At 35.1% G+C, this 121,896-nt stretch overlaps 2 protein-coding genes and 3 pseudogenes across 2 annotated transcripts; 3 read left to right on the plus strand and 2 right to left on the minus strand.

Annotated features, from left to right (window-relative positions):
• Nucleotides 1-15,461: 15,461 nt before the first annotated feature.
• LOC101961522 (tripartite motif-containing protein 64C) lies at nt 15,462-20,934 on the minus strand. Its single transcript, XM_078044945.1, has 6 exons — nt 20,506-20,934; nt 19,638-19,733; nt 18,713-18,943; nt 17,966-17,988; nt 16,988-17,085; nt 15,462-15,940 (listed from the first exon to the last, which is right to left on the minus strand). The coding sequence occupies exons 1-6, from the start codon at nt 20,932-20,934 to the stop codon at nt 15,462-15,464; spliced, it is 1,356 nt and encodes a 451-aa protein (XP_077901071.1).
• A 22,412-nt stretch (nt 20,935-43,346) lies between these two features.
• LOC144376683 (tripartite motif-containing protein 64-like) lies at nt 43,347-61,757 on the plus strand (annotated as a pseudogene).
• Nucleotides 61,758-75,914: 14,157 nt separating this feature from the next.
• LOC144376684 (putative N-acetylated-alpha-linked acidic dipeptidase) lies at nt 75,915-97,189 on the plus strand (annotated as a pseudogene).
• Nucleotides 97,190-99,196: 2,007 nt separating this feature from the next.
• On the plus strand, nt 99,197-105,568 carry LOC144376685 (small ribosomal subunit protein eS4, X isoform pseudogene; annotated as a pseudogene).
• Nucleotides 105,569-115,373: 9,805 nt separating this feature from the next.
• Nucleotides 115,374-120,854, minus strand: LOC120889487 (tripartite motif-containing protein 64C). Its single transcript, XM_078044946.1, is given in 8 exon segments — nt 115,374-115,736; nt 115,738-115,853; nt 116,916-116,997; nt 117,753-117,762; nt 117,876-117,898; nt 118,627-118,857; nt 119,556-119,651; nt 120,426-120,854. Coding segments are annotated over 8 exon segments (1,350 nt in total).
• Between the last annotated feature and the right edge of the window lie 1,042 nt (nt 120,855-121,896).

Here is a 121,896-nt window from a genome sequence, read left to right on the forward strand (position 1 = left end):
ACAGATAAAAACAAACAAACATGGTGACAATAATTAATTTGCTTAACACCAGCCAATCATGGAGCTATTCTACAGGCCCATTATAAAACCAAAAGGCCCCACATTAAGTTACCTTTGAGCTTTACATTCCTGATGCCTATGGTTAGTATGTTATTTTTAACTGAGTAGTTGTGAATGCCATACTTGAAATATAATCACTCATTATTCCCATCACACTATGATTTATATTGCTTCATAAATCTTTTTTTAAGAGAGAGAGAGAGAGAGAGAAAGAGAGAGGAGAGAGAGAGAGAGAATTTTTTTAAATATTTATTTTTCAGTTTTCAGTGGACACGACATCTTTATTTTTTATTTTATGTGGTGCTGAGAATCAAACCCAGTGCTCTACACTTGCCAGGTGAGCATGTTATCACTTTAGCCACATCCCCAGCCAATAATTCTTATTATTATGATCTTATATAATTTCTTATTGAGTTTTCATTTTTATTCTATATGGAAAATGTACATAATCCATTAATTTTGTTCAGGACTAATTGTCCTCTTAAGAAATGTCCTGAATTACATTGGATTTGCAGAAACTGACCTTTTGGTAGATGACTAATAAATTCAGAGTGCTAAGTATTTACCATTTTGTCCATTCAAACTGAAAGTCAGTACCAGGCTATTATAAAAGAAAGTGCTAAACATATTCTACAATACATACAGGCTTTTAACTCACCATTTGCAAAAAGTAAGTAGAAAAAATTCATCTAAATGGTTCTGTAGGTTAAAAAATGTTCTGTGTCTTGACCTTTGAAGTTCTGCAAGCATTACCTTGCCAAGATTGTCCAGGCACTGTCTCCTTCCATTCATCACCGGCCTTCCAGAATCCTCCTTTGATTATTGACTTAACCAGAGCATCCTCTGTAAGGCTAAAGCTACTGACCTCAAGGGATTCTTAATTCCTATTCACCCAAAGGTAGAAAGTTCCTCTAATATATCTTAGCTTAATTATGTATTTGAATTCCACAATTATTTGTTAGTGAGAGTCCATTTCTATTATGTACCACACCAACTAACAGGCAAATATTTTCAAAAATTGAAGTCTATTACCAACATTCACCATGATATTTATGATATTGAGTATTTTTATTTTGTTTCTGTTCAACCAATAAATTTAAAATTGTACTAAGTGATTGGGTATATAGCTCAGTTAGTAGAGTGCTTGTCTGGATGTAAAAGGTCCTTGGTTCAATTTCAATCTCCACAAAAAAAAAAAAAATAAAATTGTGCTAAGGACACAATTGTGTAAATTTAGAGAAACATGTGGAATCAATTGGGAACACAGGTAATGAAATATACTTTATGGATCTTTAAAACCCTTCGTTTGTAGATGCAGCTTGAAAGAAACACTATTTCAAAGGTGTTGTTTGACAGGTCATACTCATGTATAAATTAAAAGCTCTGACAAGAAAGCAGGAGAAACAATGCTTTCCTCTCATAAATGCGGATGAATCACCCTTAATCACTTTTAGAACAATTTACTGCATTTTTTTTCACTTTTTAAAGGGAAATTTGTTACCTGCTTCTTTTTTTTTATACCTTGTCTTTGTGAGAATTGAAAAAAATATGAAGGGGCACTGTATCAGTAGAATTTAACCAAGAAAAATGAAAGCATGCAGTGCATTTAAAGCAGAGGCAGTTTAATGGTAAGTATTGGTTACACTGGTGAAGGAAGAGCTGAAGGAAAAACACAAGCCAGAAAGTAGCATCACTGGGGATCTGCTACCATTCTAGATGGGAGGGAGAGTGTGACATTATCTACCCTCTGGGCCAGGGTGTTGGACACAGGTATGGAGGAGATGGTGCCCTGCACAGGAAAAGGAGAAGCCCTTTGGCCAGCCCGATGCTGCAGGTGCTTAATAACTGCTAAACCTGAAACATCTAATTAAAAAAAAAAGAAGGAGGAAGTATGAAAAAAGGAGAAGCAGGGTAGGGAATGGGCATGGAGATGGGGATTAGGGAACATTACTGGATGATTACAGGTGTGAGCCACCACAACTGGCAGCTTGAGAGAATTTTTTTAAAATTTGTTTTAATTAGTTACACCTGACAGTACAATGATCTTGAGAGAATTTTTTAAAAATAAAAGCTAACAGAGGGATATCCCATATCTGTGGAGTAGAAGACACAATGTGGTAATTTTCCTTAAATAGACCATTCAAATAAAGGCTCAAATAGAGTTTTTGTTCACTTATTTGCATGTGTTTGGATATTGAGAAATTGATTCTAAAATCTGTATGTGTGGCTGAGTCTCCTAAAAGAGGCTTTATAACCAAGAGTAAGGTACTGATCAGAGCCCATAATAATTAGTACTGCATTCATTTAGCCTTATCACCCCAATTTTTTCTATACCCAAAAAGCACACACACACACAAAAACTGCTCTCACATTGTGGGGAATAATATTTGTAGAAGAGAACCAAATTCGAGTAGAATTTTGGCATAAAAATCTGTCTTAACAATCTTTGTCAGTTTTTTGCTCTTTCAAACCATGAGCCTGAGCTCTTTGAGAGCATGGTGATCTGATAGTCTGCAGTGGATTTACGTTGTCATGAATTACAATTTCATTGCTCACATATTGCCTACCACATGAAACTGTTTTTAGGATCAAAGGGTGTTAATCCCCTTTTCATTTCTCAGAGAAAACAGAAAACCTTAGTACACCTACTAAGTTTCCCCCCAAGTCAAGGGTCATTCACTTCATCCACTTCCCTGTCACACCTTCTCCAAATTGGGTTTCTTGAGTATCTCTGAAACAGTTGCACTTTAAAACTTTTTGAGTTAGAAGAACCTGCAACAAAGGCATATTGGGAGGTACAATGTGGTAGACTATGTTCCAAAGAAGCTGAGCTATAACATACTTTCCATTCTGAAAAGCCTATGACTGCACATTTGCATTGTTTCCATTAAGCATATTAATAATAGCAGGTTGATTATTGACCTTAGTGTCTAGTTTTCCAAAAATCTTTTAGTCAAAAGTTTCATTCAGTAGCTGAAATGCAGATCCAGGTGAGTATGAGTGGGGTATTTTACCTAAACAAGTATTCAGAGATATTTTTCGTTATCTGGGTAACACCATTGACAATTTAAAACTTCTTGCTTTCTGGTTAAAAAAAATGCACACTGTATCTCACCAACTACAGTGAGTTGAACGTGAGATTCATCACTTGTCATCAGCAACAAACTTATATTGCTCCACTGAAGATTTTAATATGAAACCAATTGATGAGAGTCTGACAGCAGCTAGACACATGTGAAATCCACATTGCAGGTCAGATGTAAGTGTTCATTCTCATGTCCTATCTTCTCATAATATCCCCTGCCTTTCCCAGTCCCTGGTGCAGGAGTTGAATAAACCCAAAATAGATTGAAGGTTGCCAGCAGAAGGCAGAGGATCAGTGGAATGTAAATATTAATGCATTGGGCATGTTCTGGCGAAGTGATGAAATTTTTTTCTAGAATTAGATAGTTACAATGGTAGTACAACTCTGGATATGCTACAAATCATGAGCAAAACACATTAGAAGAATGCTCTCTATAAATTTACTAGAATATCAGCTATTCCTGATATTCTAGTAAATGCTACACAATAAACAAGTTTATGAAAATGAATTTCAGTAAACAAATTAATACATTCAATGTGGTAGATTATATTTGTAGCCAAATATAATTTAACTGTTTCTTAAAGTTACACGTGCCCACAGATCTCATACATGCTCTTGTTGTCTGACTTGAGTGGGTCTCAGGACTTCAGTTTCCTGACATGGGAGCTCACCAATTAGTTCTCTTGACACTTGACTTCATAGGGAATCAAGGCAAAGGACAGGCTCAGAGGAGAGGTAAATAAGGAAGGAAGGGAAGTAAACATCATAAAAGCTCACAGCTCCATTGTCATAATCTAGAAACACCCTAACCCTACCCAGAGGCCTTTGCATATATTGAATTAGGGGTGGGGGGTTGGTAGAGAGACTGTAATGCCTGTTCCTCTTCAAAGAAAATATGAGAAATGCCCATCAAAATCAACACTTTAATCAATATTGATTGTTCTGGAATATTTAAAATCGCCCAGAATTCATTTGGAATAGATCAGCACCTCTACTTCCCAATAGTGCTTACCTGAGGTGAAGGCCTGGGTCCCCCTTGCAGCATAACTCTGTATTCTCTGGGTATCTCCAGGTACACTATGCTGGTCATCCCCAAATGTCACACCTCTGACATCCTTAATACAGCTTTGTAGTGTCAGCCACTTCCTATTTCACAGTACTATTAACTGCAGAAAGCAAATGGTACTATGTAACCTTGTTGTGAGAGGCTGAGGATCTATGTTCAATTATTACTTTATTTGTCTGTCATCCTCACTAACAAGAGCAGAGTTCAGCCTCACTCAGGTGTGAAGCAGGTTTATTATGACCTCTGCAGCACTCACAGCTCCTTCCCATCATGGAAAGAGAGAAAAAAAGAGAGAAAGAGAGAGAGGGAGAGAGAAAGAAAAGAAGGAAGGAAGGAAGGAAGGAAGGAAGGAAGGAAGGAAGGAAGGAAGGAAGGAAGGAAGGAAGGAAAGTAGGTCAAGCCATATGGCTGTGTGGAGCAGCAATTTATTTTTGTTTACCTCTAGATAATTTGTTTCATAAAATATGAAATCCTTACTTTTGTAGAAAACTGTGATTCTGTTTTTTCTTTAATAGTGTTAAAAATATTCATCACTTTGCTATGATACAGGTACTCATTATGGTATCAGCTGTGACTGTTACATTTCCAAACATCAAAAATTACATGACACACAATATATGCACGTTTCAGCAGTTTCTGAAAAGAATGTTCTTGCTTTGCCTTATCTGCAGAGACCCTGGTTCTAACCTTACCTGGGTTTCAGTCTTCTGCTGTGTATAGACTTGTTTTCTAGTATGGGATTTACACAATTTTGACATGTTCCCAGATCACTTAACTTTCATCTGTTTAGAAATCTATCTGGTAGGATTGGAATTATTCCACTTGTGACAATTTTATCTTTTTTTTTGTTTTTGCCTAACAATCATTTTTGTCAAAACTTTCTGATTTATGAATAATATATTTTTGTAGAATTTATGATAAATGAAACTAGCATATAGGACAAATTAAAAATCACTATTCCACATTCAAAATTCCAAAATTAAACTAAATAAACACAAATGTTTGCTTGGTACTCTGAGAAGTAAGCATTGTATCATTTCATAATCACAAAAGCTAAAAAATCTGTTTTTTTTTTACTGTGGGTGTGTTCAGACATAACTAAAGTGTGGTCTGAATTTTGCATTTGCAATCTGTAAGTTTAAAAGTCAATCTTGGTCATTGTAATGTGATTATGCAAGGAAGGATGGTACAAACATTCTAGAAAATCATATACAAATTTTATGTCAAAAATTTTAAAATTGAAAATGGGTATTCCTCATTTCAGAAGCCACTGAAGAAAGAAATTGAGGCCTGACTGCCAGACAACTGTTTCTTACCTCTGAAGCTATTCAGCATGTCCAGAATTCCAGTGGTGTTCCCTGATGTGAGCTTTTGGTTCTTTTGCTGAGCCATTCACATCTGCAACAACTTAGTACTGTAAAAATGACAAAATTTTTCCATTTGGGGTTAATTGAGTATACATTTTATTCTACACTTCTATGGATTTAAGAAATTTTACCATTTTTTAAAAATTTAATTTATATTAATATCTAATGTCTTTATTCTTCTCTGATATTATACAACTTCTAAATTATTGAATGTAATTTCCTCCCTGCATTCCTCACTGGAATGTGGGCAATACAAAGATCCTTGGTATCTTACAGAAATCAGAAGTTCAGCCTTTGGGACTCAGTCCACAAAAGTCACAAATGATATACTCAATGGGGTCTAAAGGGGAATGTTCCTTAGAACAGAGACTTTGATCATCTCTCCCAACGGAGGGTATCTAATACAGCATGAAAGCCCTGATCCTGAGAGTTCTCAGGCAAACCTTTCACTCTGAGTTCTGCCTATACCTAGGGTGTTCTGTGATAGACAGGATCTGGACATTGCTCTGATGGGAATGAAGTCCCCTCCTCTTGAATCCTTAGGGAACATTCCTCTTTCCTTTTCCCCCTCCCCCCAATGGAGTGTCTCCAGTGTGCTCCAGCTCTCTAGTTCTCAAGAATATTGGTTACCTGGGTGCCTTAGGAAAACACTCTTTATTATCTTGTTTATCTGGGGCTGAAAAAGATAGTAGAAATGGGTGAAACAAGCCCAGAATGAATAGATATATTTAAATCTATTCACATAAGGAGGAAATTTCTGAGACCAAAAATCTATTGCCTTAGACCTCTTTCAGACAAAATGCTAAATAGCCACATAGAAAAATGTTAATAATTCAAAACATATATTCTCTATCAACAAGAAAACAAAATTTTTAGAAATCAGAGATTATGGTGGAAAAATGCCTTTCCAACATGCTTTAAAATTCCTGCAAGGAAAAAATGAGTTCTATCCCTAACCCTAACCCTCAACCTAACTGTTTAGTATTGCTTGTTTGTTTTAAGAAAGTAGTTTTTCTTCTTTCCCTGTTAAGTAGCAATCAGAGCCTATGTTGATAAGAGAAACTCACCCACGAGAGACATCCTTGGTATCCACTGAGAAGAAGGGAGTTCAGAAAGGGGCTGTGCATTGAGGCAGTGGGACCCAGGTTCCCTGTCCCTCACCTCCAGTTTTATTCTCAAGGAGAGGTCTGACCAAACTGACAAATTTAAACCAAACAAGGAAGCACAGAAAAAGCAGAAAGCATGGGAATTGGTTACCAAACTCTGCAACTTTGACTACACATGGACAAATCCCCAGTATCTTCAGAAATTGCTTCCTGGCAAGACAAGAGAAGGTGGTGAATTAGGTAACATGATTTGAGAATTAACCCAATGAAACTAACCTTCCCCTAGCCAGAGTTTTCTGTACGAGTAGTCTCCTGGGAACAAAGAAAATTATTTTTTCCTATATTATCTAACACAAGGTGTAAAATTTCCCAAGATTACCACAATACAGAGAAACAAGTGATTGGCCCAATGTAGGGATGTGTGTGAAGGTGCACCTGTGTTTGAGCTGAGCACAATGGGCTCTGCAGCCAACATTGCCTAGACAAGAATTCCTCTCTCTTAGAATGGACCTTCCCTGGTCATCTGGAGCAATTCCATGTCAGGCTTGTGGCACATCTCAGTCAGCTCTCTGCACATATCCTTCAGCCTTTCTGTCTGTTGGGCCATTCTGATTTCACTGTCCCTGAGTTGCTGCAAAATTTCCTTTGCTTTTCTGTTCTGTGTTGTCAGTTGAAATCCCTCCTCCTTAAGGAGAAACTGATACATCATCTGATATTGAACTTGGATCATGTTCTTCCTTAAAGCCACATAGTCCTGCAGAGATATTTATTTATTTATTTATTTATTTATTTATTTTTATTGGTTGTTCAAAAGAGATATTCATTTAAAAGGATTACATGTACTTATTCTCAAAAGAAACTTTAATAGTACAAAAGTTTGTTCCTTAACATTATCAAGAAAATAATTTATGGATTAGAAGACAGGTCACAAAAATAAGCCCACACATCTAAAATCAACTGATTCTTCATAAAGGTACTAAAATCAAACATTGTTTGTTTTTATTATGTGAAGATTTATTCTGTTATATAGTATTCATCTCTGAACAGTTTTTTATGAGAGCAATAGAATGTAAGTTTCATAAGCTGAATGTGGGATGAATGCCTTTTTGTTCTTTTGGTAGCAGAAATTGAACCCAGGGGTATTTTACCACTGAGCCACATTCCCAACCCTTTATAATTTTTACTTTGAGACAAGGTCTCACAAAGTTGCTTACAGCCTTGCTAAATTGTGGAGGCAAGCTTAGCAATTTCAATCTTCCTCCCTCCATCTCCCAAGCTGTTAGGGATTACAGGTGTGCCCCAATCAGCAAGCGTGTATGAATCTCTTACAGTTGCACAGGAATGTCTGGGGCGGGGGCTCATTGGTAGAGTGATGGCCTAATCTAGGGAGCTCTGGGTTATAGTGTAACTGAATTGAATCCATTCCCACCACCATTATAAAAAAGAAAAAAAAAAAGAAAAAAATCTCATAAATTTTCAACTTGGTGATGTGTCCTAACTATTCCAATCCAAGGTTTATTTTAGTGGAGGAACTGATGACAAAAATTAAGTGAAAGTGTTAAGCCTAAATTCCATTAAAAGCGCATGCTCGCACACACACGCTTATACATACATACATACATACATATATATGTGTGTGTGTGTATATGTATGTATATGTATGGATGTGTGTGTGTATGTGTGTGTGTGTGTGTGTGTGTGTGTGTATATATTTTTTTTCCATATCATAGAATGCCTCCTCAAAGAAAAGTAACAGTTTGAAGTATTTGGAAACATGACATTTTCTTTACTATATTTCTCATCCGTAGCTCTTCAGATCATAAATTGGAGATATGTTTTCATTGTCTTCCCCTACCTTTTTTCCAAGTCATTACAAAATTAAATTGTTGACACTGTTTTTTTTACGCGCTTATAAATCACTCAAAGTGTAACATCCATGTGTGTGATCACAAGTTCACATATCGTTTTTGATCTCTTAAAAAGAGAATTCTGAATACATATGACCCCAAAAAGTTAAAAATGAAATCAGCATTTCCAAAGTCAAGGTAACGGGTTGCCCCCTAGCGGTCAGTTTTCGCAACTGCAAAGGCTACTATTTCAAAATCGCTCTTCAATCTGGGGTTCCATAATCAATTCCGCTTGGGCATATGGCTACATTCACATCCATATTCTTATCTTTAAATTTCGGTGATCAAATGTAATCGTGAAAGGTCCATGACCTACAAGTTAGCATAAAAATCTCCACATGCCGAGCAACACATATCAGGTGACTGATTTCAGGACACTGTGAAGGATGGCCCTATGCCATCAGATTTCAGGCTTCCCTGGGAAGTCTTCTGAAGGACCAAGGCTCTGTTATCCCGGTAGTGCCAGATACCATACACTGTGATGCCCAAAGTGTGCGTGCAAATCCATTTCCTCCTGAACGCCATGCCATGCTTAGCTTCTTCAGCCCAACTCCCCAGACAAATTCCAGGTGTTCACTCTCTTACTCCACATTTGGATGACCTGAGCCTCCTCTAGGAATAGCAGCTCAGATTGCTTCTCAGTCTTATCCCTGCTTCTATTTTTACCTCTATTCTCTTGAGTATGGTGCATAGCAGTCACCACTAAGAGGGGCGCCAGAGGCCACAGGAGGCAGTCAATAGGTGTTTTTCCTTCTCTTTTCTAGGCAATAGCAATCACGTTGAACTGGCACATTTCTGCATTGGATGTGGTTTTGCAAAGAAAGTGCTCTGAGCACCTACTTGAGGTAGACTCAGGGATCTGTCTCATTTACTGCCAAGACAAAAATCCGTGTCCCATCTTCCAGACTTCTAAGTCATCTGCACCTAAGTTCCAGCAGGTTTACTCCCAGTCCTAGGCCACCCATCTGGGGAACAATTTTTCATCTTGAATATCACAAAGGTTGTATAACTGGTGAACAAACAGCAGCTCATTCCAAGAAGAAGACTGTAAACACATGGCCCTTTCAGGGACTTTCAGATACAAGCCATAGCAGATTATGAATCTGAAAATCAATCTATTGTTTGTCTTTGTTGACATTATTCATTAGTATTTTCTCTTCTAACTTTTCAGCTACATTGTTTGAGAAGCATTCTTAATGCTATAAGAGTATTTACTAATATTAATCTGTATTTTTAAAAAATCCACTTTTTTTCTACATTTGTATCATGTACAACCTTCTAACCATTGAATTTTGAATAATGGGAATATGGTTGTAACTATGACAAATACTACCCTCCAATCTTGGAATTTAGAGTCTAGTAGTAGTAAGTAACTATCAATTTGATGAGAGTTTGTTGAATATTAGGAGATGGTATAATACATTTGGTGATATGGAGTAAAAGGAACTATTCTGGTCTATGGAGGCAATGATGACTTCCCTGAAAAACCGTTGAACTGAGATGTGATGAATGACAAGAACTCAGAAAATAATAATCTGTCAGATACCTGGATCTACCCAACTAAGTCAGACTGGAGAGCAATGTAAGCACCCTTAGCTACTTTCAGTTGTTTAGTGAGCTAATATATAAGTCTCTTCATCCTTCTGCTACAGCTTGGCTCAAATGTGTAAATAACACTGAATTTGCAATGTGAATGAGCCTTGAAAGTTTTAAACTAAATGATAGAAGAAGACACAAAGAGCAACAGATGTAATTCCACTTTCTTGAACTTTCTGGAAATATACAAATCCATAAAATCCTAAAGAGTTAAGAGAATTCCATGTGCTGGGGAGTGGGAATGAATGGGGAGTTAATGTTAATAGGAATTAAATTTCTTTTTATTAATTAATTTTTGTTTATATATGACAGCGTATATATTGTTACACATATAGAGCACAATTTTTTATATGTCTGGTTGTATACAAAGTATATTTACACCAATTTGTGTCTTTATATATGTACTTTGGATAATAATGTCCATCACATTCCACCATCATTTCTAACCCCAAGTCCCCACCCTTCCCTCCCATTACTCTGTTCTAGCTAGAGTTTGTCTATTTCACCCATGCTGTCTCTCCCTACCCCATTAGAAATAATTCTACTTATATCAGAGAAAATATTCAGCATTTGTTTTATGGGTATTGGCTAATTTTCACTTAGCTCCGTCTTCTCTAACTCCATCCATTTAGCTGTAAATGCTATGATTTAATTCTCTTTGTTGCTGAGTAATATTTCATTGTATTTATATGCCACATTTTTTATTCATTCATCTATTGAAGGGCATCTACTTTGGTTCCACAGTTTAGCTATTATAAGTTGTGCTGCTATAAACATTGATGTGGCTGTGTTCCTGCAGTATGCTATTTTTAAGTCATTTGGATATAGATCAAAGAGAAGTATAGCTAGGTCAAATGGTGGTTCCATTCCAAATTTTCTGAGCAATCTCCATACTGCTTTTCATTTTGGCTGCACCAATTTGCAGTCCTACCAGCAGTGTAGAGTGTACCTTTTCTTCACATACTCACAAACACTTATTGTTGTTTGTCTTTATAAAAACTGCCATTCTGACTCGAGTGAGATGAAATCTGAGAGTGGTTTTGATTTGCATTTTTCTAATTGCTAAAGATGATGAACATTTTATCATATTTCTTGATTGATTGTATATCATTCAGCATCATGTGAAGAGTCTGGTCAGGTCCTTGGCCCATTTATTGTATGGGTTATTTGTTTTTTTTTTTTTTTTGGTATTTAATTTTTTGAGTTCTTTATATACCCTAGAGATTAGGGCTTTATCTGATGGTGAGGGGTAAAGTTTGCTCCCAAGATGTAGGCTCTCTATTCAACTCACAGATTGTTTCTTTTACTGAGAAGAAACTTTTAGTTTGAGTCCATCACATTTATTGATTCTTGATTTTAATTCTTGTGGCAAAGGAGTCTTATTAAGGTAGTTGGGGCCTAATCCCACATGATGAAGATTAGGGCCTACTTTTTCTTCTTTTAGTCACAGGGTCTCTGATTTTTATTCCTAGATCCTTGATCCATTTTGAATTGAGTTTTGTGCTTGGTGATAGATAGGGGTTTAATTTTGTTTTCCCAGCACCATTTTTTGAAGTGGTTATCTTTTCTCCAATACATGTTTTTGGCACCTTTGTCTAACATAAAATGATTGTAATTTTGTGGATTAGTCTCTGCATCCTCTATTCTGTACCTTTGGTCTACCAGTTTGTTTAGGTGCCAACCCCTTGCTGGTTTTGTTACAATTGCTCAGTAGTATAGTTTAAGGTCTGGAATAGTGATGCCACCAGCTTCATTCTTCCTGCTAAGGATTATTTTAGCTATTCTAGGTCTCTTATTTTTCCAGATGAACTTCATGACTGCTTTTTTTTTTTAATTTCTATGAGGAATGTCATTGGAATTTTGATGGAAATTGCATTAAATTTGTATAGGGCTTTTGGAAATATGTTCATTTTGATAATATTAATTCTGTGTATCCAAGAGCAAGGTAGATCTTTCTATCTTCTAAGACCTTCTTTGACTTCTTTCTTTAGTGTTCTTTAATTTTCATCATGTACATCTTTCACCTCTTTGTTAAGTTGATTTCCAAATATTTTATTTTATTAACATTTTTTGAGGCTATTGAAAATGGGGTAGTTTTTTGTTTCCCTTGTTTCCCTTTCTGAATATTTGTCACTGATATACAGAAATGCCTTTGATTTATGAGAGTTGATTTTATATCCTGCTATTTTACTGAATTTATTTACTTATTCTAGAAGTTTTCTGGTCGAACTTTTTGGATCTATTATGTATAGAATCATATTATTATCAGGTCATGCCATTTTGAGTTCTTCTTTTCCTATGTGTATGCCTTTAATTTGTTTTGTCTGTCTAATTACTCTGGCCAGTGTTTCAAGAATTGTGATAAATAGAAGTGATGAAAGAGGCCATCCCTGTCTTGTTGTAGTTTTTAGAGGGATTGCCTTGCATTTTTCTCCATTTAGAATAATGTTGGGCTGGGGCTTAACATAGAAAATTTTTATGATGTTATGTTCCTCTTATCCCAAGTTTTTCTAATGTTTTGAACATAAAGTAGTGCTGTATTTTGTGAAATGCTTTTTCTAAGTCTATTGAGATGATCTTATGATTCTTATCCTTAATTCTATTGATGTCATCAATCACATTTATTTATTTCCCTATGTTGAAACAACCTTGCATCCCTGGGATAAATCCCACTTGATCTTGGTGCATGATCTTTTTGTTATGTTTTGTATTTGATTTGCAAGTATCATATTGAGAATTTTTTCATCTATGTTCTTTAGAGGTATTGGCCTGAAGTTTTCTTTTTTTGATGTGTCTTTGCCTGGTTTTGAAATCAGGGTGATATTGGCCTCATAGGATTAGTTTGGAAGTGCTGCCTCTTTTTCTATTTCCTGAAATAAATTGAAGAGTATTGGTATTAGTTCTTCTTTAAAGGTGTTGTAGAACTTGGCTGTGTATCCATCAGTCCTAGGTTTTTCTTGGTTGGTAGACTTTTGATGTTGTCTTCTATTTCATCACTTAAAATTGATCTGTTTAAATTGTGTATATCATGCTAATTCAATGTGAGCAAATCATGTGACTCTAAAATTTGTCTGTGCTCTTGTTTTTTTATTATACTACAAGTTTTCAAATCATTTATAATTATATTGTGTATTTTTGTAGTGTCTGTTGTGATATTTTCTTTTTCTCATGTATGTTAGCAATTTGAGTTTTCTCTCTCTTTCTCTTTGTTAGCATGGCTAAGGGTCTGTGAATTTTATTTATTGTTTTTCAGAGAAAGAACTGTTATCATGTATTTAAAACACAATAAAATCAATTTAAAAATTTTAAAAAATAAACAACTTTTGTTCTATCATTTTATTGAATTGTTTCTCTTGTTTCAGTATCATTGATTCAGCTATGATTTTAATTATTTCCAGTCTTCTACTGCTTTTAATGCTGATTTGTTCTTCTTTTCCTAGAGCTTTGCAATGCAATTTTAAGTCATTTATTTGTTGACTTTTTCTTCTTTCAAGGAATGAACACCATGCAATGAAATTTCCTCTTAGAACTGCTTACATTGTGTCTCAAAGATTTTGATATGTTGTATCTGTGTTCTCATTCATCTCTAATTTTTTTTAGTCTCTTAGCTCATGTGTTTTCAACCCATTGTTCATTCAGTAGCACATTATTAATCTCCAGGTGTTGGAGTAAATTTTATTTCTTATTTTATGATTGATTTATAATTTCATCACATTATGATCTAATAGAAGGCAAGGTAGTATCTCTACTTTCTTACATTTGCTAAGAGTTGCTTTGTAGCATAATATATGGTCTATTTTAGAGAAGGACCCATGTTCTACTGAGAAGAAAGTGTTCTCACTTGTTGAAGGATGAAATATTCTACATATGTCAGTTAAATCTAAGTTATTGATTATTATATCATTGACTTCTATACATTCTTTGTTCAGCTTTTATCTGGAAGATTTACCTAGTGATGAAAGAGGTGTGTTAAAGTCACCCCAAATTATTGTTGTGATCTGTTTGACTCTTGAACTTGAGAAGATTTTAATTGATGAACATAGATGCTCCATTGTTTGCGGCACATATATTTATAATTGTCAAGTCTTGTTAGTGTATGATTTCTTTGAGAAGTATGTAGTGTTCTTTTTTATTCCTTTTGAATAACTTTAGCTTGAAGTATACTCTATTTGATATGACAGTGGAAACCCCTGCTTGATGATGCAGTTCATGTGAGTAATATGCTTTTTTCCCAAACCTTCACCTTCAGTCAGTGGATGTCTTTTCCTGTGAGATGAGTCTCTTGGAGATAGCATATTGTTGAGTCTTTTTTTATATGCAATCTGCTACCCTATGTCTTTTTAACTTTTTTAAAATTTTTTTCATTTTTATTTTTATTTATTTATTTATTTATTTTTACTTTTTTATTGTTTGCTCAAAACATTGCAATGATCTTGACATATAGTCTATGTCTTTTTATTGGTGAGTTTAGGCCATTAACATTCAGTTATTATTGAGACATGATTTGTATTTCTAGCTATTTTTATTTATTTTTGGTATTTAACACACTTGGTTTGTTTTCTGACTAGATTTTCCTTTAGTGTGATACCACCCTCTGCTGATTTTCACCATTGCTTTTTATTTGGTCTTCTTGGAATATTTTGTTCAGGATGTTCTCTACTGTATTCTTTCTAATTGTAAATTCTTTTAACTTTTGCTTATCATGGAAGGGTTTTATTTCATCATCAAATCTAAAGCTTAATTTTGCTGGTGTGGGAAGTCTGGGCTAGGCCTAGGCTCCCATGGTAGATGGGGTATTGAATTATTTGAAGCAACTGAAAACTAACCTCAAATCATATTGTGGTGGTTTTACAACACTTTATTAAAATAAAATTTAATAAACAAATTTATAAGTTCAATGTGATTATCACAATTTATGACCATAAAATGATTATACATCCTTAAGATAAAAAAAGCCCACAGATATTATGTGTAGAATGGTAACATGACATGAGGTAGTCCCAAGAACACAGTTTCTTCAGATATGGACATTCACCAATTAATTCTTATTTTGTTTTAAAATTTTCATTTTTTTCTTTTTTCAGTATTATGGAAAGAACCCAGAGCCTCACACATACTAGACAAGGACTCTACTACAAGGCTACACACCCCTTCCCCATTTTTACTCTCTTTAAAATGACCAGTCTGTCCTCAAAACTTGTGTCCCTCCTGTCTCAACTTCCTGTGTAGCTAGTATTATAGACATGTGACACCATGCCCAGGAAAAACTAAATTTTATGGAGAATCAAGGAAAAGAAAAGGATTCAGAGGGGAGGTCAAGAAGGGAAGAGAGAAACTGTATATGAGGGAACATCGGTGAACATCATAGAAGCTCATAATTTCATTGTCATAATCTAGAAATACCCCAACCCGACCCTCAGGTCTTTGTACATACTGAGTTAAGGGTGGGGAGTTGGTGGAGAGCCTACAGTGGTTGTTCTTCTTTAAGGAAAATAGGAGAAATGCTTTCTCACAATCAAAAGTGTCACTTGTCACAAAATCTTTACAGACGCCCAGAATCCAGTTGGAGGTGTTCCCCACATCCACCTCCCAGTAGTGTCTACCAGAGGTAAATCCCTCAGCACTCCATATAACGTAACTCTCAACTGTCTGGGGATCTTTAGTTCCACCATCATCTCCAAATATCTTATTTCTATCTTCATGAGAAAGGCTCATATAGCAATTGGCCCATCCTTGAATATTTCCATTATTCACTGCACAAAAACAAAACGAAACAAAACAAAAATCATATCAGTAAAGAGCATTTGCATGTCTTGGACAAAAACTGTCTACCTAATCAATCTCTTTATTTGCCCCTCTTCTAAGGAACAGTAGGGAGCAGAGAGAGTTCAAACTCATGTATGGAGAAAGTTTCCTATGCCCTCTTTAGCACCCAGAAATCTTTAAATTGTAATGCTAAATAAAAGAAAACAGAAGGTACTCCTTGTTGAGTGAAGGGGTAATGTAATTTCAGCTTTCAGATGGTTTGTTTCAGGTCACACACACAAAAAGTCTTTTTACTTTTCTTTTCTTTTTTTAGTAGAAATCTCTTCTTGAATTGTTATTGATACCATTAATAAATAGACACTACTTTGCTATGATTGTGCCTGTTTCATTATCAAACACCAAATAATTTGGCAGAAAGCAGCATCTGCACACTTGACAGAAAAGAACCTTGGACTTATATGATCTGTTGAGACCATGAATCCAATCTAACTTGGGTTCCAGCCTTCTGATATCTAGACCTGCTCTCTAGTGATGCACAAACATGGCTGGGTCATGTTTACAGGTCACTTACCTTTCAGTTCTTTTGAAATCCATCTGATGGTATTAAATTGTTCTATTTATGGGAAATTTAGTCTTTTTCTGCTCAATAAAACTTGTATTTTATAAATAGTAGTTATTGTTTGCCCATTGCATATCATAAATGTACTTGGAATATAGAATAGATTAAAAGCAACCAATATCACATTAGAATAAACTGAAAAAACACAAAATATTAATGGCTGCTCTGAGAAGTAAACATTGTATTGCTTAATAACTCTCCAAACATCAATAATGTTCCTTTTCTTGTACTGTCTGTATTAGAACTAGAATATGTATCTGAGCTATAAGTTAACAAGTGTGGTCTTGGTCATTGTATTGTGACTAGACAAGGCAAAAAGATAAAGTTTTCACATCAGAATATTAAAAATGTGAAGCCTTTTATTTGAGGACTCTAGTAAAAAATTTGAACCTGAGTGCCAAAGGCTCACACTTACCTCGGAAGTTGTTCAGCATATCCAAGATTCCAGTGATGTGTAATGAAGAGAGCTCTGGGTTCACTGGCTTGGGGTTCTCCATCTCCAGCAACTTGATTCTGGAAAGAATGATACCAGTTACACTTTCAAAACCAAGGTCACACAAAAAATCATTACAAAGATACCACTTTTAATCCAAGATGTTGTTAAAATTACCCATGTTGGTGAATTAGGTGTACATTTTATTCAACTCTCTCGGGATTGTATGATACTTTTCTTCTAAATTTAGTATACTAAAATTCAGTCTTCTTATTCATCTCAAACATTATCCAACTTAAAAAACACTGAGTTTCATTCCTGAATCAACCTTGGAAAATGCAAAGATCTTGGATATCTTGGAGAAAGCAGACTGTTCAACTTTTGGGACTTTGGTCCACAGAGGTCAACAATGATATAGTCATTGGTTTCTAAAGGGGAAGGTTCCTTGAACCAGTGACTCTGATCATCTCTGCCCATGGAGGGTATCTAGTACAGCCTGGAAGCACTGATCTTGAGGGTTCTCAGGCAGCCCTTCCCCTCTGAACATGTGCTGTGTGCCATGATGAAATGGGATCTGGTCATTGTTACTGATGGTAATGAATCCCCCACCCTTTCCCATCCCAATAAGTATTACTCTTTCCTATCTTGTTTACCTTCTACCTCACTAGAATTGAATCCTTTTCTTGGATACATTATGAAAATCTCCTTAGTAATGTTTATATGGACTGGGCTGGAGAAGATAGAAGGAATGGGTGAAACAAAGCCCAGAACACCAAATCATTCTTAGCTATGGTTGAATTCAGCCACATAAGGACATTTTTGAAACCAAGTTACATATTACCTCAGAGCCTCTTTTCAAAAATAATATCCACAAAGGTGTTAATATCTGAAAACATAAAATTTCTATTCTTCAAGAAAAAAAACTTTCTCATAAACCATAGATTATTACTTAAAGCTCACCTTTCAAATATGTCCCCTAAGTCCTAAAAGGAAAAAAAGATAGAGATAGTATTAATAATGTGTCCTTCTGTATCCTCTCTGGTACTATGGTCCTTTGGTGTGTGTGTGTGTGTGTGTGTGTGTGTGTGTGTGTGTGACATTTTTTTTTTCTCATTTTCCTCTGAAAAGTCACCTGAGTTTATGGTAATACCAAAGCCCACATTAAACATGGAAGACAGACTTGGTGAAGGATGGAGCTTAGAAAGGGTCTGTGCAGTGATTCAACAGGACCTAGGTTCCTGTGTCACTCATCTCCCAGTCTTAGTCCCAGGAGAGATCTGATCCCCTCTGACAGTTACAATTAACAGTGAGCTATTTGAAAAATAGTGCACTGAAATTGATCAACAACGTCTGTACATGCTTATTAGAGGGGAAAAGCCTCATCTGCTTTTGTACAGAACAGAGGGTAATGATGGAGTTGGGAAACATAAACTGAATATTTCCTCAACAAAATTAACTTTCCTCTGATTACTGAGTTTTTGGATAATTTCTCTGTGTTTATACTCATCTTAGTGACACAAGATTTTGTCTCATTTACCTTCTGCAAGACTTACAATCTCTCAAGTTTACCAGAATATAGGGAAACAAGTGATTGGACAATGATGGGTGTAAAGGAGCTCCTGTCACTCAGCTGAACACAGTGGGCTCTGCAGGCAACATTGCCCAGACAAGAATTCCTCTCTCTAAGGATGGACCCTCCCTGGTCACCTGGAGCAACTCCATGTCAGGCTTATGGCACATGTCAGTCAGCTCCCTGTACATTTCCTTCAGCCTTTCCCTGTGTTGGGCCATTCTGATTTCACTGTCTCTGAGTTGTTGAAAAATCTCCTGTGCTTCTCTTTCTAGTGTCTTCAGTTGAAATCGCTCCTCCTCCAGGAGAAAGTTATGCATCATCTGATATTGAACTTGGATCATGTTCTTCCTTAAGACTACATAGTCCTGTAGAGATATTCATTTAAAAAGATTACATTCAAAAACTTTTTTAAAGCTTCAAATATTATTGTCTTAGCATCAAGCAAATATTTCAAATACATTTTGTCTCATGCTCACACAGTGTCTTAAATATTTACTAATCCTATCTAGCATTTTTTTCTCTGTTTCTTGCCTCTCTCCTATTTAAAACAATGTCTGAGGGGGTCCCAGGCTATCTCCCTATGATGTCTTTTAAGAGTTCTTAATGCATTGTTTCCTCTTTTATCTGAATCTTCCTCCTTTTCTTTTGTTCCCTTGTCTGATTCTTCTAAATATTTTTCAATATTTATAAACACACTGTATGAAACATTAAAAAAAGAACCTCCACATTGCCCATAGTTAAAAATCTATATCTCTCCTCTCCTTCCAACTAACTAGTGCAATACTGTCTTATCCTCAGTGTCTGGGAAGATTTATCCAAACCTCAAAAGTTGGACAAAGAATACCAGTCATGCCTCATTCACGCCCGTATACTTGTATTCTTCATCTTAGCTTGTGTTGGCCAGTGTATTCATACTATTACTAGAAATCACTGCTTTTTTTTTGAGATGAAAACACTATTCTTCAATATCAACTCCAATTTATCTGACAGCAACATTTTAATTAGCATAATGAATTAGCAACATTTTAATTAGAATAATGAAAACATTTTCAAACTTACCACAAAGGACTGACATTTATTAATTTCTTCATTTAGATTATCTTGAATATCCTGAGTCATTAGCCATAAAGGATCCATTTTCTTTAGCAGTTTTTCCTGCAACATAATCCTAGGCTTGAGTTATAAGGGAAGATAGTTTTTTAGGTTTCATATTTTGTGTAATGGAATAAATAGTGCTTGATAATACAGTAATATTTAGTTTAAAAGAGTCAGATTTTTACAAATTAGTCTAAATTGATTTTACTATTTTAGATATTTGAAGCAAAGAATAAAAGATTTTGAAAGGAATCTATATATTAGATAATACAATCAATTTCCTGAGAAAGTAATTTTTACATAACCTCACTATGTAAGGATCCATCCTTCAGTAAAAGAAGCCCATGTTCCTAGTACTAGCCATCTGCTGTACTGGTGCCCCAATTCCACATATTTGGACATATATTTACTTCTTTATTTATTTTATAATACTGGAGATTGAAGCCAATGTTTCCTACAAAATAGGCAAGAATTTACCTCTGAGCTATATCTCAGACCCTTAAACAAATGAAAGAAGAACTGTGTCTTTCTAGGTTGCCCAGTTTGGCCTCAAATTTGGGATCCTCCTAACTTAGTTTGCTGAATAGCTAGGATTATTGGCATAGCCATCATGCTCTGTCATTTAGACAATGTTTCTAGTGGAAATGTCCTTCGTGAGCAGGAAATGAACATTATGATTATAGCGTCGAATTGATCAACATTTAAACAGCATGTTTACCTGTTATGATTTACACTGAAACATCACCACATCTACCATCTGCATTCTCAACTGCCTGATTATCATGGTTCTTAATTTCTCTCTTTGATCTGCACCCTACAGGTTCTAAGTTACTTCAGGCCCATCACTCACCCTGTACTCTTCTGCTGCCCATGCCACTGGGCTGTAGCTGTGAACTGCATGTTCTGGTAAGTCAGAGCAGGGTGAACAGAGCAGGCTCTTGTCTACCTCACAGAAGAGCCACTTTTTCTCCCCATGTGTCCTGCAGAGCTGCTCCCCAGACCTGCTGTCAGAGGGAGGTGTGGCCTGTCTGGCAAGAGAAGCCAGCTTCTTGAGCATGATGTTGGTCCTGAAGTCTGAATTCTCTACTATTTCTTTGCACTCAGGGCAGCAAATTGGCATTTGGGCTTCTTCCCAGCAGAGAAAGAGGCAGGGTCGGCAATAGGTATGTCCACAGTCTATGGTGACAGGTTCTATGAAGTAATTCATGCAAATGGAGCATGTGAGTTCACTCTGGAAGTCTTGCAAGACATGGGAATCCATGTTTCTGAAACCAAAAATATAGAGGATGGAGTAAAAGGAAAGAGGGAAAAGAGAGAGTGTTTTTCTTGTGTCTTGATGATGGTATAAAAACCATAGAAAGACTTTGGTCAGTTCTGATTGTTTACTTGAGTCATGCCTAATCTTTCATTAACTTTTTGTAAGACAAACCTGGATATGCAGGCTGAGTTTCCTCTATGACACAAATGACAAAATGAGATCAACATGGTCTTTAGTTTTTTAAAAAAATCAACTTTCTTATTCATTTGGGCAAGTGTAATATTGGGACAAAGAAGTTTTAGGATGATTCTAGACTTACTTACATTAGCTGATTTTTCCAGATGCCCATCTAAGATATATCTCTCTCTCTCTCTCTCTCTCTCTCTCTCTCTCTCTCTCTCTCTCTCTCTCTCTCTCTCTCTCTCTCTCTCTCTCTCTGTTTTTTTTTTGTCTCTCTGACTCAATGATGGTAACAAACATAGAGACAGTTAATCTTTATGCCAAATGTCTATGATCTCTGCCTCTGTACACATACATAGACTTTTGTAAAAGACAATTAAAATTAAGAATAATTCACTTGAAGTTGGCTTGACTTTAGCACTGCTGGGTTCAACTTCCATCTTCTGAAACTACAAACAGTTGAATTTATGCTTCTAACCTTAAGTGAATAATATATTTTTTTAAAATAAGGAGTTTATTGAGATCCTGTCTCATAATAAAAAATTAAAAAAGGGGTTGAGGATGTAACTCAGTTGTAGAGCCATCCTGTGTTCAATCCTTATTACTAATAAATAAATAAATTAAGTTTTTAAATTGAAAATTAGAATGTAATACTGGGGATGTAATCAGTAGTAGAGCACTTGCCCAGGACTTGTAATATCCAGAGTTTTAGCCCCAGGACTGAAGTGGAAATAAAAAAAAAATAAAAAATAAATTTTTATTACTTCTTATTAAAGAAAATAATATTTACCAGAATCAGTTCTTACCATCAGAGTGCCTTTATATAATGAGATGATGAGTATGCATGCTACAGTAGTTATCAGCAACAATTAACCCATTGTTATTTATAACAAATTCAACTAGAGAGCCCAGTGCAGTGGCACATGCCTACTATCCCAGCTACTGGAAAGTCTGAGGCAAAAGGAAACCAAATTCAAGGCCAGCCTAGGTACCTTATTGAGACCACATCAAAACAGGGGAACATTAGCCCTGGGTTCAATCCCCAGTATAAAAAAAAATAGTGAGAAGAGAGAGAGAGAGAGAGAGAGAGAGAGAGAGAGAGAGAGAGAGAGAGAGAGAGAGAGAGAGAGAGAGAGCATAAATTAACAATGGTGCTTTCTTCTCCAGAGACTACCCTTCAGTTTAGAGATACAGTTTAGAGATCATTGATCATGGTGAAGCATGATCAATTCCTCTAATTTCTACTACTTTTCTCTAGTGATCAAATTTCTCACTTGGAAACTTCTACAAGTCTGTTTCATCTACTGGACTACTTTTCAAATCTAGTTTGAAAATTTGAGATTTTAAAGGGATAGCAAATAGGACTTCCACATCAAGGGTTTTACAATCAAATCTAGATCTTAAAATTCTAAGCCAATCATGGTGGCACATGCCTTTATCCCAGTGGCTCTGAAGCCTGAGGACAGAGCATGGAGAGTTCAAAGCTTGCCTCAGCAAAGGAGGCACTAAGCAATTCAATAGGACCTTATCTCTAAATAAAATACAAAATATGGCTGGTGATATGGCTCAATGGATGAGTGCTTCTGAATTCAATATCTAGTATCCACTAAGAAAAAAAATCTAAATTGATGTGCATAAAAACTATTACATGCATAAAATATACTGAATATTTTAAGCAATTTATGGATTCTAAAATTTATAAAACTGAAGAAATATTCCATTTCATACCTGTAAAATCAAATAAAACACAAGGTAATAGAATAAAAATTACTCAGATCACTTAGCAGAAACCAATATTTTACAAACAGTCTAATTATATATGTATATACATGTACGTATACACACTCACATACACAGAGTATATATAAAACAGAAAAAACAAACTAGATTTTTTACTTGGACAAAGCCCAATTAAGTTGAAAAGTAAATTCAAACAATTCTTAGGAAAGAAAGTAAACTTAAAAGGCTTTATTCTAATTTCCACTCACCAGAGTCTGCTCTAAGAAAACTCAGGTCTGGAAGTAAGTAAAATTTGTCTGTATCACTGTGTCAGTAACACTCAGGTCTCTAAAGCTCAGTAGCTGAGAATTCAGTCTGCTCCTTAGAGGTACCTTAGAGGAAAAAGCATTCTCCAGAGAAACACCCTCCTTAAATACCTGGAACTCACCTAAAACCACACCCACTATAGGTTACCTCTTCTAAAAGTGGTGAATCATACTATGAGATCACAGTGATTAGATTCATACAATAGAATAAACAATAGAATCTAATCACAGTGATTAGATTCATACAATAGAGTAAACAACTTTGATGAGATTTGGGGTCAGACACGAGAAAGTTCCCATGACTTGGGTTTGCAAAGAGACATTTTAACTGAAAAATTATTTTATTAAATAATACTTACTTTAAAAACAACAATATCTCAATTAAAAAATGATTTCTTCCTCTACTGATGTTTAAAGTTTGAAAGTTTGAATTCCTCTACTGATATTTAAAGTTTGAAATCTCTGATTTATTTTTATTTCTTGCTTTTCAGTTACTTCCTCCTCCTCCTCCTCCTCCTCCTCCTCCTCCTCCTCCTTCTTCTTCTTCTCTCTCTCTCTCTCTCTCTCTCTCTCTCTCTCTCTCTCTCTCTCTCTCTCTCTGTCTCTTTCTCTCTCTTGTTTTGGTGCTCTTTTCCACTGAACCAACAGTGGAAAAAATATTTTGGCATGATGGTATATGCATTTGACCTCAGCTATGGAAATGTAGTTCAGTGGTAGAGCATCATCAAAAGTATTAAGGAAATAAGCCTCCTCAAACCTGCACTAAATTTTGGGTGAATTTTTTCTAGTCAATTAAAAAAATATTTAGTTAACCAAAAGCAGACCTGTGGCAGAATTAAGTTTAGGACTTTCTTTTGTTATAAACTGAGATGGAGCTTGACAGTGCAATAGATGTAAACTGTGAAGCTCATTCAGTTTGTGTTTCTTTGGCATCTACCAAAGATATGTTTTTTATAAAACCCAAGTGTCATAGGTAATTTCATAAAGAGAAAAATCTGCCCTAAATCTGATGGATTGATATTTTTAATTGCAGATAAGAAAACAAAAAGATACACACACACACACACACACACACACACACAGAGCTATATTGTACTAAGAAAGATGAAGTAATAGAAATCAGCATGTTAGAAGAGTAAAGAATGATTCTATTTCAAATAAAGCATCAGAAGTATTCTTCAGTATTTTTCCCATTCTCAATTATTTTTCTTGTTCTTAATTGTTTGATTATTATTTTTTGTTTGTTTAGGGTATTGGAAACTGGTCCCAGTGTTGCTTTGCCACTAGGCTTCATCCCCAGCCTGTTAAAGGTATTTATTTTGAGACCAGGATGATTCTAGACTTACTTACATTAGCTGATTTTTCCAGATGCCCATCTAAGATCTCTCTCTCTCTCTCTCTCTCTCTCTCACTCTCTCTCTCTCTCTGTTTTTTTTGTCTCTCTGACTCAATGATGGTAACAAACATAGAGAGAGTTAATCTTTATGCCAAATGTCTATGATCTCTGCCTCTCTAGCCATAGATGGACTTTTGTAAAAGACAATTAAAATTAAGCATAATTCACTTGAAGATGGCTTGACTTTAGCACTGCTGGGTTCAACTTCCATCTTCTGAAACTACAAACAGTTGAATTTATGCTTCTAACCTTAAGTGAATAATATATTTTTTTAAAATAAGGAGTTTATTGAGATCCTGTCTCATAATAAAAAATTAAAAAAGGGGTTGAGGATGTAACTCAGTTGTAGAGCCATCCTGTGTTCAATCCTTATTACTAATAAATAAATAAATTAAGTTTTTAAATTGAAAATTAGAATGTAATACTGGGGATGTAATCAGTAGTAGAGCACTTGCCCAGGACTTGTAATATCCAGAGTTTTAGCCCCAGGATTGAAGTGGAAATAAAAAAAAAATAAAAAATAAATTTTTATTACTTCTTATTAAAGAAAATAATATTTACCAGAATCAGTTCTTACCATCAGAGTGCCTTTATATAATGAGATGATGAGTATGCATGCTACAGTAGTTATCAGCAACAATTAACCCATTGTTATTTATAACAAAATCAACTAGAGAGCCCAGTGCAGTGGTACATGCCTACTATCCCAGCTACTGGAAAGTCTGAGGTAAAAGGAAACCAAATTCAAGGCCAGCCTAGATATCTTATTGAGACCACTTAAAATGGGTTGTAAACAGGGGAACATTAGCCCTGGGTTCAATCCCCAGTATAAAAAAGTAGTGTGTGTGTGTGTGTGTGTGTGTGTGTGTGTGTGTGAGAGAGAGAGAGAGAGAGAGAGAGAGAGAGAGAGAGAGAGAGAGAGAGAGAGAGAGAGAGAGCATAAATTAACAATGGTGCTTTCTTCTCCAGAGACTACCCTTCAGTTTAGAGATACAGTTTAGAGATCCTTGATCATGATGAAGCATGATCAATTCATCTAAATTCTACTATTTTTCTCTAGTGATCAAATTTCTCACTTGGAAACTTCAACTAGTCTGTTTCATCTACTGGACTACTTTTCAAATCTAGTTTGAAAATTGGAGATTTTAAAGGAATAGCAAATAGGACTTCCACATCAAGGGTTTTACAATCAAATCTAGATCTTAAAATTCTAAGCCAATCATGGTGGCACATGCCTTTATCCCAGTGGCTCTGAAGCCTGAGGACAGAGCATGGAGAGTTCAAAGCCTGCCTCAGCAAAGGAGGCACTAAGCAATTCAATAGGACCCTATCTCTAAATAAAATACAAAATATGGCTGGTGATATGGCTCAATGGATGAGTGCTTCTGAATTCAATATCTAGTATCCACTAAGACAAAAAGTCTAAATTGATGTGCAGAAAAACTATTACATGCATAAAATATACTGAATATTTTAAGCAATTTATGGATTCTAAAATTTATAAAACTGAAGAAATATTCCATTTCATACCTGTAAAATCAAATAAAACACAAGGTAATAGAATAAAAATTACTCAGATCACTTAGCAGAAACCAATTTTTTACAGTCTAATTATATATGTATATACACGTACGTATACACACTCACATACACAGACTATATATAAAACAGAAAAAACAAACTAGGTTTTTTACTTGGACAAAGCCCAATTAAGTTGAAAAGTAAATTCAAACAATTCTTAGGAAAGAAAGTAAACTTAAAAGGCTTTATTTTAATTTCCACTCACCAGAGTCTGCTCTAAGAAAACTCAGGTCTGGAAGTAAGTAAAATTTGTCTGTATCACTGTGTCAGTAACACTCAGGTCTCCTAGCTCAGTAGCTGAGAATTCAGTCTGCTCCTTAGAGGTACCTTAGAGGTAAAAGCATTCTCCAGAGAAACACCCTCCTTAAATACCTGGAACTCACCTAAAACCACACCCACTATAGGTTACCTCTTCTAAAAGTGGTGGATCATACTATGAGATCACAGTGATTAGATTCATACAATAGAATAAACAATAGAATCTAATCACAGTGATTAGATTCATACAATAGAGTAAACAACTTTGATGAGATTTGGGGTCAGACACGAGAAAGTTCCCATGACTTGGGTTTGCAAAGAGACATTTTAACTGAAAAATTATTTTATTAAATAATACTTACTTTAAAAACAACAATATCTCAATTAAAAAATGATTTCTTCCTCTACTGATGTTTAAAGTTTGAAAGTTTGAATTCCTCTACTGATATTTAAAGTTTGAAATCTCTGATTTATTTTTATTTCTTGCTTTTCAGTTACTTCCTTCTTCTTCTTCTTCTTCTTCTTCTTCTTCTTCTTCTTCTTCTTCTTCTTCTTCTTCTTCTTCTTCTTCTTCTTCTTCTTCTTCTTCTCCTTCTTCTTTTCTCTCTCTCTCTCTCTCTCTCTCTCTCTCTCTCTCTCTCTCTCTCTCTCTCTCTCTTGTTTTGGTGCTCTTTTCCACTGTACCAACAGTGGAAAAAATAGTTTGGCATGATGGTATATGCATTTGACCTCAGCTATGGAAATGTAGTTCAGTGGTAGAGCATCATCAAAAGTATTAAGGAAATAAGCCTCCTCAAACCTGCACTAAATTTTGGGTGAATTTTTTCTAGTCAATTAAAAAAATATTTAGTTAACCAAAAGCAGACCTCTGGCAGAATTAAGTTTAGGACTTTCTTTTGTTATAAACTGAGATGGAGCTTGACAGTGCAATAGATGTAAACTGTGAAGCTCATTCAGTTTGTGTTTCTTTGGCATCTACCAAAGATCTGTATTTTATAAAAACAAAGTGTCATAGGTAATTTCATAAGGAGAAAAATCTGCCCTAAATCTGATGGATTGATTTTTTTAAAAGTTGCAGATAAGAAAACAATAAGACACACACACACACACACAAACACACACACACAGAGCTATATTGTACTAAGAAGTAATAGAAATCAGCATGTTAGAAGAATAAAGAATGATTCTACTTCCAATAAAACATCAGAACTATTCTTCAGTATTTTTACTGTTCTCAATTATTTTTCTTGTTCTCAATTGTTTGATTATTTTTTGTTTGCTTGTTTAGGGTATTGGAAACTGGTCCCAGTGTTGTTTTGCCACTAGGCTACATCTCCAGCCTGTTAAAATTATTTATTTTGAGACCAGGTCCTTTTAGATTGCTTAGAATCTCACAAAATTGCTGAGTCTGGCTTCAAACTTGCAATCCTCTGAATCAGGCTATTGAGTTTATGGAATTAAAGATGTGTAGCACCAAGCCAATTTCTAGTCCTAGATCTTAAGTAACACCATGGTTTCAGGTTTTTAGAGATGGAAAATATTAATGAGAAGCTTAATAAAGTGCTTCTGTACTTGATTTTCTGAATTAACCCCAAGACATAGTTACATGACTAGGTAGTCTTGAGCTCTTTATTCTCTCCAAGTTTAATTGTTTAGATTTTCTTTTGCTTCTTTTTCAAGCTTAATTTCTTTTTTGAAAAATTAATTTCTCCAAAAGTTTAGCACTTCAGAAAAGTGTTATGAATATTAAAAGAGCCAGGATTAATGCATTACTTGGAGCAGGCTAAGCACTCTAGGAAATTTTGCCTGTCATTAAGACAGAAAAAAAATTCTAAAAGACTTTAAAAAAAATGCTCACCATCTCTAGCAGTCAGAGAAATGCAAATTAAAACCACTCTAAGATACCATCTCACTCTAGTAAGAATGGCAGCCATTTTGAAGTCAAACAACAAGAAGTGCTGGCAAGGATGTGGGAAAAAGGGTACACTTGGACATTTCTGGTGGGAATGCAAATTGGTGCATCCAATTTGGAAAGCAGTATGGAGATTCCTTGGAAAGCTGGGAATGGAACCACCATTTGATCCAGCTATTTCCCTTCTTGGACTATTTCCTAAAGACCTTAAAAGAGTGTATTTTAGGGATACAGCTACATCAATGTTCATAGCAGAACAATTCACAATAGCTAGACTGTGGAACCAACCTAGATGCCTTTCAATAGATGAATGGATAAACAAATGTGGCATTTATACACAATGGAATATTATTCAGCACTAAAAAATGACAAAATCATGGAATTTGCAGGACAATGGATGGTATTAGAGCAGATTATGCTAAGTGAAGCTAGCCAATCCCTAAAAAACAAATGCCAAATGTCTTCTTTGATATAAGGAGGGCAACTAAGAACAGAGCAATGAGGAACAGCATGAGAAGAAAATTACCATTAAAGAGGAATGAGAAGTGGGAGAGAAAGGGAGAGAGAATTGAAATTGCAAGGAAATGGAAGGAGACCCTCATTGTTATACAAAATTACATATTAGAGGAAGTGAGGGGAAAGGAAAAAATACAAGGGAAAGAAATGAATTATAGTAGATGGGGTAGAGAGAGAAGATGGGAGGGGAGGGGAGGGAAAGGGGGATGGCAGAAGATATGAAGGACAGCAGAATACAACATACACTAGTATGGCAGTATGGAAAACCTGGATGTGTAACAGATGTAATTCTGCAATCTGTATATGGGGTAAAATATAATAAAATATAAAACATAATCCACTTGAATCAAATGTATGAAATATGATATGTCAAGAGCTTTGCAGTGTATTGAACAAGTAATAAAAAACAAACAAAAAGACTGCAAAATATTTTAAAAGACTTTAATATCATTTAATTACAGATACAAAATTTGTTATAAAATGTATAATCAGTTTATAACAAAGAACTAGAGCAACATTTCTTCTTTGATTATGGCAACAAAGACCCCTGGAGATGGTCCTGTGAGGCATTTATGAAGTGGAATCATTCTTTTATGATTATGAATCTCAATCTCCCCATACTGACCATCTGTGTGGCAGTGAACCTCTGTTGTCAGTGGGTCTGGGCTGCTCACTCACACCCTTTCCAGATGGGAAAATGAGAATCAAATAACCCAAGGGCAAACAATTGTAATCTTCTTTAACAAAGAACGTACAGTGCTCTGGCTCTGAGTGGGGCACTTTTCTTAGGATTGGAAGTTTGTCTTGGTGGAGAATCAATAGACTTAACTGGCAGTTGCTTAGGGAGCTGATTTCAAAAAACTGAATTAAATGCTTAACCTAGAGCCACTGATCCTAATTTTGTCAACACCTATGGATGATTGAGCATTAAGCCCATAGTCTTTGATTTAAGCTACAATAAAAACATTGTGTACTGGGTATCAGGGCAGCTGTGCAGTAAATCCTTCTGTTTTTCCATCACTGATTTTTGGCTTGTTATGATATTAACTGGATTCAACTGTCAGGACCAAAAACAAATAAGCAAGTACATACATAAATGCTGTATTAGTTCAAAGAAGTGGTGCATTCCTTCAAATTTCATGATTAAATTAATATCTACTGGAATATCTAATGTGGGCTGCTTTCACTGTAATTGAGGATTTTTGTTGGTTAGTATATATGGAGAATTTAGCCATTGTCCAACATGGTGAGTATATATTGTGTGTTTGGAAAATAGTATGGCAGTGGATGTCAAGTATACTTATTTATTTATTTATTCATATATACATACATGCATACAGCCATACATACCAGGGATAGAACCCAGTGAAACTGAACCACTGATCCAAATCCCCAATTTTTTTTAAAAAAATTAAAACAAGGAAGGTCTTACTGAACATTCTTTATGGCCTCACTGTGTTACTGAGGCTAACTTTGAACTTGTGACTCTCTGGCCTCAGCCTCTTGAACAGCTGTGATTATAGGCCTGCACCACCATGCCTGGAGGATGTTAAGTATTCTTATTACAAAATAGCTATGTGATGAATAGGTTATGCATAGATTAATTAGAGAGGTTTGGTGATTTCACAATGTGTCTGTACTTCAAAGTATCATGTTTACATGAGTTTATATGATTTTATTGATCAAATAAAAATATAAGGTTAAATTTAAAAGTTTTCTGAAACAGATTATGTAACACTGTGTTGCATTTAATTTTTACATCCTGCAGCTGCTGTAATGCTACTGTGGCTAAGCGAGCCTATCCGAGCCCGAGCTCTGTAAGGTTCAGGTGGGAGAACTCAGGAGAGCTCACTGCAGGAGATAGCGCTGCTGGACTGCTCTTCTTGGTTAGAGCTGCAGAAGGAAATTTATTAAGGAGCAGCCCTAAATTAGGACCCAGTTCTGTGTGAAAATATGCAAATTATTGTCCATTGTTGGCTTCTGCCATCCACCCACGCGCAACTTCACAATCTTGATTTCAGGGTCTCTGAATCTAAGATTTATCAGAAACAAACAAACAAACAAATAACATCAGGGTTTGAGGAGAACATTTCCAGGAAACAAGTCAATTTTTTTTCTCATTTGTTTGATGGCAGTATATTCTAGTGAAGAATGTACCCAGTTGGTGTTAGTTGGAAGTGTCCCAGGTGGTTTTAGTTGGAAGACTAAAAGATCAGTGAAGAGTTCAAAGGAAAGTGAAATAAACCTGAACCTTTCTTCTCTCTTTGATACCGGATCCATCTTGGAAGGAACTTGGGTTCATTGTCTCAGGAAATGTGGTCCTTATTTCTCTCGGCAGAATTAAAAGTCAGCTTTCCAAGTTTTGAAAACTCTAAGTGAACCATCATTGCTTTCTTCCAAACAAAGCCAACACTTATTTAGATTTTACTTTGCAATTACACAAGAATGAGAAACTAATTGATCAGAATTTTTAAAAAAAATAATACTGAAAAAGAGAATAATAAAATTAAATCCTTTACTCTTAAAATCCCTACAGCATCTTTATAAATACTTTGGGAAAATATATAGTAGGTTCTTTTTTCTTTCCTCCTCCTCCCCCCCCTCCTCCTTCTTTTTTTTTTTTTTTTTTCCAAACTCAGGGGTGTTTTCCCACTGAACTACATCCCAGCCTTTTATTATTTTAAAACTCAATTATTTATTTTACTTTACTTTATTTTATTGGTACTGGGAAATGAATCCAGGGGTGCTTTAAAACTGAGTTACATCCCCAGCATTGGGAGTGTGTAAAAAAAAAACCATATATATATAATGAGCAAATTACAGGTGTCACAGCTGTGCACACCTGTAATTCCACCACTTGGGAGACTAAGGCATTAGGATATGAAGACCAAGGTCAACCTGAGCAACTTAGACTATATAAAAAAACAAATATAAATTATATATTTACATATATATAATAAAAAATATATAATAAAATAAGAATATATATATATATATTCTTATTTTTAAATTCTAAGATGGAATTTAGCTAAAATTCTTTGATCCTCATTAACTTGCAGAGGCTAGCCTCAAATTTGTGGTTCTCCTGTCTTGGCCTCCTGAATGCCTGGGCTTACAGGCATGTGCCACAACTCTTGCTCAGAACTTCTTAATAAAAACAGATTTTAATACTTCACAGAGGAGAGGATGCTGCTAGAAAATGTGATTTAAATTGGAAATAAAGTCTTTGTATTTGACAATTATGGACCTCTGAGTGCAGCTGTGCTTTTCAAATCCAAGATCATTTCTAGAAAACACAGTTGTGAAAAATTACCAGATCGTAAATTGTATATGTACATATGTGTATGTCGGAGGACTAAAAGATCAGGTACAAATTCTCATTCCTTCTAAAACCCTTGCATTCCCACAGCTGAATCTTGGTTTGAAGTATGCCAGGAAGGGAGGCACCCATATTTAAAGATCAAGTTTGTTAGAGTGGTAATATGATTTTATTCATTTAAAACACTATTTCTAAAAATCAGTAAATAAACAAACTTTCTCACATTTTTTCCATTCTTCTTCTTCTTCTTCTTCTTTTTTTGTAATAATGAGCAAATTACAGGTGTCACAGCTGTGTACATCTGTAATTCCACCACTTGGGAGACTAAGGCAGGAGGATATGAAGTTCAAGGCCAGCCTGAGCAACTTAGACTATATAAAAAGAACAAATATTAATAATCATAATGTGAATTATAAGTTAAGTTGCCCCACAAAGTTCCCTGAGCATCTTGGCCTTTCTCCCATATACTTTTGAGATGAGTCAGGCAGAGCCAATCTGAATTTCTGCCCTTGCTGGAGGCCTTGGGAAGCATTATCTTGAATGGGAGGGCTGGAGAGAGTCCACTATAGAGAGGGATCAAAGATATTCTTAAATTAAATTTAAAAAAAAGAAATCAATAACTGTATCACTTTCTACCAGACAGGATAGAATTAAAGCCAAACTGAAGCAAAATATTTCCAAATTTTCCAAAATGCTTGCTAAAGGCATAAATTGATGTTATTTCTGCTCTATCATTTCATAAACAAAAATAAAAATATTCCAAAAAATTTACACTTAATGTTGACCTTTGAAGGTTCAATTGTTGTAAAATCAGTGGCTGTTGATGAGAGAAACTTCTTACCATTTTTTTAAAATGGAGATTAACCAAGGTGTTAAATGAATGTCTACTTGGTACATACTTAATGGATCACCCATTCAAGCATCTAGCCCAATATTCAAGAAATGCAATCTCTTGAAGGAAGTAGGAATTGTTTTAGGGGCAACAGAAAAAAAAAAAAAAGAAAGAAAACAACTTGAAAGTCTAACTCATTCTTCTCCAGAACTCACAGAGTCCCTTTGGGCCTGGCTGGAAGATTACTGAACTCTGCCAGTATCACATGGAGGCCCTGATCACTTCGTAGTTGTCATATTATTACTTCTGCAGCAAGTAGTGGTTAGCCCACAGACATATTTCTTCAATGAGAATGGCAATCATCAAGAATACATGTTGAGAGTCACAGCCCAAGAAGCTCCAGCAAACTTCCAATGCCAGCAAACTTCCAGCTTCCAGCTGATGATTGGCTCACAGCGGCCCCAGCAAACTTCTAGCTGCCAACTGATTGGCTCCTCTGCGCTGATGCTCATTGGGCTCTTTGCTCGCCCTTTCAGACCACAGAGCTGCTCATTGGGGGACTTTTTTTGGCTCTCCCCACTGACCCAGCCAATCAGCCTCAAGAGCAGGAGAAGTGGAGGGGGGGGGGGTGGAGAGGCTTGTGGGAAGCCGGTGGTGGCAGTTGGGCTCTAAGGGTTTTCCTGAGGAGCTGTGTGGTGTGGTGTGTGTGTTCTAAAAATAAAGTTCGTTTCTTTAGACTAGTGGCTCCTGAATTGTGCCCAGCAGACTGCGGCAAATACAAAACAAAACAACACCAACAACAAAACAATAAATTCTGTTGGGAAGTGATTAAAAAGGAAATATGATACACTTTGGTGAGGATGTAAATTGGTTACAGTACTACAAAGGAACAACAATGGAGTCCATAAATTATTGAAGTAAATTAATCATCAAATTAATTCCAAGGATTGTACAAAGATAAAAAAAATAGCGGTCTAATGATTTCTAAGAAAACAAATTACATCACTTCACAGAAAACAAGTTCAGTTTTCTAATAAATAAAATTCACATATTTCTTTGTTTTGATACAATAAAGTTTACAGAGATGCTCTTCTGTGTACTCACCTAAGAAATATGTTTGTGCGCTAACCACTACTTGCTGCAGAAGTAATAATATGACAACTACGAAGTGATCAGGGCCTCCATGTGATACTGGCAGAGTTCAGAAATCTTCCAGCGAGGCCCAAAGGGACTCTGAGTTCTGGAGAAGAATGAGTTAGACTTTCAAGTTGTTTTCTTTCTTTTTCTTTTTTTCTGTTGCCCCTAAAACAATTCCTACTTCCTTCAAGAGATTGCATTTCTTGAATATTGGGCTAGATGCTTGAATGCATGATCCATTAAGTATGTACCAAATAGAGATTCATTTAACACCTTGGTTAATCTCCATTAAAAAAAATGGTAAGAAGTTCCTCTCATCAACAGCCACTGATTTTACAACAATTGAACCTTCAAAGGTCAACTTTAAGTGTGTAATTTTTTTGGAAAATTGTTATTTTTTAATGAAATGATAGAGCAGAAATAACATCAGTTTATGCTTTTAGCAAGCATTTTGGAAAATTTGGAAATATTTTGCTTCAGTTTGGCTTTAATTCTATCCCGTCTGGTAGAAAGTGATACAGTTATTGATTTTTTAAAAATTCTAATTCAAGAATATCTTTGATCCCTCTCAAGATTTCTCCAGCCCTCCCATTCATGATCATCCCTCCCAAGGCCTCCAGCAAAGCAGAAATTGAGATTGGCACTGCCTTATTCATCTTAAGAGTGTGTGGGAGAAAGGCTAAGATTATTCCTAGATCAGGGAACTTTGTGGGGCAACTGAATTTATAGTTCACTTTATGATTATTAATATTTGTTTTTTATATAGTCTAAGTTATTCAGGCTGGCTTTGAACTCCAGATCCTCCTGCCTTAGTCTCCCAAGTGGTGGAATTACAGCTGTGCAAAACTCTGACACCTGTTATTTGCTCATTATTACAAAAAAAAAAAAAAAGAAAAAAGAACAATGGAAAAAATGTGAGAAAGTTTATTTACTGATTTTTAAAAATAGTGTTTTAAAAACAATAAAACCAAATTGCCACTCTATCAAAGTTGATTTTTAAATCTGGGTGCCTCCCCTCCTGGCATACTTCTCACCAAGATTCAGCTGTGGGAATGCAAGGGTTTTAGAAGGAATGACAATTCATACCTGATCTTTTAGTCCTTCAACATACACATATGTACATATAAAATTTATGATCTGGTAAGTTTCACAACTGTGCTTTCTAAAAATGCTCTTGGATTTGAAAAGCACAGCTGCACTAGGGGTCCACAATCGTAAAAAACAAAGACTTTATTTCCAATTCTAAATCACATTTTCTAACAGCATCCACTCCTCTGTAAAATATGAAAATCTGTATTTATTAAGAAGATCTGAGCAAGAGTTGTAGCACATTCCTGTAAGCCCAGGCACTCAGGAGGCCAAGACAGGAGAACCATAAATTTGAGGCCAGCCTCTGCAAGTTAGTGAGGATCAAAGAAATTTAGCTAAATTCTGTTTGAGAATATAAAAATAATAATATATTTTATGTATAATATATATATTTTACACACACACAAGGCTGGGAATGTAGCTCAGTTTTAAAGCACCCCTGTGTTCAATTCCCAGTACCAATAGATAAAACAATTGAATTTTAAAATAATAAGGGGCTGGGATGAAGTTCAGTTTGAAAATATCCCTGAATTAGGAGAAAAAAAAGCAGGAAATAAAAAAGAACCTACTATGTATTTTCTCAAAGTATTTATAACGTGGCTGTAGGGGTGTTGAGAATAAAAAGATTTAATTTTATTATTCTGTTTTTCAGTATTTTTTAAAAATCATGAAGAATTAGTTTCTGGTTCTTGTGTATTTGCAATGTAAAATCTAAATATGTGTTTGCATTGCTTGTGAGAAAACAATGATGGTTCATGTAGAATTTTCAAAACTTGGAAAGCTGACTTTTAATTCTGCCTAGAGAAATAAGGGCCACCTTTTCTGAGAAAATATACCCAAGTTCCTTCCAAGGTGGATCTGAAAACTGATCAGAGAGAGAAGAAAGGTTCAAGTTTGTTTCACTTTCCTTTGAACTCTTCATTGGCCTTTTAGTCTTCCAACTAAAACCACCTGGGTGCACTTCCATCTAAAACCAATGGGTACACTCTTCACTGGTATCTACTTCGAACATATAAATGAGGAAAATATTGGACTTGTTACCTGGCAGTGTTCTCTAAAACCCTGATGTTATTTGTGTGTTTGTTTGTTTGTTTGTGGTAAATCTTAAGATTCAGAGACCCTTAAATCAAGATTGTTTAGAAGTTGAGGGTGGGTGGGTGGCAGAAGCCAACAATGGACAATAGTTTGCATATTTTCACACAGAACTGGGTCCTAATTTAGGGCTGCTCCTTGATAAATTTCCTTCTGCAGCTTTAACCACGAAGAGCCATCCAGCAGCACTGCTTTCCTGCAGCGAGCTCTCCAGGGTTCTCCCACCTGAAGTTTACAGCGCGCAGGCTCGGATAGGCTCGCTGAGCCAAAGTGGCATCATAGAAGCTGTTTGGATGCAGGACATCAAATCCTGGGTCCAGCAAAAGGGCGCGATTCTGCCTGTGCTCAGCATGCACTTCGACTCCGGAATTCATCCTTCACACTGTCCTCCCTGCTCTGCTCTGCTCTGTTCTGTGTTTGAAAATTTCGAGTCCTTTCATGCATCAGATGGAACATCTTTTCATGTGTTGGAAATTTTTCATATCCTTTGCCCATTTTAATTAAGTCATTGCTTTGAATGAACTCTTTAAATATTGAAGGATCTCAGTCTCTAAATAGGTTGTATTGTCTTCTAAGTTATGCATATATCAACAAGTCATTTCTATATACATGAAACAATAGGCATAGGGAATGTATTCAAAATTAAATATTCAATACGGAAATGTATTCAAAATTAAGACTTGCAGGGACCTCCATGGTTCTGAATATTCTGGCTGTGTCTAACTTTATATCCTTCATTTATTCCACTCTTGTGTTAGCTCACTCTACACTCAATGTTTCAGTTCAGTCATTTGAACTTACACTTTCTCCCACTTGATTATCCCTGCCCACCACACCCTAATCATGTTTCATCTCTAAAGTCAGATTTTCTTTTCTTATACTAGTCAGGATAAACTCTTCAGCATTTAAGTTCACAGTAACTGTATTTTCCTTCATAACACTCAACCTTATTGAAGGTAAGTGATTATTCCTTACCCTATCTATTCAATGCCTTGCTCTAGAAGTATATATTTGCTCTTTCATGAGAGCAGTTAGTTTCCATACAGTCGTCTGCCTTTTTTATGGTCTGTCCTTAATGCCTAGAACATGTTGTTACTAAATAAGAAATAAAAGAATGCATTCCAATTTATCAGTCACTGAATGAAATACATACTAAACAACAAAAGTCTTCAATTATAGTGAAATCAGCTGACATTAAACTCTCAATTTCCATTGGAAATCAACACTTAATTATGTAATTTGATAGAATGATACTTCTTTGACCTAATCCAACATTTACATATGTTTTTTTTATTATTTACTTTTGTTTCTGACAATTCCCTTTCCCAGGAGTACCAACCACTGATCCATGTTCCCAGAACTATTTCTATTTTGTTTTGAGACAGAGACTCCTAAATTACTCAGGGCCTGGCTAAATTGCTAAAGTTGACCTGGACTGTACATTCCTCCTGCCTCAACTTCCACAGTAGCTGAATTATAGGCAGAGGCTGTCATGCTTAAACATTAATATTTTAAGAGCCATGTAGGGTGGATATCATAATGTGTGCCTTTAGTTCTAACTCAAATGATCACAGGAATTAGAGGCTACCTGAGCAACACAGTGAGGCACTATAAATTTTTTTCTTTTAAAAAGCAAATTCAGGGCTGGGGATGTGGATCAAGTGGTAGTGCACACACCTGACATGCCTGTGATGCTGGGTTTGATCCTCAGCACCACATACAAATAAAATAAAGATGTTGTGTCCACCAAAAAGTAAAAAAAAAATATTACATGATTTTCTCTCTCTCTCTCTCTCTCTCTCTCTCTCTCTCTCTCTCTCTCTCTCTTTCTGTCTCTCTTCCAAAAAAATCAGATGCAGCACAGTGTTACATAATCTATTTCAGAAAACATTTAAGTTTAACTTTATATTTTTATTTGACCAATAAAATCATATAAACTCATGTAAACATCATACTTTGAAGTACAGACACATTGTGAAATCACCAAACCTATCTAATTTATCTATGCATAACCTATTCATCACATAGCTATTTTGTAATAAGAATACTTAACATCCTCCAGGCATGGTGGTGCAGGCCTATAATCACAGCTGCTCAAGAGGCTGAGGCCAGAGAGTCACAAGTTCAAAGTTTGCCTCTGTAACACAGTGAGGCCATAAAGAATGCTTAGTAAGATCTTCCTTGTTTTTAATTTTTTTTAAAATTGGAGATTTGGATCAGAGGTTAAGTTCCACTGGGTTCTATCTTTGGTATGTATGTATGTATGATGTATAAGTAAATAAATAAAAAAAACCAAATATATAAATAAATAAAATATTTGACATCCACTGCCATACTATTTTCCAAACACACGATGGATTATTATTAAATATACTCACCATGTTGGACAATGGCTAAATTCTCCATAGGCACTAACCAACAAAACCTTCAATTACAATGAAAGCCGCCCACAATAAATGATCAATTTCCAGAAGATATTATTTTAATCATGAAATTTGAGGGAATGCACCACTTCTTTGAACTAATACAGCATTTATGTATGTACTTGCTTATTTGTTTTTGGTCCTGACAATTGAATCCAGTTACTATCATAACAAGCCAAAAATTGGTGATGGAAACACAGGAGGATTTACTGCACAGCTGCCCTGACACCCAGTAGACAATGTTTTTATTGTAGCTTAAATCAAAGACTATGTGCTTAGTGCTCAGTCATCCATAGGTGTTGACAAAAGAAGAGTCTAGGTTAAGTGGGACTAGGTTAAGCATTAATTCAGTATTTTGAAATCAGCTCCCTAAGTAACTGCCATTCAAGTCTATTGATTCTCCACCAAGAAAAACTGCCAATCCTGAGAAAAGTGCCTCACTCAGAGCCAGAACACTGTACCTTCTTTGTTAAAGCAGATTACAATTCTTTGCCCTTGGGTTATTTGATTCTCATTTTCCCCTCTGGAGAATGTGTGAGTGAGCAGCCCATCTGCACTGACAACAGAGGCTTACTGCCCCATAGGTGCTCAGTGTGGGGAGATTCAGATTCATAACCATAAATGGATGATTCCATTTCATAAATACCTCACAGAACCATTTGTTGCCATGATAAAATAAGAAATGCTGCTCTAGCTCTTTGTTATAAACTGATTATACATTTTATAACAAATTTTGTATTTGTAAATAAATGATTTTATAGTCTTTTAAGATTTTTGGCTGTCTTATGACAGCTAAAACTTTATAGGGTGCTTACTGTGCTCCATGTAATGCATTAATCCTGGCTCTTTTAATATTCATAACACCTTTCTGAAGTGCTAAAATTATGGAGAAATTAATTTTTCTAAAAAAATTAAGCTTGGAAAAAAGCAAAAGAAAATCTAAGCAATTAAGCTTGGAGAGAATAAAGAGCTCAAGACTACCTAGTAACGTAACTATGTCTTGGGATTAACTCAGAAAATCAAGTATAGAAGAACTTAATTAAGTTTCTCATTAATATTTTCCATCTCTAAGAACTTGAAACCAGGGTGTTACTTCAGACTGAGGACTAGAGAGTGGCTTAGTGCTACACACCTTTAATTCCATCAACTCAATAGGCTGAGACAGAGAATTGCAAGTTTAAAGCCAGACTCAGCAATTTTGTGAGATTCTAAGCAGCCTAGTAGGACCTGGTCTCAAAATAAATAACTTTAACAGGCTGGAGATATAATAAAGTGACAAAGCACCACTGAGAACAGTTTCCAATACCCTAAACAAACAAAAAATAATCAAACAATTGATAACAAGAAAAATACTTGAGAACAAGAAGAACACTGAAGAATAATTCTGAAGATTTATTGGAAGTAGAATCATTCATTATTCTTCTAACATGCTGATTTCTATTATTTCATCATTCTTAGTACAATGTGGCTGTGTTTATGTGTGTGTGTATGTGTGTGTGTGTGTTTGTGTGTTTGTATGTGTATCTTATCATTTTCTTATCTGAAATTGTTAAAAATTCAATCCATCAGATTTAGGGCAGATCTTTCTCTTTATGCAATTACCTATGACACTTGGGTTTTATAAAAAACAGATCTTTGGTAGATGCCAAAGAAACACAAAGTGGATGAGCTTGAAAGTTTACATCTATCAAACTGCCAAACTCCATCCCAGTTTATAACAAAAGAAAGTCCTAAACTTAATTCTGCCACAGGTCTGCTTTTGGTTAACTAAATATTTCTTTAATTGAGTAGAAAAAAATTACCCCAAATTTAGTGTAGGTTTGAGAAGGCTTAATTCCTTAATACTCTCACTGAACTACAATTCCATAGCTGAGGTCAAATGCGTGTACCACCATACCACTTTTTTTCACTGTTGGTTCAGTGGTAAGGAGTACCAAAAAACAAAAGAGAAAAAACAAAAAAACAAAAGAAAGAAGTAACAAAAAAGTAAGAAATCATAATCAATCAGATATTTCAAACTTTAAACACCAGTAGAAGAATAAATCAATATTTTTTAAATTGAGATGTTATTGTTTTAAAAAAGTATTGTTTAATAAAATAATTGTTTTAATTAAAATGTCTCTTTGCAAAACCTAAGTCATGTGAACTTTCTTGTGTCTGACCCTAAATCTCATCAAAGTTGTTTATTATATAAAGCCAATCACTGTGATCTCATAGTGTAATCCAGCACTTTTAGAAGAGGTTATCTATAGTGGGTGTGGTCTTAGGTGAGTCTCAGGTATTTAGTAGGGCACTTCTCTGGAGAATGTTTTTTTTTTTCTCTAAGGTTCCTCTAAGGAGCAGCACAAATTTTCAGCTGCTGAGCTTTGGAGACCTGAGTGTTACTGACAAATTTTCCTCACTTCCAGATGTGAATTTTGTTAAAGTGGACTATGGTGAGTTGTATACTTAGAAGAAAGGCTTTTCAGTTTACTTTCTTTCGTAAAAATTGTTTGAATTTACTTTTCAACTGAATTGGGTTTGACCAAGTAAAAAAAAAACCTACTTTGTTTTTCCTGATATATATGTGTGTGTGTGTGTGTGTGTGTATATATATATATATACCTTTTTTAAAAAAGGTATATATATATATATATATATATATATATATACCTTTTTAAAAATATTTGTTTGTGTAAAGTGATCTGAATAATTTTTATTCTATTACCTTGTGTTTTATTAGATTTTCCAGGTCTGAAATGAAATATATTTGCAGTTTTATCAATTTAGAACCCATAAAATGCTTAAAATATTCAACCTATTTTATTCATGTAATAGTATTATGCACATCTATTTAGATTTTTTTTCGTGAGTACCAAGTATTGCATTTAGAGGCACTCATCCATTGTGCCATGTCAACAGCCATATTTTGTATTTTTTTTAGAGACAGGGTTTTATTGAGATGCTTTGTGCCTTGATTTTGTTGAGGCAGGCTTTGAACACTTCATCCTCTGGCCTCAGGCTCCAGAGACACTGGGATTAAAGGTGTGTGCCACCATGGTTGGGTTAGATTTTTAAGGTATAGATTTGATTGTAAAACCCTTGATGTGAAAGTCCTATTTGCTGTCCCTTTAAAACCTTCAGTTTGCAAACTAGATTTGAAAAGTATCCCATTAGATGCAACAAACTTGTAGAAGTTTTCAAGTGGGAAGTTTGATCACTAGATGAAAAACTAGAAATTAAGATGAATTGATCATGCTTCATCAATGCATCTCTAAACTGAAGGGTAGTCTCTGGAGAGGAAAGCACCATGGTTACCATTGTTAATTGATGCTTGCTCTCTCTCTCACTGTGACCATTTTTTTTTTTTTTTGTATTGGGGATTGAACTCAGGGCTAATCTACCACTGTGTTACAACTCATTTTAAAATGGCCTCACTAAGGTGCCAAGGCTGGCCTTGGACTTAGTGTTCCTTTGCCTCAGTCTTCCCAATAGCTGGAATAGTTGGCATGTGCCATTGCACTGGGCTTTCCTGTTGATTTTATTTAAATAACAATGGATGAATTATTGATGATTATTACTGTAGAACGTGCATCCATCTTCTGAAATTATGAAGGCACTCTGATGTTCAGAACTGATTCTGGGAAATAATATTTTCCTTAATGAGAAGTAATAGAAATTTTCTTTTTAATTTCCTATTCAGTCCCTGGGCTAAAACTCAGGACATTACAAATGCTGGGCAAGTGCTCTACCACTAATTACATCCCCAAAATTTATATTCTAATTTTCAATATAAAACTTAATTTATTTCTTATTGATAATAAGGATTGAACACAGGGTTGCTCTACAACTGACTTACATTTGCAACCCTTTATTTTTTATTCTGAAACAGTATGTCAATAAATTGCTGAGGTTGGCCTCACACTTTTAAACCTCCTGCCTCAGCCTCCAAAATAGCTGGATAAGAGGTGCATTGATACACCCCACTTTCATTTTCTTTTTTGAAATATATTGTTTAATTATGGTTAGAAGCATAAATTCACCTGATTGTAGTTTCAGGAGTTGTAAGTTGAAGCCAACAGTGATTAAGTCAAGCAATCTTCAAATGAATTAAACTTAATCTTAATTGTCTTTAGAAAAGTACATCTATAGGTTGAGAGGTGGAAAGCATAGACATATGTCATAAAGACTGTCTTTACATTTACTATAGTCATTGAATCAGACAGGGAGCGAGAGCAAGAGCGAGAGCAAGAGAGAGAGAGAGAGAGAGAGAGAGAGAGAGAGAGAGAGAGATTGATTTTACATGGGTTTCTAGAGCAAACACCTAATGTAAGTAAGTCTGAAATCATCCTAAACTTTCTTTGTGCCAGTATTAAACTTGCCCAAATTAATGAGAAAGATGTTTTTTTTTTTAAATCTAGATCATGCTCATTTCATTTTGGCATTTGTTATAGAAGAAACTCAACCTGTCGATAATTTTTTATATCTAGATTTGTATTGCAGGAGGTTACTAGAAAGATTATGCATGACTCAACTGATAAAGCAGTGATCAAAGCCCTTTTATAATTGTAATTTTCTCATCAAGACAGAAGGATAACACTGTCTTGTCTCCCTCTTTCCTCTCGCTCCACCCTCTATATTTTTGGTTTCAGAAACATGGATTCTCATGCCTTGAAAGACTTCCAGAGTGCACTCACATGCTCCGTTTGCATGAATTAATTCTTAGAACCTGTAACCATTGACTGTGGACACACCTTATGCCAACCCTGCCTCTACTTCTGCTGGGATGAAGCCCAAACACCCAGGTGCTGCCCTCAGTGTAGAGAAATAGTTGAGAAGACAGACTACAGGACCAACACTGTCGTCAAGAAGCTGACCTCTCTCGCCAGACAGGCCAGACCTCACTCAGACAGCAACTCTGGGGAGCAGCTCTGCAGGAGAAATGGGGAGACAAAGGGGCTCTTCTGTGAGGTGGACAAGAGCCTGCTCTCTGCACCCTGCTCTGAATCACCTGAACACGCGGTTCATAGCTAGAGCCCAGAGGCTTGCGTGGAGGAGGAGAACAGGGTGAGTGATGTAACCTAGAACCTGAGGGTCCAGATCAAAGAGAAGGATGAAGACTCCTGATAATGAGGCAGATAAGCATGAAGATGGTGGAGATGGTGATGTTTCTGTGAAAATGTGCCATGTAAATGCTGATCAATTTGACACTAAAAGCATAAACAAGTTGAATGCTCATGAAGGGAATTTCCTCTAGAAATATTGTCCAAAAAACAGGGCATGGTGGCTATGCCAATAATTCTAGCTCTTCAGCAAACTAAGGTAGGAGGATGCTAGGTTTGCGGCCAACCTGGGCAGCTTAGCAAGACACTCTCCTTCTTTTCTTTTTTTAAAGGGCTGGGATATAGTGCAGAGGTAAATTATTGAGTACTATGTGTGAAATTTTTTTTCAGTATCCAGTACTGAAAAACAAATTAAAAAGTAAATATATTGTCCAAATGTGTGAAATTGGGCAGCAGTACAGCAGATGGCTAGCACTAGGAACATGAACTTCTGTTACTGAAGCCTAAACCCTTTTATAGTGAGACTATATAAAAACTGCTTTCTCACTAAATGGACTTTATCATTTATGGAGTCTTTTAAAAATCTTATTTTTCTTCTACTTTACCCAATAGTAAAATTAATTTGGATTATTTTGTAAAAATTGACTCTTTAAAACTCAAGATTACTGTTCTCCCAAACACTGCTTTATTCTACCACACCTGAAACCTACAAGACTGTCTTCCCAATCACTAAAGCCTATGGTAATTTTGCAGGAGAAAATTGTGAAGAAAATGGATCCTTTATGGCAAAAGACTCAGGAGATGCAAGATAATCTAAATAAAGAAATTAGAAAATCTGAGTCATTTGTGGTAAGTTTGAAAAGGTTTTATTTTTATGCAGATTAAAATGATGCTATCAGCTGAATTGGAGCTAACATTGAAGGACAGCGTTTTCCTCTCAGACAAGGCAGTGACATCCAGTATATTACAAATGTAGTAACTACACAAACTAGTGTGAAGAATACTAGTATAAAGGGTGAATGAGGCATGAGTGTTATTTCTTGTACAACTTTGGAGATTTGGATAAATCTTCCCAGACACTGAGAATAAGACAGTCTTAGTTCTAGAGTCGGAGGAGAAATATATTTTCAGCTATGGACAAAGTGGTGTATTTTTTAAATTTACAAAACAGTGTGCATAAAAATATTTTAAAATATGTAGAAGAATCAGACAAAAGAACAAAAATAAAAGAGAAGACGGAGGTAAAGAAGAAATAATTCATTAAGAACACTGAAGTGGCATCATAGGGAGATAGGCTGGGATCCTGCAGAGATCTTGATTTAATCAGGAGAGAGACAAGAAGCAGGAAGTCCAGTAGACAGTACTAGTAAATATTTAAGACACTTTGCAGGCATCAGGTGGAAAGCATATGAAGTACTTGCTTGATGCTAAGACAATAATATTTGAAGTTTTACATTTTCTTTTGAATGTAATCTTGTTTTAATGAATATATCTGCAGGACTATGTAGTTTTAAGGAGGAACATGATCAAAGTTCAATATCAAATGATGCATCCGTTTCTCCTTGAAGAGGAGAGATTTCAACTGGAGACACTAGAAAGAGAAGCACAGGAAATTTTACAGCAACTCAGAGACAGTGCGATCAGAATGGCCCAACACAGGGAAAAGCTGAAGGAAATGTACAGAGAGCTGACGGAGTTGTTCCACAAATCTGACATGGAGTTGCTCCAGGTGACCAAGGTGGGTTCTTCCTGAGAGAGAGGAATTCTTGTCTGGGCAATGTTGTCTGCAGACCCCACTGTGCTGAGCTGAGTGACAGGAGATCCTTTATACCCATCATTGTCCAATCACTTGTCTCCGTATATTTTGTTAATCTTGAAAGATTGTAAGTCATTTAGAAGGTAAACAAGACAAAATTCTTGTATCAATAAGACTATGATACACACAGAGAATTATCCAAAACTCAGTGATCATAGGAAAGTTAATTTTTTTGAGGAAATATTCAGTTTATGTTTCCCAACTTCATTATCACACTCTGTTCTCCTCCCCAAAAGCAGCTGAGGCTTTGCCCCTCTCTTAGGCAGGATGTACAGAGTTTGTTAATCACTTACAATGCACTAGTTTTCAAATAGGTCCCTGTTTAGTTTCAGTTTTCAGATATGGTCAAATATGTTTTGGGAACTAAGACAGGAGTTGAGTGACACTGGAAACTTGGTCCTGTTGCATCAGTGCACAGATCCTTTGTAAGCTCCATCCTTCTCAGTGCACACCAAGGCTGTCTTTCACATTTAATTTTGGCTTTGGTATTAACATAGTCTAAAGTGATTACTCAGAGAAAAAAAATGTTACACACACACATAAACACTCATACACACACACACACACACACACACACACAGAGAGAGAGAGAGAGAGAGAGAGAGAGAGAGAGAGAGAGAGAGAGAGACAACAAAGTACCAGACAGAATGCAGAAAAACAGTGTTCACTTTATTAATATTATCTCTTTCTGTTTTCCTTTTAAGACTTAGGGGACATATGTGAAAGGTGAATTTTATGTAGTAATCTCTGGTTTATGATAAACTTGTTTTTATCTTAAAGAAGATAAATTTTTGTTTTCAGTTATTAACATCTTTGTCCATAGATATTTAATATTTTTTGAAAAGAAGCTCTGAGGTAATATGTTCCTTGGTCTCAAAAATGTCCTTTTTTTTGGCTGAATTCAACTATACCTAAGAATGGTTTGGTGTTCTGGGCTTTGTTGCACCCATTCCTTCTATGAACTCCAGCCCAGTCCCAATAAACCTGACTAAGGAGATTTTCATAAGGTATCACACAAAAGAATTTAATTCTGTGAGGTAGAATATAAACAAGATAGGAAAGAATAATACTCCCTAGGATGGGAAAAAGAGGATGGCTTCATTACCATCAGTAACAATGACCAGATCTTGTTTCATCATGGCAAAGCCCCTTTTCAGAGGGGAAGGGCTGCCTGAGACCCCTCAGGATCAGTGCTACCAGGCTGTACTAGATTCCCTCCATGGGCAGAGATGATCAAATTTGCTGGCTCAAGGAACTTTCCCATTTATAAACCAATGACTGTATCATTGGTGACCTCTGTGGACCAAAGTCCCAAAGGTTGAACAATCTGCTTTCTGTAAGATATCCAGGATCTTTGCATTTCCCAAGGTTGATTCAGAAGTACAGGGAGGGGATGACAATCAATTTTTTTTAAGTTTGATAATGTTTGAGAAAATAAAGACTGGATATTAGTACATCTTATTTAGAAAAAAAGTATTATACAATCCCAAGAGTGTTGAATAAAATGTATTCCTAATTCACCAACATGAGCAATTTTTACAATATTTTGGATTAAAAGTGGTAATTTTGTAATGATTCTGTGTTTGATCTTTGGTTTGAAAGTGTAACTGATGTCATTCTTTACAGAATCGAGTTGCTGGAGATGCAGAAGCTCCAGCCATTGAACCCAGAGGTCTCTTCATTACACATTACTGGAATCTTGGATATGCTGAACAAGTTCCAAGGTAGGAGTGTGCTGCAGTCTGGCTGCAGCAAAATAACTGGGGAGGTAATGCGCAACTTGTGTACATTGATACAGCAGCAGTGGGAGCTGATTATTGTAGGACAGGAGGGGTATATATACATTCCACAATATAATTAATTATCTTAATTAACATAAACTAGATACAGCAGTCAACCAATAAGGAATCTCCATACTTAATGGCTCACTGGTATTACTACACAAACCACTCCCTCGGGCATTTTGCTAGGCGCCATCTTGACTTGTTTACATTCCCTAACAGGAGTGGGCCCCCTGGCATTGAGGTTCAATTATTTAGTAGATTCCTCAAAAAAGATGCTTTCCATTTTTAATTTTTTGAAATGAAAACATTTATATCTTCTTTTCCTCTCTAGTCTTAATACAATAATCAAGACCACATTGGTTACATTTTAGTTCAGATACATATTTTATTTCTGATACAGACAGTACAAGAGAAAGAATATTATTGGTGTTTTGTGGCTATTAAGCAATGCAATGCTTACTTCTCAGAGCAGCCATCAATATTTTCTGCTATTTTAGTTTATTCCAATTTTGAAGATTTAAATATGATATTTGTGGTTTTCAATCTATTATATATTCCAAGTGCATTTATGCTGTGCAATGAGCAAATAATAATTTCTATTTATAAAATATAAGTTTTTAATGAACCAAAAAATGACTAAATTTGTCATAAATGGAACAACTTTAATACCATCAGATGGATTTCAAAACAACTGAAAAGTAAGTGATGATTGGACATGACCCAGACATATTTGTGCCCCACTAGAGAAGAGGTCTAGATATCAGAAGGCTGAAATCCAACTTTAATTGAATGTATGATCTCAGTAGATAATGTAAGTCAGATTCTTTTCAGTAAAGGGTACAGATGGTTGCTTTCACTCAAAGTATTTGATGTGTAATAATGAAGCAGGCACAATCATAGCAAAGTGATGTCTACTTATTAATGATATTAAAAACAAGTCAAGAGATTTCTACTAAAGAAAAAAGGACTTTTGGTTTTTTTTTCTGAAACAAACTATCCAAAAGTAGATATTAAATCACCCTTCATACAGCACAGAATAACTTCAGTTTTCTTTTGATTGCCAAAATAATTTAAAGATTTCTGGGTGCTAATGATGGCATAGGAACTATTCTTCATACATGGTTGAGTTTGAAATCTCTCTACTCTCTAGAGTTTTTTTAAGGAGGAGTCATTAAAGAGATTGATTAGGTAGATAATCTTTGACCAAGGCATGCAGACACCATTTACTGATCTGATTTTTCTTTTCTTTTCTTTTTTTTGCAGTACACAATGGACTTATTCAAGGATGGGCCAATCGCTATATGAGTCTTCCTGATGAAGTTAGAAATAGGATATTTGGAGGTGATGGTGCAACTGAAAATCCCCAGACACTGGAGAGTTATGTTATATGGGGTTTTGAGGCCTTTAACTCTGGTAAACACTATTGGGAGGTGGATGTGGGGAACACCTCCAACTGGATTATAGGTGTGTGTAAAGATTTTACAAGTGACAGTTTTGAAGGTAAGAAAGGTTTTATCTTATTTTCCTTGAAGAGGAACAATCACTGTATTCTGTGCACCAACTTCCCATCTTTAATTCATTATTTGCAAAGGCCTGCAGGTCGAGTTGGAGTATTTCTTGATTATGAAAATGAAACTCTGAGCTTCTATGATGTTTGCCGAGGTTCCCTCATTTACAGTTTCTTTTCTTCCTCTTTCACATCCCCTCTAACTCCTTTTCTTGTCTTTGGTTCTCTATAATATTGAAGTTTGCCTAGGCATGGTTTCACATGCCCTTAATCCTTACTACACAGGAAGCTGTGACAGGAGGACCACAAGTTTTGAGATATATATATATATATATATATATATATATATATATATATATATATATATATATACATTTTTTTGTTTTGCTTTGTTTTGTTTTTTTGTTTGTTTTTTGTTTTTTTAATTTGTTCTAATTGGTTATACATGGCAATATAATGCATTTTGATATATTGTACACAAATGGAGCTTCTCATTCTCTGGTTGTACAGATGCATAGTAACACAAGTAGTATTATCATACATGTATATAAGGTAATAATATTAGTCTTTCTCATTCTACCATCTATCCCCTCCCCTCACCTCTCCCCTCATTCTCCTTTACATAATTGAAAGTTCCTTTATTCTTCCCTGCCTCCACTAGTCCACTATGGATCCATGTCTGCTTATCAGAGAAAATATTTGGCCTCTGGATTTTTGGGATTGGCTTATTTTACTTAGCATAATATTCCTCAGCTCCATCCACTTACCTGCAAATAACATAATTTCATTCTTCTTTAAGGCTAAGTAATATTCCATTGTGCATCCACATTTTCTTTATCCATTCATCTGTTGAAGGGCATCTAGGTTGGTTCCATACTTTAGCTATTATGAATTGAGATGTTATAAACATTGGTGTGGCTGCATCACAGTAGTATGCTGATTTTAACTCCTTTGGGTATAAACTGAGGAGTGGGATAGCTGTGTGAAATGTTGGTTTCATTCCAAGTTTTCTGAGGTATATTAATACTGCTTTCCAGATTGGTTGCACCAGTTTTCAGTCCCACCATCAATGTATGAATGTACCTTTTCCCCCACATCCTTGCCAAAAAAAAAAATCATACTGCTCATATCACTTTCAATTGTATGGATTTTGGTGAAGCTCCTCCTTTTTATAATCAGCCACACAGGAAGGACCATTAACCCTGTTTCCTTGGCTTACTCCACAGATTTCAACCACCTCAGCTGCATGTCAATTATTTCTTCCCTTTCCATTCTCTTCTCTCATTTTAAGGCAAAAATAAAAACCACCAATCATTTAGATTAGAAATTTGAAAATAGTAACCATATGCACCCTTGGAGAGCATTTGTGCTTTTCACCAACAGAAATCCTACTATTTATGGGAGCCCAGAAGACTACTAGGGTAAATTATAATGAATGAAGGAAGTGAGAAAATTCTCTTCTATGTAATGGTATGAATAAACTGATTATATTAAGACTTTTTATTGCCAGGTGTGGGATGGTGCCCATGTGTATGTAATACCAGCTTCTCCAGACACAGAGGCAGCAGAAGCCCAACATTGAGGCAAACCTGAGCAACTAAGTGAGGCCTTATGTCAAAACAAACAAACAAAGAAACAAACAAAAAAAAACCTGGGGATGTAGCTCAATGGTAGTGTGCTTTCCTAGTATATCCAAGGCTCTGGGATCAATCTCCAGTACTGCAGGGAAAATAATAATAATAATACCCCCAAATCCATTTTATTGGCTTTTATTTTTGAGTCCTCTAGTTGGCTAGAGTTTAAAATCTAATATTATATTGTATATAATGATATAAAGGCCTGGGAATGTTTTGTAATCAAATTGATTAAAAGAGAAAGAAGAGAATGAAAAGAAGATTTTCATTTTATTCCCTAATGTTCTGATTCTTTTAATACCTTCATCTACTACTAACATTAGATTTATATACTATCCTTGGTTTGTCTTGATAGCATATTAGTTAAAGTCAGGATTACCAAAGTTCTAACTTTCTTGATTATCTGTTAACATGTGTATGTATGTCAATTCTGCTTGCTCTCCATTTGTCCTTTAACAGTATCAGGAAAAGGGTCAATGGTCCCATGAAGAGGAAATCCTTTTTTTTTTTTTTTTTGTAAAATTTGCGGAGCTATGATTACAAACATAAATATATTATTTGGAGTGGGATGGCGATGGCAAGGGAGTTTACCACCTCCTGTATACATATTTCAGAAAATTTGAATCAGTAACCACAGTGTGGCAACCTAGTCCAGGTTTGAATGAGTTTGGGTTTTCTTTTGCATTATTCCCAGTCCAGCTTTCTCTTGTGATCTCATGCATCTTATTCCCTACTTGGCTGACATCTTTAGATGCATCCTGAGCACATTTTCAGATTTCAAGGCAATCTTCTTCCTTCTCTTCATCATCATCATTAACTTTATCATCCAAGAAAAGTTCTGTCCTCTACCCAGATAGGCTGCAGGGAACCCATCTTGGTTTAAGGAAGATGCAGAGAGCCAGATTGGATCACCTGGAACGGGGATGTGCTGTGGACCCTAAATGGTCTTACTAATGTGCTGAACCCAGTGGTCAATTTTCTGTAACCCTGCAAGCCCCTTTGTGCCCATGAGCCTGGAAAAATTGGCTGTGTACTCTCCTTCCTGGTTTGAGTCCATGGACAACTTCTCCAGTGTCAGGGAAGATAAGCACTGATTTTGTCATCATAGCCCTCCACTGTGTTCTCTAGCCCTGGCAAGCTGCAGAACTGAAGCATTTTGCTGTTGTTTTTATTCTCAATTCTCTGGTTAAGTCAAAGGTGCAGTAATTGGGACAACAGGACACCCAAGGACAAGGCAGAAGTCCTATGGCCTTGCAGAGAACCAGCTTTCTCTGTAAGTCTCAGTGGTGGTTCATCTTTTTGAATATTTCAGCGGTTTAAGATCACAAATTCTTAACCCAATCCCCTCTTCAATGGCACAAACTGCAAGAGAGAATGGAGGATTCCATTTAATCCTAAAGTTGTGGATAAACTTGAGCCAGCGGAAATCACCAGTGGCTTCCTGTAGCCCCCTTATCCCCCATGGTAAGACATTTATCGTTCATGATTTCTCCAGTTCACATAAGTAATGTTCCTAGTAAGCAAAATTTCTCACCATTATTAACAGAAATACAGGAGAACTTCAATTCATGTCTTCCCCTCAGAGTAAGATAGCTACCTCAAACATTTTCTCATCTCCAGCATTCCTTTACTAGTTAAATTGAATAGTTGAAATCAACCCTTAGGGGGCTTATACTGTCAAATTCCACCCCCCAAGGATACTGATTTACTTGAATCATTTCCTAAATCCAAAAACTTGTGCTAGAATTACAGGTTAGATGCTGGAGCTGACTTCTGATCTCCAATTACACATACCAGATTTCTTTGTATGAAGTAGAAAAGTAATGATCTGGGGGTGGCAGCATCATATAACTTAGGATCCTGTACACTCCACCTGTGAATCTGAATGGATAGAATGATGGATGGATAGATGGAGATAGTAGATAGAGATCTATATCACGAATTTTTGAATGAAGTATTTTGTGAGCAAGAACAGGTAGAAAAAGTGTGGGTGGGGTGTGTTGCAGTAAGAACTAAAAGAGGAAGTTTGAGGAGCAGAAGATCAGAAAAGAGTACAGGAATTAACTGTCAGGAACTGCTTGAGCTGAATAATCACAGTTGACCTATTGAAGTGAGGTCAGAGTTTCCAAGAAGAGGACTGACAGGGTGGCTCACATGTAATTCTTCTAGGATTGGGACTGCAGTCAACAACCTCATTATAATCGTATAACCAAGGTTCTTTCAGGAATTTTAGAGGCCACTACTAAAAATAAGGTCTATTATTTTTTGAAAGTTCCTTTCTTTAGCATCTTTGTATGTATGAATGAAAATGTTCTCTATTCTAATTATCTTTATGAAATTAGTCTTTTTAAATTTTATGAGACAAGGATTGTCAAGATAGCTTTTCTAGGATCCTCAAACTAGAACTAACCTGTTTTGAAGATGCCAATATTTGATACCTTACTTTTTACCCTCTCTTTATTCTGTTTCTTTCTCCCACTTATTTTGTAAGAATATCTTCTATCTCTGATTATTTTACACCACCTCCATTTAAAATGCATTTTACTCTTAGTACCTTTTTATCCATAGAGAGATTTGTTGTGGAAGGTTTTTAGGGCTAGGTATGTGTGAGAATTGTACTAACCACATTGTCCCAGTGTTATCCTGGACTTCTTGCACATTGGAATGAACCCTGACCCTAGGAAGCTGTTGTTAAATTTTGCCTCCACAATTTTTGATGAATCCTTGTTGCTGACTTTTGACATTCTCAAATCTCCAGATGTTCTGTTATGTTCCTGTCCTTTATCTTGATAAGGTTCTGACACCCCATAGATCTTGTAGTTATCTTTGGTTTCCCTGTACCTGTACCCATTTGGGCATTGTGGAGACCATGTTCTACTTCAGTTTTGTTATAGACATGGTTCATAAGCTTTGATTCTATTAACTTGATTTTTCTTTTTATGTTTATTTAGCTATTTGGAAATATTTTAAAGTACTCTACATCTCTTTTTTTTTTCAGAACTCCCACCTATAACTTCTATAAATATATGAATCAATAATTCTTACAACTTACTTAGATCTTAATGTTTGTAGCACATTTAGTACCTACAAGTTGTGCACAAGAGATGACTAGGATAAATAAATTGTAGAAATTGTTATCCAAGTTTGGGGAATTTAGTTCCCACTGTCTTCATATCACTTTCAATACTTCTCTCCTAATCAACATTTATTTGATTAAGAAAAAACTGTGTTAATTGCTTTTCAGAAAAATTTTGTACATTTTTAAAATACAGGGCACTTTCTACTAAGTGCTATTGCTATTGTGGATAAGGCTCTCATGTTATTGTCTGTGTGTTTATGTATGCTTCAATAGTATATTTTTAAAAAGTTTTTGAGTACTACTTTATGTCAAAGTTGAGATTAAATTGTAGCAGGCCTATAGATCTTTATGAAATATCCATTAAAGAGATAAAATTATTCATTCTAATGTAATTTATTTTTATTTATTATGTGTTACTTTAAGATTTTTTGTTGGAATTAAAAGAAATGCATATGATAAGTAGAATAAAAGAAGAAATGGTGGTAGGAATCAACCTAATATTTTCTGGGAGATAAGCACTTTATGAACAAAGTATAATCTTATATCAAGTATAATTGTAATTTTATGTCTAATTCATGAATGTATGAGTTAAGAAACAGATAAGCAAAGAGCTGATTCTTGTAATCAATGCCATCTTTTTATAACAGCAAATTTAGAAGTTTAGAGGTTTTGGATTACAGTATTGTACTTAATTGAATGAATAAAGCTGCCTCTTAGTGTGTGGTAACTTCAGCAATGTTATTTTTGTCTCTGCATCCTATATAGTGAGGTCAAGGTTTAAAAATCAATAGATGCTAAATGAATTATAAAATGCATTATTTAAAAATGCATGCAGAGCTCCATTTGAAGTCACACATCTCACTTTCTTTATTTTTCAATTGTTTATTTGTTTTAATTAGTTACACATGAAAGTACAATGACCTCCACATATCATACATTTGAATCAGATGGGACATAATTTGTCATTTTTTCTGAGAATACAGGTTGCAGAATCACTTTGGTCATGCAGTCACTTATATACACACAGCAATTATAATGTCTATTTTATTCTACTATCCTTGCAGAAACACATCACTTTCTAACCTCTGCTATCAGCCTTACTCCCACCTTGTGCCTTGCAATTTGAAGTGCTTACCTTGCATGCATAATACTGGTTTCAATCCCTAGTACCATACACACACACACACACACACACACACACACACACACACACACAAACAAGTTCCTGTAATGTATGTTTACAACCATGGTAAAATTCTATATTAAATGAAAATACAAACAGCACATCTCCCATCCCCCACTATACAACACAAGAATATCAAAAATTTCACTTATTGCATATAATTTCACTTTTTTTAAAGAAAGGCTAGTTAACATGGAGAAGACTCTAGTCTCATTCTATTTATTTTGCATATATGTAACAAAACCATTAAAGAACTCCTAAATACTAAAAAAAAAAAAAAAGTAAAAAGAGTCAGGTATTTCTCTGATGGTGCAGGTCAGTGATAGAGTTCCTGCCTATCAAGGATGTGTCCCTGAGGTAAATCTTCTGCAGAGAGTATACTGAGAGGGCAGAGAAGAAATGAATATAAATGAGAAACATATCTTTGAAGATTGATTGATTGATTGATTGATTGTAGTGCATGGAACAAATCCAAAACCTCACATATGCTAAGCAGGTGCTATACCACTGAGCTCTATCCCCAACTAGGGTTCCTTAATTGTATTTTTTCAAATTTAATGTCAAAAATGGAAATAATGGACTCAATCTGCAGCAGCTTTTTTTTCAAATAAATTCATTATGTTAGCCATCTAGAATTTATATAGAATAGTCCAAATTCCCAAAGGTGTTAATTGATTCTCATTTTCCCCTGTGGAGAGTGTGTGAGTGAGCAGCCCATCCACACTGACAACAGAGGCTTACTGCCCCACATGTGCTCAGTGTGGGGAGATTCAGATTCATAACCAAAAAAGGATGCTCCCATTTCATAAATACCTCACAAGATCATCTCCAGGGGTCTTTGTTGCCATAAAAAAATAAGAAATGCTGCTCTAGTTCTTTGTTATAAACTGATTATACATTTTATAATAAATTTTGTATTTGTAAATAAATGATTTTAAAGTCTTTTAGGATATTTTGCTGTCTTAATGACAGGTAAAACTTTACAGAGTGCTTACTGTGCCCCAGGTAGTGCATTAATCCTGGCTCTTTTAATATTCATAACACCTTTCTGAAGTGCTAAAATTATGGAGAAATTAATTTTTTAAGAATAAAATTAAGCTTGAAAAAAAGAAAAAGAAGATTTAAAATATTAAGCTAGGAGAGAATAAAGAGCTCAAGACTACCTAGTAACCTAACTATGTCTTGGGAAAATCAAGTATAGAAGAACTTAATTAAGCTTCTCATCAATATTTTCCTTCTCTAGAAACCTGAAACCACGGTGTTACTTAAGACTGAGGACTCGAGATTGGCTTGGTGCTACACACCTTTAATCCCATCAACTTAATAGGCTGAGACAGGTTTGAAGCCAGACTCAGCAATTTTGTGAGATTGTAAGCAACATAGTAAGATCTGGTCTCAAAATAAATAACTTTAACAGGCTGGAGATATAACCCAGTGGCAAAGCACCACTGGAACCAGTTTCCAATTCTATGAACGAACAAAAAAAAAAAACAAAATATATATATATATATATAATATATATATATAATCAAACAATTGAGAACAAGAAAAATACCTGAGAACAAAAAAAAACACTGAAGAATAATTCTGAAGTTTTATTGGAAGCAGAATCATTCATTATTCCTCTAACATATTGATTTCTATTATTTCATCATTCTTAGTACAATATGGCTGTGTTTATGTGTGTGTATGTGTGTGTGTGTGTGTGTGAGTGTGTGTGTGTTTGAGTGTGTATCTTATCATTTTCTTATCTGAAACTTTAAAAAATTCAATCCATCAGATTTAGGGCAGATCTTTCTCTTTATGAAATTACCTATGACACTTGGGTTTTATAAAAAACAGGACTTTGGTAGATGCCAAAGACACACAAAGTGGATGAGCTTGAAAGTTTACATCTATCACACTGCCAAGCTCCATCCCAGTTTATAACAAAAGAAAGTCCTAAATTTAACTCTGCCACAGGTCTGCTTTTGGTTAACTAAACATTTCTTTAATTGAGTAGAAAAAAATTACCCCAAATTTAGTGTAGGTTTGAGAAGCCTTATTTCCTTAATACTTTTGATGATACTCTACCACTTAACTACATTTCCATAGCTGAGGTCAAATGGGCGCACCACTGTGCCATACACTGTTTTTCACTGTTGGTTCAGTGGTAAGGAGTACCAAAGAGAGAGAGAGAGAGAGAGAGAGAGAGAGAGAGAGAGAGAGAGAGAGAGAGAGAGAGAGAGAAACGAAAAACAAAAGAAGTAACAGAAAAGCAAGAAATCAAAATCAATCAGATATTTCAAACTTTAAACACCAGTAGAAAAATAAATCAATGTTTTCTTAATTGAGAAGTTATTGTTGTAAAACAAAGTATTATTTAATAAAATAATTGTTTCAGTTAAAATGTCTCTTTGGAAAACCTAAGTCATGTGAACTTTCTTGAGTCTTACCCCAAATCTCATCAAAGTTGTTTACTCTATTATATAAAGCCAATCACTGTGATCTCATAGTGTAATCCAGCACTTTTAGAAGAGGTTATCTATAGTGGGTGTGGTCTTAGGTGAGTCTCAGGTATATAAGTAGGGCACTTCTCTGGAGAATTGTTCTTCCTCTGAGGTTTCTCTAAGGAGCAGCTCAAATTTTCAGCTGCTGAGCTTTGAAGACCTGAGTGTTACTGACAAATTTTTCTCACTTCCAGACGTGAGTTTTCTTAGAGCGAACTCTGGTGAGTTGGATACTTAGAAGAAAGGCTTTTCAGTTTATTTTCTTTCCTAAAAATTGTTTGAATTTACTTTTCAACTTAATTGGGTTTGTCCAAGTAAAAAACCTTCTTTGTTTTTGCTGATATATATATATATATATATATATATATATATATATATATATATACCTTTTTAAAAATATTTGTCTCTGTAAAGTTATCTGAATAAATTTTATTCTATTACCTTGTGTTTTATTAGATATTCCAGGTCTGAAATGAAATATTTTTGCAGTTTTATCAAATTTAGAACCCATAAAATGCTTAAAATGTTCAACATATTTTTGCATGTAATAGTATTATGTACATCTATTTATTTTTTTTTTTAGTGAGTACCAAACATTGCATTCAGAGGCACTCATCCATTGTGCCATGTCACCTGCCATATTTTGTATTTTTTTTAGAGACAGGGTCCTATTGCGTTGCTTTGTTTCTAGATTTTGCTGAGGCAGGCTTTGAACACTCCATCCTCTGGCCTCAGGCTCCAGAGCCGCTGGGATTAAAGGCGTGTGCCACCATGGTTGGCTTAGAATTTTAAGGTGTAGATTTGGTTGTAAAACTCTTGATGTGAAAGTTTTATTTGCTGTCCCTTTAAAACCTTCAGTTTGCAATCTAGATTTGACAAGTACCCCAGTGGATGCAACAAACTTGTAGAGTTTTTCAAGTGGGAAGTTTGATCACTAGATAAAAAAACTAGAACTTAAGATGAATTGATCATCAATGCATCTCTAAACTGAAGGGTAGTCTCTGGAGAGGAAAGCACCATGGTTACCATTGTTAATTAATGCTCTCTCTCTCTCACTGTCACCATTTTTTTTTTTTTTTTTTGGTTTTGGGGATTGAACTCAGGGCTAATCTACCACTGTATTACAACTCATTATGAAATGGCCTCACTGAGGTGCCCAGGCTGGCCTTGGACTTAGTGTCCCTTTGCCTCAGTCTCCCCAACAGCTGGAATAGTTGGCATGTGCCACTGCACTGGGGTTTCCTGTTGATTTTATTTAAATAACAATGGATGAATTATTGCTGATTATTACTGTAGAATGTGCATCCATCTTCTGAAAATATGAAGGTACTCTGATGTTCAGAACTGATTCTGAGAAATATTATTTTCTTTAATGAGAAGTAATAGAAATTTTCTTTTTAATTTCCTATTCAGTCCTTGGGCTAAAACTCAGGACATTACAAATGCTGGGCAAGTGCTCTCCCACTGATTACATCCCTAGAATTTATATTCTAATTTTCAATTTAAAACTTAATTCATTTCTTATTGGTAATAAGGATTGAAGGCAGGATTTCTCTACAATTGACTTACATTTGCAACCCTTTATTTTTTATTCTGAGACAGTATGCCAATAAATTGCTGAAGTTGGCCTCACACTTTTAATCCTCCTGCCTCAGCCTCCAAAATAGCTGGTTAAGAGGTGCATTGATACTTCCCACTTTCATTTTCTTTTTTGAAATATATTGGTTAGTTATGGTTTGAAGCATAAATTTACCTGTTTGTAGTTTCGGGTGTTGTAAGTTGAAGCCAACAGTGATTAAGTCAAACAATCTTCAAATGAATTAAACTTACTTTTAATTGTCTTTAGAAAAGTACATCTATGGGTTGAGAGGTGGAAAGTATAGACATATGTCATAAAGACTGTCTTTACATTTACTATAGTCATTGAATCAGAGAGGGAGAGAGAGAGAGAGAGAGAGAGAGAGAGAGAGAGAGAGAGAGAGAGAGAGATTTTACATGGGTATCCAGAGCAAATACATAATGTAAGTAAGTCTGAAATCATCCTAAACTTTATTTGTCCCAGTATTAAACTTGCCCAAATTAATGAGAAAGTTTTTTTTTAAATCTAGATCATGCTCATCTCATTTTGTCATTTGTGTCATAGAAGATACTCAACCTGTCTATATTTTTTATATCTAGGTTTGTGTTGCAGGAAGTTAATCGAAAGATTATGTATGACTCTACTGAAAAAGCAGTGACCAAAGCCCTTTTATAATTGTAATTTTTTTCTTCAAGATAGAAGGATAACACTCTCTTGTCTCCCACTTTCCTGTCGCTTCACCCTCTATATTTTTGATTTCAGAAACATGGATTCTCATGCCTTGCAAGACTTCCAGAGTGCACTCACATGCACCGTTTGCATGAATTACTTCTTAGAACCCATTACTATAGACTGTGGACACACCTTTTGCCAACCCTGCCTCTACTTCTGCTGGGAGGAAGCCCAAACACCCAGGTGCTGCCCTGAGTGCAGAACAGTAGCAGAGAAGACAGACTCCAGAACCAACACTGCCCTCAAGAAGCTGGCCTCTCACGCCAGACAGGCCAGACCTCGCTCTGTCAGCAGCTCTGGGGAGCAGCTCTGCAGGAGAAATGGGGAGACTAAGGGGCTCTTCTGTGAGGTGGACAAGATCCTGCTCTCTGCACCCTGCTCTGAATCACCTGAACATGCGGTTCATAGCTACAGCCCAGTTGCCTGCATGGCAGAGGAGAACAGGGTGAGTGATGTAACCTAGAACCTGTAGGGTCCAGATCAAAGAGAAGAATGAAGACTCATGATAATGAGGCAGATAAGCATGCAGATGGTAGAGGTGGTGATGTTTCTGTGAAAATGTGCTGTATAAATGCTGATCAATTTGACACTGAAATCATAAATAAGTTAAATGCTCATGAAGGAAATTTCCTCCAGAAATATTTTTTAAAAAACAGGACATGGTGGCTATGCCAATAATTCTAGCTCTTCAGCAAATGTAGGCAGGAGGATGCTAAGTTTGTGGCCAACTTGGGCATCTTAGCAAGACACTCTCCTTCTTTTCTTTTTTTAAAGGGCTGGGATATAGTGCAGAGGTAAATTATTGAGTACTATGTGTGAAAATTTTTTTCAGTATCCAGTACCAAAAAACAAATTAAAAAGTAAATATATTGTCCAAATGTGTAAAATTGAGCATCAGTATAGCAGATGGCTAGCACTAGGAACATGAACTTCTGTAACTGAGGCCTAAACCCTTTTATAGTGACATTATATAAAACTGCTTTCTTGGAAAATAGATTGTATTATTTATGGACTCCTTTAAAAATCTTATTTTTTCTTCTACTTTACCCAATAGTAAAATTAATTTGTACTATTTTGTAAAAATTGACTCTTTAAAACTCAAGATTACTGTTCTAGCAAACACTGCTTTATTCTAGCTCACAAAAGATGAAGCCTACAAGACTGTCTTCCCAATCACTAAAGCCTATGGTAATTTTGCAGGAGAAAATTGTAAAGAAAATGGATCCTTTATGGCAAAAGTCTCAGGAGATGCAAGATAATCTAAATAAAGAAATTAGAAAATCTGAGTCCTTTGTGGTAAGTTTGAAAAGGTTTTAATTTTATGCACATTAAAACGATGCTATCAGCTGAATTGGAGCTAATATTGAAGGATAGTGTTTTCCTCTCAGACAAGGCATTGACATCTAGTAATATTAAAAATGTAGTGGACAACACAAGCTAGTATTAAGAATACTAGTATATTGGGTGAATGAGGTCTGACTGTTTTTTCTTGTACAACTTTGGAGATTTGGATAAATCTTCCCAGACACTGAGAATAAGACAGTCTTAGTTTTAGAGTTGGAAGAGAAATAGATTTTCAGCTATTGGCAAAGTGGAATATTTTTTAAATTCACAAAACTGTGTGTATATAAATATTTTAAAATATGTAGAAGAATCAGACAAAGGAACAAAAATAAAAGAGAAGATTAAGGTAAAGAAGAAATAATTCATTAAGAACACTGAAGTGGCATCATAGGGAGATAGGCTGGGATCCTGCAGAGATCTTGATTTAATCAGGAGAGAGACAAGGAGCAGAAAGTCCAGTAGACAGTACTAGTAAATATTTAAGACACTTTGCAGGCATCAGGTGGAAAGTATATGAAGTACTTGCTTGATGTTAAGACAATAATATTTGAAGTTTTACATTTTCTTTTGAATGTAATCTTTTTTAATGAATATATCTGCAGGACTATGTAGTTTTAAGGAGGAACATGATCAAAGTTCAATATCAAATGATGCATCCGTTTCTCCTTGAAGAGGAGAGATTTCAACTGGAGACACTAGAAAGAGAAGCACAGGAAATTTTACAGCAACTCAGAGACAGTGCGATCAGAATGGCCCAACACAGGGAAAAGCTGAAGGAAATGTACAGAGAGCTGACAGAGTTGTTCCACAAATCTGACATGGAATTGCTCCAGGTGACCAAGGAGGGTTTTTCCTGAGAGAGATGAATTCTTGTCTGGGAAATGTTGTCTGCAGACCCCACTGTGCTGAGCTGAGTGACAGGAGATCCTTTATACCTATCATTGTCCAATCACTTGTCTCTGTATATTCTGTTAATCTTGAGAGAGTGTAAGTCATTTAGAAGGTAAACAAGACAAAATTCTTGTATCATTAAGACTATGATACCCACAGCAAATTATCCCAAACTCAGTGATCATAGGAAAGTTAATTTTGTTGAGGAAATAGTCAGTTTATGTTTCCCAACTCAATTATCACACTCTATTCTCCTCCCCAAAAGCAGCTGAGGCTTTGCCCCTCTCTTAGACAAGATGTACAGAGTTTGTTTATCACTTACAATGCACTATTTTTCAAATAGGTCCCTGTTTAGTTTTAATTTTCAGAGATGGTCAAATATGTTTTGGGAACTAAGACAGGAGTCAAGTGACACTGGAAACTACGTCCTGTTGCATCAGTGCACAGATCCTTTGTAAGCTCCATCCTTCTCAGTGCACACCAAGGCTGTCTTTCACATTTAATTTTGGCTTTGGTATTAACATAGTCTAAAGTGATTACTCAGAGAAAAAAAATGTTACACACACACATAAACACTCATACACACACATACACACACACACAGAGAGAGAGAGAGAGAGAGAGAGAGAGAGAGAGAGAGAGAGAGAGAGAACAAAGTACCAGAGAAAATGCAGAAAACAGTGTTCACTTTATTAATATTATTTGTTTTTTTTCCTTTTAGGACTTAGGGGACATATTTGGAAGGTGAGTTTTATGTAGTAATCTCTGGTTTATGAGAAACTTGTTTTTATCTTGAAGAAGAGAGATTTTTGTTTTCAGTTATTAACATCTTTGTCCATAGATATTTAATATTTTGTTTGAAAAGAAGCTCTGAGGTAATATGTTCCTTGGTCTCAAAAATGTCCTTTTGTGGATGAATTCAACTATACCTAAGAATGATTTGGTGTTCTGGGCTTTGCTGCACCCATTCCTTCTATGGACTCCAGCCCAGTCCCAATAAACCTGACTAAGGAGATTTTCATAAGGTATCACACAAAAGAATCCAATTCTAGTGAGGTAGAATATAAACAAGATAGGAAAGAATAATTCTCCCTAGGATAGGAAAAGGAGGGGAGCTTCATTATCATGAGTAACAATGACCAGATCCTGTTTCATCATGGCAAAATCTGTTTTCAGAGGGGAAGGCCTGCCTAACAACCCTCAGGATCAGTGCTACCAGGCTGGACTAGATTCCCTCCATGGGCAGAGAAGATGAAAGTTTCTGGCTCAAGGAACTTTCCCATTTGTAAACCAATGACTGTATCATTGGTGACCTCTGTGGACTAAAAGTCCCCAAAGTTGAACAATCTGCTTTCTGTAAGATATCCAGCATCTTTTCATTTCCCAAGTTTGATTCAGAAATACAGGGAGGGGATGACAATTTTTTTAAGTTTGATAATGTTTGAGAAGAATAAAGACTGGATATTAGTGCATCTGATTTAGAAAAAAAAAAGTATTATACAATCCCAAAAGTGTTGAATAAAATGTATACCTAATTCACCAACATGGGCAATTTCTATAATATCTTGGATTAAATGTGGTAATTTTATAATGATTTTGTGTTTGATTTTTGGTTTGTAATTCTGTCATTCTTTACAGAATCGAGTTGCTGGAGATGCAGAAGCTCCAGCCAGTGAACCCAGAGCTCTCTTCATTACACATCACTGGAATCTTGGATATGCTAAACAAGTTCCGAGGTAGGAATGGGCCCTGTGGCATTCAAGTTCAATTATTTTAGTAGGTTCCTCAAAAAAGATGCTTTCCATTTTTAATTTTTTGAAATGAAACATTTATATCTTCTTTTCCTGTCTGGTCATAATACAATGATCTAGACCACATTGGTTAACTTGTAGTTCAGATACATATTTTAATTATGATACAGACAGTACAAGAGAAGGAATATTATTGGTGTTTTGTGGCTATTAAGCAATACAATACTTACTTCTCAGAGTAGCCATAAATATATTGTGTTATTTCAGTTTATTCTAATTTTGAAGATTTAAATATGATATTTGTGGTTTTCAATCTGTTATATATTCAAGTGTATTTATGATGTGCAATGAGCAAATAATAATTACTATTTATAAAATATAAGTTTTTAATAAACCAAAAAATGAGTAAATTTCTCATAAATGGAACAATTTTAATACCATCAGATGGAAATCAAAACAACTGAAAGGTAAGTGATGATTGGACATGACCCAGACATGTTTGTGCCCCACTAGAGAAGAGTCTAGAAATCAGAAGGCTGAAATCCAACTTTCATTGAATGTCTGTTCTCAGTAGATAATGTAATTCAGAGATTCTTTTCAGTAAAGGGTACAGATGGTTGCTTTCCCTCAAATTATTTGATGTGTGATAATGAAGCGGGCACAATCATAGCAAAGTGATGTCTACTTATTAATGGTATTAAAAACAACTCAAGAAGAGATTTCAATTAAAGAAAAAAGGACTTTTGGGTTTTTTTCTGAAACAAACCATCCAAAGGTAGATATTAAATCACCCTTCATACAGCAGAGAATACCTTCAGTTTTCTTTTGATTGCCAAAATAATTTAAAGATTTCTGGGTGCTAATGAGGGCATAGGAACCATTCTTCATACATGATTGAGTTTGAAATCTCTCTATTCTCTAGAGTTTCTTTAAGGAGGAGTCAATAAAGAGATTGATTAGGTAGATAATCTTTGCCCAAGGCATGCAGACACCATTTACTGATCTGATTTTTTTTTTTTGCAGTACACAATAGACTTATTCAAGGATGGGCCAATCGCTATATGAGTCTTCCTGATGAAATTAGAAATAGGATATTTGGAGGTGATGGCGCAACTGAAAATCCCCAGACACTGGAGAGTTATGTTATATGGGGTGTTGAGGCTTTTAACTCTGGTAAACACTATTGGGAGGTGGATGTGGGGAACACCTCCAACTGGATTATAGGTGTGTGTAAAGATTTTACAAGTGACAGTTTTGAATTTAAGAAAGGTTTCGTCTTATTTTCCTCGAAGAAGAACAATCACTGTATTCTCTCCACCAACTTCCCATCTTTAATTCATTATTTGCAAAGGCCTGCAGGTCGAATTGGAGTATTTCTTGATTATGAAAATGAAACACTGAGCTTCTATGATATTTGCCGAGGTTCCCTCATTTACAGTTTCTTTTCTTCCTCCTTCACATCCCCTCTAACTCCTTTTTTTGTCTTTGGTTCTCCATAAAATTGAGATTTTTTTAGGCATGGTTTCACATGCCCTTAATCTTTGCTACACAGGAAGCTGTGGCAGGAGGACCACAAGTTTTGAGGACAGAATGGACATTTAAAATAGAGATAAAAATGGGGGTCAAAGGACAGTTGAAGGTCAGTAGTAGAGCACTTTCCTAACTTGTGTGAGTCTCTGTGTTCATCCACAGTAATGAGGAAAGAAAATATAATGAAAGAAATTTGTAAAAATGAAAGAAAAAACTGAGAAAATTCAAAAAACTATGATAATTTGTTGGTGAATGCCCAAGTCTGAAGAAACTGTGTTCTTGAGAGTTTCCCATGTTATGTTACATGCCTACACATGATGTCTGGGGTTCTGTTTTAACTTAAGGAAGTATAATCATTTTATGGCCATAAATTGTGATAACCACATTGAATTTATAAATTTGTTTATTAAATTTTATTTTAATAAAGTGTTGTGAAACGACCATTAAATGATTTGAGGTTATTTTTCAGCCCTTCAAAGAAATTTAATACCTATTAACATTAACTTCCCACTCATTCCCACTTCGCACTACCTGGAATTCTCTGAACTGTTTAGGTTTTTATGGATTTGTGTATTTCAGAAAGTTCATGAAAATGGATATGTGTTGTTTTTGTATCTTTTCTCACTTAGTAAAAAACTTTCAAGGCTCATCAACAATGCAACCAATGATTTAATATACATTTTTTAAATCAAACCTGTGGCAGAAGGATGAAATGATTATATCTTAGCTTCCTAATGAACAGAACACAGCTAAAGTGATTAGATTTCTCTCAAGTCTGACCTAGCTGGATAGATCTAGGTATCTGACACATAATTTCTGCAAGTTCTAGTCATTCATCATATCTCAGTTCAAAGGTTTTTCAACAAAGCCATCCTGCCTCCATATACCAGGATATTTTCTCTTATTCCACACTCCAAGTATACTATGCTATCTTCTAATATTCAACAAATTCTCCTCAAATTGATATTTACTTATTGCCCCTAGACTCCAATTCCAAGATCAGAAGGATAGTACTACCATATTCTTATTATCCAAAATGCAATTCTTAGAAGGTAATACATGGACTGGGGATGTGGCTCAAGTGGTAGCATGATCGCCTGGCATGCGTGTGGCCCGGGTTCAATCCTCAGCACCACATACAAAGATATTATGTCCAAAGAAAACTAGAAAATAAATATTTATCTCTCTCTCTTTCTCTTAAATAAAAGAAGGTAATACATGATACAAATGGAGTGAAAGAGTGGATTAATTAACCAATAAAAGTTATATCAACAAATACCAGTATAGCACTAAGAATACTTCCTAAAATGCAAATAACAAAGGAAGAAAATACTAATAAATAATTTTAATAAAAGTCAAGTAATAGGTGATTTCCAGATTCATAATCTTTTATGGGCTGCACCTCAAAGTCCCTGAAAGGGCCATGGGTTTAAAGGCTCCTTCCTGAGATGTGCTGTTGGTTCAACAGTTATACAATCTTGGTGGTATGCAAGATGAAAAAGGGTTCCCAGGTGGGTGGCCCAGCACCATGAGTAGACCCACTGAGACTGAATTGCAGAAGACTGAGAAGTGTTGAAGATGGAATGCAGACTTTTGTCTCGGCAGTCAGTCAGATCCCTGAGCCCTCCTCAACTAAGCAAGTCTGTTCACTTTCTTATAAATTCACATCCAATGAAGAAAAAAACGTGCCAGTTCAAAGTAGTTGCCTTTTGTTCCAAAGGAGAAGGCAACCACACCTCACCTTTGGTTTCTCCTGTTTCCTGTGGCACCCCCCACCGCTCTGCCAGGTGACTGTTATGCCCCATACTCAAGAATAGAGGTAAAAATAGAAGCACAGGTAAGACTGAGGTGGAATCTGAGCAGCTATTCCAAGAGGACCACCTAGAGGAAGGAGTCTCAGGTTATTCAAATGTGGAGCAAGAAGGTGATGACCAGAAACCTGTTTGGAGGGTTAAACTGAAAAGGCTATGTGTTGAGTTAAGGAGGAAATGGATTTTCTTGCACACCTCACAGTGGATGGAATCTGGCACTACTGGGATAACAAAGCCATTCCACCTTCATTAGATTTCTCAGAAGAAGCTGAAGTCTTATGTCATACATAGGGCCAGCCTTCAGAGTGTCCTGAAATTGGCCACCTTATAAATCTTGCTTGCATATGGAGATTTTTATGCAAACTTGTAGACCATGGACATCCCTTTCGTGATCGCATTTGGTCACTAGAAACATAACAATAAGACTATGAACGTGAATGTAGCCATATGCCCAAGCGCGACTGATTTTGGAACCCAGGGTGGAAGAGCGATTTTGAAAGAGTAGCCTTGGCAGTTGGGGAAACTGAAGGCTAGGAGGCATACAGTTACTTGGAGTATGAAAAACGAATCTCATTTTTAGACTTTTCGTATCACATGTGTTCAGCTTTCTCTTTTTAACAGATCAGAAAGGATATGTGAACTGCATGATTTTTAGAAGCCCTCCCCACACACAGAAACTATATTTTGAGTGATTTATAACCACATTGAAAAAAACAGTGTCAACAATGTAATTTTGTAAAGACTTAGAAAACGGTGAGGGATGGCAATGAAAACATAATCTCCAATTTATGATGGGAAGAGCTGCAGATGAGAAATATAATTTTAAAAAGTTATGTTTCCAAATACATTAAACTGTTACTTTTCTTTGAGGATGCACTCTATTATATGAAAAATTACTATATATATGGAATATAGGCTTACTGTTTTTTGCTTAAAATTTGTCATCAATTCTTCCACTAAAAGAAGCCTTAGGTGAGATAATTTGGCTTCATGACCATGTTTAAAACTTATGAGACATTTTTTTAAATCATTCTTTTAGTGGTGGTGGGAATAAATTATACTCAGTTCCATCTACCAGAATCCACTGCTCCCTAGATTTAGTACTCTACTAATGAGCTCAGCCTCACTATTTTCTGTCATGCCTAGTGAGTGGCACAAATCTGTAATTCCTAGCAGCTTGGAGATAGAGGTAGGTGGATTGCAATTTCAAAGCTAGACTCCACAAATTAGCAAGTCTCTGAGCACATTTTTGAAACCCAGTCACAAATATGACTCAGTAGTGAAGTACCCCTGGGTTCAATCTCTGCTACAAAAAAAATCATTTATCGAACATTCACCTTATGAAACTTATATATTCTGTTGTTCTCTCAAGAACTGTTCAGAGAGGAAAACTATATGAAAAAATAAACCTTCATATAATTAAAAACACAATATTTCATTTTGGTACCTTTACCAACAATCAGTTGATTTTAGATGTCTGTGCTTATGTCTGGGTCCTCTCTTTTAACCCATAAATTATATACAAAATGAGACTTTCAAAGACCTTTGTCTTTAAAATAACCTCATCTTCTCTTGTCAAAATGGAGGCCATCAGTTGGCAAATTATATTTCCTCCTCCACTAGTCTATCATCTCTACTTATTTTGTGTTTAACAAGCTGCAAACTTAAAGAAAGTTTAATTATAAACAAAATTTACTAAAATTACACAAGAGCCTGGCAGCCTTTTGACACTCTTCCTGGGCAACATATTTATGATTGTGTGTTGATGGAGAAGAAGTAAGGAAAACACTAAATACAAAGGGGAAGGATGAGGGTTGTTGGGTACTTAGTTAACAAGGAAAAACACAACATGCTGAAAAACTAAGCAGGATTTAGAAGTCAGATGAATTGTGAGTTTCTGACATGTCTTGATAACAATTTTGGACTCAATATAATTATGATGGATCAAAGCATCAGGTATGGTGAGTTAAGGACTAAGAAAATACACACATCCCAATGAAAGAGAAAGCAGCAAAGGAGACTAAGAAGGTAACTTCAGGGAACTACAGTTTATGCTATTTAAAGCAGAGCAAAGCCTGATGAGTGAAAAACAATTACTACATGAACTTTACCATCAACAATAATTCTTTAAAGTTCCTCTCTCTGTCAGTGCAGCCACCATCTATTCTGAGGACAGGGCAGCGGCACTCCTTGTACCTGGTGAAGGGGTGAACCCAAGCAGTGCAAGGGCCACAAGAGTATGTAGAGCTCATCATCTGCTACAAAAGTTTCTTCAATTGCAAGAGGAAGAGCACCTCCAACTTCAAGAGCAAACTTCAGAAATGAAAATAAAAGCAGAAGTTTGCCCAGGAGAGAGTGGATTTTCCAAGTTACAGGATCATAAAGATTCTGAAGCTGTTCATAAAGTCTTCCTTGAAAAAATACAGCTTGGTGAAGAGTTACTACCTCAAGGCAAACTTGAGAAAGCTACAGACCATCTGACAAATGCAACTGTTGTGTGTGGACAGCTGCCTCAGTTGCTGCCTGTGTTAACAGCAAACTCTTCCAACACAGGTGTTGCAGATGTTGCTAACCAAGCTCCCAAAGACTAGTCACAAATTTTTAAGCACTCAGAACTTGGTTGAAGATCATGTGAAATGAAAAACAAGTGCTGAAATAATAAATTCTCACTGAAAAAGATTTTTAAATTCTTAACTTTTGAATTTCATAATTAGAAAGTTAAACAGCTCTGGGGAAAATGGCAAATATGGTTGTAATAGAATGTCCTACACTGAAATCTACCAAAGTTAATGTTTACTTTGCATAGACCCATTTGTTTATCTTTCCCTTTGAAAAAAATGTATCTTGACAGAGAATCTTTTTTCATTTAATTCACACACCTTGAGTCACCAATATACCATTAAAATATACATACATGTAACATTTATTAGGTTAAAAACACCCAGATCTCAGTTTGAAGATAGGCAAGAAAAAAAAATTGTAGAAGATAGCTGAAGTATAGACATCTTTTTAAGTTAGCACATTTTAGTGTAAATCGGAAAACTGCATAAAAACTTTATATTTGTGAAAACCAAGCAGTACAATCTTTGAGAGACCATTTTTTAAATTAAATCTCTTATACATATGTGGTGGGCTGCTATGCTCTATTAACACCTTTACCTGTATCAGTCTTGAAATGTTTTATATAAATTAGTGAATTTAATGTGTTCAGGGTATGTTTCTTCTGCTTGCATTAGTATTTTCAAATTGATCTTTTAAAAAATTGCATGATATCTTGTTGATTTTCACTGAAAGTAAATAGTTCTATTTCTATTCTATAAACTAATCTGAAACCTAATATTTAGTTAACTAGGATGTTCATATCTCTAAACTCACATCTGGTATTCTTAGGAGACAAACATTTTAGGCCTCTTTCTCAGGTACCCTCTGGGGTTGTCGTCTTGAACCTTTAAAGAGTGCTTCCTGCTGGTGACAGAGCATGCTTTAGAGGGGTGAAGACCTCTACAAACAAGCTGTTAGTGAGTTATACCGGTAGATCCCCAAAGCAGTGTGGTGATGACTGGCCAGAGTTTGAACGCAGGCAAGAAAAAATCCTCTGGTGAAGCTGAGAGTAGATAGAGGGTCAGAGGGAGAATAGAGTCATGAAAGGGGAGGAGCACATAGCCCAGCAGGAAAAGAATGTGCCCAGAGAAATGAGGGCTGACTGGAGGGGTGAGGGACATCTTAGATTGACCATATTAGTAGTGCACCATGATCTGGGTGTCACTGGATTCTTTGAAGAAAATTGACTTCATTCCAGCATTAGAAAAGGCAGTGAGTGAGAAAGAGCATTTTCTTGTTTAAATGATAAGTTTGGAGCTTCAAAAGTAATTACCTTTCCTTTTTCTTTTTCCTTTTTTCTTTTGCTTTCTTTCTTTCTTTCTTCCTTTCTTTTTTGCACCAGGGATTAAACCCAGGAAGCACTTAACCACTAAACCAAATTTTCAGCCCTTTTGATACAAGATCACTTGAAGTAGCTTAGGGCCACATTAAGTTGTTGAAGATGACATAGAACTTGGGATCCTATTGCCTCATATTCCTGAGCCACTGGGATTTCAGGTGTGTGTTATTATGCTGCCTAACAACTACCACTTTTGAAAGATACCTCTGGTTAAAACAGAAGTCAACTGTCTTTTCCTCAGAAACATGATTGCTGAACCCTCCTCATTCCTGTCTTAAGTTTTACTGAGTGGTGAATCCAGGAAGTCCTGATGCTGGACAAATGATACTCAGGAATTGAGAATAAAGGAATCCTACATGTAAGTAGCAAAATAGCATCTTGAATTCCATGAGTTGACATTGCACACTTACATACAAGTGTGCAAAAATATGGTAGTCAACTTTTAAAACCACAAATTTATTATTTAAAGAAGAAAATGGCCTTGATCACTTCCTGCCTCTTCTACTGCTGGAGTGAAGTCAGTTTTCTTCACAGAGCCAAGTGATACCCAGCTCACAGTGCACTACTTTGACATAAAACCTGTATTTGGGCATATGATATACATCTTTGGAAAAAGATCAAATGTTTCATTTTAATTTGCACTTACAGTGAAAGGCCAATTAAAATATAGACCATCCTGGGGGTAGGAGTGCTTCTGTGAACAAGTAACTGGAATTATGTTTAAATTTTAGTTGAAGTATATAAAATTTCCAGTAGTGTACATGATAGGCAATCAGTAAATGTTTGATTCCTCTTAAGTTTGAGTAAGTTTGATATTTTTACCATCTTCTACCTGTCTTTATGACCATTTCAAATTTTTGTAGGAATCTTAGTGTTAATGAAATTCAGAAAAGATAATGAGAAGATTGGTGTATCATGTGGATAACATACCCAATCCTCTTCACTTGCAATGAAAAAAAACAAAGTTTCCTTTTTGCTTTTGCCCTCAGTTGTTTACAAAGAAATTCTTCTATAGCTTGGCAGTCTTATGATTCTCTTCTTGGGACCCATATTATGACTGTGTATTGAGAGAGCAGGTCACATTCACTGTGCTGATGGAGAAGAGGGGAAGAGATTACACTGAAGATAGGATGTGGACATTGTGTGTGTGTGTGTGTGTGTGTGTGTGTGTGTGTGTGTGTGTGTGTGTGTGTTATCATTGTCAAAGAAGAACTTATATGAACCAAAATTATTTTGTATTCTCTTTACCCTCTTGGATTTACTAATTCCTTAAGACTCAGCTCAGCCATCACTGGAAGAAGGGGAACCTGCCTTTCCTAAGTTGTGCTACTGGGTGTTCAACCCAGGGATGAATTTGGAATACTTATGCCTCAACCTCCCAAAATAACTTGAATTACAAGCATGCACCCCTCTACTTTGATGTTATTTACTACTTTGTAAAGCTAACCACTTATTAAAACATCTCATTAATGTAATCTTTTCCATATAGCAATTCATTATTAGTTATATTCGGTTAATTGCTAGTTGGTAACTGATTTAGATATGAAAAATTTGTGTAGATGAAATATATCTTTAAAAATATGTTGAAGCTACCAAGTGTGGTGACACATGCCTGTATTCCCAGAGAATCAAGAGACTGAAGCAGAAGTGTTCAAGCTTTGAAGTCAGCCTCAGCAACTTAGTGAGGCTCAGTATCAAAATAAAATATGCCAAGTGCCCCTGAGTGTAATCTCTGGTATTTTGTATAAAAAAAAAGAAAGAAAGAAAGAAAAGAAATCTTATATAACAAAATATTCTTTGTTCATATGTCATTTTTTGAATCATGATATCTTTTGACAAATTTAAGTTTACTCAAATTGCTTTCAACAAGATTATTACTTCTTTTTTCATTTTGTGCCCTTGTCATATTCCTAAATTCAAAAGCAAATCAGGATGCCAGACAATTGGATCTGTACTTTTACTTTTCTTAAATTACCCCCAATAAATCATTGGTATTTCAATTTTCAATTTTAAATGCTGGTAGAAATTTGACAGGAATGAAAGGATTAAAATGGCCAGGAGAAAAGTGAAGATGATAAAGGATTCTAGGTAATAATAAAAAGGGCAGACATTTGTGAGAAGAGAAAAAATTATGTTCAAATAGTAGTTAAAGTATCATCAGATTTGAATATAGGATTGAGAGAAAGTTGTATAATAGAAATTTAAATATAACATTTCCTATGGGGTATATTTGAGAAATCACACAGAGAGTGGGAATGTTGTTCAGTGGTAGAAAGATTGGCCTGGGTTCCATCACCAGTGCCAGAGAGAGAGAAAAAAAAGAGAAAAACCAGCACTAAGTGTGTTTGTAATGTATTAAGGAGATAGGTAAAGGAATTAAATGGATCAAGGAATGAATTTGACCTTTTGTTCTTATGATGCTCTATCGTGCATAAACCTCATCAGGATTGGGCTTTAACATTTCCATATAATATAAAGGTTTCCTGAAGAATAATAAAGAATATATATATTCTTTTCAGAGGCACTTGAAGTTAGCTAGACTGTGGAAATCTCAGGAGATTTCAGCTGTTGTCCAGAGAGCTCAGAAGACACAGAACCCTTGAGCCACTTAGATAAATTTTCTTGCAACCACTAACAAGACCAATTATAGAGTCTTCAGGTGAGTACAAAATTCTCAGTAAATGAACTCACACTATTTCCCTTACTTTTTTTTCTAAATTCACTTCTCAGAAGGCTTTACAAATAGGTGCTGAAGCATATTTAATAAAAATCGTGTAAATATTTTTAGTTCAAGCTTGAGCTACAGAATTTTAAACTATCATTGTTTTGAAATGCAGAAGTTAATATATTTTATTTTATGATCCATGTGTGTCCAAAAAAAACTTTTGATGTCATGTAGTTCTATTTTGAGAGTGGGATCTAAGCTTAATTGGAAAACACTGAAGAATTCATAGAATGCTGTTTTCTGAAACTTCAGGTTACAGCTTTGGTCTATGAAGTACCCAATGGAAATCCAGAATCTGGTGATGGCTTTGGAAAGACGACATTGGTGAAAAAAAGAATGAGGTGCCAGAAATGGGAGGGTTTTCAATATCCATTCTGGTTTAGAAAGGGGAATTTTGATGACCTCCACTCATTCATTCTAAAAGCACAGTGTGTTTATTGTAAAATGCCAGTTGCCATTTAAACACAGTTTGCATACTTCCAAATGTGGATAAAGTTTTGGATAATAAGTCTGGATGTGTTGTTCTCAAACACTTATTTTCAATATTAATTTTATAAATATCTTTTTGAATACAACAACGCAGAATATATCCTGTGCTTTTTTTTCACTATCACTTATAAAATAGTTGGAGGTTTAAAACAAATGTTGTGATTTTTTTTTCATTGCAAACATTTTTCAGAGTAAGTTGTGACCATAAACAAAATGTCAGGGATTGTGTTTTTCATTTGTTTTTTTACTTTCTTGGGTGAATGTTATTTTATCTCATTTACTCTCTCTGTCCTGATTAAGTTTGTTTTTATTTTCATTTTGCAAAGGACATTGATGTAAGAGGTATTACACCAGAAAAGACAAGATTGGTAAGAGGAGAGTAGCTATCAGATCTGCCATGTATTTAAGTTTTCTTAGGTAATAGGTGTACTGAAGAGACTATAAAAGGGGTAAAATTTTCATTGAGACTTCAATAAACAGAAAGCCAACTAAAACTGTCAGTGCTATAAATCTTCTGGAACTTTGCTGTTTGAAAAGAGATATGGTCTGATTCTCTAGAAAATATTTGTTTCCAACTGCAGGGTCCTGAAGCATTTGTCAGTCAGTTACTGATTACAGGCTCACCTTCTACCCATAGAAAACAGTTGGAGGCATGTCTGGGGTGTTCATTGGATTATTTTGTATTATTTGCAGCTCCTTATCTACATCTTTAGTGATACTTGTTTGGGTTGCCCTTAGAAAGTGGCCTTACTTAGGGCACTAAAGGAGGGAATTCATTTCCCTTTTAGACAGTTATCTTCCTTTTGTCATATTATTCTGTCTCCATGGAATTTTTAAAAATTTTATCTGAAGCTTTTTGAATGAGTAAACTGGCATTTGTGTTATTGATGTATGTTATTTAAGGGAGGTTCTGCTAAGATTTGGCAGGAGCATCCAGGTTTAAAGAGGTTGAGATTTCAAATATTGTGAGTGCAGCATATAAAAGGAAGCATAAATTTTATTTTAGAAGTAGATAATCTTCCATTTATGTTGTTAAGTCTAAACTACTTAAGGAATATATTGCAGGTGAGGTTTATTTTTTTATTAACCCCTAATGAAAGAAAGTAACATTTTTACTCTTTCTCTTTAGAAATACAGTATCACACATACTACAGGACTTCTAAAAATAATTTATCTGCTGAGTTGTGAGGCTGAAGAATTTTAAACTCTTGTTGAGATGTGTGCACTACTGACACTTTGTAAGTGACCCAGAGAGAAATCTCAAAATATCATGATGTCACAGCTAAAGCCTCTGCTCAGACAAAAATATCCTGAGACTACTGAAAAAATATAGAGAATAATGTCCCATATCATGATAGGAAAGTATTCAACACAATTCTATTACATCTGGACTGGGAAAAATATATAGGTTTTAAGCATTTCTCTTCAGAAATGTATAAATATAAATGGGTTAGAGTTTTCTTGTAAATTGAGGAAATTGCATATATTGAATGCATTAGTTCTGGAAGTCAAAGAACTTTTAAAAAAGATCTCATGAACGGCAAAAAAAAAATTGAGAAATATCCAGACTTTACCCCCCAAAATGCTGACTGCTTATATCCACTTTTACAAAGAGAAGGAGGCCCAGTATTTCCAAGTGCACGAGATGAACAACAAGGAGTTGACCAAGGTCCTATCTGAGAAAGAAAAGCAACTCCCAGAACAAATCAGTCAGAAATGTATTGAAGATTTCCAGAAGGAGAAAAATGAGATTGAACAAAAACTGGCTCAATTCAGAGAAAATAACCCTGATCTAGCCCAGGACTTCAAGACATCTGATGTCTACAATGGTACCAAACCCAGAACCCAAAGAGACAAGCTATGATTAGCATTAGAACATGACCAGGACAGGAGGCCCAGATTCCAAGTTGATATCAATAGACCAGTGGTCTCCATCAGCCAAAAGAAGAGAAGCAGGGTCTGAAGTCTCCATGGAGGGATTCATTGGAAATTTCTCACATGCCATCATCTATCATTATTTCCTCACCAGGATCAAACAGAACAATAAGGAAGGGTTTGAAGAGGAAGAAGAAAGTAAGTCCTCATTTTCAAGCAGTGGAGATGATGATGGATGTGGTGGGTCTGAAGGCAATGATTCTAGCTTGCTTATCTTTCTCAGGGGAATCCTCAGACAGACTTCATCTGAACGTTATTTATATTCTAAATTGTTATGGTCCTGCTTGAGAAATATACACAATAAAAGGAAGGTGTCCAAGTTGGAAAGAAGGGAATATGGTGCAGTAATTTCTACACCAAGTTTGTAAACCTGGGAAAGGAAGATCCTTCTGAAAGAATCAGTGGAAGTGTTACCACGTGGAATTACACTGAATTAAGACTCAAAGAATACAGAATGAGATAATTGTGCTTTAGAATGCACACAGAACTAGACTGAACATTCTTGATGTAAGTTCTGCTTTCAATTTCTGGCTTCCAGAGATAGTAGAGGGGACACCCAAAAACGTCTCACTCACTCCTTCTATGAAATTGTCCCTCAGGATGCTTATACTGAATCTGGAATTAGAGATATTGGATGGTAGTGGGTAGAGTAGGTGCATTAAGAAAATTGACCATCTCCTAGTATCTCTCTCTCATATTAAATTGGGCAGAGATATGCAGGCAGAAATATCTCTATGTGTATATATACCTCCTAGTTCTCAATGAGACTTTGGTCACTTATTTTTAAAAATGGAAATTAAAATTTAAAAACACCTCATCTATTTTGTCTAAATAAACTCATCCATGGAGTCAAAATTTTATAACTTTGAGAGCAGTTCTTATAAGTGATGCCTGAATTTATTCTGAGCAGAAGCTCCAGTTTCTTCCTATTGCCCCAGGTGAGTGAATCTCACCTTTCACACTCAGGATACATAATTAGACAGATATAGATATGATAAATACACTACTCTGATTTATCTTTTCTGACTTCGGCTTATGCACCAATATATGAATATATTCTTTTCATTGTCTTGTGTTTTTGAATGTATATGTAAGCCTAGGACCTTTTTCATAATTTCTTTCTTGAATATTCCTTGCTATTTCCATATTTTGTCCTCATGAATGTTAGTATCATAATAGATGAATCATATTTATATGAAAAACATTGAGTTTTCAGTGTTTAAATTGTTCTGAACTTTAACAATTATTTTCAGATAATAACGGTATTATTTACAATTGCTGTACATCTGCTGTCTTTTCACTACTAAATATGTTACATGAATATCTAGAACAATGTTAAGCAAAAGCACTAATATGATTCTGATTCTCAAGCTAAGTCTTAGTGAATTTTTATCCATGAAAATCATGCTGATATACACATTTGAAATAAATGAGGACATAGTAAGACATTGTATGTTTTCTTATTATTAATCAGTTTGAATATATAGTGTTTACTAATTTGCTGATATACACATTTGAAATAAATTAGGACATAGTAAAACAATGTATTTTTTCTTAATATTAATCAATTTGAATATATTGTGTTTACTAATTTTCCAAATACCTTTTCTCATAGAATGACTTTTTTCTAATTGTATTAGGCAAGATTTTCCACAAAAATAGAACTCACAGACAGAGATGACTTCATTATAAGGAAGTGGCTCAAATAGTTATGGAAGTTGAGAAGTCACATGATCTCCTATATGCAAGCTGGACACTATATAAAACTGGTGCTATAATTCAGTCTGAGTCTGAAGACCTGAAAACCAGTAAAGGCAGTCGTATAAATCGTAGTCCAAATTTAAGAGAAATACAATGAGATTTCTTAGCTCACACAGTTTGTCAAGAAATGGTAAAACCTTCCATCATTTGCTTTTTGTTATATGTAGTACCTCAGTGGTGAGGATGAGGTTCATTCATTTAGGGTAGGTAAACTACTCTACTGACTCCACTGATTCAAGTTGACACATAAAACTGTCACACTTAGTATTATTAGTAAAGAAACTGAGTTTTGAGTAACATGCCTAGTGTCATTCCTTTGTCACATTCCATAAATGTACCCCTTTGACTTTAAAATTATGAGTACAGCTTATGCAATTCTTTCAGGTACTCTTATGCTGGTAATATGATATTTAGACACTGCTTCTGAATATTAAACTTACTACCTCTTATTTTTCACATTTCATAATCTAGATTTGTATTGATGCACCCTATACCACTGAGTAATAAGATTTAAGGGAAATCTGATATGTACTAAATATTTACCTAAATCCCAAAGATGTCTCTCACTGTCTTCTCTAAAAAAAATATTTTAAAAATGCAAATAAATAAAGGGAGAAAAATTTCTCTTTCATACACAGAGTCTGGACTGGATTAGCTTATATTCTCTTTTACTTTTCAGGAAGTGGGATAAAGTATGGAATAACAAATATACAAGTGTTCTCCTAAGTGCTGTATGTTCACAGCACTAAACTACCAGAGGAGGGCCAGGTTCCCCTTCTTGCAGTGATGACTGAGCTGAGTCTTAAGGAACTAGTAAATCCAAGAGGGTAAAGAAAATGCAAAATTGTTTTGTCTCATATAAGTTCTTCCTTGGCAAGGATACCCCCCACACACACACACACAAAAATTGTCCACATCCTATCAATTCTACATTCAGTATTATCTTCTCCCCTCTTTTCCATCATTACAGTTAATGTGACCTGCTTTCTCAATCCCTGATACAAAAAATAATTATAATAATTTAAGGAAATAATACCTTGTTCTCTATTCCACATTATATTCCCTTAGATTTCCAGTTCTGTCTAAATTTTCTTCTTCTCTTTCAAAATTGTACTTTTTATGTTTTCTCTATGAAGGATATCCTTAATTTAAACTTCCAGCTTAAACCAAAGACATCCTTGTAAATTTTTGAGTTCTCAATTTTAGGCTTTTGAGGTCTTTAAAAAACATATGCAGTAGGTAATTGGCCTCAGTCTTTTATTTTCCACCCAACCTTTCAAAGGAAAGATCAGAGGAATCAAAAACAGGAAATTAAATCTCATAAAATCTTAGAAAATAAACACTAAAATATTTTCTCATATTTTTAATTGTTATATTATAGTTGTACATCAGTATCTTTAAAGAATTTATATTTTATCTGTTAAATAAAATGGATAAGAGTCCATTGTCTTACACCCTTCCTTAGCTTCTACTAAAACAACAGTGTAAAAACTATTGTTCTGTCAGACCTGTCATAGTGCCTCTCTATTTTTGTGATTTATTTTACTTGTGTACCCCTCTATTTATTAACAAGATGAAATTCATGAATTGAAAATAAAACCAATTATATTATTTAACCAAATTTGTTGAAAATTTGTTTTTCAATGAATACAAAGAAAAGTCTTAAGTAAATTTAAAAGTATTTATTTGAACAATTATAAGTAAAACAGAGCAATGCAAAATAAAACAAAAGCAGTTCTCAATCAGATAATCCCCAGAATTAAAACAAATTCAGGGAACTCCAGCCTAGGACTTGTTCTAATAGCATTTATAGAAACTGGAAGTGAGATATAAAGACAATTTCATTCGTTTATGGGTTACAGAGGCTTCTGCTATTAGTTGACATTGGATACTGTGGTTAAACACTGTAATAACTTGGTATGTTAGTCTTTCTTTTTTATTTATTTATTTATTTTATATTCTGAGAATTGAACCCCTCTCAAGCCACTGGGATTATCAACATGCATCACAACACCCAGGTTGGTTTGTTAGGTTTAGAGTGTGAGCTCTGTCCAAATAAGTAGTTTTCAATGAATTTTAAATTACAGACATATTTAGAGATATAAGGCAGGAAAAATGATAATATGAAAATTGGACCCCAATCACACACATGCAACATAGTTTAGCTGGAAACTAAAATAATATTTTCTGATTTGAAAGTACTACAGTTTTCATCATCTAGTAACATTAACACATAATCTTGAATGATTGGTCACTAGCAATGAATCTAGGTGAATATGAGAGAAGAATAGCGGGAAGATGTTCCTCCAAGGCCACAGTTCCCAGCCACAGTTGTAGCCATAACCTGGATATTGCTGGTAACATTGAGGGCTCAAGGGCAGCACTTCATGCTTCATATATGCTGTTGTAATTCCTTTGCTTAATTTTGCTACACACAACTTTATTTTAGCTGCAGTATTTGCCAACTCAATTAGTTTCTTGTCTATTTTCCACAGCATGTCTTTCATATTTTTACTTTCTTAGCATTGTATAATCAGTGATTTTATTTTTCAATTTATAACTCTCCCTCTTACAATGTCATCGCTTTTTTTTTATAACTGAAACATACTATATTTTCCACATTGGTTTTTATTCTTATTTCTATTAAGAGTTATACTTTTGCTAAAAGAAAAAGAAGAAGTATGAATAAACAACAAGAAAAGCCTTGTATTTTTATGTAAATGGCGAGGATTCCAGTGTTCTCACCTTGATTTCACTTCACTGTTTTAAAACTAGATTATAATAATTCTTACATAGGTCTATAAAAATGAAAGACAGTAAGAATATGTAATAGGCTAGGAGCAATGGTACACCCCTATGATGCCAATAATTTGGAAATATGAAGCAAAAGGATCACAAAATTAAGGCCAACCTCAGAAGTTTAGGGACATACTACCTCAAAATAAAACACACACACAAATAAAGCACCAGGGATATGGCTCAGTGACAGGGTGCCCTGACTTTAATCTCCAGTACCACAAAATGCTTTACAAAAAAGTAATTAAGTATTTTCAGGAGCATCATTGGGGTAATATATTCTTTTAACAATGGCTGGAAAAATTACCAGGCAGATATATAGTTTTTCCTGGGGTACATCTTCCCTAGTGCCATCCCCCACATCATTTCCTGCAGCCACCACAAGGGAAGTAGCTTCCCTCTGCTGGGCCCTTCCCCCCTGAAATACTGTTTCACTCTTAATCAAGAGCATTGGGGAAAGCCACCTATGGATTGAAACCTCTGAAACCAAACTCTGAGACTCAAAAATGCTTTTCATCCTCTAAGTCGTTCTTGTCAGAAATTTTGGTTACAGTGAGAGAAAAGTTCATTCTTTTCTATTAAAGCTATTAAAGGACTCTGTAAAATAAACAGGAGGGGGAGAGAGAGTCAACTATAAAATCTAGTTGGTATAGAGAGTAAGAATAAGGGAACATTTCTGAAAAGAATTTTCATAATTTGGAGAATTGTTCCTGTTTTAGTTGACCATTTAAGAGAATAAAAACAAGTAAACTGTTTCTTAACATATGACCCTCACTTACTCAGACAATAAATAAGGGAACGTTCAACACATCACCAAGGTTGAAAAATAGAATTTAACCTCGAATGGTCCTCACTCCTAATTGAAACTCAAAGTATCCTCACGTCCTTGATTAAAGATTACATTACTTTCAGCTTGGTGCAGTGGCCCACACCTATAATTCCAGTCACTCTGGAGACTAAGACAAGAGGATCATAGTTCAAAGCCAGCCTCAGCAAACTATGGATTCCCTCAGGAGTTTAGTGAGACCCTATCCCCCGCCCTCCACAAAAAATAAATAAATAAATAAAATGACAGAGGCTGTGGTCTAGTGGTTAAATGCTCTTGGGTTTAATCCCTAGAATTAAAAAAAAAAGCATACCTTATTGAACTAAACATGAACTCTTTTGAGTGTTTATTCTATTGTAATTATTATTTTTTCTTCTATATAAATGAAATCCCTGTCATTGTGAATGCAGCATATTCAGAAATATCTTGCAGGTTGGTGTGTCATAAGGATGAACTTGAACTTATAGGATGAAAACAGATATGCTGTGGAAAACACCAAGACTTTTCCCAATTCAGGCCCCCTTCATCATAATATTTTTCAGCTTTCCTACTGGATGGCACATGGCAACAATTTGCCCATTTTTGCATCCACAGATAAAAATCTAGTTGTTGAAAATCTTTCTTTTGACTGTCTTCTATATTTGGATAAAAAATTGAGAACAACACACTTTCCAATTCTTTAAAATTGCCCACTATGTTAAGGCAAATTGGTCTGTGCCCTAACAGAACTCATAAGAGGCTTCAACTTATGAGTGTCTGTGAGAAACAAACCCTGAGGCCACATGTTCACATCTGTAATCCCAGTCACTTGGGAGATTTAGGCAGAAGAAGCACAAATTTGAGGCCACATTCAGCAAGGTAATGAGGCTTTAAGTAATCTGAGATCTTGTCTCAAAATAAAGCATAAAAATTGCTGGAGATGTTACTAGAGGATAAGTACCCCCCCACACCCACCACCCACTCCCGAGTATAATTCTCAATTCCAACACAGAGAGAGAGAAAGGAGAGAGAGAGAGAGAGAGAGAGAGAGAGAGAGAGAGAGAGAGAGAGAGAGAGAGAGAGAGAGAAATGAACTCTCAGTTTGGTGGATTTCAACATGTTACAAATGACACAATTCCTTCACAAATCATAATTTTTTCTCATAGGTATACCCCCAAAATATTTTTTTTCTTTTTAACATAGAGATAGGTATCCCATTGGTTATAAAAATATGTATTATTTTTATCTGTAATATTTAAAATATAAAGAATATTTTGTGTTTATAGCAACTCAACTTTAGCACAGTAAGTGATTTAATAATATGTGAATATTATTGTTGATTTTCTCCATCATTCTAAATTATATTTTAGCTTCCCCATCACTATAGATCTTCATATTTCACTGGTACATATTTAGCCCTGGAGAAATGTCAAAATCAACTTTACACCATAAAATAAGATACTAATTTCAAATTTCAAAATAGCAGACCCTCCTTAACATGCAAATCTGAAAATCTCTTTCTTGCCTTTCATTGACATTCTTTTCTTTTTTTTTTGCTTTTTTTAATTGGTTGTTCACAACATTACAAAGCTCTTGACATATCATATTTCATACATTAGATTCAAGTGGGTTATGAACTCCCAATTTTATCCCAAATGCAGATTGCAGAATCATGTCGGTTACACATCCACAATTTTACATAATGCCCTATTAGTAATTGTTGTATTCTGCTACCTTTCCTATCCCCTACTATCCCCCCTCCCCTTCCCTCCCATCTTCTCTCTCTACCCCATCTACTGTAATTCATTTCTCTCCTTGTTTATTTTCCCATTCCCCTCACAACCTCTTATATGTAATTTTGTATAGCAATGAGGGTCTCCCTTCATTTCCTTGCAATTTCCCTTTTCTCTCCCTTTCCCTCCCATCTCATATCTCTGTTTAATGTTAATCTTTTCTTCTTGCTCTTCCTCCCTGCTCTGTTCATAGTTGCTCTCATTATATCAAAGAAGGCATTTGGTATTTGTTTTTTAGGGATTGGCTAGCTTCACTAAGCATAATCTACTCTAGTGCCATCCATTTCCCTGCAAATTCCATGATTTTGTCATTTTTTAGTGCTGCGTAATATTCCATGGTATATAAATGCCACATTTTTTTTTTATCCATTCATCTATTTAAGGGCATCTGGGTTGGTTCCACAGTCTAGCTATTGTGAATTGTGCTGCTATGAACATCGATGTGGCAGTATCCCTGTAGCATGCTCTTTTAAGGTCTTCAGGGAATAGTCTGAGAAGGGAAATAGCAGGGTCAAATGGTGGTTCCATTCCCAGCTTTCCTAGGAATCTCCATACTGCTTTCCAAATTGGCCACACCAATTTGCAGTCCCACCAGCAATGTACAAGTGTACCCTTTTCTCCACATCCTTGCCATCACTTGTTGTTGTTTGACTTCATAGTGGCTGCCAATCTTACTGGAGTGAGATGGTATCTTAGGGTGGTTTTGATTTGCATTTCTCTGACTGCTAGAGATGGTAAGCATTTTTTCATGTACTTGTTGATTGATTGTATATCCTCCTCTGAGAAGTGTCTGTTCAGGTCCTTGGCCTATTTGTTGATTGGGTTATTTGTTATCTTATTGTCTAATTTTTTGAGTTCTTTGTATACTCTGGATATTAGGGCTCTATCTGAAGTGTGAGGAGTAAAAATTTGTTCCCAGGATGTAGGCTCCCTATTTACCTCTCTTATTGTTTCTCTTGCTGAGAAAAAACTTTTCAGTTTAAGTAAGTCCCATTTGTTGATTCTTGTTATTAACTCTTGTGCTATGTAGATCGGAGCCAACTTTTTCTTCTATCAGATGCAGAGTCTCTGATTTGATATCAAGCTCCTTGATCCATTTTGAGTTAACTTTTGTGCATGGCGAGAGAAAAGGATTCAGTTTCATTTTGTTGCATATGGATTTCCAGTTTTCCCAGCACCATTTGTTGAAGATGCTATCCTTCTTCCATTGCATGCTTTTAGCCCCTTTCTCAAATATAAGATAGTTGTAACTTTGTGGATTACTCTCTGTGTTCTCTATTCTATACCATTGGTCCACCCGCCTATTTTGGTACCAGTACCATGCTGTTTTTGTCACTATTGCTCTGTAAAATAGTTTGAGATCTGGTATCCCTATACCACCTGATTTACACTTCCTGCTTAGAATTGCTTTTGCTATTCTGGGTCTTTTTTTTTTTCCATATGAATTTCATGATTGCTTTCTCTATTTCTACAAGAAATGCTGTTGGGATTTGATTGGGATTGCTTTAAACCTATAGAGGACTTTTGGTAATATTGCCATTTTGATAATGTTAGTTCTGCCTATCCATGAACAGGGTATATTTTTCCATCTTCTAAGATCTTCTTCTACTTCTCTCTTTAGGGTTCTGTAGTTTTCATTGTATAAATCTTTCACCTCTTTTGTTAGGTTGATTCCCAAGTATTTTATTTTTTTTTTGAGGATATTGTGAATGGAGTGTTTTTCCTCATTTCCGTTTCAGAAGTTTTGTTGCTGATATACAGAAATGCCTTTGATTTATGCGTGTTGATTTTATATTTTGCCACTTTGCTGAATTCATTTATTAGTTCTAGTAGTTTCTTTGTAGACCCTTTTGGGTCTTCTAGGTATAGGATCATATTGTCTGCAAATAGTGATAATTTAAGTTCTTCTTTTCCTATTTTTATGCCTTTAATTTCTTTTGTCTGTCTATTTGCTCTGGCTAGTATTTCAAGGACTAAATTAAATAGAAGTGGTGAGAGAGGGCATCCCTGTCTTGTTCCAGATTTTAGAGGGAATGCCTTCAACTTTTCTCCATTCAGAAAGATGCTAGCCTGAGGCTTAGCATAGATAGCTTTTACAATGTCAAGGTAAGTTCCTGTTATCCCTAGTTTTTCTAATGTTTTGAACATAAAGGGATGCTGTACTTTGTCGAATGCTTTCTCTGCGTCTATCGAGATGATCATATGGTTCTTATCTTTAAGTCTATTGATGTGGTGAATAACATTTATTGATTTCCCTATATTGAAACATTCTTGCATCCCAGGGATGAATCCTACTTGATCATGGTGCACAATTTTTTTGATGTGTTTTCGTATTCAATTTGCCAGAATTTTATTGAGGATTTTTGCATCTAGGTTCATTAGAGATATTGATCTGTAGTTTTCTTTCTTTGAGGTGTCTTTGTCTGGTTTCGGAATCAGGGTGATGTTGGCCTCATAGAATAAATTTGGAAGAGCTCCCTCTTTTTCTATTTCCTGAAATAACTTGAAAAGTATTGGTATTAATTCTTTTTTAAAGGTTTTGTAAAACTCTGCTGTATACCCATCCGGTCCTGGGCTTTTCTTGGTTGGTAGTCTTTTGATTGCTTCTCAATTTCATCCATTGATATTGGTCTGTTCAAATTGTGTGTATCCTCCTGACTCAGTCTGGGCAAATCATATGACTTAAGAAATTTATCGATGTCTTCACTATCTTCTATTTTATTGGAATATAGGTTTTCAAAATAATTTCTAATTGTCTTCTGTATTTCTGTAGCATCTGTTGTGATATTGCCTTTTTCATCCCGTATGTTAGTAATTTGAGTTCTGTCTCTTCTTCTCTTTGTCAGCATGGCTAAAGGTCTGTGAATCTTATTTATTTTTTCAAAGAACCAACTTTTTGTTTTGTTAATTTTTTCAATAGTTTCTTTTGTTTCAATTTCATTGATTTCTGTACTGATTTTAATTATTTTTTGCCTTCTGCTACATTTGCTGTTGTTTTGCTCTTCCTTTTCTAGGGCTTTGAGATGAAGTGTGAGCTCATTTATTTGTTGTTTTTTTCTTTTTTTGAGGAATGACCTCCAGGCGATGAATTTTCCTCTTAAAACTGCTTTCATTGTGTCCCATAGATTCCGATATGTTGTGTCTGTATTTTTATTTATCTCTAAGAATTTTTTTATTTCCTCCTTTATGTCTTCTGTAACCCATTGATCATTCAGTAACATATTGTTCATTTTCCATGTGATGTAGGATTTTTCCTTTCTTTTTTTATCATTGATTTCCAGTTTCCCCGATGTGTGGAGAGGGAAGGCTAGGGAATTGCACACCTGTAGCTGCAGGTTTCAATGAAGTTATCTCCTCCACCGCAGTCTGGTGATGTCAGTTCTCTGCCATGGTGGTATCTCTTGCAAATGGCGACAGTTCATTTCTCTTTGCTGGGTGACCAATGCTATGGGTGGGTCCTTACTGTCTTTCTCAAGGCCCATTTCAAACCTGTGGCCACTACCTATGAAGGCTTGGTTGGCATTTACCTCCGTAGGATCAGAAGGGCTGACTGGTTGTTTCAGCTGGATGGATTAGTGCTGAGTCACAGCTGTTTGTCTGCGGGAAGCAGGCGAATGGGAGCTTGAATTCAGCTGATCTGGGCTCAGTGTGTGTTCTGAGAGGTCCAGACTGCTCGCCCCAGATCCACGTCAGCTCAGCATTGCCTAGTGATCCCAGTGGGTGAGCTACATTTTATTTTCTTGAGGGAAAGACACTGCTTTCTCCCGAAGCCCACAGAAACTTCATTGACATTATTTTCTAATATATTTTTTCTGTCTGAAAACTTTTCTGAAGCTAGCATAATATGTGTTTACACTATGCTTTAATTTTAATAATACAAATTGTGTAGATCTAGGACATAACAATTCATGTTAAACATAAGAAAGGCATTTTAATAACTATGTATTCTTCAGGAAAAATACTAACTTTAAGTTCCTTTTTATATGAACACAATTGAAATGTAATAATGAAGCTACTGTGAAGCTTAAGAAGGCAAGAGTATGAACATGAATTTAAGAAATTGCATAAACTTCATCTTTTACACAAGGTAGGCTGCAACTTTATCTTCTTAGAATAAACAAGGTGGACTGGACTTGCTGATAGCACTTGACATTGTAGATTAGCCACTGATAGGAAGGAGTGAAGAAAATTCATATTAAGAGCTAGGAATTATTTCAATAACATTTTAATATTTAATGCCAATATTTATTTTTGGATACTCTTTTAAATTCTAATGTGAACTCTAATTGCATTATTTTATCTGATGTCACAATCATTGGGTTGAATGTTTGTCTATCACTTAAGATGATTCACCTGAGAGGGATCAGGTAGAATCCAAAGTTAAAGCTCATTTGGAGACAAACTCTTTATTTTCAGACTCATCAATTCCTTCTGGTTCAGCTTCTTTTTTTTTTTTTTTATTATGAGTGCAGTATTGGTGGTTTCCATTTTGTATTTTTTGAGGGGGAACTGGGTATTTACCCAGGGCACCTAATTATTGAGCTACACCCATAACTCTTATTACTTTTGAAACAGTGTCTTGATAAGTTGCTTAGGATCTCACTAAGTGGCTAAAGCTGTCCTTGAACTAGCAACTCAGCAGCCTCAGCATTCTAAGGTGGTGGGATTAAGGTGGGCTCCACCAAGCCCAGTAGTATAAGTGTTATTGGTTTTTAAAAAATATTTTTTAATATTTATTTTTTTAGTTATAGGTGGGCACAACATCTTTATTTTATGATTTTATTTTATTTTTATGTGGTGCTGAGCACTGAACTTAGTGCCCATGCACGCCAGGTGAGTGCTCTACCTCTGAGCCACAGCCCCAGACCATGTTATTGTTTTTTTTTTTAAAATACATAATACATTTGTATGCAAGCCACACAATATATATTCAGTAAATGTAAAGTCTATAAGTCTTTTCACCAGGACTGAGTAGTAATGAAACTGGCAAAGTGAATGTAGTTATGCCCAAATCCTATGGTGACTGGGTCTATAAGGTAATTCATGCAGATGGACCAGGTGAGTTCTTTCTGAAAGACTTGCAGGATGTCTGAGTCCATTTATTTCTTTTGTCTCTTTTCTTTTTATTTTTAAGGGATAAAAATCTGAACAATTGTATATTTCCACCCAGAAAAAACAAAGAATTAAGAAAAGTTTTACTCAAGTTATGATGTAATAATAATCATGTCTAAAGAAGAATAGAATTTACTTTTTATATGACACGAACAGAAAACTGAGGCATAAAAAGATCTCTCAAAATCTGTAGAAACCACTATGACTTTCCTAGTCATCAACATTCTCATTCTCTATTTTTCTCATGCATAAACCAGTTTCATATAATCCCTAGTGCTCTTCCTTTCCAAATTGAGATGAGACAGAATGGCTCCCACAGGGAAGAATGGTGAGGAGAATGGCTGTTTTGCCATTAAGGAAGTGGTGACCAAAGAATGCCCCTTCAACGACCACAAAACTATCCAGGGAGTGGGCTTCAAGACATGTACCTCAGTCACTCAAGATCCAGAAATTTGCTGTGAAGGAGAAGGGGACTCTAGATATGTACATGGATTCCAAGATTGCAAGCTGAGCAAAAATTTCTAGAAAAGAAGAATACACAGTGTCTGAATTCTGTATCCATGTTCTTTTGTCTGGAAACCTAACAAGGATGAAGATTCACCAAACAAGTATTACATTTTGGTAGTGTACATTCCAGTTGTCCCATTCAAAAACCTAGACAATATGGATGAAAACTAATGGTTGATTGTCAAATGAAGTTATAAAACTGCCTTAAAAAAAAAAGGAATCTCAGTTTCATGGAGATGTGACATTCCTCTAAACAGTTTTAAGCATGGGTGTTTAGCCCAATTTACATTTTATAGTGTGGATTCTGAATACCCTTAACATGAGCCATAATACTTACTGCCAGTAATTCACATAGAAAAGGGCATGTAAATGCTAGGGACTTAGCTCAGTGGAAGAGTCAGTCTCATCATTGTGGAGGCCCTGGTTTTGGTTTCCAGAACCAAAAAAAAAAAAAAAAAAAATTAAAAAATGAAGAAAGTGAAAAAAGAAAAAAAGTGAAAAGGAGTGGCCCTGCCATTGAACTTTTACCTTAGTTATTTTATTTAAATACTAAATTTGATAGTATTATGATTTCAACCAGAATCCAGTACTCCCAAACAATTTCTAAATGTCTAAAAGCTAATGATTAAAGTTAATATTGTAAATCTGTATCAGATTTCAACAAGTCTACTGAAAAATATATTAATCTATTGTGATAAAAATCCTACCTTTATTATATATTCTCCTGTAAAAAATACACACAAATTATAACAGGTACATCTTGCAAATCATTAAAACTATTATCAAGTAACGTTCTCATTAGAAAATTATGTATTTATCTTAATTGATGCCAGAAAACAAGCAGTGCTTTCTTTCTGTTGGAATATATTTTGCCACACTTTCTGAACAGGACCCCATAGCTCAAAAAATAAGAACCAGTACATGGGATGACAGATAATTAAAAACTTTCTGCACAACAAGAAACCAACAGAGTGAAGAGAAACTACTGAACCGAAGAAAAATTGTGTCATCATCTCTATGACAGAGTATTAATATTCAGAACAGAGCGAACACAAAACATTGAGCAGTATAAAAACAACTTATCCAATTAACAAAGGAGGCATATGAACTGAACATATTTATATGTTGTATATCTCAAAAGAAATACAAATATCTGACAATTATATGAAAATATGCTCAGTGTGTACAGGATTCACACCTGTAATCCCAAAGATTGGAGAGTCTGAGAAAAGAGGTTTACAAATTCAAGACCAGTTTCAGCAACTCAGTAGACTCTAAGTAACTTGTTGAGATTCTGTCTCAAAATGAAAATTAAAAAGATCTGGAGAGGTGGCTCTGTGTTAAAACACCTCTAGGTTAAGTCTCTAGTACCCAAACTTCATAAAAAAATACCAAGGAAGGATAAAAGAAATATTTAATATTTTTATTTCTCAGGGAAATTCAAATAAAAAATACAGTATGATTCTCACTCCAATGAGAATGGAAATTATCAAGAATACAAAACAAATAACAGCAAATTCTTGTAGAAATGTGAAAAAAGAAAATATTATACACTTTGGTGAGGATGTAAATTGGTTTTTTAAATACAAAGGAACAACAATGCAACACATAAATTATTGAAGTAAATTAATCATCAAATTAATTCCAAGGGATGTACAAAGTTAAGAAAATATCAGTCTAAACATTTATAATAAAGAATTATATCACTTCACAGAAAATAAGTTTATTTTGCTTATAATTGAAGTTCATATATTTGCTTGCTTTGATATGGGAAAGTAAGCAGAATTGCTCTTCTGTAAACTGACCTAAGAAATATGTCTGTGGGATCACCGATACCTGATGCAGAAGTAATACTATGAAGATTGTATATGGTACTGGCAGGCTTCAGAAATCTTCTAGCCAGTCCAAAAGGTACTCTGTGGGTTTTGGAGAAGAATGAGTTGGGCTCTTCAAGGTTTTTTTTTTTTTTTTTTTTTTTTTTTGTTGTTGTTGTTGTGTTTATTTGGCCCTAAAACCATACCCACTTTCTCTAAGAGATTGCTTTCCTTGGAAATTGGGCTAGATGCTTGAATTGATGATCCATTAGGTTTGTCCAAAAAAAAAAAAAAAAACTGATTTAGCTCCTTTGCTAATCTCCATAAACAATCTTGTAAAAACTTCCTCTCATAAATAGCCACTGATTTTACAACACTTGAAACTTCATAGGTCAATGTAATTTTTTTGGATTTTTTTTATTTTTTGCTTATGAAATGACAGAAATAAAGTGTCATAAATTTATGCTTTTAACAAGCATTTTGGGAAACTCAGAAATGTTTTGCTTCAGATTGGCTTTAATTCTATCCTGTCTTGTGGAGAGTTATGCAGTTATCCATTTGTTTATGTATGTTTTAAAAATTTTAATCCAAGAATATCTTTGATCCCTCTCTACACTGGCGATTTCTCCAGCCCTCACATTACAGATTTAGCTTCCCATGGCTTCATCAAGGGAAGGAATTTGATTTGGCAGTGCCTGACCCATTTCAAGAGTACATGGGAGAAAGGCCAAGATTATTCCTTGCTCAGTGAACATTGTGGGGCTATTTAATGTGTAATTTACATTATACTTATTTATTTGTTTAATTTTTATATAGTCTGAGTTGCTCAGGCTGGCCTTGAACTTGATATCTTCCTTAGTGTTTTAAGTGGTGAAATTATAGATGTGCACAACTGGGACAGCTGTAATTTGCTTATTATTACAAAAAGGAAAGAACAATGGAAAAATATTAAATAGTTTATTTACTGACTTTGAGAAATAGTGTTTTAAAAAGAAACAAATCATATTGCCAACGTACCAAACTTGATCTTTAAATACAGATTCCTCCATTTTCCTGGCATACTTCACACCAAGATTCAATTGTGGGAATACAAGGGTTTTAGAAGGAATGAAAATTCATACCTGACCTTTTAGTCTTCCAACATACATATATGTATAGATTCAATTTATGGTCTGGTTAGTTTTCACAACTGTGCTTTCTAGAAATGATCTTGGATTATAAAAGCACAAGCTGCACTCTGGAGTCCCATAATTGTTAAACACAAAGGCTTTATTTCCAGTTCTATATCAAATTTTCTAGCAGAATCCACTACTCTGCAAAGTATAAAAATCTATTTATTAAGAAAATCTGAGCAGAAGTTGTGGAACAAGCCTGTAATCCCAGCCACTCCCTGACTAAGTCAAGAGAACCACAAGTTTCAGACCAGCCTCTGCAATTTAGTGAGTGTCAAAGAGATTGAACTAGATCCTCTCTTAAAATTTAAAAATAACACACGCACACACACACACACACAGAACTGGGGATGTAACTCAGTTCTAAATCACCCCTGGGTTCAGTTCCCAGTAGCTAAATAAATTGATTAATTAATTAAAAAATTTAAAAGATTAAATTGAAATTTAAAATAATAAAAAGCTGGGATACATATAGTTCAGTGGTAAAACACCCCAGGGTTAGGAAGAAGGAAAAAAAAAAGTAAGAAAAGGAATGAAAGAAAAAAGAACCTCCTATTATTTTTTTCCAAAATACTCATAAAGTTGCTGTAGGGGTGTTGAGAATAAAATGATTTAATTTATTATTTTGGTTTTTTTTTTTGGTATTTGAAAAAACCCTGATAATTAATTTCTGGTTCTTGTGTAATTGCAAAATAAATTCTAAATATCTGCTTTTTTTTTTTTTTTTCGGAGAAAGCAATTGATGGTTTTCAAAGCTTGTAAAGCTGACTACTAATTCTGTCTAGAAAAATCAGGGCCACCTTTCCCTGACAAAATCTACACAAGTACCTTCCAAGACAGATATTAAAGCTGATATCAGAGAGAAAGGAAAAGTTCATGTTTGTTTCACTTTCCTTTGGACTCTTCACTGGTATCTACTGCCACCAAATGAGAATTAGATTGGATTATTATATGGCAATGATCTCCACAAATCCTGATGTAACTTTTTTTTTTTTCCCCAGGTAAATCTTAGAACCAGAGACCCTGAAATCAAGATTGTTTAGAAGTTGCAGGTGAGTGGATGGCAGAAGCCAACAATGGACAATAGTATGCATATTTTCACAAAGAACTGGGTACTAATTTGGGGCTGCTTCTACTGAATTTCCTTTCATGGCTCTAACCATGAAGAGCAGTCCAGCAGCGCGCTCTCCTGCAGGGAGCTCTCCAGGGTTCACCCCCTTGAAGTTTATGGCATATGGACTAGGCTGGGCTTGAAGAGCTAGGATTGTGGAGTCATCTCAGTTGTGTGGATGCAGTACACTAAATCTCCACTAGAGGGGGTGAGGTCTGCCCGGGCTCTGGGAGCAGCTAGATCTGGAACCCATCCTTCGCATTGTCCTCCTTGTTCTGCTGTTTATTTGTTTGAAAAAAATTGATTCTTTCTGACAAGAAGAAGTCCTAAGAAGAATATATTCTGGGGGCTGGGATTGTGGCTCAGAGGGAGAGCACTTGCCTTGCAAGCATGAGGTGCTGTTTTTAATCCTCAGCCCCACATATTAATAAAATACAGATATTGTGTCCTCCTATAACTAAAAATATAAATATTAAAAAAGAATATATTCCCTTAACCAGTTCACTTCCTTTTATTTTCCTTTTCTAAGAAAAGGGAAAATATATGGTTTTGAGAGTCACCTAGCCCAATTTAGAAAAGTAGACAAAACAAAATTATACATTTTCTAAAGAAAATGGTTTGACAATAATTTGATGTGGTCTTCTTTTCTATGCACCTTATGGATTTTTCTTAATGTAGTCATTCCCATACATAATAACATGAGAATTTCTGTTTAATGTCAGAAACTCATTATTGTAATTTATTTATTTATTCATTTGCTGGACCACTGGATGACACCCCAACTCCACAGTTTTTAAGGATTACTAATATAAAGATTGCAATTCTTGTTTTGTATAACTATAATTAACTCCCTGGTTAACAACAGACATGTAAGTTTTACTGTGTCTATTTTTTAAAGTATTTTCCTTTCTTCAATTGATTTGTGTAGCTTCAAAGCCCAGATGAATGTTTTAAAGGCAAATCTCTTTATGAGAGCTGGAATAAAAAGAATCCTTCACCTGAGTTTAGTGGCATGCCCAGGTTAAAAAAAAAAAAAAAACAGCAACCCAGCTTTCTGCTGGATTTGATTTTTTGACTGGGATTGTTTAGAAAATATCAGATTATTTTCTTTCAGTCATAAATTTAAAAAATTAAATTTCAAAATACTCTAAGATCAGATAAAACAAATGCTTAAGAGTCTCAAATCCAATATTATGATGTGTATTGAAGTTAAATCTGTTGGCTATCAAAAAATGAGTGTTATTAGAAAGGGTACTTGCATATGGTGCATAAATATAAAGTTAGAATAGAGATAATGGTAAAAAGTGATTCTCATCATATTTCTATCACCTCATCACTTGTCTTTTTTCTGAACACCACACAGTTAACAGATACTTTGGTTACTCTAATATTGAATACAAGCATTACTTCCGCATTGGTTGTTTCCTCACAAGCAAGAGAAAAGAACTATCTAAGTTGTTTGAGAATGTTGATATCAACAACATGTATAATTTAATGTAATAAAGGAATAATTTACATCTGAATTACCTGAAAAAACTGGTTACTTATTTCACTTTATCACATACCACAAATACAGATGTTAAATGGAATAATCTAAAGGAAAATATTTTCAAATTTCAGGAATCTTTTTTAAAAGGAACTTATAAACTAGTCATAAAACTGGATATTTTGTGATCAAATTAATGTTTCTCTCATTCTTTTCTGCATGTTTAAGAGTGTCATAATAGGGATGGAGTTTAGTTTAATTGATTTTTAATCTAAAATTGATGAAAAATTACTCTAAAATAATGCTGTTTTTTACCCCTAAAAGGATTAGTAAATTTGGGTCTGATAATGATTTTGATGTGTTCTTCCAAAGACTTGGAATTGATTCAGGCAGAGCATGATATACTAAAGATTGGGTAATTGTCTTTCACTAAATTCTTCAAGATTATTTATGAATCTATTTTAGCCAAACAAATAATTTTGACTTCAAAAAGTGGCTCAAGCATTAAAGGAGGTGAGGAATATGAAGGCAGAAAGAAGACCTGGTATGGCTTAGCAGTGCTGGTCCTATTTGGGGTGGGTCCTGCATCTGATGTCTGAGCCCTTGTTCACTGCCCCTGGCCCCAGTACTCCTGACTGCAAACTTCTTTATGTTATATTAAATATATTTTCTGTTTTATTTGTTGGCATTGCATTCATAAAGCCATTTTATTCATATAGGAATTTTCTCTTAAAATGTTTATATTAGTGCATTATAGTTATATGTAATATTTGGGTTCATTTTGATATAGTCATAGAGGCATAGAATGTAATTTGTTCCATTTCAGTCCCCAATGCTTCTTCATGCCCTCCCCTGCTCCTTTCCTGTTTTGATTCTTCTAGTCTAATGACCATCCTTCTATTTATTTATCATTTTGTTAAAATTGGTGCTTTGTAGAACATAAAGGTCGAATGCAGCTATACACATATGACATAATATCTTTACTTTTAATACCATTTGAAATTAATCTATATAAATACCTGTATAAACATTTCTATCTTTATCTCTTATAGATCCAATTATTAGATTAATCTTTAAAAAACAAGTGACATAATGCACAATGAAGATATGAGTCATATGCCATTCCTTTTGTTGTTGCTGCTACTATAAGTTTATATTTTTATTTTTATCCAAATAACATAGATGAATAGTTTATAAAACCTCATAACTAAAACTAGTAGCTTTTAATATCAGTTTGGTACTTGTCCCACTTGATTTCTATTTGTCAGGTGAAAAGTCTTTCAACTTTTATTTTTAATATGTATCTACCTCCATCTTTATAAATTATCAACAACAAATAAATGATCAATATAAAAAATTCAAGCACCTTGGAAAATGATCAAAAGGCATAAATCAGCAGTTTGAAAAGTTTTTCTTTTCTTTTTCTTTCTTTCTTTCTTTTTTTCTTTTCTTTCTTTCTTTATTTTAGTGTACTGAGAGCTAGAACCCATGGGATTTTACCACTGAACTGCATTCCCAGTCCCCTTTTTACAATTTTTAGTTTGAGGCAGGATCTTCCTAAGTTGCCCAGGCTAGCCTTGAACTTATGATCCTATTGCCTCAGCCTTCCAAGTTGCTGGGATTACAGGCATGCACCACTGTGCCTAGATGAAAAATCCTTCCTTCTTGGCTTTTTCTTATACTGTTGACTTTCCTTATACCTGTCTTACCATCCCTCCCTCTCCATAGTGAGATTCTGCATTTACTTCTGAACCCCTCACTGCATGGACAGTCTACTTTTCCACACACTGTTCATCAGAGAATAATTTTTTAATAAAATTTCAGTCTTTAAAAAATACCACATATTTCCCTATATAATATTGTCATGTTTATTTACTAACTTCTAATAGTTTGGTCTTTTTAAATTATTTTTATTCAAATGCAATACTTTTCTTGACTTTTCCTCAGTCTCCTAAAACATTTTCACATCTCTGCTATGGTTAAAGACAAGTCTGTAAGTTTACTCCAAAAGAATGTTTTTATATTATTGTTTATATCACACATGCATATATTTGACTTACTACAAGCCTAGAGTGAGTTTAAATACTGTAATAGTAGACCCATATTAAGTAGCACATTGAGATATTTAAGTACTTCCTTTTATTTATTATTGGACAAACATTAACAGTAAATAAAGTGCTGTGTATTTTATTATAAGCTCTCTTACAAGAGATGTGTGTTGCTTTAGTAGAAAACACACAAATTCAGCAGCTATCCATTGTATCATAGTGTCTATGAAACATGAGTTGGTGGAAAAATTTTATGATCCAACCTTTAAATATCACCTCACTGTGGCCCAGGTTCAAGGAGGGATGATGTTTTTGAAATGGCCAATTCCATAGTGCTTCCTTTTGACTGTGGAGATTATGCTGTAGTTTTTAAAAAGTATGCTGACAAAATCTATGATATTTCAATGAAACATCCACAGGAAATGAAAACATACAGTGTAACATTTGGTATGCTGCTCGTCCTCTTTCCAATGTCATTATTTGTATGTCTCCAGTAATTTCTGAAATGCAATGACCTTCCTTAGGACATTTATTTTTTATTTTTGTTCTACATGATGAAGTATTCTGTTTACTTGTGCACATGTAGTTTTCATGTCATGACTGCTCATATACCTTGTAAGAAACAAAAGAGGATGATCTTCTATATTCTCATTTTTTTTACCTATGTAACAACATCATTAGAAATTACATTCTTAAAGCTTTTGATGATTCCAACTTCTATTTCAGATGCACTGTTTTCTGCAGTAAAGAATTTTACAGAAATTTCTTCTAAGTTCAGCAAGAGACTTCAAGATTTAGACAATAGCAAGTAAGTTCTACATTTATGTACATAATGGATATAATTAACAGGAAATACAAGTTGACATCTTGGTTACAAAAGCATCTTTGGGACATTTTGACTGTGTTTGTGTCCACTGTACAGCACCCTGTGCAGGGTTGCCTACCTCCTAAAGACCTATCTCTGACATTGCTTAGTGAATTGTGCTGCTCAGAGATGCCAGTGTCTTCTTGCTGCCAGCTAATGAGGTACAATATACCACCCAAACACTGAAGGGTCCTCCATGTGTTTCCCCAGCTCTTTTTTTTTTAATCTCTTGCTCTTTCATTGTCTGTACATCACACTTCAACCAAATTCTCTTATTTCCAAAAACATACCTTCTTTCTACCTCTTCTTGAAGTTATTACCTCCATGCAGAAATCCTCATCTGCACCTCCAGCTGGTTAAATTTAATTTATCCAGAATATGAATTAATTTGAAACCATTATTTATGTTAAACATTATATATGTGAAATTTATATATGTTAAACATTAGGATTAATCCTATGTAAAATCATAAATGTAAAACAATTTGATCAAAATTTTAAAGTTGATAATGTGACAATACTAAAATACTATCAACTATGCAAACTATGCAAATTTCAAGACTCAGCATACAGTTCTTATTCTTTAACTTAGCATTACCACTTATTTTTTTCCTTAAGGATATAGTCTCGAGTTTTGATTAAAAAGATATTACCTAGAGAAAAATAAGAATTATAAAATTATAAAATCAAATAAATAAAAACAACCTAATGCCCAGTACGGGAAGAATTTACTGAAAGATCTCTACCAATTTGAACATTTTATAACCATTGAAAATAATCATTCCCCAACACCAGACACACCAAAAGCAAAGCAAAAATGATTCTTATAAATATTATATATGTGAATATAATAACATATGGGTTAAAACCAAAAACATAAAAGTTATGTAGGTTAAATTTTTGACCAAACAGAAAAACTTCAGGGGAATAAAGCAATTAGTATAATAATTGTGTTATATTGACACTAGTATATAGGGAGAAGATTCTTTATCCTTTATATTTTTCTCCAAGTTTTTTATGTATAAAAAATAAGAGAAATGCCTTTTTAAGGGGATCCCAAACACCATGTATTCTACAATACTATTTTTCTATCTTTAAAACAAATGATGTTTCCTTCTCTCTCTGACAGACTTCCTCATCGCTTGAATTATGTTTTCTGATGGAACTCAGCTTGACTATCCTTGAGTATTTCTATTTGTGCCTGTCCTCTTTATATAATAATTAAGATACAGGGTGTGTCTTTCTTTGATTTTTAGGGATCCTGGAATACTTGCATGCTGCATATAAAAACAGTAAATGTCAAATAAGGAAATAAAGTGCATGTTGAGTTTCTAGACTGAAACTTTGAAATCTAAAAAGACACTTCTGGCCCTGCTTTTCTTACATCAATGTTTTTGCTCATCAGAGAACATGAGGTGTTGACTCTATTACCTTCAGATTTACATAATAGTCAACCTTAAAATATATAATTCTCTGATCCTCCCTGGAGAGGCTGGCATGCTCCAGGAGTGAAAAGACTGTTTACTTAGCTGTCTTGAGTATTAGCAACCCAGGGTTACTCCAAGTTGTATTCAGGTACTATACAAAGAACCTCTGAATACTTTTAGTGGTAGCTACAAGATGAGAAATCTAGACAGAGAAAGGGAGAGATAGAAATAGAGATAGAGATGGAGATGGAGATGGTGATGGAGACAAGAGAGAGAAATATAGTTGGGTAAGAGGAAAGGAGAGAAAGACAGAAAGAGAAATAAAAAGAAATGAGTATGTGTGTTTGTGTACTTACCTGTGTGGATCCATATGACCTCTTGCATTTACAGCAATGCTTTGTGAATTTGATTCAGAAACCTGTAACTTCATATTGAAATTATCTTTCACTCTAATCCCCTTTGTTTATATGGTCTGCTTATAGATAAATTCTATGCCTCCTTTATACTTTCAAAAATACTGAATTCATTATGATAAAAAAAATAAGTGTTGAAAATAACTTATATCTTAATTATGAGATCTTAGTTATTTCTATTTTTGTTTTGTTTACATAGTGCAGCCAATAGGACAACAATAGTGACCTCCTATTTCACTCAACAGCTTTCTATTTGCAAATTTTGGCAACTTGATAAGCTATTGATTCTTAGTTCTGCCATTTATAAAGTAGAGCTATTGCTGCGCTCAGTGATACACACATGTAATCCTAGCAACTCAGGAGGATGAGGCAGAAGGATCATCAGTTCAAGACTAGCCTCAGTAACTTAGTTGCCTCAGTCTGGCTGGGCACAAAATCACGAGCTACTCACAGCCTTGTAGATACAAACAGCAATTCTTTATTCCTGAACTCACACTGGCATTCTACACACGTTCTGGGCAAAATCCACGTACTCCACCAGGCTCTAATCAGCAGGATACACCCTATTTCTGACAGGGTACACCTTAAACCTAGAACCGCCCTAAACCCAAGGATCTGGATATTCCCTAAAACCTGATCCGCCCTACACCTGGATCTGCCCTGGTCCTTGAGCAAGATCACCTTACTCAAGCATACATGCAATGTCACTGCAAATGACCTGAGTCTAAAATAAGCCCATTTCCACAATGGAGAGTCCTTCCTCTAAGCAACATGGGGTAGGCTGACAAGAAAATTTCGATGCATCATTCCTATTTGCCAATGGCTCTCAGCATCTCCCCCCTTCTGATTAATTAAACAACAAGCAATGTGGCTTAAGGACCGTGCCTGGTAGGTTGTCTAATTCAACATACGGTTCTTACCCGTCATGGGAAAAACTGACCACTAGGTGTCAGCTTCCTGTGTTAGGTTGATACCACTGCAATTAGATCATACCCGTCACTGACTACCGTTCCAGCATACAGCCATACTTGTGGATAGGCCTATACACCAGTGTGGGGGGGTGAGGTTCTTGCCTCACCTCTGTTGGCCCCCAAATTTTAGACCATCACTAGCAGAAGGGAGGAGGATACAGAAATGCCAGGACACCAAGCCAGTTGACAGCTGTTTTGGAAAAATTGTACCACTGGTGACACCATCAGCAAAGATATGCCAGCACTACCACAATTCACTGCACCAAATGATAGTTCACAATGCATACAAGTGATATATAGTCCAGGCAAGTTCTGTAAGCAGTTCAAAGCAGAGGAGTCTATCAATATGTCCATTTCCTCCCAAAGTAAATTGAGTCCTTGATTGAGCAATACTTGTTGAGTTATATTCATTGATGCATCAGTTTATACAGTTTACTGTGATAGCTATCATAGAAGCTGTAGTTTGGTTTTATCTTAGTCTTCACTGCCACTGGGATGGAGATGGGAATTCTGGCAATGATCCTAAAGAGACATTATCCTGAACAGAATTATTAAATATAATGAAAAAGAAAGGTGAAAGTAAACAAACAGATCTGTTAACCGCCTTTAAAAACAATTAACAGCTGTTTACCTAATTTAAATCAAACCATTTAAATCACATGAATAAAAAAAATAATTTGGATCCATTTTTTTCATGAGTGCTCCTCATATATGATCTATGGACATACGCACATATAGACATACAACACAAAACACAAATGTGCACACAAACGTACAACACATAAGACAATAATAAAGGCCTTGTGGCTTTACCTAGGTGAAATCTCCATTGCAATGTTTAAAAACTCCACAGTCAAAAAATAAAACTGATCAGAAAAACATTAACCTAGGTTTGTATGAGTTCAAAAATAAAATAGAACTTTATGATGTGGGAAAAATGCAATAATAAAATATATATTGAATAAAGCACCCTGGTTAATCACTGTTGCAGATGTAAGAATAGCCAAGCTGGAGCTCTGGATATCAGCTGTTATGGATTTGAGTCAAATCATCTTCTTTTTCTGTAGAAATTGCTTTAGTTAATCTCTCTGGAATCCAAATTAGTTGCTGTTCTCTCTGTGGAAAAACACAAACAGAACCCCAACTCCAGACAATCACTGGGTCAGGACCTTTCCATTGTCCTGTTAGAACATCTTTCCAAAGTACCTTAGGCTTATGTACATTTTTTGAATACATATGTCTTTCCGAAGCACTAAGTCCTGATGAATCAAAATTTAGAAAGTTTAGAGTAAAAAGGGTTATTTTAAGTTTATCTTTGGGGGATATATACCCCTTTAAGATTCTTTTAATTTTAAGCCTTTCAAAAGCATTCTGCCTTAGTTTTTAGAATTATTTTAGTCCTTTTAATTTTTTTTGATGTGGTTTTAAACCAATTTCCTTCTAGTTTAATGTTTTCTAAATTGGCTCTTGTCTATAAATTTTAACACCCTCATCTGAGACTTCTAATTTCTGTACCACCAGAAATTAAAGTTGATGGGCTTTTTGAAAAAAAAAATTACTAATAATCTCCTTGTTCTTCTATTTTATTCAATATTTGACTTTAAACTTCTCTCTTCTACCTTTTTCTATCTTGAATGTCTGCATCTAATAGTTGTCTTAGCTTTTTGTATTTTTTTATCTAAAATACCTTTATTTGACATTTTTAACTTTATCTTGTTTTTATCTTTTAAGGTTTGTACATTTACCCTTAGTTGTTTTCTTTTTTTTTCCTCCTAGTTATCTTTTGTTTCCTATTATGTGGGTTTAAAATTCTTGTCTTCCTACATCTTTTTAATCTGTCTACATCTTCTTTATCTTTTTTCTTTTTAACTTTCTATACTTCTGTCTTTAACTTCAAATTTTTAATCTTCTTTATCTAAATATCTTTTATCTTATTATCTTCCAATTTTAATGGGTTGTTTTCTTTACTCCATCATGAAGGCATCTTAACCACCTTCAATTTAACCTTTTAAAGCCTTTTTCAACTTATTTAGACATTTTACAACTTTTTACTTTACCACACAAAGATTATCTCATCTCCCTCTTAATGGTTTAATAAGTACATTTTAATAGTTTGATGAGTAAATCAATCTTTTTTTATGGTACTATAATATTGTAATTGAAACCCAACTGAAACTTTTTATACTCTTTGTATATAAATTACACCTGATAGAATCTTAACACTTAGTAACCTTGTTTCAGCAAAGACACAGACCAAAGCAATATTAAACTTTTTTCTATTTACCAATTTATGAAAACACACATAATGTTTAAAGATATTACCTTATGGAACTTAATAAGTAAAGAGTACTTGATTTTATATTTAGTGGTTGATATTTTAACACTTTAGCTTTGTAAATTAATTAGATGTCTGTAAAAACCAAGATCTTAGATGAATGTAGTAAACAGAATTAGCCATCTCTTTTTTGTTGAGAAAAATCCTTCTACAGGATACCATGATGGTCCCATTGATATACTTAATCTCGTCTTTAAAAAGCCATGGGCTACATTTTTGTATTGTATCAACATATGCCTTAATTGTTCTTGGTCTTACTGGGGTGCCTCCTTCCTCTAACAATTTCTCTTCCTCGGAGGCGAACAACTCCGAACCTTGAGTCAACCATTTTCCCCAGTTTGCCTGAGAAAGTTCTAGGAACAGGCAACTTGAAATAAAAACAAAATAAATCAAAACAAGAACACATTGTTTTTTGAAATGGTCACCCATTCTTTTGCCTTCCCTCAGGGGCGAGCAATTTCACTTACCTCCAAGTTTCAGACGTTCCGCGTATGGACCACCAGCTAGCACATGACCTGGCTTAGCCCCTTCAATTAAAGTCTTCTTTCTAGATCTTGTAAACATCACAAATGGTTTTTAATAATTCTTCATGCCTTCAGCTAAGCATTAAGTCACATTTAGAATATGACTTTTTAAAAAATAGAAAAAAGTTGGTTGGCTGGTTTTAAATGGGAATTTAATGACCATAGCCCTGTAATAAGGCCAGGGGTTGTGTCATGTAGTAAAACTCAGTACTTATATTCTATGCACATTGAGACAAATAATTTAATTAAAGTTTCATCCTCTGTGAAACTAACAGCAACTTTGTAGAATTCACTTGTAAGAATTAGAAAAATTGGCCAAGTGTGGTGGCTCACATCTATAATCCCAGCAATTTGGAAGGCTGAGAAAGGAGAATCACAAGTTCAAGGCCAAACTGAGCAACTGAGTGAGGCTCTAAGCAACTAAGTGAGGCTCTGTCTTAAAATAAAAACTAATAGTAATAAAGTAAAATGAAAAAGAGCTGGAATGTGGCTTAGTGGTAAAAGCCCTTTTGATTCAATCCTCAGTATAAAAAAAGAAAGAAAAGAAAGAAAGATTTACAAAAAATTGTAGTAAATTCTTGAAGAACACTAAGCACAATCTATACCAGGTAATCAGCAGTTGTTTATCCTTGTTGATACTGGTGTTAGTCTGAACAACTTTGAGCTATCTATTTAAAGTAAAAGTAGTTAGTACATATTTCATAGACTAGTCTTTGGAGACTAGTGAACTTATAAGTTTGCTTGCCAAAGGGCTTACTCAAAGTATAAATGTAGGAATATGAGATCCAAGATTGTATGGTGCTCCTGTTTCTTTCTTGTATGCCATTTGTGCAACTATCAACAAAGTATTTTCTCTAGACAGGCATGTCATTTATGCTCCAAGCAGCCACAACAAGTATGCAGGGGAATCATTCCCAGGAATTTCTGATGCTTTGTTTGATATTGAAAGCAAAGTGGACCCTTCCAAGGCCTGGGAAGAAGTGAAGAGACAGATTTCTATTACAGCCTTCACCGTGCAGGCTGCAGCAGGGACTTGGAGAGAAGTAGCCTAAGAGATTTCTCTAGAAACCCCAGGTTGAATTGGTATGGTATATCAATTGATAAATTAAGAAATAAATGTGGGAGGTTTTTTTTTTGTGTGTGTGTGTGTTTACCTTGTTCTTTGTTTTTCTTCCTGTTGACAAATAAAGAAGAAAATAACTATTTTTATTGTATAATTATGTAATTCTGAAATTGAAAAGTTGGACTGAGTATTATAAGTAAAGATAAAAACTTAATATAATAACACTCTTATCCAACAGTATCAGGAAATCAAGTCAGGTGCAGCCATTTCAGATCTAATCACATTACTGCACACATGGAACTCCATCAGCCTGTTATGGAGCACATGGGAACAATGCATGAAGCTGCTCTGCCCTAAAGCCCGATCGTGCTTGTTGGGAGATTCTGATCTAATCATGTTTGTAGTTAATGTAGTCACTCTGGACCACAAAGGATAATTACTTTTGTGTTAATATTTTATTATATATATGAATATTGTACTATAAATCATGGGTAATATAATATATAACATATGTTAATATTGTATATATAATATATATAATCAAATGAACATTTATAAATCCAACAAGAAATATTAAGTAACATTTTCAATAGTTTTGTAACCCACGTTTTGCTGACCTGTTGTGCCTTTTGTGCCAGACATAATCACTTTTTAAAATTTTATGTTTAATTTTCTCAGTCTCTCTTTGTTTCCAACTCCATCTCTCCCTCCCTTTATCTCTCTCTCTCTTTTTCTTTAGTACTATTGGAGATTGAAACTAGGATTCAGGGGCACTCTACCTCACTGAGTTACATTCCTGGTTCTTTTTTATTCTTCATTGTTTGGACTAGGTCTCCCTAAGTTGCCAAGACTTGTGTTTCTAAGAAACATCTGAAGAGAGTAGCAGCTCCAAAGCTCTGAATGCAGGATTAACTGAGCATATGTTTGCTCCTCATTCATCCACTGGTCCACTAAAGTTGAGAGAATGTCTTTCTCTTATCACTATGGACTTCATATTTCCTATGGAACAGACTTAAGTATGCCCAGATGGGAGATGAAGCAAAGAAAGTCTGCATGACAGCTCATTAAGACTGATGGCAATGTCTGGACTGATGTGACTTACCCTGATAATTTTATGACATCATCAGTAGTGACAAGACTAGAGATGATTTCCATCTGATCTATCACACCAGGGATCACTTTGCTATTTATTGTAGTAACCTGAGGAACTCCAATATAAGTTGTGGAAAGTGAGAAAGATCATTGTAGGTGAAAAAAGAATCCCTTGTCTGGTTACCTACAATGCTCTCACCATTTGCACCCTTATCTCCTTATGGAAGAATATAGTGATCTTTATGGATCCTGGAGGTGCTAACCTGGGAAGTCCTGCTGTGATCATAGCAGAGAGGCATCCTGGCTCTTTTTATATGGTTCATTTTAGTGATACCACCTGGCTTGTCAACATATTTGTTAATAACAAAAGCAACAAACTATGCATTTTGCTACCCCAAGAAAAGGAATCCATCTGTCCATTCATGAAGAAAGAGACTGGTGGCCAAGTAAACTAGTAGTGAAATGGTTACTAGTGGCATGTTGGAGAATTCTCAATAAGTAAAGATAATACAGTATGATAAATTGCAAAGATAAAAAAAATAAGTATGTTGCTCAGAACAAGCCAAAACAATTCTGACCTCAAACCCAAAACAAATTTTTGACTTTTTTTGTGTGTGTGAGAGAGAGAGAGAGAGAAAAAGAAACTGTGTAAAATTAGCTAAAGGGCTAAAAACAACCATGGTTTTTAATGTAAGGTGGCTCCATCACTAAAGTCAAAATTATAGAAGGAAAACAGAAGGTTTCCCTATTCAGCCATTCTGATGAACACATGCAACATGCTAGGGTAGCTTCATTCAAAGAATTTTATGCTAATGTTCAGTCCTGCATAAGTATTAATATAAAAAATATAGACGGTTCTATATTATATATTAGAGCTGAACTTTGAAATAAAATGTCCAAGAAGCTTCTTGCACCTGAAGCTTCCTATTGAATAGACTGGCATCTGCCAATATTGTCTTTTCTCTACCAAGGATAACTATGCCAAGCTCTAGAACAGTGTCCCACTCAGAGCCAGAGCACCCTATCTTCTTAGTTAGATCAGGTCATATTCTTTGCCCTTGAGCCCTTTGATTCTCATTTTCCCCTCTGGAGAGGGTGTGAGTGAGCAGCCCACCCACAATGACAACAGTGCTTCATCTCAGCACAGATTCTCAGTATGGGAAGATTCAGATTCGTAATGTAAAAGGATGACTGCATTTCATAAATACCTCACTGCACTGTCTCCAGGGGTCTTAGTTGCCAGGATTAAGTAAGCACTGTGGCTCTAATTCTTTGTTTATAAATTAATTACATGATCTGTAACAAATTTTGGGTTAGCAAATTAATGGCTTTTTAAATCTTTTTGGAGACCATTGTTATTTTAATAATAGCTAAACATTAATTCAACCTTATTATATGGCTGGTAATGCATTAATCCTGTCTCATTTAATACTCATAACACATTTCTGATATACTAATTAACAGATAAAAAAACCAAACATGGTGAGAATAATTAATTTGCTTAACACCAGCCAATCATGGAGCTATTGTATAAGCCCATTTATAAAACCAAAAGGCACCACATTAAGTTACCTTTGAGCTTTACATTCCTGATGCCTATGGTTAGTATGTTATTTGTAACTGAGTAGTTGTGAATGCCATACTTGAAATATAATAACTCATTATTCTCATCACACTATGATTTATATTGCTTCATGAATCTTTTTTTAAGAGAGGGAGAGAGAGAGATAGATAGAGAGAGAGAGAGAGAGAGAGAGAGAGAGAGAGAGAGAGAGAGAGGAGAGAGAGAGAATTTTTTTAAATATTTATTTTTAAGTTTTCAGTGGACACAACATCTTTATTTTTTGTTTTATGTGGTACTGAGGATCAAACCCAGTGCTCTACACTTGCCAGGTGAGCGTGTTACAACTTAAGCCACATCCCCAGCCCATAATTCTTACTATTATGATCTTATATAATTTCTTATTGAGTTTTCATTTTTATTCTATATGGAAAATGTACATAATCCATTAATTTTGTTCAGGACTAATTGCCCTCTTAGGAAATGTCCTGAATTACATTGGATTTGCAGAAACTGACCTTTTGGTAGATGACTAATAAATTCAAAGTGCTAAGTATTTACCATTTTGTCCATTCACACTGAAAGTCAGTACCAGGCTATTATAAAAGAAAGTGCTAAACATATTCTACAATACATACAGGCTTTAAACTCACCATTTGCAAAAAGTAAGTAGAAAAAATTCATCTAAATGGTTCTGTGGGTTAAAGGATATTCTGTTTCTTGACCTTTGAAGTTCTGCAAGCATAACCTTGCCAAGATTGTCGAGGCGCTGTCTCCTTCCATTCAACACCGGCCTTCCAGAATCCTCCTTTGCTTATTGACTTAACCAGAGCATCCTCTGTAAGGCTAAAGCTACTGGCCTCAAGGGATTCTTAATTCCTATTCACCCAAAGGTAGAAAGTTCCTCTAATACATCTTAGCTTAATTACATATTTGAATGCCACTAGTTTTTGTTAGTGAGAGTCCATTTCTATTATTTACCACACCATCTAACAGGCCAATATTTTCACAAATTGAAGTCTATTACCAACATTCACCATGATATTTATGATATTGAGTATTTTTATTTTGTTTCCATTTAACCAAGAAATTTAAAACTGTACTAAGGGATTGGGGATATAGCTCAGTTGGTAGAGTACTTGCCTAGCATGTAAAAGGTCCTTGGTTCAATTTCAATCTCCACAAAAAATAAAATAAAATAAAATTGTACTAAGGACACAATTTTGTAAATTAGAGAAACATGTGGAATCAATTGGGAACACAGGTAATGAAATATACTTTATGGATCTTTAAAACCCTTAGTTTGTAGATGCAGCTTGAAAGAAACACTATTTCAAAGGTGTTGTTTGACAAAACATACTCATGTATAAATTAAAAGCTTTGACAAGAAAGTGGGAGAAACAATGCTTTCCTCTCATAAATGGGGATGGATCACCCTTAATCACTTTTAGGACAATTTACTTCATTTTTTTCACTTTTTAAAGGGAAATTTGTTACCTGCTTCTTTTTTTTTTATACCTTGTCTTTGTGAGAATTGAAAAAATATGAAGGGGCACTGTATCAGTAGAATTTAACCAAGAAAAATGAAAGCATGAAGTGCATTTAAAGCAGAGGCAGTTTAATGGTAAGTATTGGTTACACTGGTGAAGGAAGAGCTGAAAGAAAAACACAAGCCAGAAAGTGGCATCACTGGGGATCTGCTACCATCCTAGATGAGAGGGAGAGTGTGACATTACCTACCCTCTGGGCCAGGGTGGTGGACACAGGCATGGAGGAGATGGTGCCCTGCACAGGAAAAGGAGAAGCCCTTTGGCCAGCCCAATCCTGCAGGTACTTTATAACTGCTAAACCTGAAACATCAAATAAAAAAGAAAAAAGAAGGAGGAAATATGAAAAAAGGAGAAGCAGGGTAGGGAATGGGCATGGAGATGGGGAGTAGGGAACATTACTGGATGTGTTATTACAGAAAAGCTAATCCATGTCATACAAACTAAACCAACATTTTACTAATCATTTCAGAAAATGCTAATCTATCTATCTATCAAAAAATCCAAAATCTGTCTCTTAAGAAAGATTAATTAAATTGTCAAATGTATAGGACTCATATAAAAAAGGGATGGGGAATTCTAATTAAGAATTTAGGACCAAGAATTAAAAAATCAAATGCACAAGCCCTCAGAAATTAATTTAAGTAAGAGGATTTTTTCAAAACTTGTATGCTGATATAGTTCACAATTTAGATGAAATGAACAAATTTCTTAAAATGTACTAGGCAAGAGCTGAGAAAAAATAGATGATATTAGTGTTATGATCTTTATTAAAGAAAATTGAACCATTATTTTAAAACAAACAAAAAACTTCATAAAAATTCAATGATATATATCAGTGAATCCATCTAAACATTTAGAAAGAAATACAAACTTAGACAAAGTGTTCCAGAGAATGGAATAGGGAAGTAATAATTCCCAATTTATAAATTTTATATTTTGGTCTGACAAAGGCTTTACAAAAATATAAACTATGATACAGACTCTGATGTAACATAGATGCAGCATTTGTAAGCAAGTTACCAGCTCATCAAATTTAGTTACAGATTAAGGCCAAAGATGCCATGTTCAAATGGAATTTTTTCCAGAAACAATAACTTAACATTGGAGAGTAGAATGAATATAAATCACTACAAAAACAGGAATAAACAACTGATATGATTCATTGTCGGCTCATAATTTTAAAAAAACTGTCATTCAATGAATCAAAAAGAATAGTGAGCTTTAATAATCTAACAAAGAATGCCTATAAAATCTAACTGCCAAGTATCATATTTAATGGAGAATTTGAAAGCTTGTATATGGAGTGTAGGTGACAGGAGGATATTGCTATCACCAACCAGGTTCACCACTGTTCTGGGTGTCTCTGTCATAGCAACTAGAGAAGTAAAGAGTCATAAAAAATAAATCATGCATGGACCAGCAAAAATTAAATCTACCATAATTTATAATGTATTATATTACACAGAGCTACCATAATTTGTAAAATTATGATGCTTGTGTCATTTTATTATATCACATGCTTGTGTGGTTACAAAACTTCCCCAAATCCATAAACTATTATTTAGGGAAACTAGAAAGAACTTTAATCAAGTCTATTCCTACAAATAACAAAAGTAGGAAATAAAATTCCAAATATATTTAAATATTACTAAAATATGAAATATCTAGAAATAAATCTAAGGAAATATGTACAAATGAATGAACATAAAAAATAAACAGGGTCTCACTGAATTGCTGATGCTGCCTTTGAACTAAAGATCCTCTTGCAGCAGCCTACCAATCTTCTGGGATTACAGGTGTGAGCCACCACAACTGGCAGTTTGAGAGAATTTTTTAAAAATTTGTTTTAATTAGTTACACCTGACAGTACAATGATCTTGAGAGAATTTTTTAAAAATAAAAGCCAACAGAGGGATATCCCATATCTGTGGAGTAGAAGACACAATGTGGTAATTTTCCTTAAATAGACCATTCAAATAAAGGCTCAAATAGAGTTTTTGTTCACTTATTTGCATGTGTTTGGATATTGAGAAGTTGATTCTAAAATCTGTATGTGTGGCTGAGTCTCCTAAAAGAGGCTTTATAATCAAGAGTAAGGTACTGATCAGAGCCCATAAGAATTAGTACTGCATTCATTTAGCCTTATCACCCCAATTTTTTCTATACCCAAAAAGCACAAACAAAACTGCTCTCACATTGTGGGGAACAATATTTGTAGAAGAGAACCAAATTCTAGTAGGATTTTGGCATAAAAATCTGTCTTAACAATCTTTGTCAGTTTTTTGCTCTTTCAAACCATGAGCCTGAGCTCCTTGAGAGCATGGTGATCTGATAGTCTGCAGTGGATTTACCTTGTCATGAATTACAATTTCATTGCTCACACATTGCCTACCACATGAAACTGTTTTTAGGAACAAAGGGTGTTAAGCCCCTTTTCATTTCTCAGAGAAAACAGAAAACCTTAGTACACCTACTAAGTTTCCCCCCAAGTCCAGGGTCATTCACTTCATCCACTTCCCTGTCACACCTTCTCCAAATTGGGTTTCTTGAGTATCTCTAAAGCAGTTGCAGTTTAAAACTTTTTGAGTTAGAAGAACCTACAACAAAGGCATATTGGGAGGTACAATGTGGTAGACTATGTTCCAAAGAAGCTGAGCTATAACATACTTTCCATTCTGAAAAGCCTATTACTGCACATTTGTATTGTTTCCATTAAGCATATTAATAATAACAGGTTGATTATTGACCTTAGTGTCTAGTTTTCCAAAAATCTTTTAGTCAAAAGTTTCATTCAGTAGCTGAAATGCAGATGACCAGGTGAGTCTGAGTGGGGCTATTTTTCCTAAACAAGTGTTTAGAGATAATTTTTGTTATCTGGGTAACACTCTTGACAATTTAAAACTTCTTGCTTTCTGGTTAAAGAAAAATGCTAACTGTATCTCACCAACTACAATGAGTTGAACCTGAGATTCATCACTCGTCATCAGCAACAAACTTATATTGCTCCACTGAAGATTTTAATATGAAACCAATTGACGAGAGTCTGACAACAGCTAGACACATGTGAAATCCACATTGGAGGTATTTGTTCATTCTCATGTCCTATCTTCTCATAATGTCCCCCGCCTTTCCCAGTCCCTGGTGCAGGAGTTGAATAAACCCAAAACAGATTGAAGGTTGCCAGCAGAAGGCAGAGTATTAGTGGAATGTAAATATTAATGCATTGGGCATTTTCTGGGGAAGTGATGAAATGTTTTTCTAGAATTAGATAGTTACAATGGATGTACAACTCTGGATATGCTAAAAATCATGAGCAAAACACATTAGAAAAATGCTCTTCATGAATTTATATGAATTTATCTCACTAACATTATTTTTAAAGCTATTCCTGATATTCTAGTAAATGCTTCACAATAAACAAGTTTATGAAAATGAATTTCAGTAAGCAAATTAATACATTCAATGTGGTAGATTATTTTTGTAGCCATGGAATAACTGTTTCTTAAAGTTACACGTGCCCACAGATCTCATACACACTCTTGTTGTATGACTTGAGTGGGTCTCAGGACTTCAGTTTCCTGACATGGGAGCTCACCAATTAGTACTCATGACACTTGACTTCATAGGGAACCAAGGCAAGGACAGGCTCAGAGGAGAGGTAAAGAAGGAAGGAAGGGAAGTAAACATCATACAAGCTCACAGTTCCATTGTCATAATCTAGAAACACCCTAACCCTACCCAGAGGCCTTTGCATATATTGAATTAGGGGTGGGGGATTGGTAGAGAGACTGTAATGCCTGTTCCTCTTCAAAGAAAATATGAGAAATGCCCATTAAAATCAATACTTTAATCAATATTGATTGTTCTGGAATATTTAAAATCGCCCAGAATTCAGTTGGAAGAGCTCAGCACTTCTACCTCCCAATAGTGCTTACCTGAGGTGAAGGCCTGGGTCCTCCTTGCAGCATAACTCTCTATTCTCTGGGTATCTCCAGGTACACTATGCTGGTCATCCCCAAATGTCACACCTCTGACATCCTTAATACAGATTTGTAGTGTCAGCCACTTCCTATTTCACTGTACTATTAACTGCAGAAAGACAAAACTCCAATTAGCAAATGGTACTATGTAACCTTGTTGTGAGAGACAGAGGATCTATGTTCAATTATTATTTTATTTGTTTCTCATCCTCACTAACAAGAGCAGAGTTCAGCCTCACCCAAGTGTGAAGCAGGTTTATTATGACCTCTGCAGGACTCACAGCTCCTTCCCATCAAGGAAAGAGAGAAAAAAAGGGAGAAAGAGAGAGAGGGAGAGAGAAAGAAAAGAAGGAGGGAAGGAAGGAAGGAAGGAAGGAAGGAAGGAAGGAAGGAAGGAAGGAAGGAAGGAAGGAAGGAAGGAAGGAAGGAAGGAAAGAAGGAAGGAAGGAAAGTAGGTCAATTCATATGGCTGTGTGGAGCAGCAATTTATTTTTGTTTACCTCTAGAAAATTTGTTTCATAAAATATGAAATCCTTACTTTTGAAGAAAGCTGTAATTCTGTTTTTTTCTTTAATATTGTTAAAAATATTCATCACTTTGCTATGATGCAGGTATTCATTATGATATCAGCTGTGACTGTTACATTTCCAAACATCAAAAATTACATGACACACAATATATGCACATATTAGCAGTTTCTGAAAAGAATGTTCTTGCTTCGCCTTATCTGCTGAGACCCTGGTTCTAACTTTACCTGGGTTTCAGTCTTCTGCTGTGTATAGACCTGTTTTCTAGTATGGGATTAACACAATTTTGACATGTTCACAGATCACTTAACTTTCATCTGTTTAGAAATCTATCTGGTAGGATTGGAATTATTCCACTTGTGACAATTTTATTTTTTGTTTGTTTGTTTTTGCCTAACAATCATTTTTGTCAAAACTTTCTGATTTATGAATAATATATTTTTTGTAGAATTCATGATAAATGAAACTAGAATATAGGACAAATTAAAAACCACTATTCCATATTCAAAATTCCAAAATTAAACTAAATAAACACAAACGTTTGATTGGTACTCTGAGAAGTAAGCATTGTATCATTTCATATTCACATAAGCTAAAAATTCTGGGGTTTTTTTGTTTGTTTTTTTGTTTTTGTTTTTATACTGTGACTGTGTTCAGATATAACTAAAGTATGGTCTGAATTTTGCATTTGAAATCTGTATATAAAAAGGTCAATCTTGGTAATTGTAATGTGATTATGCAAGGAAGGATGGTACAAACATTCTAGAAAATCATATATAAATTTTATGTCAAAAATTTTAAAATTGAAAATGGGTATTCCTCATTTCAGAAGACACTGAAGATAGAAATTGAGGCCTGACTGCCAGACAACTGTTTCTTATGTCTGAAGCTATTCAACATGTCCAGGATTCCAGTGGTGTTCCCTGGTGTGAGCTTTTGGTTCTTTTGCTGAGCCATTTGCATCTGCAACAACTTAGTCCTGTAAAAGTGACAAAATTTTTCCATTCCCAAATGGAATTTATTTAATCTCTTTGCTCATGTGTTTTCAACCCATTGTGCATTCAGTAGCATATTATTAATCTCCAGGTTTTGGAGTAAATTTTATTTTTTATTTTAGCATTGATTTATAATTTCATTACATTATGATCTAATAGAAGGCAAGGTATTTTCTCCACTTTTTTATATTTGCTAAGAGTTGCTTTGTAGCATAATATATGGACTATTTTAGAGAAGGACCCATGTTCTACTAAGAAGAAAGTGTTCTCACTTGTTGAACGATGAAATATACTACATATGTCAGTTAAGTCTAAGTTATTGATTAGTATATTATTGAGTTCTATAGTTTCTTTGTTCAGCTTTTATCTGGAAGATCTCTCTAGTGATGAAAGAGGTGTGTTAAAGTCACCCCAAATTATTGTTGTGGTCTATTTGACTCTAGAACTTGAGAAGATTTTATTTGATGAACATAGATGCTCCATTGTTTGCAGCACATATATTTATAATTGTCAAGTTTGTTAGTGTATGGTTCCTTTGAGAAGTATGTAGTGTTCTTCTTTATTTCTTTTGATTAACTTTAGCTTCAAGTATACTTTATTTGATATGACAGTGGAAACCCCTGCTTGGTGCTGCAGTTCATGTGAGTGATATGCTTTTTCCCAACCCTTCACCTTCAGTCTGTGGATGTCTTTTCCTGTGAGATGAGACTCTTGGAGACAGCATGTTGTTGAGTCTTTTTTTATATGTAATCTGCTACCCTATGTCTTTTTAATTTTTAAAAATTTTTAAATATTTATTTATTTATTTATTTAATTTATTTTTTTATTGGTTGCTCAAAACATTACAATGATCTTGACAAATAGTCTACGTCTTTTTAGTGATGAGTTTAGGCCATTAACATTCAGTTACTATTGAGACATGATTTGTATTTCTAGCTATTTTTTTTATTTTTGGTATTTAACAGACTTGGTTTCTTTTCTGACTAGATTTTCCTTTAGTGTGATCCCACCCTCTACTGATTTTCACCATTGTTTTTCATTTGCTCTTCGTGGAATATTTTGTTCAGGATGTTCTCTATTATATTCTTTCTAATTGTAAATTCTTTTAACTTTTGCTTATCATGGAAGGGTTTTATTTCATCATCAAATCTAAAGCTTAATTTTGCTGGTGTGGGAAGTCTGGGCTAGGCCTGGGCTCCCATGGTAGATGGCGTATTGAATTATTTGAAGCAACTGAAAACTAACCTCAATTCACATTGTGGTGGTTTTACAACACTTTATTAAAATAAAATTTAATAAACAAATTAATAAGTTCAATGTGGTTATCAGAATTTATGACCATAAAATGTTTATACTTCCTTAAGTTAAAACAAGCCGACAGATATCATGTGTAGAATGGTAACATGACATGAGGTAGTCCCAAGAACACAGTTTCTTCAGATATGGACATTCACCAATTAATTCTTATTTTCTTTTAAAATTTTCATTTTTTTCTTTTTTCAGTATTATGGAATAAACCCAGAGACTCACACATACTAGACAAAGGCTCTACTACAGGGCTACACACCTCCCTCCCTGCTTTTAACTCTCTTTAAATGACCAGTCTTCCCTCAAAACTTGTGTCCCTCCTGTCTCAACTTCCTGTGTAGCTAGTATTATAGACATGTGACACCATGCCCAGGAAAACCTAAATTTTATGGAGAATCAAGGAAAAGAAAAGGATTCAGAGGTGAGGTCAAGAAGGGAAGAGAGAAACTGTATATGAGGGAACATCGGTGAACATCATAGAAGCTCATAATTTCATTGTCATAATCTAGAAATACCCCAACCCGACCCTCAGGTCTTTGTACATACTGAATTAAGGGTGGGGAGTTGGTAAAGATCCTACAGTGGTTGTTCTTCTTTAAGGAAAATAGGAGAAATGCTTTCTCAGAATCAAAAGTGTCACTTGTCATAAAATCTTTACAGACGCCGAGAATCCAGTTGGAGGTGTTCCCCACATCCACCTCTCAGTAGTGTCTACCAGAGGTAAATCCCTCAGCACTCCATATAACGTTAACTCTCAACTGTCTGGGGATCTTTAGTTCCACCATCATCTCCAAATATATTGTTTCTATCTTCATGAGAAAGGCTCATATAGCAATTGGACCATCCTTGAATAGTTCCATTGTTCACTGCACAAAAACAAAACAAAACAAAACAAAAATCATATCAGTAAAGAGCATTTTCATGTCTTGGACAAAAACTGTCTACCTAATCAATCTCTTTATTTGCCCCTCTTCTAAGGAACAGTAGGGAGCAGACAGAGTTCAAATTCATGTATGGAGAAAGTTTCCTATGCCCTCTTTAGCACTGAAAAATCTTTAAATTATAATGCTAAATAAAAGAAAACAGAAGGTACTCCTTATTGAGTGAAGGGGTAATGTAATATCAGCTTTTGTATGGGTTGTTTGAGGTCACACACAAAAAAAGTCTTTTTTCTTTTTTTTTTCTATTTTTTTTTAGTAGAAATCTCTTCTTGAATGGTTTTTGTTACCATTAATAAATAGACACTACTTTGCTATGATTGTGCCTGTTTCATTATCAAACACCAAATAATTTGACAGAAAGCAACATCTGCACACTTGACAGAAAAGAACCTTGGACTTACCTGATCTGTTGAGACCATGAATCCAATCTAACTTGGGTTCCAGCCTTCTGATATCTAGACCTCCTCTCTAGTGATGCACAAACATGGCTGGGTCATGTTTACAGATCACTTACCTTGCAGTTCTTTTGAAATCCATCTGATGGTATTAAATTGTTCTATTTATGGGAAATTTAGTCTTTTTTTGTTCAATAAAACTTGTATTTTATAAATAGTAATTATTATTTGCCCATTGAATATCATAAATGTACTTGGAATACAGAATAGATTAAAAGCAACCAATATCACATTTAAATCTTCAAAATTAGAATAAACTGAAAAAACACAAAATATTGATGGCTTCTCTGAGAGGTAAATATTGTATTGCTTAATAACTCTCCAAACACCAATAATGTTCCTTTTCTTGTACTGTCTGTATTAGAACTAGAATATGTGTCTGAGTTAACAAGTGTGGTCTTGGTCATTGTATTATGACTATACAAGAAAAAAAGATATAAACTTTTCACATCAGAATATTAAAAATGAGAAGCCTTTTATCTGAGGAACCTACTAAAAAATTTGAACCTGGGTGCCAAAGGCTCACACTTACCTCGGAAGTTGTTCAGCATATCCAAGATTCCAGTGATGTGTAATGAAGTGAGCTTTGGGTTCACTGGCTTGGGGTTCTCCATCTACAGCAACTTGATTATGGAAAAAATGATACCAGTTACACTTTTAAAACAAAGGTCAAACAAAAAATAATTACAAATATACCACTTTTAATCCAAGATGTTGTTAAAATTACCCATGTTGGTGAATTAGGTGTACATTTTATTCAACTCTCTTGGAATTGTATGATACTTTTTTCTAAATTTAATATACTAAAATTCAGTCTCCTTATTCATCTCAAACATTATCCAACTTAAAAACCACTGAATTTCATTCCTGAATCAACCTTGGAAAATGCAAAGATCTTGTATATCTTGGAGAAAGCAGACTGTTCAACTTTTGGGACTTTGGTCCACAGAGGTCAACAATGATATAGTCATTGGTTTCTAAAGGGGAAGGTTCCTTGAACCAGTGACTTTGATCAACTCTGCCCATGGAAGGTATCTACTACAGCCTGGTAGCACTGATCTTGAGGGTTCTCAGGCAGCCCTTCCCCTCTGAACATGTGCTGTGTGCCATGATGAAATGGGATCTGGTCATTGTTACTGATGGTAATGAAGTCCCCACCCTTTCCCATTCTATCTTGTTTACCTTCTACCTCACTAGAATTGAATCCTTTCTTGGATTTGCTATGAAAATCTCCTTAGTAAGGTTTATATGGACTGGGCTGGAGAGGATAGAAGGAATGGGTGAAACAAATCCCAGAACACCAAATCATTCTTAGGTATGGCTGAATTCAGCCACATAAGGACATTTTTGAAACCAAGGTACTTATTACCTCAGAGCCTCTTTACAAAAATAATATCCACAGACAAAGATGTTAATATCTGAAAACATAAAATTTCTCTTCTTCAAGAAAAAAAACTTTCTCATAAACTAGAGATTATTACATAACACTCACCTTTCAAATATGTCCCCTAAGTCCTAAAAGGAAAAAAAGATAGAGATAGTATTAATAATGTGTCCTTCTGTATCCTCTCTGGTACTATGGTCCTTTGGTGTGTGTGTGTGTGTGTGTGTGTGTGTGTGTGTGTGTGTGTGTGACATTTTTTTTCTCATTTTCCTCTGAAAAGTCACCTGAGTTTATGGTAATACCAAAGCCCACATTAAACATGGAAGACAGACTTGGTGAAGGATGGAGCTTAGAAAGGGTCTGTGCAGTGATTCAACAGGACCTAGGTTCCTGTGTCACTCATCTCACAGTCTTAGTCCCAGGAAAGATCTGACCCCCTCTGACAGTTACAATTAACAGTGAGCTATTTGAATAATAGTGCACTGAAATTGATCAACAACGTCTGTACATGCTTATTAGAGGGGAAAAGCCTCATCTGCTTTTGTGCAGAACAGAGGGTGATGATGGAGTTGGGAAACATAAACTGAATATTTCCTCAACAAAATTAACTTTTTTCTGATTACTGAGTTTTTGGATAATTTCTCTGTGTTTATAGTCATCTTAATGACACAAGATTTCATCTCATTTACCTTCTACAAGACTTACAATCTCTCAAGATTACCAGAATATAGGGAAACAAGTGATTGGACAATGATGGGTGTAAAGGAGCTCCTATCACTCAGCTGAACACAGTGGGCTCTGCAGGCAACATTGCCCAGACAAGAATTCCTCTCTCTAAGGATGGACCCTCCCTGGTCACCTGGAGCAACTCCATGTCAGGCTTATGGCACATGTCAGTCAGCTCCCTGTACATTTCCTTCAGCCTTTCCCTGTGTTGGGCCATTCTGATTTCACTGTCTCTGAGTTGTTGAAAAATCTCCTGTGCTTCTCTTTCTAGTGTCTTCAGTTGAAATCGCTCCTCCTCCAGGAGAAACTTATGCATCATGTGATATTGAACTTGGATCATGTTCTTCCTTAAGGCTACATAGTCCTGTAGAGATATTCATTTAAAAAGATTACATTCAAAAACATTTTTAAAGCTTCAAATATTATTGTCTTAGCATCAAGCAAATATTTCAAATACTTTTTGTCTCATGCTCACACAGTGTCTTAAATATTTACTAATCCTGTCTACCATTTTTTCTCTGTTTCTTGCCTCTCTCCTGTTTAAGAAAAATGTCTGAGGGGGTCCCAGGCTATCTCCCTATGATGTCTTTTCAGAGTTCTTAATGCATTGTTTCCTCTTTTATCTGAATCTTCCTCCTTTTCTTTTGTTCCTTTGTCTGATTCTTCTAAATATTTTTCAATATTTATATACACACTGTATGAAACGTTAAATAAAAAGAACCTCCACATTGCCCATAGTTAAAAATCTATATCTCTCCTCTCCTTCCAACTAACTAGTGCAATACTGTCTTATCTTCAGTGTCTGAGAAGATTTCTCCAAACCTCCAAAGTTTGACAAAGAATACCAGTCATGCCTCATTCACTCCCATATACTTGTATTCTTCACATTACCTTGTGTTGGCCAGTGTATTCATACTATTACCAGAAATCACTGCTTTTTTTTTTTGAGATGAAAACACTATTCTTCAATATCAACTCCAATTTATCTGACAGCAACATTTTAATTACCATAACGAATTAGCAACATTTTAATTAGAATAATGAAAACATTTTCAAACTTACCACAAAAGACTGACATTTGTTAATTTCTTCATTTAGATTATCTTGCATATCCTGAGTCATTTGCCATAAAGGATCCATTTTCTTTAGCAGTTTTTCCTGAAACATAACCATAGGCTTGAGTAATAGGGAAGATAGTTTTGTAGGTTTTATATTTTGTGTAATGGAATAAAATAGTGCTTGGTAATACAGTAATAGTTAGTTTAAATGAATCAGATTTTTAAAAATTAGTCTAAATTGATTTTACTATTTTAGATATTTGAAGCAAAAGAAAAAAGATTTTGAAAAGAATCTATAGATAATAGATAATACAATCAATTTTCTGAGAAAGTAGTTTTTACATAACCTCACTATGTAAGGGTCCATCCTTCAGTAAAAGAAGCTCATGTTCCTAGTACTAGCCATCTGCTGTACTGCTGCCCCAATTCCACATATTTGGACATATATTTACTTCTTTATTTATTTTTCAGTACTGAGGATTGAAGCCAGTGTTTCCCACAAAATAGGCAAAAATTTACCTCTGAGCTATATCTCAAATCTTTAAACAAATGAAAGAAGAACTGTGTCTTACTAGGTTGCCCAGTTTGGCCTCAAATTTGGGATCTTCCTGACTCAGTTTGCTGAATAGCTAGGGTTATTGGCATAGCCACCCTGCTCTGTCATTTAGACAATGTTTCTAGTGGAAATGTCCTTCGTGAGCAGGAAATGAACATTATGATTATAGCGTCCAATTGATCAACATTTAAACAGCATGTTTACCTGTTATGATTTACACTGAAACATCACCACCTCTACCATCTGCATTCTCAACTGCCTGATTATCATGGTTCCTAATTTCTCTCTTTGATCTGGACCCTACAGGTTCTAAGTTACTTCAGGCCCATCACTCACCCTGTACTCTTCTGCCACCCATGCCACTGGGCTGTAGCTGTGAACCACATGTTCCGGTGAGTCAGAGCAGGGTGAACAGAGCAGGCTCTTGTCCACCTCACAGAAGAGCCACTTTTTCTCCCCATGTGTCCTGCAGAGCTGCTCCCCAGACCTGCTGTCAGAGGGAGGTGTGGCCTGTCTGGCAAGAGAAGCCAGCTTTTTGAGCATGATGTTGGTCCTGAAGTCTGAATTCTCTACTATTTCTTTGCACTCAGGGCAGCACATTGACATTTGGGCTTCCTCCCAGCAGAGAAAGAGGCAGGGTCGGCAAGAGGTATGTCCACAGTCTATGGTGACAGGTTCTAAGAAGTACTTCATGCAAATGGAGCATGTGAGTTCACTCTGGAAGTCTTGCAAGACATGGGAATCCATGTTTCTGAAACCAAAAATATAGAGGATAGAGTAAAAGGAAAGTGGGAGAGGAGAGAGTGATATTCTTGTGGCTTGATGATGGTATAAAAACAATAAAAAGACTTTGGTCAGTACTAATTGTTCACTTGAGTCATGCCTAATCTTTTATTAACTTTTTGTAAGACAAACCTGGCTGAGTTTCCTCTATGACACAAATGACAAAATGAGATGAACATGATCTTTATTTTTAAAAAAGCAACTTTTTTATTCATTTGGGCAAGTGTAATATTGGGACAAAGAAGATTTAGGATGATTCTAGACTTACTTGCATTAGCTGATTTTTCCAGATGCCCATCTAAGATCTTTCTCTCTCTCTCTCACTCTCTCTCTCTCACTCTCTCTCTCTCTCTGTTTTTTTTGTCTCTCTGACTCAATGATGGTAACAAACATAGAGACAGTAAGTCTTTATGCCAAATGTCTATGATCTCTGCCTCTCTACACATAGATGGACTTTTCTAAAAGACAATTAAAATTAACCATAATTCACTTGAAGATGGCTTGACTTAATCACTGTTGGGTTCAACTTCCATCTTCTGAAACTACAAACAGTTGAATTTATGCTTCTACACTTAACTGAATAATATATTTTAAAAAATAAAATGTAGTGGGGTTTATCAATGCATGCCTCTTGTCCCAGCTATTTGGAGGCTGAGGGAAGAGGATTGAAAATGTCAGGGCAACCACAGGAATTTATTGAGATCCTGACTCAGAAAAAAAAAAATTTAAAAACGGGTTGAGGATGTAACTCAGTTGTAGAGCCATCCTGTGTTCAATCCTTATTACTAATAAATAAATAAATTAAGTTTTTAAATTGAAAATTAGAATGTAATACTGGGGATGTAATCAGTAGTAGAGCACTTGCCCAGGACTTGTAAGATCCAGAGTTTTAGCCCCAGGACTGAAGTGGAAATAAAAAAAAATAAAAAATAAATTTTTATTACTTCTTATTAAAGAAAATAATATTTACCAGAATCAGTTCTTACCATCAGAGTGCCTTTATATA

This window comes from Ictidomys tridecemlineatus, chromosome 4 (genome assembly GCF_052094955.1).
Source record: "Ictidomys tridecemlineatus isolate mIctTri1 chromosome 4, mIctTri1.hap1, whole genome shotgun sequence".
Taxonomy (NCBI): Eukaryota; Metazoa; Chordata; class Mammalia; order Rodentia; family Sciuridae; genus Ictidomys; species Ictidomys tridecemlineatus.

Coding starts and splice junctions, on each gene's coding strand:
- LOC101961522 (XM_078044945.1), bottom strand. CDS start 20,934: ATGGATTCCCATGTCTTGCAAGACTTCCAGAGTGAACTCACATGCTCC. Junction 19,734..20,505: donor GGGTGAGTGATGGGCCTGAA/GTAACTTAGAAC, acceptor ATTATGTTGCAG/GAAAAACTGCTAAAGAAAAT. Junction 17,989..18,712: donor CTGACATGGAGTTGCTCCAG/GTGACCAGGGAG, acceptor TTTTCCTTTTAG/GACTTAGGGGACATATTTGA.